We start from the raw sequence: 143,308 nt of genomic DNA, 5'->3' as shown, positions 1-143,308 counted from the left end.
ACGCCTTTGCTTCCCCAGGCCCTGGCAACTGCTCCGGTGCTGCTCCTGCGCAGCCCAGGGCACCCACAGACGCTGCTCCAACGTGGGGAACAGCACGGCCAGCTGGGAGTGTGACAGCTGTGCTGGCCTGGGCACCGGTAAGAGGCAAAGCACCCGGGGGTGCCCCTGGGCTGGGGCCAGGGACCAGGCAAGGCCTGGCAGCGGGTGCCCAGGGCGGGCTTGGCAGAGCCTCTCTGCTCCAGGAGGGCTGGGGGCACTGCTCTGGCCTACCCTGCCCCGGGCCTGGGGACCGCGCCCTTGACTGTCCTGCTTCCCCTTACAGCCTCTGGGGCCAGCTTGCATCTCCCAGGCCCCAGCACTGCCAGCCAGTCAGGATCGGGACCTTCCCACAGCTCCCCGGCAACCGGGACCAGCAGCCCCAGCACCGCCAGCCAAGTGGCATTTGGGCCATCCCATGGCTCCTTGGCACCGGAGAGCCGCAGCCCCAGCACTACTGGCCAGGCAGCATCAGGGCCGTCCCACAGCTCGCCGGTGCTTGAGGGCAGCAGCTTCTCCAGCCACCCTGGGCCCGACCGCAGGCCAAACCACTTCCGCTTGCAACGTCAGGACCAAAATCATCCCTACACTCGGCCCAGAAGACGCCATGACAGGACCCGCACACCAGCACCAAGGGCCGAGGGCAGCACCCTCAGCCAGGCAGTGCCGGGGCCCTCCCACAGCGTGCTGGTGCCAGAAACCAGCAGCCCCGGCACTGCCAGCCAGCCACCATTGGGGACCTCCTGCAGGCCCCCAGCAATCGAGCGCTGCAGACGCTCCAGCTCCCCTGGGCCTGTGCGGACACCAGCGGGCTCCCACTTGCAAGGTCGGGCCCAAAGTCATCCCTACAGCCGGCCCGCGCAGCGCCGTGGGATCCGCCGTGCGCCGTCCCCGAGTGCTGGCCCTGATCCCCCTCCACCGGCACAATAAAGCTGGCGTCAGTCTCCGCACTGCGAGAGTCCACGCTCCTTTGTCCCCCTCCTCCTCCTCTCCCTTTCTCGAGGGGCAGCGTTAGGGGCTGTGCCCAAGGGTTGTCTTCTCCCTGGGGCTTGGCAGCACCTTCCCCACACCTCCCTGCTCGAGGGCTGGCCTTGCCCATTCACGCAGAGCCAGGCCAGGTGCTTCATCCTCGCTGGCCCTACAGCCTCCGAAGTTCAAAGCCACCCCGGGACCGGAGGTCTCTGCCCCTGCCCCCAGGAGGCTGGCCCGGCACAGACCAGTCGGTGCCACCGCCCATCTCCCACCTGGGTTAGGGCAATGCCCGGTGCCCATACAGGCTGCCGGATGAAGGGCTTGAGAGCAGCCCTGCCGAGAAGGACTCGGGGGTGCTGGTGGACGAAAAGCTGGACGCGAGCCAGCACTGTGCGCTCGCAGCCCAGAAGGCCAACCGTGCCCTGGGCTGCATCAAAAGCAGCGTGGCCAGCAGGTCCAGGGAGGTGATTCTGCCCTTCTACTGCGCTCTGCAGAGACCCCACCTGCAGTGCTGTGTCCAGCTCGGGAGTCCTCCACTCAGGAAAGATGGAGACCTGTTGCAGCGAGTCCAGAGGAGGGCTATGAAGATGATCAGGGGGCTGGAGCACCTCTCCTGGGAGGACAGGCTGAGGCAGTTAGGGTCGTTCAGCCTGGAGAAGAGAAGGCTCCGTGGAGAACTTGGAGCAGACTTTCGGTACTTAGAGGGGGCCTAAAAGAAGGACGGGGGCAATTGTTTGAGCAGGGCTTGTTGCGATAGGACAAGCAGTAGTGGTTTTAAACTAGAAGAGGGTAGATTTAGACTAGATACAAGGAAGAAATGTCTTACAATCAGGCTGCCCAGAGAGGTAGTAGATGCCCCATCCCTGGAAACATTCAAGGCTGTCAAGTTGGACGGGGCTCTGAGCAACCAGATGCAGCTAAAGGTGCTGCTGCTCATGCAGGCCGGCGGCGCTGATGTCAGTGCCCATTGTGACAGGCAGGTCCAAGCCCCCCTGTAAAGGAGCCCTGGGCTCAGTCCGTGGCTCAGTGTGACATGGGGAGGTGAGGAGAGGGCAGGGGAGGCACGGGGCTTGCGCGGGTCATCCGAAGGAGGAGGAGGGTCCCACACCGCAGGGCTCTGGGTTTGTGCTGCATGTTCGCCCGTGTCCTGCTTCTCCCTCACCCACGTTTGCTCCTCCCTCAGAGTCAGCAGAGGAGCGTTTGGAGGAGACACCCCAGCGCTGCTGGGACGGGGACCCTCCAAACACTGGCCGTTGACGTGCGCCACCTCTGCAAGCAATCAGAAGGCCCCAACACCATGCAGTCAGGGGAGAGCAAAGTATCCCTCCCACAGCCTGGCACAGGGGTGGTGGGCCGGTCAGTGGGGGGCCGAGAGCGGTGGCAGGGCGAGACAGGAGCTGCCCAGCCGCCCCGAGGGTCCCTCCTTTCCTCAGCCAGCGGGGCCCAGGCTGGGCACTGGGCGCCCGCTGGGCCACCCGTGCCGGCAATGCCCCCTTCCTCGCCAAGGCCTCCAGCCCTGCCCGTCAGCCACCGAGGCACGGACAGAGCAGGCCCTTGGGGGCAATCCCTCAGGCACGCTACCCCCGGGCCCACAGAGGTGCTCATTCCCACTGACATCTGCTCTCTCCCCTCCAGCGTGCGTGCTGTGTCGCCGGGCACAGGCTGACCCAGTGCTCTGTGGGCACATAAAGGAGAAGGAAGGGATCGCTGCCCACTTGTTTTGCTTGGTGAGTTCCTCTGGGGCTCCCTCCCGATATCCGACAGGCAGTCCCTGCCACGCTCTCCTCATCAGCTCCTCGTCTTTTCTCTTCTGCAGTATTTTGCCAACGAGATTTCTGAGCATAAACTCACAGGAGGACGTGTGGGATTTCTCCTTCAGGATATTCGACATGCAGTCGAGAGGGCAGTGCAGAAGGTGAGCACCTGACAAGAACAGGGAGATTTGTGCCAGGAGAGGTGTGCATCGGCTCAGCCCAGACCCCAAGGAAGAATTCCCAGCCCTTCCAACTAGCTCTTTCGGGGGACACGTCTTGCTCCCAGCAGCTCCTCCAAGGCTCCAGGTCTGCGGGGTGTGACCCGGCAGCGGCCACATCCTGCGCCCTGCCCGGAGCCGTGGGGCTGGCTGTGGAGGCCCTGAGGCTGCTGCTGATGGGGGCTGCCGTGCTCTTTCCGGGACTGCTTCGTCTGTGGCAACAGCGGGGCCACCATCACCTGCTGGGAGACAGGCTGCGACCGCAGCTTCCACCTGCCCTGTGCCATGGAGGGCGGATGCGTCACCCAGTACTTTGGGCTCTGCAGGTAAGGGCAGCCTGACCTCACGGGGGAGGCTCCTCGCCTTCAGTCCCCTTCCTGCCAGCGTCAGCCAAACGAGAAAGGAGCCCACAGTGACACTTCCCAGCGGTCGCTGACAGGCAGAGCCAGAGCTGGGCAAGGCCTGGGGCTCCTTCACACCTCCTCTCCCCTCCTGGCCACCACCTAGGGAAGCACCCAACGCTTCTCACCTCACCCATCCCTTTCCTCTTCCCCCAGGTCCTTCTGCTGGCAGCACCGCCCACAGCAGGCACTGGAGGCAGATCTGGAGGAGAACACCAGCTGCCTCATCTGCCTGAACCTTGTGGAGGGCAGAAAGTCCTACAGCACCATGGTGTGCCCAGCGTGCAAACACGCCTGGTACCACTGGGGCTGCATCCAGAATCCGGCTATCCACGCTGCCTCCTTGTGCTGCCCACATTGTCGAAATGAACATGAATTTCGTAAGGAAGTGCTCACCAGGGGCATCCCAATCCCCAAGAGGTTAGTTTTTATCATCCTGGCTCACAAGACAGGAGGGTGCAAGCGCTCTGCCACGCCAGCGCCTGCCCCTGCGGTCCTGGCCCTCCACCATCCCGTCAGTCTGGGCTTCAGCTTCACGGAGGAGTCGGAAAGAGGGCAAGAGGGGGGGGGCGGGGAGAGCAGGGACACCCTGCATCCGCTTTATGGCGGGGCAGCTGGGGCTCATCAGCTTTCCCTTCCTTCGCCAGAAGACACCCATCATGGGAGAACTACTATATCTTTGAACCATTATGTGAGGGGAACAGCCGCTGCAACGCCAGCGAGTGCCTTTGTCCCGGAGGCAGGCAGCAGGCACAGAGAGAGGGGTAAGTTGCAAAGCTGCACCCTGGGGCTCTGCACGGGATCTTTGTCTCGCCAAGGGCTCGAAGCAGAAGGACTAAGAACAAGAGCTCTGTCAGACAATCCCGAGCTCTGGTCACTTTGTCCTCACAGCCGTGAACGCCTTTGCTTCCCCAGGCCCTGGCAACTGCTCCGGTGCTGCTCCTGCGCAGCCCAGGGCACCCACAGACGCTGCTCCAACGTGGGGAACAGCACGGCCAGCTGGGAGTGTGACAGCTGTGCTGGCCTGGGCACCGGTAAGAGGCAAAGCACCCGGGGGTGCCCCTGGGCTGGGGCCAGGGACCAGGCAAGGCCTGGCAGCGGGTGCCCAGGGCGGGCTTGGCAGAGCCTCTCTGCTCCAGGAGGGCTGGGGGCACTGCTCTGGCCTACCCTGCCCCGGGCCTGGGGACCGCGCCCTTGACTGTCCTGCTTCCCCTTACAGCCTCTGGGGCCAGCTTGCATCTCCCAGGCCCCAGCACTGCCAGCCAGTCAGGATCGGGACCTTCCCACAGCTCCCCGGCAACCGGGACCAGCAGCCCCAGCACCGCCAGCCAAGTGGCATTTGGGCCATCCCATGGCTCCTTGGCACCGGAGAGCCGCAGCCCCAGCACTACTGGCCAGGCAGCATCAGGGCCGTCCCACAGCTCGCCGGTGCTTGAGGGCAGCAGCTTCTCCAGCCACCCTGGGCCCGACCGCAGGCCAAACCACTTCCGCTTGCAACGTCAGGACCAAAATCATCCCTACACTCGGCCCAGAAGACGCCATGACACGACCCGCACACCAGCACCAAGGGCCGAGGGCAGCACCCTCAGCCAGGCAGTGCCGGGGCCCTCCCACAGCGTGCTGGTGCCAGAAACCAGCAGCCCCGGCACTGCCAGCCAGCCACCATTGGGGACCTCCTGCAGGCCCCCAGCAATCGAGCGCTGCAGACGCTCCAGCTCCCCTGGGCCTGTGCGGACACCAGCGGGCTCCCACTTGCAAGGTCGGGCCCAAAGTCATCCCTACAGCCGGCCCGCGCAGCGCCGTGGGATCCGCCGTGCGCCGTCCCCGAGTGCTGGCCCTGATCCCCCTCCACCGGCACAATAAAGCTGGCGTCAGTCTCCGCACTGCGAGAGTCCACGCTCCTTTGTCCCCCTCCTCCTCCTCTCCCTTTCTCGAGGGGCAGCGTTAGGGGCTGTGCCCAAGGGTTGTCTTCTCCCTGGGGCTTGGCAGCACCTTCCCCACACCTCCCTGCTCGAGGGCTGGCCTTGCCCATTCACGCAGAGCCAGGCCAGGTGCTTCATCCTCGCTGGCCCTACAGCCTCCGAAGTTCAAAGCCACCCCGGGACCGGAGGTCTCTGCCCCTGCCCCCAGGAGGCTGGCCCGGCACAGACCAGTCGGTGCCACCGCCCATCTCCCACCTGGGTTAGGGCAATGCCCGGTGCCCATACAGGCTGCCGGATGAAGGGCTTGAGAGCAGCCCTGCCGAGAAGGACTCGGGGGTGCTGGTGGACGAAAAGCTGGACGCGAGCCAGCACTGTGCGCTCGCAGCCCAGAAGGCCAACCGTGCCCTGGGCTGCATCAAAAGCAGCGTGGCCAGCAGGTCCAGGGAGGTGATTCTGCCCTTCTACTGCGCTCTGCAGAGACCCCACCTGCAGTGCTGTGTCCAGCTCGGGAGTCCTCCACTCAGGAAAGATGGAGACCTGTTGCAGCGAGTCCAGAGGAGGGCTATGAAGATGATCAGGGGGCTGGAGCACCTCTCCTGGGAGGACAGGCTGAGGCAGTTAGGGTCGTTCAGCCTGGAGAAGAGAAGGCTCCGTGGAGAACTTGGAGCAGACTTTCGGTACTTAGAGGGGGCCTAAAAGAAGGACGGGGGCAATTGTTTGAGCAGGGCTTGTTGCGATAGGACAAGCAGTAGTGGTTTTAAACTAGAAGAGGGTAGATTTAGACTAGATACAAGGAAGAAATGTCTTACAATCAGGCTGCCCAGAGAGGTAGTAGATGCCCCATCCCTGGAAACATTCAAGGCTGTCAAGTTGGACGGGGCTCTGAGCAACCAGATGCAGCTAAAGGTGCTGCTGCTCATGCAGGCCGGCGGCGCTGATGTCAGTGCCCATTGTGACAGGCAGGTCCAAGCCCCCCTGTAAAGGAGCCCTGGGCTCAGTCCGTGGCTCAGTGTGACATGGGGAGGTGAGGAGAGGGCAGGGGAGGCACGGGGCTTGCGCGGGTCATCCGAAGGAGGAGGAGGGTCCCACACCGCAGGGCTCTGGGTTTGTGCTGCATGTTCGCCCGTGTCCTGCTTCTCCCTCACCCACGTTTGCTCCTCCCTCAGAGTCAGCAGAGGAGCGTTTGGAGGAGACACCCCAGCGCTGCTGGGACGGGGACCCTCCAAACACTGGCCGTTGACGTGCGCCACCTCTGCAAGCAATCAGAAGGCCCCAACACCATGCAGTCAGGGGAGAGCAAAGTATCCCTCCCACAGCCTGGCACAGGGGTGGTGGGCCGGTCAGTGGGGGGCCGAGAGCGGTGGCAGGGCGAGACAGGAGCTGCCCAGCCGCCCCGAGGGTCCCTCCTTTCCTCAGCCAGCGGGGCCCAGGCTGGGCACTGGGCGCCCGCTGGGCCACCCGTGCCGGCAATGCCCCCTTCCTCGCCAAGGCCTCCAGCCCTGCCCGTCAGCCACCGAGGCACGGACAGAGCAGGCCCTTGGGGGCAATCCCTCAGGCACGCTACCCCCGGGCCCACAGAGGTGCTCATTCCCACTGACATCTGCTCTCTCCCCTCCAGCGTGCGTGCTGTGTCGCCGGGCACAGGCTGACCCAGTGCTCTGTGGGCACATAAAGGAGAAGGAAGGGATCGCTGCCCACTTGTTTTGCTTGGTGAGTTCCTCTGGGGCTCCCTCCCGATATCCGACAGGCAGTCCCTGCCACGCTCTCCTCATCAGCTCCTCGTCTTTTCTCTTCTGCAGTATTTTGCCAACGAGATTTCTGAGCATAAACTCACAGGAGGACGTGTGGGATTTCTCCTTCAGGATATTCGACATGCAGTCGAGAGGGCAGTGCAGAAGGTGAGCACCTGACAAGAACAGGGAGATTTGTGCCAGGAGAGGTGTGCATCGGCTCAGCCCAGACCCCAAGGAAGAATTCCCAGCCCTTCCAACTAGCTCTTTCGGGGGACACGTCTTGCTCCCAGCAGCTCCTCCAAGGCTCCAGGTCTGCGGGGTGTGACCCGGCAGCGGCCACATCCTGCGCCCTGCCCGGAGCCGTGGGGCTGGCTGTGGAGGCCCTAAGGCTGCTGCTGATGGGGGCTGCCGTGCTCTTTCCGGGACTGCTTCGTCTGTGGCAACAGCGGGGCCACCATCACCTGCTGGGAGACAGGCTGCGACCGCAGCTTCCACCTGCCCTGTGCCATGGAGGGCGGATGCGTCACCCAGTACTTTGGGCTCTGCAGGTAAGGGCAGCCTGACCTCACGGGGGAGGCTCCTCGCCTTCAGTCCCCTTCCTGCCAGCGTCAGCCAAACGAGAAAGGAGCCCACAGTGACACTTCCCAGCGGTCGCTGACAGGCAGAGCCAGAGCTGGGCAAGGCCTGGGGCTCCTTCACACCTCCTCTCCCCTCCTGGCCACCACCTAGGGAAGCACCCAACGCTTCTCACCTCACCCATCCCTTTCCTCTTCCCCCAGGTCCTTCTGCTGGCAGCACCGCCCACAGCAGGCACTGGAGGCAGATCTGGAGGAGAACACCAGCTGCCTCATCTGCCTGAACCTTGTGGAGGGCAGAAAGTCCTACAGCACCATGGTGTGCCCAGCGTGCAAACACGCCTGGTACCACTGGGGCTGCATCCAGAATCCGGCTATCCACGCTGCCTCCTTGTGCTGCCCACATTGTCGAAATGAACATGAATTTCGTAAGGAAGTGCTCACCAGGGGCATCCCAATCCCCAAGAGGTTAGTTTTTATCATCCTGGCTCACAAGACAGGAGGGTGCAAGCGCTCTGCCACGCCAGCGCCTGCCCCTGCGGTCCTGGCCCTCCACCATCCCGTCAGTCTGGGCTTCAGCTTCACGGAGGAGTCGGAAAGAGGGCAAGAGGGGGGGGGCGGGGAGAGCAGGGACACCCTGCATCCGCTTTATGGCGGGGCAGCTGGGGCTCATCAGCTTTCCCTTCCTTCGCCAGAAGACACCCATCATGGGAGAACTACTATATCTTTGAACCATTATGTGAGGGGAACAGCCGCTGCAACGCCAGCGAGTGCCTTTGTCCCGGAGGCAGGCAGCAGGCACAGAGAGAGGGGTAAGTTGCAAAGCTGCACCCTGGGGCTCTGCACGGGATCTTTGTCTCGCCAAGGGCTCGAAGCAGAAGGACTAAGAACAAGAGCTCTGTCAGACAATCCCGAGCTCTGGTCACTTTGTCCTCACAGCCGTGAACGCCTTTGCTTCCCCAGGCCCTGGCAACTGCTCCGGTGCTGCTCCTGTGCAGCCCAGGGCACCCACAGACGCTGCTCCAACGTGGGGAACAGCACGGCCAGCTGGGAGCGTGACAGCTGTGCTGGCCTGGGCACCGGTAAGAGGCAAAGCACCCGGGGGTGCCCCTGGGCTGGGGCCAGGGACCAGGCAAGGCCTGGCAGCGGGTGCCCAGGGCGGGCTTGGCAGAGCCTCTCTGCTCCAGGAGGGCTGGGGGCACTGCTCTGGCCTACCCTGCCCCGGGCCTGGGGACCGCGCCCTTGACTGTCCTGCTTCCCCTTACAGCCTCTGGGGCCAGCTTGCATCTCCCAGGCCCCAGCACTGCCAGCCAGTCAGGATCGGGACCTTCCCACAGCTCCCCGGCAACCGGGACCAGCAGCCCCAGCACCGCCAGCCAAGTGGCATTTGGGCCATCCCATGGCTCCTTGGCACCGGAGAGCCGCAGCCCCAGCACTACTGGCCAGGCAGCATCAGGGCCGTCCCACAGCTCGCCGGTGCTTGAGGGCAGCAGCTTCTCCAGCCACCCTGGGCCCGACCGCAGGCCAAACCACTTCCGCTTGCAACGTCAGGACCAAAATCATCCCTACACTCGGCCCAGAAGACGCCATGACAGGACCCGCACACCAGCACCAAGGGCCGAGGGCAGCACCCTCAGCCAGGCAGTGCCGGGGCCCTCCCACAGCGTGCTGGTGCCAGAAACCAGCAGCCCCGGCACTGCCAGCCAGCCAGCCACCATTGGGGACCTCCTGCAGGCCCCCAGCAATCGAGCGCTGCAGACGCTCCAGCTCCCCTGGGCCTGTGCGGACACCAGCGGGCTCCCACTTGCAAGGTCGGGCCCAAAGTCATCCCTACAGCCGGCCCGCGCAGCGCCGTGGGATCCGCCGTGCGCCGTCCCCGAGTGCTGGCCCTGATCCCCCTCCACCGGCACAATAAAGCTGGCGTCAGTCTCCGCACTGCGAGAGTCCACGCTCCTTTGTCCCCCTCCTCCTCCTCTCCCTTTCTCGAGGGGCAGCGTTAGGGGCTGTGCCCAAGGGTTGTCTTCTCCCTGGGGCTTGGCAGCACCTTCCCCACACCTCCCTGCTCGAGGGCTGGCCTTGCCCATTCACGCAGAGCCAGGCCAGGTGCTTCGTCCTCGCTGGCCCTACAGCCTCCGAAGTTCAAAGCCACCCCGGGACCGGAGGTCTCTGCCCCTGCCCCCAGGAGGCTGGCCCGGCACAGACCAGTCGGTGCCACCGCCCATCTCCCACCTGGGTTAGGGCAATGCCCGGTGCCCATACAGGCTGCCGGATGAAGGGCTTGAGAGCAGCCCTGCCGAGAAGGACTCGGGGGTGCTGGTGGACGAAAAGCTGGACGCGAGCCAGCACTGTGCGCTCGCAGCCCAGAAGGCCAACCGTGCCCTGGGCTGCATCAAAAGCAGCGTGGCCAGCAGGTCCAGGGAGGTGATTCTGCCCCTCTACTGCGCTCTGCAGAGACCCCACCTGCAGTGCTGTGTCCAGCTCGGGAGTCCTCCACTCAGGAAAGATGGAGACCTGTTGCAGCGAGTCCAGAGGAGGGCTATGAAGATGATCAGGGGGCTGGAGCACCTCTCCTGGGAGGACAGGCTGAGGCAGTTAGGGTCGTTCAGCCTGGAGAAGAGAAGGCTCCGTGGAGAACTTGGAGCAGACTTTCGGTACTTAGAGGGGGCCTAAAAGAAGGACGGGGGCAATTGTTTGAGCAGGGCTTGTTGCGATAGGACAAGCAGTAGTGGTTTTAAACTAGAAGAGGGTAGATTTAGACTAGATACAAGGAAGAAATGTCTTACAATCAGGCTGCCCAGAGAGGTAGTAGATGCCCCATCCCTGGAAACATTCAAGGCTGTCAAGTTGGACGGGGCTCTGAGCAACCAGATGCAGCTAAAGGTGCTGCTGCTCATGCAGGCCGGCGGCGCTGATGTCAGAGCCCATTGTGACAGGCAGGTCCAAGCCCCCCTGTAAAGGAGCCCTGGGCTCAGTCCGTGGCTCAGTGTGACATGGGGAGGTGAGGAGAGGGCAGGGGAGGCACGGGGCTTGCGCGGGTCATCCGAAGGAGGAGGAGGGTCCCACACCGCAGGGCTCTGGGTTTGTGCTGCATGTTCGCCCGTGTCCTGCTTCTCCCTCACCCACGTTTGCTCCTCCCTCAGAGTCAGCAGAGGAGCGTTTGGAGGAGACACCCCAGCGCTGCTGGGACGGGGACCCTCCAAACACTGGCCGTTGACGTGCGCCACCTCTGCAAGCAATCAGAAGGCCCCAACACCATGCAGTCAGGGGAGAGCAAAGTATCCCTCCCACAGCCTGGCACAGGGGTGGTGGGCCGGTCAGTGGGGGGCCGAGAGCGGTGGCAGGGCGAGACAGGAGCTGCCCAGCCGCCCCGAGGGTCCCTCCTTTCCTCAGCCAGCGGGGCCCAGGCTGGGCACTGGGCGCCCGCTGGGCCACCCGTGCCGGCAATGCCCCCTTCCTCGCCAAGGCCTCCAGCCCTGCCCGTCAGCCACCGAGGCACGGACAGAGCAGGCCCTTGGGGGCAATCCCTCAGGCACGCTACCCCCGGGCCCACAGAGGTGCTCATTCCCACTGACATCTGCTCTCTCCCCTCCAGCGTGCGTGCTGTGTCGCCGGGCACAGGCTGACCCAGTGCTCTGTGGGCACATAAAGGAGAAGGAAGGGATCGCTGCCCACTTGTTTTGCTTGGTGAGTTCCTCTGGGGCTCCCTCCCGATATCCGACAGGCAGTCCCTGCCACGCTCTCCTCATCAGCTCCTCGTCTTTTCTCTTCTGCAGTATTTTGCCAACGAGATTTCTGAGCATAAACTCACAGGAGGACGTGTGGGATTTCTCCTTCAGGATATTCGACATGCAGTCGAGAGGGCAGTGCAGAAGGTGAGCACCTGACAAGAACAGGGAGATTTGTGCCAGGAGAGGTGTGCATCGGCTCAGCCCAGACCCCAAGGAAGAATTCCCAGCCCTTCCAACTAGCTCTTTCGGGGGACACGTCTTGCTCCCAGCAGCTCCTCCAAGGCTCCAGGTCTGCGGGGTGTGACCCGGCAGCGGCCACATCCTGCGCCCTGCCCGGAGCCGTGGGGCTGGCTGTGGAGGCCCTGAGGCTGCTGCTGATGGGGGCTGCCGTGCTCTTTCCGGGACTGCTTCGTCTGTGGCAACAGCGGGGCCACCATCACCTGCTGGGAGACAGGCTGCGACCGCAGCTTCCACCTGCCCTGTGCCATGGAGGGCGGATGCGTCACCCAGTACTTTGGGCTCTGCAGGTAAGGGCAGCCTGACCTCACGGGGGAGGCTCCTCGCCTTCAGTCCCCTTCCTGCCAGCGTCAGCCAAACGAGAAAGGAGCCCACAGTGACACTTCCCAGCGGTCGCTGACAGGCAGAGCCAGAGCTGGGCAAGGCCTGGGGCTCCTTCACACCTCCTCTCCCCTCCTGGCCACCACCTAGGGAAGCACCCAACGCTTCTCACCTCACCCATCCCTTTCCTCTTCCCCCAGGTCCTTCTGCTGGCAGCACCGCCCACAGCAGGCACTGGAGGCAGATCTGGAGGAGAACACCAGCTGCCTCATCTGCCTGAAACTTGTGGAGGGCAGAAAGTCCTACAGCACCATGGTGTGCCCAGCGTGCAAACACGCCTGGTACCACTGGGGCTGCATCCAGAATCCGGCTATCCACGCTGCCTCCTTGTGCTGCCCACATTGTCGAAATGAACATGAATTTCGTAAGGAAGTGCTCACCAGGGGCATCCCAATCCCCAAGAGGTTAGTTTTTATCATCCTGGCTCACAAGACAGGAGGGTGCAAGCGCTCTGCCACGCCAGCGCCTGCCCCTGCGGTCCTGGCCCTCCACCATCCCGTCAGTCTGGGCTTCAGCTTCACGGAGGAGTCGGAAAGAGGGCAAGAGGGGGGGGGCGGGGAGAGCAGGGACACCCTGCATCCGCTTTATGGCGGGGCAGCTGGGGCTCATCAGCTTTCCCTTCCTTCGCCAGAAGACACCCATCATGGGAGAACTACTATATCTTTGAACCATTATGTGAGGGGAACAGCCGCTGCAACGCCAGCGAGTGCCTTTGTCCCGGAGGCAGGCAGCAGGCACAGAGAGAGGGGTAAGTTGCAAAGCTGCACCCTGGGGCTCTGCACGGGATCTTTGTCTCGCCAAGGGCTCGAAGCAGAAGGACTAAGAACAAGAGCTCTGTCAGACAATCCCGAGCTCTGGTCACTTTGTCCTCACAGCCGTGAACGCCTTTGCTTCCCCAGGCCCTGGCAACTGCTCCGGTGCTGCTCCTGTGCAGCCCAGGGCACCCACAGACGCTGCTCCAACGTGGGGAACAGCACGGCCAGCTGGGAGTGTGACAGCTGTGCTGGCCTGGGCACCGGTAAGAGGCAAAGCACCCGGGGGTGCCCCTGGGCTGGGGCCAGGGACCAGGCAAGGCCTGGCAGCGGGTGCCCAGGGCGGGCTTGGCAGAGCCTCTCTGCTCCAGGAGGGCTGGGGGCACTGCTCTGGCCTACCCTGCCCCGGGCCTGGGGACCGCGCCCTTGACTGTCCTGCTTCCCCTTACAGCCTCTGGGGCCAGCTTGCATCTCCCAGGCCCCAGCACTGCCAGCCAGTCAGGATCGGGACCTTCCCACAGCTCCCCGGCAACCGGGACCAGCAGCCCCAGCATTGCCAGCCAAGTGGCATTTGGGCCATCCCATGGCTCCTTGGCACCGGAGAGCCGCAGCCCCAGCACTACTGGCCAGGCAGCATCAGGGCCGTCCCACAGCTCGCCGGTGCTTGAGGGCAGCAGCTTCTCCAGCCACCCTGGGCCCGACCGCAGGCCAAACCACTTCCGCTTGCAACGTCAGGACCAAAATCATCCCTACACTCGGCCCAGAAGACGCCATGACACGACCCGCACACCAGCACCAAGGGCCGAGGGCAGCACCCTCAGCCAGGCAGTGCCGGGGCCCTCCCACAGCGTGCTGGTGCCAGAAAACAGCAGCCCCGGCACTGCCAGCCAGCCACCATTGGGGACCTCCTGCAGGCCCCCAGCAATCGAGCGCTGCAGACGCTCCAGCTCCCCTGGGCCTGTGCGGACACCAGCGGGCTCCCACTTGCAAGGTCGGGCCCAAAGTCATCCCTACAGCCGGCCCGCGCAGCGCCGTGGGATCCGCCGTGCGCCGTCCCCGAGTGCTGGCCCTGATCCCCCTCCACCGGCACAATAAAGCTGGCGTCAGTCTCCGCACTGCGAGAGTCCACGCTCCTTTGTCCCCCTCCTCCTCCTCTCCCTTTCTCGAGGGGCAGCGTTAGGGGCTGTGCCCAAGGGTTGTCTTCTCCCTGGGGCTTGGCAGCACCTTCCCCACACCTCCCTGCTCGAGGGCTGGCCTTGCCCATTCACGCAGAGCCAGGCCAGGTGCTTCGTCCTCGCTGGCCCTACAGCCTCCGAAGTTCAAAGCCACCCCGGGACCGGAGGTCTCTGCCCCTGCCCCCAGGAGGCTGGCCCGGCACAGACCAGTCGGTGCCACCGCCCATCTCCCACCTGGGTTAGGGCAATGCCCGGTGCCCATACAGGCTGCCGGATGAAGGGCTTGAGAGCAGCCCTGCCGAGAAGGACTCGGGGGTGCTGGTGGACGAAAAGCTGGACGCGAGCCAGCACTGTGCGCTCGCAGCCCAGAAGGCCAACCGTGCCCTGGGCTGCATCAAAAGCAGCGTGGCCAGCAGGTCCAGGGAGGTGATTCTGCCCCTCTACTGCGCTCTGCAGAGACCCCACCTGCAGTGCTGTGTCCAGCTCGGGAGTCCTCCACTCAGGAAAGATGGAGACCTGTTGCAGCGAGTCCAGAGGAGGGCTATGAAGATGATCAGGGGGCTGGAGCACCTCTCCTGGGAGGACAGGCTGAGGCAGTTAGGGTCGTTCAGCCTGGAGAAGAGAAGGCTCCGTGGAGAACTTGGAGCAGACTTTCGGTACTTAGAGGGGGCCTAAAAGAAGGACGGGGGCAATTGTTTGAGCAGGGCTTGTTGCGATAGGACAAGCAGTAGTGGTTTTAAACTAGAAGAGGGTAGATTTAGACTAGATACAAGGAAGAAATGTCTTACAATCAGGCTGCCCAGAGAGGTAGTAGATGCCCCATCCCTGGAAACATTCAAGGCTGTCAAGTTGGACGGGGCTCTGAGCAACCAGATGCAGCTAAAGGTGCTGCTGCTCATGCAGGCCGGCGGCGCTGATGTCAGTGCCCATTGTGACAGGCAGGTCCAAGCCCCCCTGTAAAGGAGCCCTGGGCTCAGTCCGTGGCTCAGTGTGACATGGGGAGGTGAGGAGAGGGCAGGGGAGGCACGGGGCTTGCGCGGGTCATCCGAAGGAGGAGGAGGGTCCCACACCGCAGGGCTCTGGGTTTGTGCTGCATGTTCGCCCGTGTCCTGCTTCTCCCTCACCCACGTTTGCTCCTCCCTCAGAGTCAGCAGAGGAGCGTTTGGAGGAGACACCCCAGCGCTGCTGGGACGGGGACCCTCCAAACACTGGCCGTTGACGTGCGCCACCTCTGCAAGCAATCAGAAGGCCCCAACACCATGCAGTCAGGGGAGAGCAAAGTATCCCTCCCACAGCCTGGCACAGGGGTGGTGGGCCGGTCAGTGGGGGGCCGAGAGCGGTGGCAGGGCGAGACAGGAGCTGCCCAGCCGCCCCGAGGGTCCCTCCTTTCCTCAGCCAGCGGGGCCCAGGCTGGGCACTGGGCGCCCGCTGGGCCACCCGTGCCGGCAATGCCCCCTTCCTCGCCAAGGCCTCCAGCCCTGCCCGTCAGCCACCGAGGCACGGACAGAGCAGGCCCTTGGGGGCAATCCCTCAGGCACGCTACCCCCGGGCCCACAGAGGTGCTCATTCCCACTGACATCTGCTCTCTCCCCTCCAGCGTGCGTGCTGTGTCGCCGGGCACAGGCTGACCCAGTGCTCTGTGGGCACATAAAGGAGAAGGAAGGGATCGCTGCCCACTTGTTTTGCTTGGTGAGTTCCTCTGGGGCTCCCTCCCGATATCCGACAGGCAGTCCCTGCCACGCTCTCCTCATCAGCTCCTCGTCTTTTCTCTTCTGCAGTATTTTGCCAACGAGATTTCTGAGCATAAACTCACAGGAGGACGTGTGGGATTTCTCCTTCAGGATATTCGACATGCAGTCGAGAGGGCAGTGCAGAAGGTGAGCACCTGACAAGAACAGGGAGATTTGTGCCAGGAGAGGTGTGCATCGGCTCAGCCCAGACCCCAAGGAAGAATTCCCAGCCCTTCCAACTAGCTCTTTCGGGGGACACGTCTTGCTCCCAGCAGCTCCTCCAAGGCTCCAGGTCTGCGGGGTGTGACCCGGCAGCGGCCACATCCTGCGCCCTGCCCGGAGCCGTGGGGCTGGCTGTGGAGGCCCTGAGGCTGCTGCTGATGGGGGCTGCCGTGCTCTTTCCGGGACTGCTTCGTCTGTGGCAACAGCGGGGCCACCATCACCTGCTGGGAGACAGGCTGCGACCGCAGCTTCCACCTGCCCTGTGCCATGGAGGGCGGATGCGTCACCCAGTACTTTGGGCTCTGCAGGTAAGGGCAGCCTGACCTCACGGGGGAGGCTCCTCGCCTTCAGTCCCCTTCCTGCCAGCGTCAGCCAAACGAGAAAGGAGCCCACAGTGACACTTCCCAGCGGTCGCTGACAGGCAGAGCCAGAGCTGGGCAAGGCCTGGGGCTCCTTCACACCTCCTCTCCCCTCCTGGCCACCACCTAGGGAAGCACCCAACGCTTCTCACCTCACCCATCCCTTTCCTCTTCCCCCAGGTCCTTCTGCTGGCAGCACCGCCCACAGCAGGCACTGGAGGCAGATCTGGAGGAGAACACCAGCTGCCTCATCTGCCTGAACCTTGTGGAGGGCAGAAAGTCCTACAGCACCATGGTGTGCCCAGCGTGCAAACACGCCTGGTACCACTGGGGCTGCATCCAGAATCCGGCTATCCACGCTGCCTCCTTGTGCTGCCCACATTGTCGAAATGAACATGAATTTCGTAAGGAAGTGCTCACCAGGGGCATCCCAATCCCCAAGAGGTTAGTTTTTATCATCCTGGCTCACAAGACAGGAGGGTGCAAGCGCTCTGCCACGCCAGCGCCTGCCCCTGCGGTCCTGGCCCTCCACCATCCCGTCAGTCTGGGCTTCAGCTTCACGGAGGAGTCGGAAAGAGGGCAAGAGGGGGGGGGCGGGGAGAGCAGGGACACCCTGCATCCGCTTTATGGCGGGGCAGCTGGGGCTCATCAGCTTTCCCTTCCTTCGCCAGAAGACACCCATCATGGGAGAACTACTATATCTTTGAACCATTATGTGAGGGGAACAGCCGCTGCAACGCCAGCGAGTGCCTTTGTCCCGGAGGCAGGCAGCAGGCACAGAGAGAGGGGTAAGTTGCAAAGCTGCACCCTGGGGCTCTGCACGGGATCTTTGTCTCGCCAAGGGCTCGAAGCAGAAGGACTAAGAACAAGAGCTCTGTCAGACAATCCCGAGCTCTGGTCACTTTGTCCTCACAGCCGTGAACGCCTTTGCTTCCCCAGGCCCTGGCAACTGCTCCGGTGCTGCTCCTGTGCAGCCCAGGGCACCCACAGACGCTGCTCCAACGTGGGGAACAGCACGGCCAGCTGGGAGCGTGACAGCTGTGCTGGCCTGGGCACCGGTAAGAGGCAAAGCACCCGGGGGTGCCCCTGGGCTGGGGCCAGGGACCAGGCAAGGCCTGGCAGCGGGTGCCCAGGGCGGGCTTGGCAGAGCCTCTCTGCTCCAGGAGGGCTGGGGGCACTGCTCTGGCCTACCCTGCCCCGGGCCTGGGGACCGCGCCCTTGACTGTCCTGCTTCCCCTTACAGCCTCTGGGGCCAGCTTGCATCTCCCAGGCCCCAGCACTGCCAGCCAGTCAGGATCGGGACCTTCCCACAGCTCCCCGGCAACCGGGACCAGCAGCCCCAGCACCGCCAGCCAAGTGGCATTTGGGCCATCCCATGGCTCCTTGGCACCGGAGAGCCGCAGCCCCAGCACTACTGGCCAGGCAGCATCAGGGCCGTCCCACAGCTCGCCGGTGCTTGAGGGCAGCAGCTTCTCCAGCCACCCTGGGCCCGACCGCAGGCCAAACCACTTCCGCTTGCAACGTCAGGACCAAAATCATCCCTACACTCGGCCCAGAAGACGCCATGACAGGACCCGCACACCAGCACCAAGGGCCGAGGGCAGCACCCTCAGCCAGGCAGTGCCGGGGCCCTCCCACAGCGTGCTGGTGCCAGAAACCAGCAGCCCCGGCACTGCTAGCCAGCCACCATTGGGGACCTCCTGCAGGCCCCCAGCAATCGAGCGCTGCAGACGCTCCAGCTCCCCTGGGCCTGTGCGGACACCAGCGGGCTCCCACTTGCAAGGTCGGGCCCAAAGTCATCCCTACAGCCGGCCCGCGCAGCGCCGTGGGATCCGCCGTGCGCCGTCCCCGAGTGCTGGCCCTGATCCCCCTCCACCGGCACAATAAAGCTGGCGTCAGTCTCCGCACTGCGAGAGTCCACGCTCCTTTGTCCCCCTCCTCCTCCTCTCCCTTTCTCGAGGGGCAGCGTTAGGGGCTGTGCCCAAGGGTTGTCTTCTCCCTGGGGCTTGGCAGCACCTTCCCCACACCTCCCTGCTCGAGGGCTGGCCTTGCCCATTCACGCAGAGCCAGGCCAGGTGCTTCGTCCTCGCTGGCCCTACAGCCTCCGAAGTTCAAAGCCACCCCGGGACCGGAGGTCTCTGCCCCTGCCCCCAGGAGGCTGGCCCGGCACAGACCAGTCGGTGCCACCGCCCATCTCCCACCTGGGTTAGGGCAATGCCCGGTGCCCATACAGGCTGCCGGATGAAGGGCTTGAGAGCAGCCCTGCCGAGAAGGACTCGGGGGTGCTGGTGGACGAAAAGCTGGACGCGAGCCAGCACTGTGCGCTCGCAGCCCAGAAGGCCAACCGTGCCCTGGGCTGCATCAAAAGCAGCGTGGCCAGCAGGTCCAGGGAGGTGATTCTGCCCCTCTACTGCGCTCTGCAGAGACCCCACCTGCAGTGCTGTGTCCAGCTCGGGAGTCCTCCACTCAGGAAAGATGGAGACCTGTTGCAGCGAGTCCAGAGGAGGGCTATGAAGATGATCAGGGGGCTGGAGCACCTCTCCTGGGAGGACAGGCTGAGGCAGTTAGGGTCGTTCAGCCTGGAGAAGAGAAGGCTCCGTGGAGAACTTGGAGCAGACTTTCGGTACTTAGAGGGGGCCTAAAAGAAGGACGGGGGCAATTGTTTGAGCAGGGCTTGTTGCGATAGGACAAGCAGTAGTGGTTTTAAACTAGAAGAGGGTAGATTTAGACTAGATACAAGGAAGAAATGTCTTACAATCAGGCTGCCCAGAGAGGTAGTAGATGCCCCATCCCTGGAAACATTCAAGGCTGTCAAGTTGGACGGGGCTCTGAGCAACCAGATGCAGCTAAAGGTGCTGCTGCTCATGCAGGCCGGCGGCGCTGATGTCAGTGCCCATTGTGACAGGCAGGTCCAAGCCCCCCTGTAAAGGAGCCCTGGGCTCAGTCCGTGGCTCAGTGTGACATGGGGAGGTGAGGAGAGGGCAGGGGAGGCACGGGGCTTGCGCGGGTCATCCGAAGGAGGAGGAGGGTCCCACACCGCAGGGCTCTGGGTTTGTGCTGCATGTTCGCCCGTGTCCTGCTTCTCCCTCACCCACGTTTGCTCCTCCCTCAGAGTCAGCAGAGGAGCGTTTGGAGGAGACACCCCAGCGCTGCTGGGACGGGGACCCTCCAAACACTGGCCGTTGACGTGCGCCACCTCTGCAAGCAATCAGAAGGCCCCAACACCATGCAGTCAGGGGAGAGCAAAGTATCCCTCCCACAGCCTGGCACAGGGGTGGTGGGCCGGTCAGTGGGGGGCCGAGAGCGGTGGCAGGGCGAGACAGGAGCTGCCCAGCCGCCCCGAGGGTCCCTCCTTTCCTCAGCCAGCGGGGCCCAGGCTGGGCACTGGGCGCCCGCTGGGCCACCCGTGCCGGCAATGCCCCCTTCCTCGCCAAGGCCTCCAGCCCTGCCCGTCAGCCACCGAGGCACGGACAGAGCAGGCCCTTGGGGGCAATCCCTCAGGCACGCTACCCCCGGGCCCACAGAGGTGCTCATTCCCACTGACATCTGCTCTCTCCCCTCCAGCGTGCGTGCTGTGTCGCCGGGCACAGGCTGACCCAGTGCTCTGTGGGCACATAAAGGAGAAGGAAGGGATCGCTGCCCACTTGTTTTGCTTGGTGAGTTCCTCTGGGGCTCCCTCCCGATATCCGACAGGCAGTCCCTGCCACGCTCTCCTCATCAGCTCCTCGTCTTTTCTCTTCTGCAGTATTTTGCCAACGAGATTTCTGAGCATAAACTCACAGGAGGACGTGTGGGATTTCTCCTTCAGGATATTCGACATGCAGTCGAGAGGGCAGTGCAGAAGGTGAGCACCTGACAAGAACAGGGAGATTTGTGCCAGGAGAGGTGTGCATCGGCTCAGCCCAGACCCCAAGGAAGAATTCCCAGCCCTTCCAACTAGCTCTTTCGGGGGACACGTCTTGCTCCCAGCAGCTCCTCCAAGGCTCCAGGTCTGCGGGGTGTGACCCGGCAGCGGCCACATCCTGCGCCCTGCCCGGAGCCGTGGGGCTGGCTGTGGAGGCCCTGAGGCTGCTGCTGATGGGGGCTGCCGTGCTCTTTCCGGGACTGCTTCGTCTGTGGCAACAGCGGGGCCACCATCACCTGCTGGGAGACAGGCTGCGACCGCAGCTTCCACCTGCCCTGTGCCATGGAGGGCGGATGCGTCACCCAGTACTTTGGGCTCTGCAGGTAAGGGCAGCCTGACCTCACGGGGGAGGCTCCTCGCCTTCAGTCCCCTTCCTGCCAGCGTCAGCCAAACGAGAAAGGAGCCCACAGTGACACTTCCCAGCGGTCGCTGACAGGCAGAGCCAGAGCTGGGCAAGGCCTGGGGCTCCTTCACACCTCCTCTCCCCTCCTGGCCACCACCTAGGGAAGCACCCAACGCTTCTCACCTCACCCATCCCTTTCCTCTTCCCCCAGGTCCTTCTGCTGGCAGCACCGCCCACAGCAGGCACTGGAGGCAGATCTGGAGGAGAACACCAGCTGCCTCATCTGCCTGAACCTTGTGGAGGGCAGAAAGTCCTACAGCACCATGGTGTGCCCAGCGTGCAAACACGCCTGGTACCACTGGGGCTGCATCCAGAATCCGGCTATCCACGCTGCCTCCTTGTGCTGCCCACATTGTCGAAATGAACATGAATTTCGTAAGGAAGTGCTCACCAGGGGCATCCCAATCCCCAAGAGGTTAGTTTTTATCATCCTGGCTCACAAGACAGGAGGGTGCAAGCGCTCTGCCACGCCAGCGCCTGCCCCTGCGGTCCTGGCCCTCCACCATCCCGTCAGTCTGGGCTTCAGCTTCACGGAGGAGTCGGAAAGAGGGCAAGAGGGGGGGGGCGGGGAGAGCAGGGACACCCTGCATCCGCTTTATGGCGGGGCAGCTGGGGCTCATCAGCTTTCCCTTCCTTCGCCAGAAGACACCCATCATGGGAGAACTACTATATCTTTGAACCATTATGTGAGGGGAACAGCCGCTGCAACGCCAGCGAGTGCCTTTGTCCCGGAGGCAGGCAGCAGGCACAGAGAGAGGGGTAAGTTGCAAAGCTGCACCCTGGGGCTCTGCACGGGATCTTTGTCTCGCCAAGGGCTCGAAGCAGAAGGACTAAGAACAAGAGCTCTGTCAGACAATCCCGAGCTCTGGTCACTTTGTCCTCACAGCCGTGAACGCCTTTGCTTCCCCAGGCCCTGGCAACTGCTCCGGTGCTGCTCCTGCGCAGCCCAGGGCACCCACAGACGCTGCTCCAACGTGGGGAACAGCACGGCCAGCTGGGAGTGTGACAGCTGTGCTGGCCTGGGCACCGGTAAGAGGCAAAGCACCCGGGGGTGCCCCTGGGCTGGGGCCAGGGACCAGGCAAGGCCTGGCAGCGGGTGCCCAGGGCGGGCTTGGCAGAGCCTCTCTGCTCCAGGAGGGCTGGGGGCACTGCTCTGGCCTACCCTGCCCCGGGCCTGGGGACCGCGCCCTTGACTGTCCTGCTTCCCCTTACAGCCTCTGGGGCCAGCTTGCATCTCCCAGGCCCCAGCACTGCCAGCCAGTCAGGATCGGGACCTTCCCACAGCTCCCCGGCAACCGGGACCAGCAGCCCCAGCACCGCCAGCCAAGTGGCATTTGGGCCATCCCATGGCTCCTTGGCACCGGAGAGCCGCAGCCCCAGCACTACTGGCCAGGCAGCATCAGGGCCGTCCCACAGCTCGCCGGTGCTTGAGGGCAGCAGCTTCTCCAGCCACCCTGGGCCCGACCGCAGGCCAAACCACTTCCGCTTGCAACGTCAGGACCAAAATCATCCCTACACTCGGCCCAGAAGACGCCATGACACGACCCGCACACCAGCACCAAGGGCCGAGGGCAGCACCCTCAGCCAGGCAGTGCCGGGGCCCTCCCACAGCGTGCTGGTGCCAGAAACCAGCAGCCCCGGCACTGCCAGCCAGCCACCATTGGGGACCTCCTGCAGGCCCCCAGCAATCGAGCGCTGCAGACGCTCCAGCTCCCCTGGGCCTGTGCGGACACCAGCGGGCTCCCACTTGCAAGGTCGGGCCCAAAGTCATCCCTACAGCCGGCCCGCGCAGCGCCGTGGGATCCGCCGTGCGCCGTCCCCGAGTGCTGGCCCTGATCCCCCTCCACCGGCACAATAAAGCTGGCGTCAGTCTCCGCACTGCGAGAGTCCACGCTCCTTTGTCCCCCTCCTCCTCCTCTCCCTTTCTCGAGGGGCAGCGTTAGGGGCTGTGCCCAAGGGTTGTCTTCTCCCTGGGGCTTGGCAGCACCTTCCCCACACCTCCCTGCTCGAGGGCTGGCCTTGCCCATTCACGCAGAGCCAGGCCAGGTGCTTCGTCCTCGCTGGCCCTACAGCCTCCGAAGTTCAAAGCCACCCCGGGACCGGAGGTCTCTGCCCCTGCCCCCAGGAGGCTGGCCCGGCACAGACCAGTCGGTGCCACCGCCCATCTCCCACCTGGGTTAGGGCAATGCCCGGTGCCCATACAGGCTGCCGGATGAAGGGCTTGAGAGCAGCCCTGCCGAGAAGGACTCGGGGGTGCTGGTGGACGAAAAGCTGGACGCGAGCCAGCACTGTGCGCTCGCAGCCCAGAAGGCCAACCGTGCCCTGGGCTGCATCAAAAGCAGCGTGGCCAGCAGGTCCAGGGAGGTGATTCTGCCCTTCTACTGCGCTCTGCAGAGACCCCACCTGCAGTGCTGTGTCCAGCTCGGGAGTCCTCCACTCAGGAAAGATGGAGACCTGTTGCAGCGAGTCCAGAGGAGGGCTATGAAGATGATCAGGGGGCTGGAGCACCTCTCCTGGGAGGACAGGCTGAGGCAGTTAGGGTCGTTCAGCCTGGAGAAGAGAAGGCTCCGTGGAGAACTTGGAGCAGACTTTCGGTACTTAGAGGGGGCCTAAAAGAAGGACGGGGGCAATTGTTTGAGCAGGGCTTGTTGCGATAGGACAAGCAGTAGTGGTTTTAAACTAGAAGAGGGTAGATTTAGACTAGATACAAGGAAGAAATGTCTTACAATCAGGCTGCCCAGAGAGGTAGTAGATGCCCCATCCCTGGAAACATTCAAGGCTGTCAAGTTGGACGGGGCTCTGAGCAACCAGATGCAGCTAAAGGTGCTGCTGCTCATGCAGGCCGGCGGCGCTGATGTCAGTGCCCATTGTGACAGGCAGGTCCAAGCCCCCCTGTAAAGGAGCCCTGGGCTCAGTCCGTGGCTCAGTGTGACATGGGGAGGTGAGGAGAGGGCAGGGGAGGCACGGGGCTTGCGCGGGTCATCCGAAGGAGGAGGAGGGTCCCACACCGCAGGGCTCTGGGTTTGTGCTGCATGTTCGCCCGTGTCCTGCTTCTCCCTCACCCACGTTTGCTCCTCCCTCAGAGTCAGCAGAGGAGCGTTTGGAGGAGACACCCCAGCGCTGCTGGGACGGGGACCCTCCAAACACTGGCCGTTGACGTGCGCCACCTCTGCAAGCAATCAGAAGGCCCCAACACCATGCAGTCAGGGGAGAGCAAAGTATCCCTCCCACAGCCTGGCACAGGGGTGGTGGGCCGGTCAGTGGGGGGCCGAGAGCGGTGGCAGGGCGAGACAGGAGCTGCCCAGCCGCCCCGAGGGTCCCTCCTTTCCTCAGCCAGCGGGGCCCAGGCTGGGCACTGGGCGCCCGCTGGGCCACCCGTGCCGGCAATGCCCCCTTCCTCGCCAAGGCCTCCAGCCCTGCCCGTCAGCCACCGAGGCACGGACAGAGCAGGCCCTTGGGGGCAATCCCTCAGGCACGCTACCCCCGGGCCCACAGAGGTGCTCATTCCCACTGACATCTGCTCTCTCCCCTCCAGCGTGCGTGCTGTGTCGCCGGGCACAGGCTGACCCAGTGCTCTGTGGGCACATAAAGGAGAAGGAAGGGATCGCTGCCCACTTGTTTTGCTTGGTGAGTTCCTCTGGGGCTCCCTCCCGATATCCGACAGGCAGTCCCTGCCACGCTCTCCTCATCAGCTCCTCGTCTTTTCTCTTCTGCAGTATTTTGCCAACGAGATTTCTGAGCATAAACTCACAGGAGGACGTGTGGGATTTCTCCTTCAGGATATTCGACATGCAGTCGAGAGGGCAGTGCAGAAGGTGAGCACCTGACAAGAACAGGGAGATTTGTGCCAGGAGAGGTGTGCATCGGCTCAGCCCAGACCCCAAGGAAGAATTCCCAGCCCTTCCAACTAGCTCTTTCGGGGGACACGTCTTGCTCCCAGCAGCTCCTCCAAGGCTCCAGGTCTGCGGGGTGTGACCCGGCAGCGGCCACATCCTGCGCCCTGCCCGGAGCCGTGGGGCTGGCTGTGGAGGCCCTGAGGCTGCTGCTGATGGGGGCTGCCGTGCTCTTTCCGGGACTGCTTCGTCTGTGGCAACAGCGGGGCCACCATCACCTGCTGGGAGACAGGCTGCGACCGCAGCTTCCACCTGCCCTGTGCCATGGAGGGCGGATGCGTCACCCAGTACTTTGGGCTCTGCAGGTAAGGGCAGCCTGACCTCACGGGGGAGGCTCCTCGCCTTCAGTCCCCTTCCTGCCAGCGTCAGCCAAACGAGAAAGGAGCCCACAGTGACACTTCCCAGCGGTCGCTGACAGGCAGAGCCAGAGCTGGGCAAGGCCTGGGGCTCCTTCACACCTCCTCTCCCCTCCTGGCCACCACCTAGGGAAGCACCCAACACTTCTCACCTCACCCATCCCTTTCCTCTTCCCCCAGGTCCTTCTGCTGGCAGCACCGCCCACAGCAGGCACTGGAGGCAGATCTGGAGGAGAACACCAGCTGCCTCATCTGCCTGAACCTTGTGGAGGGCAGAAAGTCCTACAGCACCATGGTGTGCCCAGCGTGCAAACACGCCTGGTACCACTGGGGCTGCATCCAGAATCCGGCTATCCACGCTGCCTCCTTGTGCTGCCCACATTGTCGAAATGAACATGAATTTCGTAAGGAAGTGCTCACCAGGGGCATCCCAATCCCCAAGAGGTTAGTTTTTATCATCCTGGCTCACAAGACAGGAGGGTGCAAGCGCTCTGCCACGCCAGCGCCTGCCCCTGCGGTCCTGGCCCTCCACCATCCCGTCAGTCTGGGCTTCAGCTTCACGGAGGAGTCGGAAAGAGGGCAAGAGGGGGGGGGCGGGGAGAGCAGGGACACCCTGCATCCGCTTTATGGCGGGGCAGCTGGGGCTCATCAGCTTTCCCTTCCTTCGCCAGAAGACACCCATCATGGGAGAACTACTATATCTTTGAACCATTATGTGAGGGGAACAGCTGCTGCAACGCCAGCGAGTGCCTTTGTCCCGGAGGCAGGCAGCAGGCACAGAGAGAGGGGTAAGTTGCAAAGCTGCACCCTGGGGCTCTGCACGGGATCTTTGTCTCGCCAAGGGCTCGAAGCAGAAGGACTAAGAACAAGAGCTCTGTCAGACAATCCCGAGCTCTGGTCACTTTGTCCTCACAGCCGTGAACGCCTTTGCTTCCCCAGGCCCTGGCAACTGCTCCGGTGCTGCTCCTGCGCAGCCCAGGGCACCCACAGACGCTGCTCCAACGTGGGGAACAGCACGGCCAGCTGGGAGTGTGACAGCTGTGCTGGCCTGGGCACCGGTAAGAGGCAAAGCACCCGGGGGTGCCCCTGGGCTGGGGCCAGGGACCAGGCAAGGCCTGGCAGCGGGTGCCCAGGGCGGGCTTGGCAGAGCCTCTCTGCTCCAGGAGGGCTGGGGGCACTGCTCTGGCCTACCCTGCCCCGGGCCTGGGGACCGCGCCCTTGACTGTCCTGCTTCCCCTTACAGCCTCTGGGGCCAGCTTGCATCTCCCAGGCCCCAGCACTGCCAGCCAGTCAGGATCGGGACCTTCCCACAGCTCCCCGGCAACCGGGACCAGCAGCCCCAGCACCGCCAGCCAAGTGGCATTTGGGCCATCCCATGGCTCCTTGGCACCGGAGAGCCGCAGCCCCAGCACTACTGGCCAGGCAGCATCAGGGCCGTCCCACAGCTCGCCGGTGCTTGAGGGCAGCAGCTTCTCCAGCCACCCTGGGCCCGACCGCAGGCCAAACCACTTCCGCTTGCAACGTCAGGACCAAAATCATCCCTACACTCGGCCCAGAAGACGCCATGACACGACCCGCACACCAGCACCAAGGGCCGAGGGCAGCACCCTCAGCCAGGCAGTGCCGGGGCCCTCCCACAGCGTGCTGGTGCCAGAAACCAGCAGCCCCGGCACTGCCAGCCAGCCACCATTGGGGACCTCCTGCAGGCCCCCAGCAATCGAGCGCTGCAGACGCTCCAGCTCCCCTGGGCCTGTGCGGACACCAGCGGGCTCCCACTTGCAAGGTCGGGCCCAAAGTCATCCCTACAGCCGGCCCGCGCAGCGCCGTGGGATCCGCCGTGCGCCGTCCCCGAGTGCTGGCCCTGATCCCCCTCCACCGGCACAATAAAGCTGGCGTCAGTCTCCGCACTGCGAGAGTCCACGCTCCTTTGTCCCCCTCCTCCTCCTCTCCCTTTCTCGAGGGGCAGCGTTAGGGGCTGTGCCCAAGGGTTGTCTTCTCCCTGGGGCTTGGCAGCACCTTCCCCACACCTCCCTGCTCGAGGGCTGGCCTTGCCCATTCACGCAGAGCCAGGCCAGGTGCTTCATCCTCGCTGGCCCTACAGCCTCCGAAGTTCAAAGCCACCCCGGGACCGGAGGTCTCTGCCCCTGCCCCCAGGAGGCTGGCCCGGCACAGACCAGTCGGTGCCACCGCCCATCTCCCACCTGGGTTAGGGCAATGCCCGGTGCCCATACAGGCTGCCGGATGAAGGGCTTGAGAGCAGCCCTGCCGAGAAGGACTCGGGGGTGCTGGTGGACGAAAAGCTGGACGCGAGCCAGCACTGTGCGCTCGCAGCCCAGAAGGCCAACCGTGCCCTGGGCTGCATCAAAAGCAGCGTGGCCAGCAGGTCCAGGGAGGTGATTCTGCCCTTCTACTGCGCTCTGCAGAGACCCCACCTGCAGTGCTGTGTCCAGCTCGGGAGTCCTCCACTCAGGAAAGATGGAGACCTGTTGCAGCGAGTCCAGAGGAGGGCTATGAAGATGATCAGGGGGCTGGAGCACCTCTCCTGGGAGGACAGGCTGAGGCAGTTAGGGTCGTTCAGCCTGGAGAAGAGAAGGCTCCGTGGAGAACTTGGAGCAGACTTTCGGTACTTAGAGGGGGCCTAAAAGAAGGACGGGGGCAATTGTTTGAGCAGGGCTTGTTGCGATAGGACAAGCAGTAGTGGTTTTAAACTAGAAGAGGGTAGATTTAGACTAGATACAAGGAAGAAATGTCTTACAATCAGGCTGCCCAGAGAGGTAGTAGATGCCCCATCCCTGGAAACATTCAAGGCTGTCAAGTTGGACGGGGCTCTGAGCAACCAGATGCAGCTAAAGGTGCTGCTGCTCATGCAGGCCGGCGGCGCTGATGTCAGTGCCCATTGTGACAGGCAGGTCCAAGCCCCCCTGTAAAGGAGCCCTGGGCTCAGTCCGTGGCTCAGTGTGACATGGGGAGGTGAGGAGAGGGCAGGGGAGGCACGGGGCTTGCGCGGGTCATCCGAAGGAGGAGGAGGGTCCCACACCGCAGGGCTCTGGGTTTGTGCTGCATGTTCGCCCGTGTCCTGCTTCTCCCTCACCCACGTTTGCTCCTCCCTCAGAGTCAGCAGAGGAGCGTTTGGAGGAGACACCCCAGCGCTGCTGGGACGGGGACCCTCCAAACACTGGCCGTTGACGTGCGCCACCTCTGCAAGCAATCAGAAGGCCCCAACACCATGCAGTCAGGGGAGAGCAAAGTATCCCTCCCACAGCCTGGCACAGGGGTGGTGGGCCGGTCAGTGGGGGGCCGAGAGCGGTGGCAGGGCGAGACAGGAGCTGCCCAGCCGCCCCGAGGGTCCCTCCTTTCCTCAGCCAGCGGGGCCCAGGCTGGGCACTGGGCGCCCGCTGGGCCACCCGTGCCGGCAATGCCCCCTTCCTCGCCAAGGCCTCCAGCCCTGCCCGTCAGCCACCGAGGCACGGACAGAGCAGGCCCTTGGGGGCAATCCCTCAGGCACGCTACCCCCGGGCCCACAGAGGTGCTCATTCCCACTGACATCTGCTCTCTCCCCTCCAGCGTGCGTGCTGTGTCGCCGGGCACAGGCTGACCCAGTGCTCTGTGGGCACATAAAGGAGAAGGAAGGGATCGCTGCCCACTTGTTTTGCTTGGTGAGTTCCTCTGGGGCTCCCTCCCGATATCCGACAGGCAGTCCCTGCCACGCTCTCCTCATCAGCTCCTCGTCTTTTCTCTTCTGCAGTATTTTGCCAACGAGATTTCTGAGCATAAACTCACAGGAGGACGTGTGGGATTTCTCCTTCAGGATATTCGACATGCAGTCGAGAGGGCAGTGCAGAAGGTGAGCACCTGACAAGAACAGGGAGATTTGTGCCAGGAGAGGTGTGCATCGGCTCAGCCCAGACCCCAAGGAAGAATTCCCAGCCCTTCCAACTAGCTCTTTCGGGGGACACGTCTTGCTCCCAGCAGCTCCTCCAAGGCTCCAGGTCTGCGGGGTGTGACCCGGCAGCGGCCACATCCTGCGCCCTGCCCGGAGCCGTGGGGCTGGCTGTGGAGGCCCTGAGGCTGCTGCTGATGGGGGCTGCCGTGCTCTTTCCGGGACTGCTTCGTCTGTGGCAACAGCGGGGCCACCATCACCTGCTGGGAGACAGGCTGCGACCGCAGCTTCCACCTGCCCTGTGCCATGGAGGGCGGATGCGTCACCCAGTACTTTGGGCTCTGCAGGTAAGGGCAGCCTGACCTCACGGGGGAGGCTCCTCGCCTTCAGTCCCCTTCCTGCCAGCGTCAGCCAAACGAGAAAGGAGCCCACAGTGACACTTCCCAGCGGTCGCTGACAGGCAGAGCCAGAGCTGGGCAAGGCCTGGGGCTCCTTCACACCTCCTCTCCCCTCCTGGCCACCACCTAGGGAAGCACCCAACGCTTCTCACCTCACCCATCCCTTTCCTCTTCCCCCAGGTCCTTCTGCTGGCAGCACCGCCCACAGCAGGCACTGGAGGCAGATCTGGAGGAGAACACCAGCTGCCTCATCTGCCTGAACCTTGTGGAGGGCAGAAAGTCCTACAGCACCATGGTGTGCCCAGCGTGCAAACACGCCTGGTACCACTGGGGCTGCATCCAGAATCCGGCTATCCACGCTGCCTCCTTGTGCTGCCCACATTGTCGAAATGAACATGAATTTCGTAAGGAAGTGCTCACCAGGGGCATCCCAATCCCCAAGAGGTTAGTTTTTATCATCCTGGCTCACAAGACAGGAGGGTGCAAGCGCTCTGCCACGCCAGCGCCTGCCCCTGCGGTCCTGGCCCTCCACCATCCCGTCAGTCTGGGCTTCAGCTTCACGGAGGAGTCGGAAAGAGGGCAAGAGGGGGGGGGCGGGGAGAGCAGGGACACCCTGCATCCGCTTTATGGCGGGGCAGCTGGGGCTCATCAGCTTTCCCTTCCTTCGCCAGAAGACACCCATCATGGGAGAACTACTATATCTTTGAACCATTATGTGAGGGGAACAGCCGCTGCAACGCCAGCGAGTGCCTTTGTCCCGGAGGCAGGCAGCAGGCACAGAGAGAGGGGTAAGTTGCAAAGCTGCACCCTGGGGCTCTGCACGGGATCTTTGTCTCGCCAAGGGCTCGAAGCAGAAGGACTAAGAACAAGAGCTCTGTCAGACAATCCCGAGCTCTGGTCACTTTGTCCTCACAGCCGTGAACGCCTTTGCTTCCCCAGGCCCTGGCAACTGCTCCGGTGCTGCTCCTGCGCAGCCCAGGGCACCCACAGACGCTGCTCCAACGTGGGGAACAGCACGGCCAGCTGGGAGTGTGACAGCTGTGCTGGCCTGGGCACCGGTAAGAGGCAAAGCACCCGGGGGTGCCCCTGGGCTGGGGCCAGGGACCAGGCAAGGCCTGGCAGCGGGTGCCCAGGGCGGGCTTGGCAGAGCCTCTCTGCTCCAGGAGGGCTGGGGGCACTGCTCTGGCCTACCCTGCCCCGGGCCTGGGGACCGCGCCCTTGACTGTCCTGCTTCCCCTTACAGCCTCTGGGGCCAGCTTGCATCTCCCAGGCCCCAGCACTGCCAGCCAGTCAGGATCGGGACCTTCCCACAGCTCCCCGGCAACCGGGACCAGCAGCCCCAGCACCGCCAGCCAAGTGGCATTTGGGCCATCCCATGGCTCCTTGGCACCGGAGAGCCGCAGCCCCAGCACTACTGGCCAGGCAGCATCAGGGCCGTCCCACAGCTCGCCGGTGCTTGAGGGCAGCAGCTTCTCCAGCCACCCTGGGCCCGACCGCAGGCCAAACCACTTCCGCTTGCAACGTCAGGACCAAAATCATCCCTACACTCGGCCCAGAAGACGCCATGACACGACCCGCACACCAGCACCAAGGGCCGAGGGCAGCACCCTCAGCCAGGCAGTGCCGGGGCCCTCCCACAGCGTGCTGGTGCCAGAAACCAGCAGCCCCGGCACTGCCAGCCAGCCACCATTGGGGACCTCCTGCAGGCCCCCAGCAATCGAGCGCTGCAGACGCTCCAGCTCCCCTGGGCCTGTGCGGACACCAGCGGGCTCCCACTTGCAAGGTCGGGCCCAAAGTCATCCCTACAGCCGGCCCGCGCAGCGCCGTGGGATCCGCCGTGCGCCGTCCCCGAGTGCTGGCCCTGATCCCCCTCCACCGGCACAATAAAGCTGGCGTCAGTCTCCGCACTGCGAGAGTCCACGCTCCTTTGTCCCCCTCCTCCTCCTCTCCCTTTCTCGAGGGGCAGCGTTAGGGGCTGTGCCCAAGGGTTGTCTTCTCCCTGGGGCTTGGCAGCACCTTCCCCACACCTCCCTGCTCGAGGGCTGGCCTTGCCCATTCACGCAGAGCCAGGCCAGGTGCTTCGTCCTCGCTGGCCCTACAGCCTCCGAAGTTCAAAGCCACCCCGGGACCGGAGGTCTCTGCCCCTGCCCCCAGGAGGCTGGCCCGGCACAGACCAGTCGGTGCCACCGCCCATCTCCCACCTGGGTTAGGGCAATGCCCGGTGCCCATACAGGCTGCCGGATGAAGGGCTTGAGAGCAGCCCTGCCGAGAAGGACTCGGGGGTGCTGGTGGACGAAAAGCTGGACGCGAGCCAGCACTGTGCGCTCGCAGCCCAGAAGGCCAACCGTGCCCTGGGCTGCATCAAAAGCAGCGTGGCCAGCAGGTCCAGGGAGGTGATTCTGCCCCTCTACTGCGCTCTGCAGAGACCCCACCTGCAGTGCTGTGTCCAGCTCGGGAGTCCTCCACTCAGGAAAGATGGAGACCTGTTGCAGCGAGTCCAGAGGAGGGCTATGAAGATGATCAGGGGGCTGGAGCACCTCTCCTGGGAGGACAGGCTGAGGCAGTTAGGGTCGTTCAGCCTGGAGAAGAGAAGGCTCCGTGGAGAACTTGGAGCAGACTTTCGGTACTTAGAGGGGGCCTAAAAGAAGGACGGGGGCAATTGTTTGAGCAGGGCTTGTTGCGATAGGACAAGCAGTAGTGGTTTTAAACTAGAAGAGGGTAGATTTAGACTAGATACAAGGAAGAAATGTCTTACAATCAGGCTGCCCAGAGAGGTAGTAGATGCCCCATCCCTGGAAACATTCAAGGCTGTCAAGTTGGACGGGGCTCTGAGCAACCAGATGCAGCTAAAGGTGCTGCTGCTCATGCAGGCCGGCGGCGCTGATGTCAGTGCCCATTGTGACAGGCAGGTCCAAGCCCCCCTGTAAAGGAGCCCTGGGCTCAGTCCGTGGCTCAGTGTGACATGGGGAGGTGAGGAGAGGGCAGGGGAGGCACGGGGCTTGCGCGGGTCATCCGAAGGAGGAGGAGGGTCCCACACCGCAGGGCTCTGGGTTTGTGCTGCATGTTCGCCCGTGTCCTGCTTCTCCCTCACCCACGTTTGCTCCTCCCTCAGAGTCAGCAGAGGAGCGTTTGGAGGAGACACCCCAGCGCTGCTGGGACGGGGACCCTCCAAACACTGGCCGTTGACGTGCGCCACCTCTGCAAGCAATCAGAAGGCCCCAACACCATGCAGTCAGGGGAGAGCAAAGTATCCCTCCCACAGCCTGGCACAGGGGTGGTGGGCCGGTCAGTGGGGGGCCGAGAGCGGTGGCAGGGCGAGACAGGAGCTGCCCAGCCGCCCCGAGGGTCCCTCCTTTCCTCAGCCAGCGGGGCCCAGGCTGGGCACTGGGCGCCCGCTGGGCCACCCGTGCCGGCAATGCCCCCTTCCTCGCCAAGGCCTCCAGCCCTGCCCGTCAGCCACCGAGGCACGGACAGAGCAGGCCCTTGGGGGCAATCCCTCAGGCACGCTACCCCCGGGCCCACAGAGGTGCTCATTCCCACTGACATCTGCTCTCTCCCCTCCAGCGTGCGTGCTGTGTCGCCGGGCACAGGCTGACCCAGTGCTCTGTGGGCACATAAAGGAGAAGGAAGGGATCGCTGCCCACTTGTTTTGCTTGGTGAGTTCCTCTGGGGCTCCCTCCCGATATCCGACAGGCAGTCCCTGCCACGCTCTCCTCATCAGCTCCTCGTCTTTTCTCTTCTGCAGTATTTTGCCAACGAGATTTCTGAGCATAAACTCACAGGAGGACGTGTGGGATTTCTCCTTCAGGATATTCGACATGCAGTCGAGAGGGCAGTGCAGAAGGTGAGCACCTGACAAGAACAGGGAGATTTGTGCCAGGAGAGGTGTGCATCGGCTCAGCCCAGACCCCAAGGAAGAATTCCCAGCCCTTCCAACTAGCTCTTTCGGGGGACACGTCTTGCTCCCAGCAGCTCCTCCAAGGCTCCAGGTCTGCGGGGTGTGACCCGGCAGCGGCCACATCCTGCGCCCTGCCCGGAGCCGTGGGGCTGGCTGTGGAGGCCCTGAGGCTGCTGCTGATGGGGGCTGCCGTGCTCTTTCCGGGACTGCTTCGTCTGTGGCAACAGCGGGGCCACCATCACCTGCTGGGAGACAGGCTGCGACCGCAGCTTCCACCTGCCCTGTGCCATGGAGGGCGGATGCGTCACCCAGTACTTTGGGCTCTGCAGGTAAGGGCAGCCTGACCTCACGGGGGAGGCTCCTCGCCTTCAGTCCCCTTCCTGCCAGCGTCAGCCAAACGAGAAAGGAGCCCACAGTGACACTTCCCAGCGGTCGCTGACAGGCAGAGCCAGAGCTGGGCAAGGCCTGGGGCTCCTTCACACCTCCTCTCCCCTCCTGGCCACCACCTAGGGAAGCACCCAACGCTTCTCACCTCACCCATCCCTTTCCTCTTCCCCCAGGTCCTTCTGCTGGCAGCACCGCCCACAGCAGGCACTGGAGGCAGATCTGGAGGAGAACACCAGCTGCCTCATCTGCCTGAACCTTGTGGAGGGCAGAAAGTCCTACAGCACCATGGTGTGCCCAGCGTGCAAACACGCCTGGTACCACTGGGGCTGCATCCAGAATCCGGCTATCCACGCTGCCTCCTTGTGCTGCCCACATTGTCGAAATGAACATGAATTTCGTAAGGAAGTGCTCACCAGGGGCATCCCAATCCCCAAGAGGTTAGTTTTTATCATCCTGGCTCACAAGACAGGAGGGTGCAAGCGCTCTGCCACGCCAGCGCCTGCCCCTGCGGTCCTGGCCCTCCACCATCCCGTCAGTCTGGGCTTCAGCTTCACGGAGGAGTCGAAGAGGGCAAGAGGGGGGGGGCGGGGAGAGCAGGGACACCCTGCATCCGCTTTATGGCGGGGCAGCTGGGGCTCATCAGCTTTCCCTTCCTTCGCCAGAAGACACCCATCATGGGAGAACTACTATATCTTTGAACCATTATGTGAGGGGAACAGCCGCTGCAACGCCAGCGAGTGCCTTTGTCCCGGAGGCAGGCAGCAGGCACAGAGAGAGGGGTAAGTTGCAAAGCTGCACCCTGGGGCTCTGCACGGGATCTTTGTCTCGCCAAGGGCTCGAAGCAGAAGGACTAAGAACAAGAGCTCTGTCAGACAATCCCGAGCTCTGGTCACTTTGTCCTCACAGCCGTGAACGCCTTTGCTTCCCCAGGCCCTGGCAACTGCTCCGGTGCTGCTCCTGCGCAGCCCAGGGCACCCACAGACGCTGCTCCAACGTGGGGAACAGCACGGCCAGCTGGGAGTGTGACAGCTGTGCTGGCCTGGGCACCGGTAAGAGGCAAAGCACCCGGGGGTGCCCCTGGGCTGGGGCCAGGGACCAGGCAAGGCCTGGCAGCGGGTGCCCAGGGCGGGCTTGGCAGAGCCTCTCTGCTCCAGGAGGGCTGGGGGCACTGCTCTGGCCTACCCTGCCCCGGGCCTGGGGACCGCGCCCTTGACTGTCCTGCTTCCCCTTACAGCCTCTGGGGCCAGCTTGCATCTCCCAGGCCCCAGCACTGCCAGCCAGTCAGGATCGGGACCTTCCCACAGCTCCCCGGCAACCGGGACCAGCAGCCCCAGCACCGCCAGCCAAGTGGCATTTGGGCCATCCCATGGCTCCTTGGCACCGGAGAGCCGCAGCCCCAGCACTACTGGCCAGGCAGCATCAGGGCCGTCCCACAGCTCGCCGGTGCTTGAGGGCAGCAGCTTCTCCAGCCACCCTGGGCCCGACCGCAGGCCAAACCACTTCCGCTTGCAACGTCAGGACCAAAATCATCCCTACACTCGGCCCAGAAGACGCCATGACACGACCCGCACACCAGCACCAAGGGCCGAGGGCAGCACCCTCAGCCAGGCAGTGCCGGGGCCCTCCCACAGCGTGCTGGTGCCAGAAACCAGCAGCCCCGGCACTGCCAGCCAGCCACCATTGGGGACCTCCTGCAGGCCCCCAGCAATCGAGCGCTGCAGACGCTCCAGCTCCCCTGGGCCTGTGCGGACACCAGCGGGCTCCCACTTGCAAGGTCGGGCCCAAAGTCATCCCTACAGCCGGCCCGCGCAGCGCCGTGGGATCCGCCGTGCGCCGTCCCCGAGTGCTGGCCCTGATCCCCCTCCACCGGCACAATAAAGCTGGCGTCAGTCTCCGCACTGCGAGAGTCCACGCTCCTTTGTCCCCCTCCTCCTCCTCTCCCTTTCTCGAGGGGCAGCGTTAGGGGCTGTGCCCAAGGGTTGTCTTCTCCCTGGGGCTTGGCAGCACCTTCCCCACACCTCCCTGCTCGAGGGCTGGCCTTGCCCATTCACGCAGAGCCAGGCCAGGTGCTTCGTCCTCGCTGGCCCTACAGCCTCCGAAGTTCAAAGCCACCCCGGGACCGGAGGTCTCTGCCCCTGCCCCCAGGAGGCTGGCCCGGCACAGACCAGTCGGTGCCACCGCCCATCTCCCACCTGGGTTAGGGCAATGCCCGGTGCCCATACAGGCTGCCGGATGAAGGGCTTGAGAGCAGCCCTGCCGAGAAGGACTCGGGGGTGCTGGTGGACGAAAAGCTGGACGCGAGCCAGCACTGTGCGCTCGCAGCCCAGAAGGCCAACCGTGCCCTGGGCTGCATCAAAAGCAGCGTGGCCAGCAGGTCCAGGGAGGTGATTCTGCCCCTCTACTGCGCTCTGCAGAGACCCCACCTGCAGTGCTGTGTCCAGCTCGGGAGTCCTCCACTCAGGAAAGATGGAGACCTGTTGCAGCGAGTCCAGAGGAGGGCTATGAAGATGATCAGGGGGCTGGAGCACCTCTCCTGGGAGGACAGGCTGAGGCAGTTAGGGTCGTTCAGCCTGGAGAAGAGAAGGCTCCGTGGAGAACTTGGAGCAGACTTTCGGTACTTAGAGGGGGCCTAAAAGAAGGACGGGGGCAATTGTTTGAGCAGGGCTTGTTGCGATAGGACAAGCAGTAGTGGTTTTAAACTAGAAGAGGGTAGATTTAGACTAGATACAAGGAAGAAATGTCTTACAATCAGGCTGCCCAGAGAGGTAGTAGATGCCCCATCCCTGGAAACATTCAAGGCTGTCAAGTTGGACGGGGCTCTGAGCAACCAGATGCAGCTAAAGGTGCTGCTGCTCATGCAGGCCGGCGGCGCTGATGTCAGTGCCCATTGTGACAGGCAGGTCCAAGCCCCCCTGTAAAGGAGCCCTGGGCTCAGTCCGTGGCTCAGTGTGACATGGGGAGGTGAGGAGAGGGCAGGGGAGGCACGGGGCTTGCGCGGGTCATCCGAAGGAGGAGGAGGGTCCCACACCGCAGGGCTCTGGGTTTGTGCTGCATGTTCGCCCGTGTCCTGCTTCTCCCTCACCCACGTTTGCTCCTCCCTCAGAGTCAGCAGAGGAGCGTTTGGAGGAGACACCCCAGCGCTGCTGGGACGGGGACCCTCCAAACACTGGCCGTTGACGTGCGCCACCTCTGCAAGCAATCAGAAGGCCCCAACACCATGCAGTCAGGGGAGAGCAAAGTATCCCTCCCACAGCCTGGCACAGGGGTGGTGGGCCGGTCAGTGGGGGGCCGAGAGCGGTGGCAGGGCGAGACAGGAGCTGCCCAGCCGCCCCGAGGGTCCCTCCTTTCCTCAGCCAGCGGGGCCCAGGCTGGGCACTGGGCGCCCGCTGGGCCACCCGTGCCGGCAATGCCCCCTTCCTCGCCAAGGCCTCCAGCCCTGCCCGTCAGCCACCGAGGCACGGACAGAGCAGGCCCTTGGGGGCAATCCCTCAGGCACGCTACCCCCGGGCCCACAGAGGTGCTCATTCCCACTGACATCTGCTCTCTCCCCTCCAGCGTGCGTGCTGTGTCGCCGGGCACAGGCTGACCCAGTGCTCTGTGGGCACATAAAGGAGAAGGAAGGGATCGCTGCCCACTTGTTTTGCTTGGTGAGTTCCTCTGGGGCTCCCTCCCGATATCCGACAGGCAGTCCCTGCCACGCTCTCCTCATCAGCTCCTCGTCTTTTCTCTTCTGCAGTATTTTGCCAACGAGATTTCTGAGCATAAACTCACAGGAGGACGTGTGGGATTTCTCCTTCAGGATATTCGACATGCAGTCGAGAGGGCAGTGCAGAAGGTGAGCACCTGACAAGAACAGGGAGATTTGTGCCAGGAGAGGTGTGCATCGGCTCAGCCCAGACCCCAAGGAAGAATTCCCAGCCCTTCCAACTAGCTCTTTCGGGGGACACGTCTTGCTCCCAGCAGCTCCTCCAAGGCTCCAGGTCTGCGGGGTGTGACCCGGCAGCGGCCACATCCTGCGCCCTGCCCGGAGCCGTGGGGCTGGCTGTGGAGGCCCTGAGGCTGCTGCTGATGGGGGCTGCCGTGCTCTTTCCGGGACTGCTTCGTCTGTGGCAACAGCGGGGCCACCATCACCTGCTGGGAGACAGGCTGCGACCGCAGCTTCCACCTGCCCTGTGCCATGGAGGGCGGATGCGTCACCCAGTACTTTGGGCTCTGCAGGTAAGGGCAGCCTGACCTCACGGGGGAGGCTCCTCGCCTTCAGTCCCCTTCCTGCCAGCGTCAGCCAAACGAGAAAGGAGCCCACAGTGACACTTCCCAGCGGTCGCTGACAGGCAGAGCCAGAGCTGGGCAAGGCCTGGGGCTCCTTCACACCTCCTCTCCCCTCCTGGCCACCACCTAGGGAAGCACCCAACGCTTCTCACCTCACCCATCCCTTTCCTCTTCCCCCAGGTCCTTCTGCTGGCAGCACCGCCCACAGCAGGCACTGGAGGCAGATCTGGAGGAGAACACCAGCTGCCTCATCTGCCTGAACCTTGTGGAGGGCAGAAAGTCCTACAGCACCATGGTGTGCCCAGCGTGCAAACACGCCTGGTACCACTGGGGCTGCATCCAGAATCCGGCTATCCACGCTGCCTCCTTGTGCTGCCCACATTGTCGAAATGAACATGAATTTCGTAAGGAAGTGCTCACCAGGGGCATCCCAATCCCCAAGAGGTTAGTTTTTATCATCCTGGCTCACAAGACAGGAGGGTGCAAGCGCTCTGCCACGCCAGCGCCTGCCCCTGCGGTCCTGGCCCTCCACCATCCCGTCAGTCTGGGCTTCAGCTTCACGGAGGAGTCGGAAAGAGGGCAAGAGGGGGGGGGCGGGGAGAGCAGGGACACCCTGCATCCGCTTTATGGCGGGGCAGCTGGGGCTCATCAGCTTTCCCTTCCTTCGCCAGAAGACACCCATCATGGGAGAACTACTATATCTTTGAACCATTATGTGAGGGGAACAGCCGCTGCAACGCCAGCGAGTGCCTTTGTCCCGGAGGCAGGCAGCAGGCACAGAGAGAGGGGTAAGTTGCAAAGCTGCACCCTGGGGCTCTGCACGGGATCTTTGTCTCGCCAAGGGCTCGAAGCAGAAGGACTAAGAACAAGAGCTCTGTCAGACAATCCCGAGCTCTGGTCACTTTGTCCTCACAGCCGTGAACGCCTTTGCTTCCCCAGGCCCTGGCAACTGCTCCGGTGCTGCTCCTGTGCAGCCCAGGGCACCCACAGACGCTGCTCCAACGTGGGGAACAGCACGGCCAGCTGGGAGCGTGACAGCTGTGCTGGCCTGGGCACCGGTAAGAGGCAAAGCACCCGGGGGTGCCCCTGGGCTGGGGCCAGGGACCAGGCAAGGCCTGGCAGCGGGTGCCCAGGGCGGGCTTGGCAGAGCCTCTCTGCTCCAGGAGGGCTGGGGGCACTGCTCTGGCCTACCCTGCCCCGGGCCTGGGGACCGCGCCCTTGACTGTCCTGCTTCCCCTTACAGCCTCTGGGGCCAGCTTGCATCTCCCAGGCCCCAGCACTGCCAGCCAGTCAGGATCGGGACCTTCCCACAGCTCCCCGGCAACCGGGACCAGCAGCCCCAGCACCGCCAGCCAAGTGGCATTTGGGCCATCCCATGGCTCCTTGGCACCGGAGAGCCGCAGCCCCAGCACTACTGGCCAGGCAGCATCAGGGCCGTCCCACAGCTCGCCAGTGCTTGAGGGCAGCAGCTTCTCCAGCCACCCTGGGCCCGACCGCAGGCCAAACCACTTCCGCTTGCAACGTCAGGACCAAAATCATCCCTACACTCGGCCCAGAAGACGCCATGACAGGACCCGCACACCAGCACCAAGGGCCGAGGGCAGCACCCTCAGCCAGGCAGTGCCGGGGCCCTCCCACAGCGTGCTGGTGCCAGAAACCAGCAGCCCCGGCACTGCCAGCCAGCCACCATTGGGGACCTCCTGCAGGCCCCCAGCAATCGAGCGCTGCAGACGCTCCAGCTCCCCTGGGCCTGTGCGGACACCAGCGGGCTCCCACTTGCAAGGTCGGGCCCAAAGTCATCCCTACAGCCGGCCCGCGCAGCGCCGTGGGATCCGCCGTGCGCCGTCCCCGAGTGCTGGCCCTGATCCCCCTCCACCGGCACAATAAAGCTGGCGTCAGTCTCCGCACTGCGAGAGTCCACGCTCCTTTGTCCCCCTCCTCCTCCTCTCCCTTTCTCGAGGGGCAGCGTTAGGGGCTGTGCCCAAGGGTTGTCTTCTCCCTGGGGCTTGGCAGCACCTTCCCCACACCTCCCTGCTCGAGGGCTGGCCTTGCCCATTCACGCAGAGCCAGGCCAGGTGCTTCGTCCTCGCTGGCCCTACAGCCTCCGAAGTTCAAAGCCACCCCGGGACCGGAGGTCTCTGCCCCTGCCCCCAGGAGGCTGGCCCGGCACAGACCAGTCGGTGCCACCGCCCATCTCCCACCTGGGTTAGGGCAATGCCCGGTGCCCATACAGGCTGCCGGATGAAGGGCTTGAGAGCAGCCCTGCCGAGAAGGACTCGGGGGTGCTGGTGGACGAAAAGCTGGACGCGAGCCAGCACTGTGCGCTCGCAGCCCAGAAGGCCAACCGTGCCCTGGGCTGCATCAAAAGCAGCGTGGCCAGCAGGTCCAGGGAGGTGATTCTGCCCTTCTACTGCGCTCTGCAGAGACCCCACCTGCAGTGCTGTGTCCAGCTCGGGAGTCCTCCACTCAGGAAAGATGGAGACCTGTTGCAGCGAGTCCAGAGGAGGGCTATGAAGATGATCAGGGGGCTGGAGCACCTCTCCTGGGAGGACAGGCTGAGGCAGTTAGGGTCGTTCAGCCTGGAGAAGAGAAGGCTCCGTGGAGAACTTGGAGCAGACTTTCGGTACTTAGAGGGGGCCTAAAAGAAGGACGGGGGCAATTGTTTGAGCAGGGCTTGTTGCGATAGGACAAGCAGTAGTGGTTTTAAACTAGAAGAGGCTAGATTTAGACTAGATACAAGGAAGAAATGTCTTACAATCAGGCTGCCCAGAGAGGTAGTAGATGCCCCATCCCTGGAAACATTCAAGGCTGTCAAGTTGGACGGGGCTCTGAGCAACCAGATGCAGCTAAAGGTGCTGCTGCTCATGCAGGCCGGCGGCGCTGATGTCAGTGCCCATTGTGACAGGCAGGTCCAAGCCCCCCTGTAAAGGAGCCCTGGGCTCAGTCCGTGGCTCAGTGTGACATGGGGAGGTGAGGAGAGGGCAGGGGAGGCACGGGGCTTGCGCGGGTCATCCGAAGGAGGAGGAGGGTCCCACACCGCAGGGCTCTGGGTTTGTGCTGCATGTTCGCCCGTGTCCTGCTTCTCCCTCACCCACGTTTGCTCCTCCCTCAGAGTCAGCAGAGGAGCGTTTGGAGGAGACACCCCAGCGCTGCTGGGACGGGGACCCTCCAAACACTGGCCGTTGACGTGCGCCACCTCTGCAAGCAATCAGAAGGCCCCAACACCATGCAGTCAGGGGAGAGCAAAGTATCCCTCCCACAGCCTGGCACAGGGGTGGTGGGCCGGTCAGTGGGGGGCCGAGAGCGGTGGCAGGGCGAGACAGGAGCTGCCCAGCCGCCCCGAGGGTCCCTCCTTTCCTCAGCCAGCGGGGCCCAGGCTGGGCACTGGGCGCCCGCTGGGCCACCCGTGCCGGCAATGCCCCCTTCCTCGCCAAGGCCTCCAGCCCTGCCCGTCAGCCACCGAGGCACGGACAGAGCAGGCCCTTGGGGGCAATCCCTCAGGCACGCTACCCCCGGGCCCACAGAGGTGCTCATTCCCACTGACATCTGCTCTCTCCCCTCCAGCGTGCGTGCTGTGTCGCCGGGCACAGGCTGACCCAGTGCTCTGTGGGCACATAAAGGAGAAGGAAGGGATCGCTGCCCACTTGTTTTGCTTGGTGAGTTCCTCTGGGGCTCCCTCCCGATATCCGACAGGCAGTCCCTGCCACGCTCTCCTCATCAGCTCCTCGTCTTTTCTCTTCTGCAGTATTTTGCCAACGAGATTTCTGAGCATAAACTCACAGGAGGACGTGTGGGATTTCTCCTTCAGGATATTCGACATGCAGTCGAGAGGGCAGTGCAGAAGGTGAGCACCTGACAAGAACAGGGAGATTTGTGCCAGGAGAGGTGTGCATCGGCTCAGCCCAGACCCCAAGGAAGAATTCCCAGCCCTTCCAACTAGCTCTTTCGGGGGACACGTCTTGCTCCCAGCAGCTCCTCCAAGGCTCCAGGTCTGCGGGGTGTGACCCGGCAGCGGCCACATCCTGCGCCCTGCCCGGAGCCGTGGGGCTGGCTGTGGAGGCCCTGAGGCTGCTGCTGATGGGGGCTGCCGTGCTCTTTCCGGGACTGCTTCGTCTGTGGCAACAGCGGGGCCACCATCACCTGCTGGGAGACAGGCTGCGACCGCAGCTTCCACCTGCCCTGTGCCATGGAGGGCGGATGCGTCACCCAGTACTTTGGGCTCTGCAGGTAAGGGCAGCCTGACCTCACGGGGGAGGCTCCTCGCCTTCAGTCCCCTTCCTGCCAGCGTCAGCCAAACGAGAAAGGAGCCCACAGTGACACTTCCCAGCGGTCGCTGACAGGCAGAGCCAGAGCTGGGCAAGGCCTGGGGCTCCTTCACACCTCCTCTCCCCTCCTGGCCACCACCTAGGGAAGCACCCAACGCTTCTCACCTCACCCATCCCTTTCCTCTTCCCCCAGGTCCTTCTGCTGGCAGCACCACCCACAGCAGGCACTGGAGGCAGATCTGGAGGAGAACACCAGCTGCCTCATCTGCCTGAACCTTGTGGAGGGCAGAAAGTCCTACAGCACCATGGTGTGCCCAGCGTGCAAACACGCCTGGTACCACTGGGGCTGCATCCAGAATCCGGCTATCCACGCTGCCTCCTTGTGCTGCCCACATTGTCGAAATGAACATGAATTTCGTAAGGAAGTGCTCACCAGGGGCATCCCAATCCCCAAGAGGTTAGTTTTTATCATCCTGGCTCACAAGACAGGAGGGTGCAAGCGCTCTGCCACGCCAGCGCCTGCCCCTGCGGTCCTGGCCCTCCACCATCCCGTCAGTCTGGGCTTCAGCTTCACGGAGGAGTCGGAAAGAGGGCAAGAGGGGGGGGGCGGGGAGAGCAGGGACACCCTGCATCCGCTTTATGGCGGGGCAGCTGGGGCTCATCAGCTTTCCCTTCCTTCGCCAGAAGACACCCATCATGGGAGAACTACTATATCTTTGAACCATTATGTGAGGGGAACAGCCGCTGCAATGCCAGCGAGTGCCTTTGTCCCGGAGGCAGGCAGCAGGCACAGAGAGAGGGGTAAGTTGCAAAGCTGCACCCTGGGGCTCTGCACGGGATCTTTGTCTCGCCAAGGGCTCGAAGCAGAAGGACTAAGAACAAGAGCTCTGTCAGACAATCCCGAGCTCTGGTCACTTTGTCCTCACAGCCGTGAACGCCTTTGCTTCCCCAGGCCCTGGCAACTGCTCCGGTGCTGCTCCTGCGCAGCCCAGGGCACCCACAGACGCTGCTCCAACGTGGGGAACAGCACAGCCAGCTGGGAGTGTGACAGCTGTGCTGGCCTGGGCACCGGTAAGAGGCAAAGCACCCGGGGGTGCCCCTGGGCTGGGGCCAGGGACCAGGCAAGGCCTGGCAGCGGGTGCCCAGGGCAGGCTTGGCAGAGCCTCTCTGCTCCAGGAGGGCTGGGGGCACTGCTCTGGCCTACCCTGCCCCGGGCCTGGGGACCGCGCCCTTGACTGTCCTGCTTCCCCTTACAGCCTCTGGGGCCAGCTTGCATCTCCCAGGCCCCAGCACTGCCAGCCAGTCAGGATCGGGACCTTCCCACAGCTCCCCGGCAACCGGGACCAGCAGCCCCAGCACCGCCAGCCAAGTGGCATTTGGGCCATCCCATGGCTCCTTGGCACCGGAGAGCCGCAGCCCCAGCACTACTGGCCAGGCAGCATCAGGGCCGTCCCACAGCTCGCCGGTGCTTGAGGGCAGCAGCTTCTCCAGCCACCCTGGGCCCGACCGCAGGCCAAACCACTTCCGCTTGCAACGTCAGGACCAAAATCATCCCTACACTCGGCCCAGAAGACGCCATGACAGGACCCGCACACCAGCACCAAGGGCCGAGGGCAGCACCCTCAGCCAGGCAGTGCCGGGGCCCTCCCACAGCGTGCTGGTGCCAGAAACCAGCAGCCCCGGCACTGCCAGCCAGCCACCATTGGGGACCTCCTGCAGGCCCCCAGCAATCGAGCGCTGCAGACGCTCCAGCTCCCCTGGGCCTGTGCGGACACCAGCGGGCTCCCACTTGCAAGGTCGGGCCCAAAGTCATCCCTACAGCCGGCCCGCGCAGCGCCGTGGGATCCGCCGTGCGCCGTCCCCGAGTGCTGGCCCTGATCCCCCTCCACCAGCACAATAAAGCTGGCGTCAGTCTCCGCACTGCGAGAGTCCACGCTCCTTTGTCCCCCTCCTCCTCCTCTCCCTTTCTCGAGGGGCAGCGTTAGGGGCTGTGCCCAAGGGTTGTCTTCTCCCTGGGGCTTGGTAGCACCTTCCCCACACCTCCCTGCTCGAGGGCTGGCCTTGCCCATTCACGCAGAGCCAGGCCAGGTGCTTCGTCCTCGCTGGCCCTACAGCCTCCGAAGTTCAAAGCCACCCCGGGACCGGAGGTCTCTGCCCCTGCCCCCAGGAGGCTGGCCCGGCACAGACCAGTCGGTGCCACCGCCCATCTCCCACCTGGGTTAGGGCAATGCCCGGTGCCCATACAGGCTGCCGGATGAAGGGCTTGAGAGCAGCCCTGCCGAGAAGGACTCGGGGGTGCTGGTGGACGAAAAGCTGGACGCGAGCCAGCACTGTGCGCTCGCAGCCCAGAAGGCCAACCGTGCCCTGGGCTGCATCAAAAGCAGCGTGGCCAGCAGGTCCAGGGAGGTGATTCTGCCCCTCTACTGCGCTCTGCAGAGACCCCACCTGCAGTGCTGTGTCCAGCTCGGGAGTCCTCCACTCAGGAAAGATGGAGACCTGTTGCAGCGAGTCCAGAGGAGGGCTATGAAGATGATCAGGGGGCTGGAGCACCTCTCCTGGGAGGACAGGCTGAGGCAGTTAGGGTCGTTCAGCCTGGAGAAGAGAAGGCTCCGTGGAGAACTTGGAGCAGACTTTCGGTACTTAGAGGGGGCCTAAAAGAAGGACGGGGGCAATTGTTTGAGCAGGGCTTGTTGCGATAGGACAAGCAGTAGTGGTTTTAAACTAGAAGAGGGTAGATTTAGACTAGATACAAGGAAGAAAGTTTTTACAGTGAGGGTTGTGAAACACTGGCACAGCCTGCCCAGAGAGAAGATAAATGTCCCATCCCTGGAAACATTCAAGGTCGTCAGCTCTGACAGGACTTTGAGCAACCTGATGTAGTTAAAGATGGCCCTGGTCACTGCAGTGGATTGGACAGATGGCCTTTAAAGGCCCTTTCCAAGCTGAAGTGTTCTATGACTCTAAAAGTAATAGATGTTAAGAGGTACAGTACTGCTGATACAATAGAGAGGAACACCTGCAGTCTGTGAAAAAGAACAGAAAAATATGCTCGCCTTCATCTAAACCCATGCACGTATTGGCAACAGACATTGTATCTGTCAGTCCAACATGAAGATCTCCCGCATGATGTTTGCACAAATCTCACTAGCTGCCCATCATGCCTGCCTGGCTTTTTTTTAATATTTTGTGTTAAGGAATAGTGCCGGTCGTAGAGAATTTGAAGGACTTCGGATGTCATCTTTCTATTGTTCACAACAGAATTCTCATTCATCATTGCAAGTTTTCTTTCCTGCGAGTAGGAACATCATCTACCAGACTGTAGTGTAACTCTCCATTTGACTCACTGGTTAAACAATCTTGAAAAAGAGGAACTGGCACTATCTTCCATTTCTAGGTGATGCTGTAAGATCACTGCTTGGTGTTCTTAAGTATGCAGATAAATCTGTCTCTGACACAGAGGGAAGAGTGAACCAAGCAGTGATGAGCCTTCCAAATTCACATATCCACAAGACAAACTCAGCAAATCTTGTTTGCTCCCTCAGATTTATTAGATGTTATTTACAAGATTTGTGTGCTACCACTGCCTGTCCTATGATGTTTTATACTTGGCTGGTCATCACTGCATCACCTGTAACACAGAACTCCAGTCTATTAGCAGGCCAGGGAAGAAAAGCCATTCTAATCAGACAAAATGACAGAGGCATTACAGACTCATTTTCAAGTATGGCACAAGAACTAACTTTAAATTATTACTTCCATCAGTAATTTTACACTCAAATCAAATGAAACCTAAAACCAAAATAAAATTAAACCCACAATAAATAAAATCACAAAAAAATAATTTTGAGCTTGAATACAACTGTACTCTAAAAATACCAATGCATTATGTATGAATCAAAAGCAAGTGACTGACATAGGAGTTTGTCCTTGCAAGTAACAATGAAGCGCTATCACGACTGCCAGCACTGATAATGTGCCTGGTACTTCTCCTCAATGCCTCCTGCAGTGTCATCATCTCCCCATCTCCCTGCACATCTTACAAGCATGTTTCTAATCCATTAGCTGAACATATATATACTCTCTTCCTGGTAATGACAGTCTGCTGCTACACATGATGACAGGATTTGCTGTGTTGGAAGTGGTACATGCCTCCCTGCCAGAAACTGCTCTGCACAACTTTCCATAGACAATCCCTGACATGTTTGCTGTGTTGTCATGCTCCAAGGTCAATGTTCATAACTGAACGCTGACTTTTTTCCTTCCCTGATGCCCATCATGGAAATGCATTACATATTGTCATGGTTTGAGGCTGGGCCGGCCACTAACAAATGACAGACACTCTCTATTAACCCCTCTCCCCTCCCAAAAGGGAAAAGGAGAGAGAACAAGGGAGAGAGACTTTACGGTTTGGAAAAGAAAACCTAAAACAGCTTTAATGAAACAATAACAATAAAAGAAAAGATAAAAATAAGAATAAGGAAATAATGAAATATATACAATATGTACAAATAGATACAAAACCAATACCGAACCCAACTCCCCCCACCCTGATGACGATACATCACCACCACACTGCAGGGCTGGCACTGGGGCAGTCCCAGGCTGGACTTGGCAGCAGACAGGATCTAGATGCAGGAGCTGGACCCAGGCGCTGGATTCAGGGATGCACGGATCGGGATCGACAACAGAAGGACAGACAGAGTCCTCCTCAGATGTCGGCCATCAAAGAAGAGAGAGAGATTCTTGTGATCTCTCAGTTTTGTACTGAATATGACGTCTATGGGATGGAATACTCTGTTGGTCAGGTTTGGGTCACCTGTCCAGTTCGCTCCTCCCTGCAGGTGTGACCTTTTACGTGCTTGTGACCCTTTTCACTCCCAGCACCCCAACATGGAATACAAGATTCAGCAGTGACCTTGGTCACTACAAGAACAAGTATAAGCAAGGGCCTCTCTGCATCCCATTCCTTGGTACGAACTATAAACATCAGGCCTTATCACTGCTAGGAGCAGTCACTGTCTGGAAAAACACGCTGCTGTTTCAGAAAGTGCCGTTAGTTAGAGGAGACTTAACTGAAAAGTTGAAGCACTAAAACAGAATTAGTTCTGATTTAGCCCAAACCAGGACACATATAAATATTGTTCCTGAACAAAAGTCACTTTTGTACTTTATCCAAACAACCAGCTAGCCAGTCAGTTTAGAATGAATTCAAATTCCCCCTCTTTTTTTTCTTTCTAACATCTGAAGATGGTACCTTGTCCTATTCTTGCAATCTCTCTTTTAAGATTGATTTACAGTAGCAATTTTCTTCCATCTGCGTATCCATGAAACTTTGGGACCCCGCAGCACAGCATAAGCTTATTCTAAAAATAAGAAGGCTTCACAAAAATATGAAGCCATGTAAGAACACCCATGGTGAGCTATGAGTACATTACACAAAGCACAATAGGGACCCTATGGAAGACAGCAGCCCTAAAGTATTCTAGGCACATTTTTATCCTTAGCAAGCAGATAAAAGATGACTCTTAGTTTTTAAATCTCTACAGGATGAAAATAAATTCACCTTGGATTAGGGTAAATACCACGTATGAAAAGAGATAGACAATGGATTTCACTAAGGGAGTAATTTTTCTCATTAACATAACATTAACTTATGCTGATTTTTCTGTGTGTTCCTGTTAACTCAAATTACTGATTCACGACTGCTTGAAACATTTGCACTGTTAACTTGCTGGATCCGTAACAAGGAATTTATTACTTCCTTTTGGGAAAGCAGAAAAAAGATCACCCACCAGCATCTACATGGAGGCTTTATTGGGGTTTATATTTTGTTTTGTTTTTTCTGGGCATATCCTATGGATAAAGCATAAATAATTATCCAGACAAATTTTTAAACAACATACCAAATATCTAGGTACTGATAATAAAGTGAACATAAAAGTAATAATCTAAAAGCTATTAATACCACTTTTCTAATGGAATGGGACTGCAAACTCCATGTATAGGTTTGCCTGTGAATAAGGGAAAAAACTATTTAGAATATAAATGCACTCCCTGCAGTGCAAAATTAAAGTGACCCAAACCAACTACACCTACAGTTGTCACTTCCCTACAAGGTGCTTTAAATGCCATTGTAGAGAGTTCATGATACAGGTCCTCTACCACTGATACCACGACTACATATGCCAAGGTTGGATGCACAGTTCAGACACATTTTACAGTGGGAATGAGTTTTTAAGGGTATTATGAAAATCTCATGTAGGGCTGATGCAGAGAAAAGGAAGCTGTTTACAATAGTTCCATCTTATAGCTAAGCAAAGGACTTCCCACTGAAGCTGTCAAGTCTGCTTCTTTCACAAGTACTAAATTCACATGGATTAAATTAATTTTCTACTTATTTTTAATACAGGAAAAATGTTCTTGGACTTTCACATTACAAGGAACTGACGAAACCCTCCAGAGTGATGCGTATCTGTCAGCACAGCGCAGGCCAATTATTTAAAAAACTCCAGGAATAAACACCACTAAAAAGTTCTCTAATATCAAGAAGTCCATCCGCATAAAGTTCATGATTAGAAATGGCAGAGGTTAAGTAAGCATCTACCATGAAAGGAATGCAAAGCCTCGAAAAAGTGGGTTTTGTTTGTTTGTTTTTAATGTATCGTGTCTGGTTACTAGCTAATGAGCAGTACAAAACTCAACTATTTGCAGAGAAGCTGCAGTACAAAGAGTTTGAGAGCGGTGATACCTTGGAAAAATTGTGTTGGCCGGTCTACTTTAATGCTAAGAAATTATGATTTTACCTTTTGCCATCTCCATGCAGAACTGTCTCTGAACTTCCGAGGGAAGGCAAACTGCTGCAAACATCACAGCTGCGATCCATCCTTCATCTTTTTTTTTTTTGAATCTGTATCTAAACATGCATCTTGGTTGAATCCACAGGGACAGAGAAAAGTGTGGAGACAGTCTGCCTTGCTAAGCTTGCCACAGAATAATTTCTTCAGCTTTCAGTCCAGACCAGTCTCTGCTATTTCCTCTAACTTAAAAAGAATAAAAATAATTTTAAAAAAAAAAGTCCTTAAAAAAAAAAAGAAAAAAGAAAAAAAAAGGCTGAGAATTCCTGCAATAACTCTGGTAGTTTGCTCACTCTGCAGCTAAACCAGAAAAGTTCTGTTAACCTTCTTTCCTACACATCTAGAACACAGTCTTTGATTTCTCATGCACAAAGCTATCTTATGATTATCGGAACGCTCTGATGAACTCATAAGTCAAATACCTTTACAAATAAAAATTCTATGCAAGGAGGCAGACATCTAGAGGACCACCTTAGGTCCCTGCCATCACCTTTGTGCTAACAGTAAATCACACTACTAAACTGCAGTTAGACACTGACATTCACTTGGCTCAAAATATTTTTTTTTGTCATTTAGCCTCAGATTGAACTTTATAGTGAAAGTATAACTTCAGTCAAATGAAAGGAAGAAATGACCTGAATCAGTACTCTGAATTCACTTATCTGTACCCCACCATCCCAAGAGGGCCCAATGCATGCACTTTTGTTTCTACTTACTCTACTGCTGTGGGTAGACTCAGATGACATTTCAGGCAGTTATTACTCAAGAACCTTATTTCTTTGTCAACAACTTATTTCTTCAGCTGTGCTGTTGTTACATCATTACAGTTAGTGTTTCCTAGTCAATTTGGTCAGAAGAAGGACCAGCTGCAAGAAAAGAAGTGGGCATTCACATTAGTCTTGGCAGCCTAACCACAGACAATCAGCTCAGGTGTGTGATCATCTGAGATGATCTCATTTGCTAATCTGTAGGATCACGGTCTTCGGATCCCTCACGTTTCCTTCCTTCCTGTTTCTTTTTATTCACTCTAAATTACTCCTCCAAATTTTTCCCTTCTATCATATAAGAAAGCCAACCCTTTTGATCTGCTCTGCAAATCTTCTGTATGTGCTCATCCCTTCCCAGTCCTCTAGCCTCCAGGGAACAAGTAAATGGCACGGTGAGGAAAATACTTCAGTCCTGTCCCAAGAAGAGAAAAAGTGCAGACAGGACCTGAAAAGCCTTAATGCAGCATCAGGCTCCTTTGCAGCTTTCTGTAGGAACTTCAAAGTAAACATGGAGTCAGAGAGCATTGCCCTTTATCTCAAAACTGTAAGCAGCACCAGCTGCTTCTTTTTGCAAAAACAGTGAATGAATTTCCATTTCTGATGGTCTTTGGGGTTGCCAGCCACACTCTCGCTCCCTGGAGAAGTAGGTGACACTATGTTGTTGCACAGAGAAATGGGAGGATTGACCTTAGACTGTCTGCTTGGGTAGGAACCTTAACTGCTCAGTTCGACTTTAGTTCATAAACTGTATTTTTTGCCTCCTGTGCTGACCTAAATACTGCAATGTTTGGTTCACAAACATGGCAAGGGAAAACTGGTTTTGCCCTTGCCCTATATTTCCCTTTCTCTTCCCAGTGTAGCATCTCTAATGTATTTCCTTTACCCACACTACAGAAACTACTTTTTCACATAAAATATTTTAGTCATTTGCTGGAATTCATAGGCTTGTGAGTGGGCTTCATATTCCACTGTTTAAACGGTCAGCATTGAATTAATTTATTTATATTAAATAAACAATTTGCCATTAAAAACATTTAAAATGCTACTGCTTTGATTAATGTTTCTAAGACTATTTTTTTAAAATAAAAATTCAGGTTGACAAGGAAAACTTTTGTTGCTACGGTTTGTAATTTATAAAACAGAGAAAAACTCATCTCTGCTGACATCATTAATTTTCATTTCACTGCCTTTTGTTCCATCAGACTATTCCCTCTGCACACCTGCTCTCTATCTCCACTTGTCTGATTAACTATCCTCACTTCTTCACTAGAGGCTTTGACAAGTTTCTCTTCCTTCTCCAACTTCATCCCCATTTTTTGCCTTGTGTGGCTTAAATCTCTGCCCTAGATATACTGGCTCCTCAAAATCAAATGACACAGAAACTACCAATAAACAGTTTTAAATAAAGTAACAATAAACAGGAGAACATCTTGGCTATATACCAATTTTTGGAGAATTTCTAAATTAAGCCGTTTTCAGAGTAGGAGCTGGCTGAGTGGTTTAGGTTTCCGGGTGATACGTACTCCCATGGAGAAAAAGCCATATCCAAAGAGGTCTTTCTGACAGCATTATACATATTTCCCTTAGATAACACAGTTGGAAGTTATCATTTAATTGTATCTAATACAAATGCTGAGCAGTATTTTTCCATATGTGAAAGAATCACATAGGTGCATCTCAGTTTACTTTTTTCAACATTAGAGTTGCCTGGTAGTATATGCTATAATTAATTCTTCTCAGGATCTCCACATTATTCCTCTCTTGTCCTGCTTTCCGTTTGTTGAACCTTGCTGAAAAATCCTGCTGTTAAGCTAAAACATATCCATGCTTCACCTCTCACGTAACTTTTAATATGGAAACTTTGTAGATTTTTATTAGTAAACAATTCAAAAGCAGATATATAATCTTTGCAAAGATGGGACTGCGTGTTCCTTGAAAATTTATAGTAGAGAGGACTGAGACGGTCTGGCATTGAAGTGCATCAGTTTTGTGTTCAGTTTCCTTCTCTGCACCAAATTCACATAACCTTTCCAAGTCTCTCCATTCCAGACTCTCAACAGCCAGTAAGTCCTTGAGTATCTTTCAAATCAGAGTAGTCTCACTATTCTACTTTCACCACTTCAGAAGACTGGTAAGGGTTTCAGCATGATTATGGGAAGGGCATTTTAGAAAAAGCAGAGAGAGTTCGTTTGGCAGCGTACAGAGGCAGAAATGTACCAGGTATTACACACCTATGTGAGGCACACCATTCATCCTCTTTGTCAAAGAGGCAGAGAAGAGAAGGTAGGAAAATACTCAGAAGTAATTTTGCCCAACTGCCCAAGCAATTGCACAGTCTTACAATCTCACCAGCAATCCTTTTCTTTCACATATATCTAAACCAGCCTGCACTTACTAGATACCCATTTGAATCTTTTGCCCTTGGGGTTTGGGCTATCTTTAAAACTGATCCATTTTTACATCTAACATAGTGAATCAAATCACATATGTAGATTTGGTGAAATGTGGGTGTCTTCACAGAAAGAGTTTGGCCTGACATGTCCCACCTCCAGTTATCTCTTGGTTGTTTTGGTTTGGTTTTTTTTTCCCCCCTCCAAGCATGTTATTACCATCTATGAGTCATTTCATTAATCCAGAGAGAAGGCTAGAAAACAAGTGAATAAACACCCTGCTTCACAACCTTCTGTCTGCACTGTTTACTTCTCTGCTAATGAATGAACAGCTAAAAAACAGAATTATCCTAATTGGGGACATTCAAAGGGACATTATCTCCCCTTTGTCAATAGCTGCTGCCTGGGTCTGCCAGCGATACACTACGTGAGCAGAGGATGATCTCTGAATGTTCACTTCCAATGACAGTGAAAATATGATACAAAGTCCAGGAAAACAGTGTAAAGGAACATACATGCATGTCAAAGAAGAGTACAGGAGTCTTTTACAGGACTACACTTTTCCTATTTAAAAACTATTTTTAAAGGGTGTGAGAAACATGAAACAGCTGTGATGCCAGACACAGGGCCCTGCCTCCAGCAGCACAGATCTCTTATACACACTGTGCTGGAACTGAGCACACGCTCCAAGTTCTGCAGTTCACTCTGTGCGCATGGATAAGGCTCTTCATTTTTCACGAACACGGCAGGCAACTCTCTGAAATGTCCTACACCCGGCTTTATAGGTGTCAGAGTGATCCGATCTCTAGCAGCATGAATAAAGATAGAAGATGAAGGACTAAATGAGAAACAAATTACTGCAGTCTCAGTTTTACCCTCCAATGCAGGAATTATAGGAATTCAAGGTCTAACTTCTGCCATGATGGAAGCCTGGGTTTTACTCTCCCTTGCAGTCCTACAGCTGCAGAGACAGATACAGATGACCTGATGTTCAGTGCAGTCCACACTTCATCTCAACTCATTTCGAATTCACACAATCAACTTGTTCTTGCCTCATGCAAAAGCACAGAGTTAAACCTTAGGACTATTACTTCAAACACCATAAGGTCTTTAATAAGCCCCTTTCAACTTTCAAGGATAGGAATATTGCATAGTTTCTTAATAAAACAAGTATTTAATGCCCACGTATAACATTCTAAATAACAATCAGATTACTATGCATTATTGCCCTATGCATAGGGCATGATGCGAAGTCTGTTTGTGCACTTTATATACTCCTTCCCCCTTGTTCCTACATAAGCTCACATTCTGGAATTTAGTCTAACATCCATATTTCTGCATTTTGGTGCATAGCTGAACACATATTTCTCTGATCTGCTTTCAATGAGAATCTATTCATTTCTGTATCAAGCAGGGCTGACATTCAACACCTGAGCTAAACATACAGTACAACATAATGTGAAATTCAACATTTGGCCATTCCCTAATGATTTTTTTTTCCTGCTCCCATTGCATAATGGGACAGCAGCTTGCACATATCTTCATCATGCGAGCAGCGTATTTCCACTTTTGTGACAACTGCATATGAGGTTTTGTCCACGCCAGTCATCACACAAACAGTGGTGCCTGCCTAAAGTACATTTAAACACTTGTAGAAATTGCTGTCTACCTCCCTGCGTCCTTCTAGACGAGATCATGTAGACCATGTTTTCTGGGCTGGACAGAAAGACTGGACATCACTGGTCTATGACATTGCCACAACACATTGACTTGTGTCACCTGGACCTCTCAGGAGTTACAAAGATAGGCAGACAGCCTCCAAATCTGGTCTGAGCCCTGACAACAAACATGCTGACATCTTTGTGTCTGGCAGCATTTCAAATCAAGAGTTAGCATTTTACCAAGCTCCCCAATAGCTTGTGACACACAAATCAACACAAAGCTGGCATTCAGCAAGTAAAACAGCCTTTCCCTAACTCTGTAAGACTACTTCAATGGAACATAGCTTTCTTCTTTTAATCCAATTGTTTCAAGAAAAACAGAAAAACACCTGAGTATGACTTGAAAGTGGTCAGCCAAGTGCTAACCACCACTCCATCACAGACAGTCTATTTTCCCCCTCATCTGCTGCATTGTGCAGTGGACAGTAAGTGGAGAGGGCTGCCAGTAACCCTGGCTAGAGGAACATGTTCTTGCATCCAGACGCTGTGAGTACGAGAGGTCCAGCCCTCAGCGCAAACTTACTGCTCACTCCTGCTCACCATTTGGATTACAGGACAGGTTCTCATTCTGTGCTAACACCTCCTCTCCTCTGACATATGCCTACTAGGACTGGGCCCACTTTCACGGACAGGATGACAGAACACGACCTGCCAGGCACCGTCCTAGAAAACAAGTTTCCTGTAGAGCTGAGGTATAGATACTGAGCAATACATACGGACCGTCAAGTAACTCCTATGTCCTTTTAGCTGACCTGCCATGCCTCACCTGCATGCGTAGAGTAACACAGGCAATTGCAGCCAGAGCTCTTCCCCGCTGCTTCTCTCCTCCCCTTCTTTGGACTAAGCAATGTCCAGTGGCAGACAGGAAAGAGGTGATAGAGACTTGAAACCACACAATATTTACTGGCAGTGAGAACCCTACTTTAATGATGCTGTGGGAAGAAAAAATAGTGAACCTGAAAACAAGAGCTCAGACTGAATTTTTTGAGGCTTTGTGCTGGAGTATGTATCTCTACATATGTAAACATATATTTGATTTGTACTTCTGGGCTGAAAATATTTGGGTCACAACACTTGAAATACTTTCATGTGTACTTAACCTTAGGTTCCGTAACTTCAAAGATACAAGCATGCAAAATCACTTTTGATGTGGAAATCATCATATAACAGAAGACTAGCATGTCTCTTTTTTTTTGGTAAATAAATCATTTTGGCAGAATAGTATTTCTGATTAATAGAAATCTGAATTAAACTTCTCCTTTCATGTATGCAGTAGGTAATTCTAATCAAGGAAGCTCAAGTTGCCTGGATAGTACTAATTAGATTCTTCCACACTATTACTTCAACATATGCAATCATACATGCCACACAAATACCAACTGTATTTTTAACTAATATGAACTTTCTTTTCAAATTTTCACTGGAAATAATTTTCTGAAGTTGGGAACAAAATCTGCACCAAAGGGAAATACACAATCTCAGGAATTCCAGAAAGAAAAGTTTCAGGCCTAAAAGAAATGTTTTAAAATTCATTTGCTTAGTGCAGAACACCACCACCATTTAGGTTTCATACAGAAATAAAGTAACTCTTTATATCAGACTGTAATTACAAGAAGAAGGTTTGATACATGTATGAGTTTGTGTGTGTGCATATGAATGACTATAGATATGCTATGAAAGCCAACAATATTAACAAATTAAGTAATCACTTACTATTACCGAGTTCTTGTTAGCCAGGTCTACTATTGTGAAATGACTTGATTGTCAAAAACTTAAGATGACGGAAGCTTCGAGTGATAGCACCAGCTGCCTTATGACACAGAGTCATGTACTTTTGGAGCTAATAATTGCTTACTAGACAGTTTTTCCAGGATCCTTGAGGAACAGCTTAAAAACTGACTTTGTGCAGGAATGACAAATTAATTGAGAAAACACTTGATAGCTCTACTGAGTGTCAGCCAAGGTTTGAGCTAGATGCAGAGAATCTGTTACAAAATAAGGACGCAGGCCTAGCTGAGTCACTTTAAATCAGGAAATTCAATTCCTTCCTACTCAAATTTAAAATACTTTATAGCAAAAAGCTTCTATTGGATTTTTTTTTTTTTATGTTTAGGGAAGAAACGGAAATACTGCAGTCAAGTCTCTCAAAAGGAAGTGCGCATGACTTCCAAGCAGAGTAAAATACATCAAACTAACAAAATTAAAAAGGAAAAGAAAACCAAAGGATTTAAAAGGAAGATAACTAGACCATTGCATTTTACTCTTCGTAGTTAAATGAAGCATTCCACACAAAGACTTAAAAGCCAGGAGGAGGAAATAAAAGGATTTCTACTCTAAGTGGCTGCTTCTCAGTAAGATAATGTACAACCAACAGTAAGAGATTTTGGAATAACAGTTCTATGACTCAGGACACTAGCATGGTGCTTTACACAGCTGATTAGAAATAAAAAGCTTAAATCCCATGGGAAATAGGATTTTAAAGAAAAAGAATATCCTAACAAATTTAAACATGTTTATTCTGTATAAAGCTGAGAAAAAGCAAAGGTTAAAACATCCTGTGCAGGAGCTGAAAGGGCCGATGGCTGTACTTACACCGCTCCATTCACCACAGCATCTTAGGTATGAGAAATGATGGAGGAAGTGCATCAGCCCCTGGGAGAAGTCTCAGTAAGGCAAGCAGAGCTGCCTGCCATACTGTCAAGCGGGGGACTTCTACAACTCTGAAGGAAGACCAGCATCGTTTCTGGTTACCTCTAAAGGAGGCACCCATAAACATTGCAGAGTATACCCACAAGCCCATTCTCAAACAGGAAGGAAAGTATTAAGTCCTAGTTGGGTTAATTTCTTTGCAGAGGTCTTCTATTACCCTCAGAGGAATATTTTTCCTGCTATTACCCACTGGTTGCAACTTTCCTCCTTACCATTTTACATACAGTGTAGTTTCTCATTTCCTGTCAGGTAGTGGGATTCCTTGAAAATCTTCCAGTACTTTACACCACAAGAAGTTCAGAAATAAAACAAGAGGTGGTATAACTGTAATTGAGCCAAAAAATAAAAAACATTGCATCATGGAACATTAGCCTTGAGACAACTAATTAGATTTTTAATCAAGACAAAAGTCAAACATACAGTAATAAAGTGCAAGATAGAAATGCAAAATGTCCAAAAGTAAAAAAGAAAGTTAACCTCACCTTGACAAGTTTCTGCAAGCAGAAGGAAGCTCACTCAGGCAACTTTGGGAGGGTAGAACTTAATCTGCAAAGTGTATTTGTTCAGTTATTAGTTTCTCTAAAAAAGGGCCATTTATTTGGTATACTAACAGCATTTACTCAAAAGCCTCATTTATAAACATCAAGCTGAGCCTTGCTTTACAGTACCTCAGAAAAAAAAAAAAAAAGAGTTTCTATTGTGTATCTGTCTTTAGGGACACATAATTATTTCTGAATTCAGGAACTGCTCTGAGTTGGGGCAGCAGCTAATAATCTAACCAGAATTTCCTTGATCATTACTCAAGTGGTAGTGTTTTTGTTTTAAAAGACCTGAGTCCTCCTCCCCCACCAGTATTTCTCTTCTAACACATTTCACTCTAATTTTAGTCTTTTAAGAAGTTTCTTTTCCAGATCAACCCACTCTTTTTCACATTTAAATAAATTTCAGGTTTTTTAAGGAGCTCAGCTTTAGCAGGTGTTTCAGTAGCTAAGCAATAAGAAATCTCTTGAGAACATCTTCCATGCTTCCCAAACGGATTAGTCTGGAAGTTTTGGGAGAACAATATTAGGCAAAATAACCATGCTATTTAATTTCAAAACTGGAATAAAACTCCTAAGACAAAAAAGATGAAAAGCACACTCCGAAAAAGAAGCACTTATGCTCACTGTTAAAAAATAAAGAAGGTGCAATACAGTTGTTACACTAGCAACACCAGTAACTGGCTTGAATGCAGTAAAATTCAACAGAAAAAAAATTTAGAAGCTTAACATGGAAGAAAACGATGCAACTCCTCCTTTTTAATTATTCAGCTTCATTGCACTCTCAGGACCAAGACTGCTAAATGGTTTGCAACACAGACCAAATAAGTACATTTCAGTGGCTAACAGTGGAAAAAATCCAGCACAGTGTCAAAGCAGCAGAGACTTTACTAGTAACTCGGGTCTGCAGCCCCACACAGCTAAAGCATGTTCATTATCAGATCTGGAAGCTGACCTGAAGCAAGGTCAAGATACCTACATACTATCTTCAAGTACCACCCCTCCTCAAGACAAAAGATAGCCTGGCCTTCATGTCACCTCCAGCTATTTGAAAGCTGCACTTTTTCTCTTTTGGCTACTGAAAGCTAAAAACACTGCAGTACATTTCAGCAATTGCTTCTTTTTGCAGACTCAAGTTGTATGAGGAAATCCACTGACAATGATGCCTCTGTGCCTTTATGCAGTTAAAGCAGACCTACGAGATCTTTGGCACCTGGTAGATTCACGAGGCAGGAAATTTTGAAATAAGTTGCATGCTAGGTATCATTTACAGATTTACCAACACAGATGTCCATCTACAGTCACAGGGTTATCTTCCACATTTCCCTAGAGTGCAGGCACATCCTCCCCCTCCAGTGGTAAAAAAGGCTAGTAAAAATTTGAATCTATCTTGCTATGTCTGTACAGACGTAGCACTTGCAGTAAAAAGATAAGCTGGAGTAGAATACAACAACAGACATTTCTTGTCTTACTCTTCAATGTGACCTATCACCCCCCATTTCTATTCCCTTTGCCCCATTAAATTCTTCGAACTGCACAGACTAAGAAAAAAAAAAAATCCTAAAGCTGTACTTAATACTCAAAAAGCATTTTCTTATCAGTGCAAAGATTTCAGGGAAATATTTCCTCAGCAAATGTTATTACCTAGGATTGTGCCAACAATTTTACAGGTGTGAGATGCGTTTCAGTATGCACCTGAAGTAAACTTGCTTGTTACCTTGCAAGAATTTTTGACAATTTTTTTTTTTTTGAGGTTTCAAGTATGTGTTACCTGTCTTTTAAGTTTGCTTCCTTGTCTTCACCCTGTTTAGGCTCTCTAAAAGAGAATTAACTATGTTCATTCTCAGCTACGCCAGCTCCACTACTCAGAACAGCCAGGTGAAGAGGGGAAATACCGGAACCTAGGAAAAAGAGAATTCTGGTATTTCCACGAAAAAACTCTCCAAAACATGTACTCTTGGCAGAAAGGACTTCTCCCACATGGAAATTAATTCCCTGCTTGCCTTCATTTCCTTTGTCCCTATGGTTTGTTAGTGAGTGTGAAAGGGCATTGGTGAATGAGCTGGGGTGTGTCCTCAAGTACAAGTTTTCCTCCCGTTAAGTAGAGCTGAGCTGGCTCCCATGGCTGTTTCATCCATAGGCTAAGTATGCAAATACGTCAAAGCAGCTGGACACAGATGAACACCTCTTCTCTATCTTTAACACAGGTTTAGAACAGTACATGTACTTATGATTACGTGCAAGTACTCAAAAGCTTCAGTTCTCTCCTTCTCACTAAATCTTCCTGTTCTCGAAAGTGCCTTTGTCTAAACACGGGCCAAATGAAGTCTGAATTGAAAAGAGGATGAGAAATTAGATCAAACTGTGCATGTAGCATTCTCATTATTCCCGATGTCAGACAAGTCAGAAGCAGTTACATAATTGGGCCTCTAGACTCTAGGCAGTGAAGTGTTAAGAGAGAAAAAGCAATCCCAGGACTGCACGCTGGGTTTTGACAAATAGAAAAACACAGAAGTAGGCCAAGATCTTATCATTAATGTTAGTTTTTAATTGTATCATGTCAAAAAAAAGGTTCACCTGATGGCGCATGTGGTCAAAGAGGTAAGAAAGCAGGTAGTGCAAGAAATGGCAAAGTGAGGAAGGGAATTTTATCTGTGCTTGTGTACAGACTTGTGTGTGAATCTGAAAAAGTGCACTTGAGAGTGAGCCTGTGTATGAGGAGTACAGTGCAGAAAAATACAAGGGGAGGCAGCGGCCCATAAGCAATTGCTATGAAAAGGAATGGGGGTGGGGAATTGCGCATAGCCCTTTTTTACCTTCTGCTATAAAAAATAAATAGCGCTTTTAATCTGTGTTCTCCTTGAAGGCTTCTCTATTGACCATTCATTTCTTCATTCCAGCTCTTTACCTCCTCTATATGGCTGATGAATATGCAAATACATAATCAGTTCTATAATAGCCTATCCTTTCTAAAAACAGGCTACAAATTTGGATCCCAAGCAGCAGGTTCTAAAGAGACTATTATACTATATAGCTGGGGGAAGAGGTAAGACCCAAATATCACCACTAGCACACCAGAGCTCTTTATAACGTGTGTGAATACAGCTAGAAGGCAGGCCCTTCATACAACAGAGCTGGCAGCCAGAAAGGAAACCTCTTGTGCAAAACGTACACATTAATCTCTCCACAGGCTCCTGCAGGGCACAGCGCACAAGCAACAGGCAGTGCTTCCCGCAGGCTTCGGCAGGAACGCGAAGGTGACGAAGCCCCGAGATCCCGCGGGCTTCAGCTTTCATTGGTGCCAGCTACCGGACCTGGGGGAGCTCTCGGGAAAGGCCGGTGACCTGGCGCTGCGGGAGCGCGGCGGGCAGCAGGGGGCGCGGCGGGGCGGTGCCGGTCCCGCCGGCTGCACGGGGCACACACAAGTCTACACGGACGCACTAACGCTGCTGGAGGCATGTCTGCAGCCCCGGTGAGGGGCACAACAAGGACAGCCCCCAGAGCTGATCCCTGGTGGATGCTCACGGCCCTGATTGACTCAGACACGGTTAAAAAGACCAGAGCTCCTGCTCCCACTGTATTGCAGAAGGCAGCTGTGTCACAAGCAGGACAGCAGTCGGAAGGCCTGCACGCTGCTTCCCAGCTCCCAAAGAGTCGCCTCCTTTCTTCTGTAAAATAAGCACAAACACATCTGCACAATACTTGCATACACTTCCATGTCTGCCATTTTGAGGCCCTCCTCAGGTTCCCACCAAGCTTTACAGTATTCCTGGGCATTGTCACTGCAGGGTAGTACGTAAGAACTATTTATTAGTCCAAATTTAATGAGGTGGTATTGTTCTACTATACAGGGACTGAAAGCTGAAGGTGCTGTGCCCATGTGCATCAGTCCGTCACTCCAGCTGGTGAACAGCAGTGCGGTAAAGACTGGAACCCCACAGGAGGGAATCAGGCTCACACGTTTACAGCTTCCCATGGAAAACCACTCAGGAACAGATACGTGTCTTCAAGCTCTACACTGAACCAACAAGCAAGAAGGCACTGTCTGAAAACCAAGTGCTCCTGCTCAAACTTTGGGCAAGACAGAAGCAAAAACACGGCATGTAACAGTTTCACTACTACTCTACCCAAGACAGACAGGACATCACCACATTGTACACAGGTTGCCCTATTAACTGGGATAGTGGGAGCAGCTATCACCCTGATGGAGCACAGAGATGGGAAGGCAGGAGTGACATATATAGCACCCTCAAAAAATTTGGATAAAGGGACAGAAACTCCGATCTGGCTCTAACCCCAACTGTTGCACCCCGAACACATCACAACTCTTCATTTGTTGTATTATCATTTACAGGTAGTGAATAATATTTGCATATTTCATAGGACTAATATAATAAAATAAATACATACAGGGCTACAATCATAGAGATACCTAGATGAAATAATTTTAAAATAAATCTTTACAGAGATTGATATTTAAAAACAAGCCCTTATAATCTTAAAATTGCTCCAAGTTGGGTAGCCATTGAATGTGGACATCATCAAACACTTTCCTTCTCCCTTTTCCCATCACCTTCAACACAGATGTACCTTGCAAAGCAATATAAACTGCAGCATCTCAGCAAAAACAGGGATGGCAGGAGGAAGGAATGTTGTAACACGATTTATTAAAATCAGTTTATAAAACCCTAGGAACAGTTCACGAAGAAGAACGGATGTCTTATCCAACACTCTGAAGATGGGAACAGGGCTACCCAGACAAGGTCCAAAGCCTTGAGCTGATCTTTGTTGGAGGTAACAAGAACTATGTGGCAGTCAGATTTGAGGATTCAGATCCTCTCTGAAACCTTGTTTCCCTTTTCGTCTTTTAACATTCTTCCAAGCCAATTAACACACCAGTACTCTGTGTGCCTACCACAAAGCAGTTTTTGCCTACATCACTGGAAGCACATAATTTTCATCCTGGACTCTGATAATACTTTCACAAATATTTGCTTGACCTCAACTAAAACAAAACAAAACAAAATATAGCAAGTGGAAATCTTTTGATCACAAAGTAAAACAAATTAGCAAACCAAGGCTAGGACCCCACAAAACAAGAACTAGAAAAGGAAAAAAACAATGGGTGGATACACTTATAGGCCATCTCCCTTAGGTGCCAAAAATCTTTGGATCCAGAAACACTGACAAAACACTGCAAATAAAGTAGCACCCTCCCTCTCCCTGACCCCAGGAAACCAACCAACCCTAGCACCCCAAAATTTGCTATGATCAGCACATCTTAGGCACAGGATCTGGAGATAATTACCAGATGGGATGCTGGCAGACACCAGGGTCCATTCAGAGAACATGCATTTGCCACTTCCTGAATTTCAGAAGCCTCTCTTCTAGAGCAGTCTCTTGTATATAATCGCATGTTCAGTTGCATTCCCTAGAGGTTGTGGATCCAAGAGGAACAGCAATAGTCTCTGCAGGATACTTTCAATTAATTAAATCCTTATTAAAACTCTTCACATAAAGTACCATTTAAATTAGAAACATTACAAGAGTAATGTCAAATTAAAAACATTCCAACCCAAACCATTCTATGATTCCAAGAGAGGGACCTGACAGTGGTGCAGACACAACAGAATGGTTAAAGTTTAGAAAACTTACACGTTATCAAATGAGAATCCATGACAAACTCAAATCTTCACAGGAAACTACATGAAGACTTTATGAAAATGGAAACATACAGATGCTTTTTTCTGTAACAGGAATAATTGTTTATTGTTTAGGTGACATTCTGTAACTATTGGAGGTAAGTTTGGAAATATCAGCTATTACCAATTCTAACGTGAAATGCTGTCCAGATGCATCCATAATAGAACTGGACCTGTGCTACTCGTATAAAGAGCAGTGACATTTTACTCCTTTTTCGGTACTCATGTTTGAACTACTAAAACACTCCTTGCAGAACACTTGGCATTTTTTCTATTCCTAAGTTTAAAATGGTAGCAGAAGTTACTCTTGTGGATGGCTGTTAAAGCCTCAGTGCATTAGTATGCTGAGGCTGCCTCCTGTTCTCTCCTCTCGTCCGATACAGTTAAAGCCAAAACAAAAACCCCTAACATTTCTGCTATTACTGTACCTTCCCTAGCAACATGCAACAGAATGATGTCATACACATCAGCCTTTAAAGGAAAGCCTTGATTCAAGCTATAAAAATATAATCTTTCACACTGCTTTTTGCAGGATAGCTTCTTCACTATCTCATTGCCTTTATGATACGAACTGTGTTGATCAGAATGATTGTAAATTGTTCCTTTTAACTGTTACCCTCCACCCACAGGTCCTTGGCTTCTCTTCTCATTGGTTACTGCACCCTGGGGCTGCAGAAGAGGTGCCTGCCTGCTTTTGCTTCTTACGGCGTTTGTTCAGGAGGCGGTTGTTGGATGTTTTCAAGTCTTTGATTTTCACCTGATCATAGTCCACCCTCATGGTAGCCAAGGCGCTGGTCATCTCCTCCTGAAATCAAGGAAGAAAAAACGCTGAAGCAGAAAGCAGAGAGTACACAGCCATCCCACACTACTGCCAGGAGACGAACCCTCTGTTACACTACGGCCAGAAATAGCTGAGCCCTTTTTGCTGCACTGGACTATGACTAAAGGCTTCGTTCTGCTCGTGGACTCATTCAGGAGGAACTGTTCACACAGTGTTTCATATGTGAGCACGCCGGACCACACTCTGCTGGCCTAAATTCCACCATGTCCCTATGCCCAACATTTCTTACTGGCTGGCTCTGGGCCTTCACCAGCTACTGAGCCTGGGCTGCTTATGCCAGATTCAGAACACTGCTTTCCTTGCTCTGTTACCCATCTAGGTCAGCAGTAACTACTATTCAGAGCACACACAAAGTTGTTTAAAAGTATGTGCTTCAAATTCACATGCTTCCTTAGTTTGAATTACTTTAAGTAACTTAAGTTTAAGTGCAGGCAAATTTTAAACTTTTTAATAAGGTTGTGAACAAAAATCTGCTTAAGTAAATGAATGTCTGAGCATTTAGTTCAGGAAAGGGAAAATGATTAAATATTATGTGAAAGTTGGTGGCCTGAGGGAATACCTCTGGGACCTGTACAAAGCACATGCATAAGAAGGTCTCAGAAACATGGAAATGAAGAAGACTAAGTGAAAATATCTTTTGATCTCTTTGACTTGAGAGGCAAATGTTGCCTAAGTCCTATGAAATTTTACCATTACATAGCTCAACAGCTGAGATGATACATCAGTCACTTAAATAAAATCAGTAATCAGTAAAATACACTACAGAAATGTTGCAATTATAAAAATGCCAAGCATTGTAAGTGCAAAAAATTCAGAATTAATTGTAAAAGCATGCCAACCTGATAAAGGCCAGCAGGAAAGAGTTCAGGCTTGCAAACAACTTTTAGTCTGCCCTATAGTTTCAGTCTGCAGGAAGCATTCAACTGTCAGCAGTACAAACAGTAGGTGAGGCACTTGGTTAGATTAAGGGAAAGAGATACACTCCAGCCCCTTCCCCCCAGATGTCATAACCAGCCAAGGCTAAGGCTATTGAATGTTCTTTTACAATACAAGAACAGAGTAGAAAACTGGAATGCAGCTCAACCCTCCCACCCTGTCCCCCTACATTTTCATCATATTCTTCACTATAATGAACTTCAAACTCCCTCTACACCATCTCTTCTCCTCTGTAGTTACATACAGTGGTTCAGCAGGTAACATAATTAATACCTTTGATCATAAATGTCTTTGTTGATATTTGGCACAGCTGTAAGGCTGTCAGATGAAGCTCAAATAGCATTTTTTTTAAACAGTTATTACATACACTACTGTTCTACCCAAGACTGTTTATGCTTCCCTTGTTTAACATGGTTGTATTTAAAATAGCCATAACCTCCAAGGAAATAAGCATACGTGGAGAAGCCAGCCCATCTAATCCCTCATCAGACTTGACTGCAAGAAATCTGAACTATGATTGACTCACTTTAACTTCATCCCAGTGGTCTTTATCCTCTTGCAGGATGCGTGCAGTGTGAAGAGGAGTTGGTGGCACTGCCATTGATCTCTGAGAAAAGGGAAAAATACCAAAGGAAGTGTTCTGCAAAATCACGTTTGGGAAGCAACTGCTTGCTCTTCTACGTGTATGGAGGGCACAAAACTTTATCTAATGTCCTTTGGTGGCCCTCATTATTCATGCTTCCAATCATTCCACATGGGAATTCATGTGTGAGGTTCCCACAAGACCGTATCTTTACAGAACAAAAGGAGAGAGAAATCAGTGTGGAGTTTCTTTCACTCTGCTCCCTTCCAGTCCAACCAATAACCCTGTGTTGGATAAATTTTATGTACATTTTAGATTTTAGCTGTCATTTTACTATTCATTAGTCAATGTTTTAAAGTCGTTAATTTGATCTTTATCTTCTAGGATTTGCTGTAGGAGAAATTTTCTTGTATACATATATTAACTGAGATTACTAGTTCATCAGATCATGTGTGCAAGAGCGCGCTACTTTTACACTATTATGCAGAGTTAGGCACAATTCAGAAGACAGTGCATCACCTGATACGCTCTTCCACGTAAAACTGAGATCTGTCCTCACCTGTCCTGAAAGATCAGTAGATGCTTTAGATTAGAATAAGGTACGATTTCTAAAACACAAAGCACAGCTCCCTAGCTGAATTCAGCAAGAGCCATGGTATTTCTTGCCAGTCCATAACCCAGACTATAATTTCACTTGGATGTTCTATTTTCCTTATGTTTTCTACACAAACTTGCTATCTACTACTGTGGTGTCATACACCAGACACAGCTGCATGTCAACAAAGTCTAAGGAGAACCCTGTACATTGGAACCAGTGCCTATACTCCACTGAGCTAACAGCAGCACTGCAGTAGTTGCAAAAGTGGAAGCAGAAATCATGACTCCTGCACCATCTGGAAAAGGACCCTAGCTGGCCAGTTTTATCAAGTACAACTGGGATGAGAGAAATGAAAACCAGCAGATTTGCTTTAGTGGTGTCCCTGAGGTGCCCTCCTAACTGCTGTGAGCTGCTACTTTTTAAAAGAATCTTATCTACAAGCAAACTAGAGGATTACCTAAACTGACAATTCTTGCATAGTCCACAATAACACTTCTGCCATCCACCTAATTTAAAAAAAAAAAAAAAAAAAAAAAAGAGGAGAGACAAGCACCCTCCTCCGCTGCTTGTGCAAGGCATCTCCCCATATATGTTCCCTTAGTGATTTAGGAAAAGGAAGAAAAGGAAGAACACAGACATTCACTATGTTGGTCTTTTCCTCCCTCTGCCTCATGGGAACAATAGGTTCATCAGAAAAAAATTACAATCTGCAGCTCCTAGAGCATTCTTCCAGGAACAGTATTCTAGCACAGCTTTTTGGTGCAGCAGAGTCTATAGACCTTGTCTCTAATCTCCTCCTTATTAATTGGTTATATGCATATTTCAAGTAACATGTGTCACTGTAGGTGGTAGCTTCCTTAGCTATTAGGCACTCATTCTGTGAAATTCATCGCCTGCTGACTTCTGAAACACCTCCTTCCTGGGTCTTCAAACACTTAAAGCCGGAGGTATTTATTCTGAACAGGGATTACTTTTTTATTTGGTTAAAAATTACTTAGAAACATTGTCTAGGTTCTGTTCTAGTTCTACGGAGTCTTTGTAACCTTAATTTCTCAGCTTTTGTCACTCTAAATGAAGACATCTCTCAACTTCAGCAGGATGTTATACAGCTACATTTCTATACAACTCTAAGGGCTTTCAGATCTTCAAACAGGCATTCTGGAAATGCTGACTGTTAGCCATGCCTCTGTTTCTGCCCCTTCCTCTGAGGACTGGCAAAGACAGAGAAAGCACTATGGGAAAAAAGGGCATTCTACAGTACAAGTGATTCTGTTCTTGGCTGATGATTTTTTGGGCAGTGAGAACAAGACTGGTGTCCTTTTAGGCACAAAAGTGAAAAGTATAATCTATTATTTTAAGTGACACCTACAGAGCAGAGATTATATCTTGAAACTCAGCCTGATAACTCCAGGATTCTTGTCTCTTGTTTGAAGTAATTAATACTGTATTATTAGAGTATTTTTTCTTTTTTCCCCAAAAAATATTTTTTAAGGAAAAGTAAATTCAACCAAGTCATAGAATAAAACCTGAACTGGGGCCATTAATAGCTCTGTGCACCACCCTATCTGGCAGTCTCTTACAGGGCACTAAGCCGAGACCCTTGCTTCTCCCCCACGCATTTCCAAACTCTGCCAACGATGAGAATTCCCACTAAGCATAGGACTGCATTCACACTAACACAGCTATGCATAACGGTGCCTGAGACCACTAATAATAGCTCTCTTTAAATCCTGCACTGATGAAGTTAAGTACATACAGTTTATTTTTATATGTTTAAAGAGAGTAACACATGCATATGCTGCAGAGTCAACAGTGACTGCCTGCTTACAGAAGATATAGATACATTTGGCTTTTGCTTCCAAGGACGCTACTGTGGGTGTCTCTCTTTGCAAGTCCTCTGGTATCACCAAGAATTGTGGTTCTACTGGCAGATGACCCTCTGTGGAGGGCACAGTAGTTAATTAAGTTATTAAGAGTAATCATCATCCTTCTCTTGCTGTGCTATGCAGAGCTACATGTAAGTTCTGCCTGTAAGAATTCATCTTGTAAAAAGAGAGATGAAACTCACATTAATCCAAGGGTGAGTCATAAATTGAGAAACTGTCATCCTCTCTGTTGGGTCAGTCTTCAGTAAATGGCGAATCAGTTGTTTGGCTGAAAAACAGGACCAACATGGCATGCTGTAGTCTACTACCGTGTTCCCAAATAACCTTGAGAACACAAAGGCCTGCTGAATGAAGAAAGATAATTTTGCAGAACCTAAAACACCTACCTGTTGCTGTTACCACATTAAGAAGCCATGTACAGTCAGTATGGTAAGTTACTATGTTTAAAGAGGCAGAATGTGAAAACATCCAAAACAAGAGGTAAGAAGGAAAGACAAAGCATTGGGGATTCCAACTATGCTATCTACAGCACCATATCAACAGTTTTGAGAGCAAGAGAAAAAGAGAAATACAGGAACAGAAAACTGACAACTGTCTGTCTGAAAGATGGCGACAACCTTTGCATTATGGGCTGAATATGTAGGCTGATGTTTTGAGAAATTATAGAAAAAAAATAGGACAGGCTGTGGAAAAAAAGACAATAAACTTTTCTTTGGCAACTGAGAGGCGACTAAAAGGACAACAAAGTCAGAGAGCTGGATTGCACAAAGAGGCTTTGCAGCAGCTTTCTGTAAACATGGTATCTGCCAAATCACAAGTACTAAGTAACTGAGATACAAGATGATGAGAGTCTAGATAAGAGTTTCATTAATGAGAGTGGACAGACTGGAAACACTGCATCCAAGGCACATTATTTAGAAAGACTTACACATAACACCCTTTGGGGGAATGTCCTGGGTTACAGTGTAAAATGTGCCAAAAGAAAAAAAATATATTCTATTACCATCTTCAGGAGCTGTTGAGACCAGGTGGGGCGGTGCTCCCTGCCTCCCCCCTCTGGACTATCTCCTGTTACTGGGCACAACAATGCCTTATCGCCTGACCCATCGGTAACTCGCTCCTGGGCTATCTCCTGTTAATGGCCCATCAAGGAACTGCCTCACGACTCCCCATCCCATTGTGAGATGCTCCGCCCGGGGAGGGGGGGGAAGGAGCCAAGCAGTCCAAGCCAAATAAAAACGGAGATTTTGAACACCCTAGCAGCCTTTCTTCCACTGGATTCCCAGAGGAGCTTTTCCCCCCACTGGAGTTCCAGAGGACAAGAGCTACCTGCCGACCACTGGACCTTCGGAGGAAGACCAGACTCTTTTACCTGATCGCTGCTTCCACAGAACTACACCCATCACTTCAGGAGGACTGCAGCCAGCATCTTATCGGACTGCTACTGCCACCCTAACAGGGTGTCAGGTTGTATTCCTGACTCTGTCAGTGTAAACCAGTGGGTTGTTTGTTTTTCCCTGCCTTGTGTTATATATATATATATATATATATTACTAAAGAACTGTTATTCCTATTCCCCATATCTTTGCCTGAAGGCCCGTTAATTTCAAAATTATAATAGTTTGGAGGGAAGGGGGTTGCACTCTCCATTTCAAGGGAGGCTCCTGCCTTCCTCCACAGACACCTGTCTTTTCAAACCAAGACAGGGAACCTGCTTGTTAGAAAAAAAGATGTGCCCAGAGGTCGCTGACCTTTCTTTCTATTATGACGTGCAGGTGAGACTTCCAGATTGAGACTGTCAGAATAAAAGAATCAAAAACATGCACTTTCAGGACACTGGTTTGAGCCTATCCAGGTCACAGCTGAACAGCAGCAGCTTTTGGTCAATGACTTACACAAAATAAATCGTTGACCTTGATTTAAGTGGTGGCTGTCAAGTTCCCACATCACAAAATTCTAGCATGAAAACTTGCCATCCTTGCTGGCTCTGTCATCAAGGAGAGCAAAGACTGAATGAGTTCTTGAGACATTTTGCCTTTCTTCCAATTCAGCTTGCATTGCAGCTGTCCTGGCAGTCTCCTTTCTCAGGATTAAAGACTTTTGTTTCCAGAGGGTTTAATCTCAGTATTCACTAGCTGAAATTTGAAAGAAAGTTTTCAGTAGTCATTTACTTTCTGTAGTACTTAGATTGCTGGCTAGTATCTGAGTTCCCAGTCATTCTCTGTATCACCTTACAAAAAATTAATTGAAATTCTAAAAGAAAGGGAAACAAAAACTAAGACAGGTTTTTAGAAAGTCTCTTGTAAGCATTCCACCACTGTACAACACCGTGCACATACTCAGCAGCAGCAGTGAGCATTGTTACCTTCCTCTGATACTTCAGCCCACTCTGGATTGGGAAAACCATATTGCCCCATCCGAATTCTTCTCTTCATCCCTGGAGAAATGGCTTGGCCAGTGTTTGAGTAGAATGGAGGGAACCCACACAGGCTGTAAGAGTGGACAAAAGAACTCTTACAACCAGGGAAGTGCATTAATCTCTTAAAAAGTCCCATACAAGCATATATTCTTCTGTAGGCTGCATGATCCTAGTGACTAATTACCGCTAAGTGAAGATTTAACAAGATGTGTCCTTTTTCTGTTCATTAAGCTTCTTTCCAAATACTTACAGAATGTATGTGATGACACCCAATGACCACATGTCACATGATTTGTCATACTTCTCAGGACCAAGGACTTCTGGGGCTGAAGAAGATTAAAACCAGAAATTAATGGAGTACCAGATATTTCCTTTCATTTCCATAACCTTGTAAGTAGCAGTGCACTTCAAAAACAAGTATTTGAGGCATTAAAAAATGCAACTCACTGCAGGAACTGGGTAGTATTTTCTGTTGACAAGGTCCTAAACACATCTAGTGTAGCTTTAAAAAGGAGGAACGGAGCTGACAAAACGCCCTACTCTTCATCTTATTGTCTCTCTGCTTAAGAGAGTACTAAGATTACAGAAAAGCAGAAGGAGCTATAGCTAAGGGAGACACTGCACTGAAAAAGGCAGGAGCACATGTTCCAGAAATCAGAACAGAAAGGACCTGCTTGAGCTGTGATAAAATTTTGAACGATACCTAGGTGGAGCGTGTTTAGCTCCAGCAACTACAGAGTACTATATTTTCTTTAGCCTCCTGAGCACTGTATCTTTTCATGAAGTAACAAAATTAGCGAGATACACATTTAGAGAGGATTATTTTTTTATTCCCTGGGGCAGGTGAACTGGCAGGCAGCTTGATTTTGGAAGGAAAATGATTCTTTAAATATATAAGCAATCATGCTGGTTTATAAAAAGGTGTTGAAAAGGGAAACGTCAGCTTGTTTATATACAAATATAAAGGTATAAAAACATATATGCATAAATACTTAACATCTTATCACTAATCCCAGCTTACAAAAATACAAAAGAAAGCATCAGAAAAAAATACTGCTACCATAATTACCTGCTAACAATGAATTAACAACACCTTTCAATACAAAAAAACCTGTAAAACTTACATTGTAGAAGAGAACTGATTCTTCCAAAAATTAAGCCCTTTTTCCTCCAAAGCAATTCCAAGTGCGGACTGCCTCAGTCATACCATACGGTGAATGACTATTAACCCAAAAACCAAAAGGCACATACTCTAAAATGAGTGCATAAAGGACAGTCTACTGTCGCATTCATTACACAGTGCTCTGTCTTTGGACAAAATGCATCGAAAAGCTCAGCTAGGATTAAGTCACATGTATCTTTTATTATTAATACCTCCATTTGCCAGCTTTTAGAAGCTTTATACCTGAGGTAATACTCTCCCTGTTCTCTTTTATTGCATTAGTTAAGCTAAGGGAAGTTTTTCAAGGGAACACCCAAAGAAATACATCTTGGATAACTTACCCACATAATAAGGAGTGTAACAGGGGGTCTGCAGCGCATTTTGTACAGTGGTTTCTTTGGCAAAGCCGAAGTCTGTGAGTTTGAGTACAGTATCCTTCTCTTTAGATGTATAAAGCAAGTTTTCAGGCTGAAAGGCCACCAAGAGAAAGGATAAACTGGACAATGAAGAGATGTCTCTAATGAGCTGAGAGGTCAAACCATTCCTGCTTGCCTGGATCACCACCAGCATCTGCATCTTCTTACTTCTCTCACACCCCCACCATACCATGCAGAAAGTTCCCTTCCAACATGTAGCTTTTTTGCTCAGATTAAGGATCAACATCCTTCTCAACACAGTATTTAGGAGGGCAAATCGCAAGACACTCATCAGGTCCAATGGGTGTCAAGTCTGGCTTCTTGAACCTCTTTCTAGTTCACTGCACTTTCTAGGACTGTTCTGTCTGGTCAACACCAGTGGATCTGACAGCACTCTGTACCGCACTCAAGTAGCTGAGGTGGCAGACAAGGGCAGTCATCAGCCAAACTCTCTATGAGCAACTGACATAACCCCATCAGAATTAACTGATACAGGCACAGTCCCCTTCCTGCTCCCCTTCTCCTCTGCCTCTTGAAACTCTTGCTCCACCCTCTATAAAGGCTCTCCAGAACCAGCAGTGGCACAGAGGTAAGAACAAGCTCTTGTGCACAAGAACAGGGACAACGGCACAACTCCAGAATCTACAATTGTTTGAAGTTGTTTTCCAGTTTCTCAGTCATAAGGAAGCTATGCCCTCTCTCATGCTAGTGTTTAGGGACATACAGAAGAAGGAAGGGCTTCAAAGAAAACAGGACTTAGGATCTACTCAGCAATTTGAACCATTTCTATGTTAGTTCACTGAGCGTGTGTAGGGGGTGTTTGGGGCTAAGCACTTCAGTTTGTGTGCTGGTGATAGGCAATGGCACATAGCTCCCCAAAAATGAATAGACTTTTAGTGTCTGAACTGTTGAGTCATTCTCCAGTTCCTACCTAAAGGACCCTCAAACATACCCCTCAGCGGCACCAAGCAACGGCAGTTCTCCCTCCAGCTAAACACACAGAAGCATCTGTAGAAAACGAACAAACTCAGACCTGCAGAATCAATCAGATGCCTCAGTCTATCATTACGTGACCTGCTGTCCAGCACACTGCCATCTTGCTGCGCTAGAAATGCCTTGGTTCATCTATCTTGTCTTTGCTTCTGCTGTGCACTTTACAGAATGAAAAAAAAAAAAATACAATACTACAAACCCTGTCAAATCTCTACAACAAGATCTGGATACAAACTTTAGCTAATAAAACACACTGTTCCACAGAGTAGTAACAGAGATCTTCCCATTTTCCCCAGTATTTACATATAGTATTAAAGTGGGTTGGATGCATGCAATTGATATTATCACTCCCATATATCCAGTTTCTCCTGTTTCTGAAAGGGGGTTTGACGTTTCTTTGGGTTATTTTTTGTTTGGTTTGGGTTTGGTTTTTTGTTTGTTTTTAGGCCAGTAAATACATAGAGATATATCATCTAGTATAAGTTCACTTCAGGCAATGTTATTTTGTTGTTAATTAACTGGATTGCAAGTTGGTAGTACCTCTTTAATTAACCGTCTATCACCAGATTCGTCTGCGTTCTGTACACAGTTGGAAGGCATTAGCATATACAATTGCAAAGTAGTTGTGAACAGATCCCTTCTCACACTGGCATAGGAACAGGAACAACTTGACCATCTGATTGTACTCCCAGTTCTATTTAAACTACCACTGACCATTTATTTTTCTGCCTTACGTTCTTTTTTCCCTGTCCACACACCTTCAGGCCTCACCTTGACGTCTCTATGGGCAATGTTCATTGAATGCAGATACTGGATGGCTGTTCCAATGTTTCTCATTATTTCAGAAGCCTCTATAAATACAATTTTAGAGAAAGGTCACATTAACATTCCCACTGTAACTCAGGGACATGCTTGGGAATGCTTATGACTTACAAACAGCTTGCTGGAATACAGGGCTAGCGTCAAGACTAGAAAACCTAAAATTAGCCCCAACAGCTGTGTTTTGGTTTTGCAGACAACCACACTCCCCAATTGCCTGGCTGCTCAGCCCTCCTCCTGAGCAGGCACTGAAACTGAATGGCTGTGACTTCTGCTTTTTATGAGCTTGTAAATTTGTGCTTTAATTTGCTCACCAGAAAAGCAGCAAGAGCAGAGTAGGTACGCAAGCAACATGCAAGACTGTGGAGAAAGAAGCCCCAACCAGGAGGTATCCCTGATTGTCCAAGACAGAAGTTTAACTTTCAGCTTCTAGTTCAGAGGTAAAAATAGAGCAACAGAACAATATAGTAATTTTAGGATAGGTCACATCTTCATTCCTCACTTTCTTTAGAAGCTGTTCCTTGGGAGAAACAAAATCAACGGCTCTATTCTGCAAAGCCCAAACTGACACCTTTGAAATAATATGTTTCTAAAATTTAACATAACCCCCGTGGGAAATTCTAGTGGTAGATGGGCTGCCTTGCAACAGCAGTACTCAAAGTCTGGAAGAGTTGTTACATAGGGAGAGGTTTGAGAGCAGGGAGGAGTGACATTCCTGTTGTACTAAGTGAGCATTATATTACATCTCCATGGACAGGGAAACCAGTATCAACTTCAACCTGACCCTCTGTTTTCTGCAAGATGGATACCTCCGCTGCAGCAGTGAAAGAGAAGGTAAAAATTCTTGTGCTGCAATCTGGAATCCTTTTTCAGATGGCTTGAGATTGAATTTACACAATCTCAGGCAAGGAAAACCAGGAGGCAAAACCCTCATCTTCTTCAGGGAAAATCTTGCACAGCTTCTTCCTTCCTGGCCCAGGCCAAAACCCCTGGCTCCTAACGGGACGTTGTGGCTGATAAATAAACAGCCAGTGAACCTGGGAAATCCAGTGGAACAGGGCTCGTTTATCTCAGGAAAGAATACAGGTGTTTTTTTTGTTTAACATTCTCAGATGATTTCTGAGTAAGTATTTAGAATGTTATAGTGGATTCGCTAATGATCACAGAACCAGTTTTCCCCCTGGAATCTTGTATTTTAGAAAGGAACAAACAAAGTTCCTGAAAATGCTCATTTTTCCTACATGAGTCTCTCACTTAAAGGATTTATCCTAGGCTAGGAAACACAGCAACACAGGATCAAAAAAATCCTGGCCTCTATACCAGACTTGCAAAACAGGTCAGAGTAATTTGAAAGCTCAGGTGTAAATTTTTCTTCTAATAATTTTGTCATGATACCAGTTACAAACACTCCTGAGCAGAAACAAGCTCTTGTCTGTTGTGAATGGGCAAGGAGAACCACAATCAAGAACACCTGCGGTACTCTGTAAATAATAAATAGCAAACATGATAAAAATGGCAAGACCATTCTATTGCAAGCTCTGTCACTAACTCACAGCAGTCTTTAAACTTGCACATAGTTGCTGTTATAGATGAGCAGGCCTGTTTACCATGTGGCTAATAACACTTCCTTTCAAGTAGTATGCTAAAACCCTTGAATAAGCAATGTTTTCTCAAATGTGATTTGCTCATTATAGTCACCACCTCACACTATAGCTGTGCACAGTGATGCTGCTTGAGGGACAGCCAGAAGAGAAACGACAGTAGGAGTTCTTGTTAGAGGTAGTCTGGCAGGAGACCAGGGACTAGAGTAAGAGAGGCTGTGGTGGTTCAGAAATGAAGAAGCTGAGCAGATTTGTATGAAGAATTTTCCCTAAACATTCCACATTGTGCCTGAACTTGGCCAATTCTGATAATTTGTTATATTCAGGAACTTTTAAAAACAACTGTTTGTATTAATACAGAGTTGCATAGAAAACGAAATTTAAAAAAAATTACAAACAACCACCAAATCAAAGAAAAAATCCTGTAAAGGAACTCAGCAAGGGGACAGAGAAAGAGAGAAGCAATCTTTCACAAACTTTAAAATTAAACTTGTCATTTTTCACCTCTCTCAGTGAAAGCTTGATCGCCTCTCTCCTGGATCCTGCTAAACAGCTCTCCTCCTTCCATGCTGAAACAAAGAACACAAAAAAACCCCACCTTACACGAGCAGAAAAGATCAAATAAACACCTGACTGTGCATCCATATAATCACACAGAACCACGGCAGGAACAGATTAGAAGAGATTACAGTCTGCTTCCTATGCCAATGCTTCGTAAACATCACACTTATTTGAATCAATGCACAAAGCCATTCTGATATGGAATAAACAGAACACAAAACAAGACCAAGAAGTTTTGATGCTTTCAGTTTATTGTACCCTGTCAGAAGGAACATGACACTCATAGTTGGGAAGTCACACATGCTGGCACTGGGAGGCTGACAGTAATCTTGTTTTATATAACGGTCGGAGAAGAACAACAAAGAAAGAAGGAAAGAAAGATACTGAAAAGTATTATTAATTTGTTCCCAGTTAAGAAGACAATAACTGTGGTATTGCAGATCACAGAGAGAAGAAGAAAAGTTAAAGAGTCAAAACAGTAGCAAAAAGGATCATTGGGTTTACATCTGAAGTTGGAAGCCAATCACAATCAAAGTGCATAAAATTTATAGAGACATATCTTTCAAGACTGTATTAATTAGTCAATGCTTTAATGAAGACAATTGTCATGGAGTACAAGGAAAATTTATTTTCTGGTTAAGGTTCCTCATTCTTCCATCATACAAGATGACTGTAGCAGCTATACATTTCCCTACCAGTTCCATAAAAACTTTGCTGTGCAAACCAAAATCGTCCTGCTGAGAAAGCCCACCTAACTCTCGGCTAAGCCAACACATTCTCCCACTCCCTCCACCCCCACAAAGAGCAATGCTTGGTGGGGGGCTGCTGCTAGTCCATACCATTCCATGACAATGAGGAGGCATCTCTTTCCATGATGTATATTCTCATAAACATCCAGGACATGGACAATGTGGGGACATCCCGATGCTCGCCAATGATACTCTACTTCCTGACGGGCTTTTGGGTTGTCATACAGGAGCTGTAAAGAAATAGGAGAGCACAACGTTACTGACCAGCATCATTCTGCTTTAAATTGGCACCTACATGTATTTTTGCTCAGAGATGGTGGCAAAGGCTACTCTCAGCACTTTCTCCAGCCGAAGGATGCCAATCCATCACAAGACTTCCATCATCTCTGGGCTGTCCAACTTCCTAGATTGAGGAATATGGAAAAACAACTGGTCCCTTGGAACTGGAAGGATCTCAAGTGGCAGTGAGGAGAGATTTTTGACTCTGAGGTGCAGACAGACATGTCTCACCCAGCTCTGGATGGTAAACAGCAATATTTTTCCTACTTGTTTGCAGTATTTGCAAACAGAGAAGAATCCCTCCGCTAAGGACAATAACCCTCCCACCTGCACCCCAGCTGCTGGGAGAAGAGACTTCTAGGTGCAATGCAAATCCTTAAAGTTCAGTGAGATTTAAGACAACGAGGACTTTCACACGGACTCTGAACGTCTTAAATACTTACACACTTAAATACTACACACATTTCTGACCCCATCAGGGTCAGAAAGGGACCTTTCACTATCTAGATGCTTGAACTTCTTTCTCTGTCACATGCAAGGCCAGTTTATTTTAAAGGCACTAATCTCTAGAGGGGAGGTAAGAGCTCATCTTTCCTGATACTGCAACCTCGTACACAAGAAACGTGTCCCTTCCCACTTGAAGAAGTGCTCTGTACCAGACTGCAGCTGAACTTTTGTGCAACAGGGGCAACATTGCTGAATCATGCCTTTTCTTCTCTGCCTCGTCTCTCTAGACACCACTAACACTTTGTGACAGAGACTCTCTCTTTACTGCACAATTATATGGTTCCTACACAATATAGCTGTGATCTGAGTTTGATACTTTATACTCTATAGTAATAATCACTGTAATGATGAGCAGCAACAAAACTGATGCTATATAAAGCATTGTTGAAGGCATTGAAACAGAATAAAAACCAAACAAAGAGCAATTGCCTGACATTTATTTGCCTTAGAAAAGGACTACAACTGCAGGGGAACTGTTTTCAAACTAACAAACAAAAAGTATCATTGCTGCACTATTAGGCCTTAGCCTGAAGCTCTTCTCACTCACATTTGCTATCAGGTCCCAGTCAAAACACAACTGCATGATAATTGCTGAAAACAAGTATTAATGTGTAACCTGTCATTAGAGACCGATGAATCAGCACAGGAAATGAGATTGCTTTTCCATCCCATTGCCAAGCTAAGGCACAAATGGTGTCACAGGCACCTCTCAATATAGGAGAACGCACGATTTAAAGGTCACAGGAAGGAAGTCGCAAGTTCTGGTTTCTTTATTGCCTCCAGTACAGACAATTTGCATCACTGGAAAAAAAAGCTTACATTTTGCTGCTTCAACATCCCTTTCAGCAAAGCAGACAAAGTAACATGGCAGGAAAGGCTCGTAACACTTTACAAAATGCTGGGCAAATGTTCGGGCACCACTGGACAGCAGGTAAGAGGCTTCTCTTCCAGGCTGGGAACTGGAAAAGAGTGACAAGCACTTCCCTACTAAATGCACATTTTTGTATTTTTGTGAAGCACAGAGAGGTTGCAGGAGGGGATCAGCAGCCTCAGGAGGGCTGCTGGCTCCTTAGCTGAACAGGCAGGGAGCCTCACCACCGTGACCACCCTTCAGGCTCCCTCAGCTCCGCACCAAAGGCTCCAGTATGACACCAGATTTTCAGCAGTGCAAGGGGCTGAAGAAGCTTTCTTGCTGAGTTCAGTGCCCTCGCAGCCAACGTACTTCTTCCACAGTTGCCATTCTGCACCCAGAGCACACCCTTTTGAGATCACTAACTATCCGCCTCTTCCTTCCTGCTCCAGCCTGGCTATGGCCTGATTTCCAACACAAATAACTTCCTAAAGAAAGAGATGGCTCCAATTTGGACAAAAAGCCCAATAGCGAGTCCAAGTGCAGTTACTTTACTTCTTTCAGCCATCAGCCCATTCAGCAGCTTTTCCTTTACAGCCACTGTGTTCTAGCTCAGCAGAACTGTCTATCAGCATTTTCCCCTCTGCCCTTCTGAGTTTGGGCTGTTGCCTAGAGGTCTCTTTAAAAGTTCATTAAATTACATGTGCAACAATAAACCCAAAACACCCTCAGAACTAACCAGGCCATTTAGAAAAACATTACAGGGCTTACTGCTTGGATATTACTGGATTAATGCCACTTTCAAGGAGGATGCTTCAAAAACCTTCTCACTTATCCTGTGCTACTGATCAGACATAACCATTCTCTTTACTAATGTTAACTGCACTATAATCTGTGTATCTTGTGCTTGCACAGTGTGCAGAGATGTTGTTTTTCATGTTTGCACCAAATGCTTATGAAAATTGTTTCACAGAATTGAATTCTCACTCTCTAAAGAGCTTTTACAAGGCATTTTGATATGCACAAGGGTGCTTCAGTTTCTTTTCTCTACCCCTACAAGCAAGTTTCATACGCTCCTTAGTGCCAAGCTTGCATGTACTCGTGTCAAGATGACACCTGGAGAAGCAGAGAAAAGGAAATGCAAAAATAAAGAGCAGATACACATATCAAGCAACATCTGATCTATCAACCAACTGTTAACCTTTGGATTTCTCCTCCTGAGCCTTAAAAATCTTATGTCTGAAACTGGAAGCCATAACTACAACTTTTAAGACATCTTAGAGATGCAGACACCTGACCTGTGAAATGAAAGCCAGGCAGGGTTGAAAGCACCAATTTCTACAAAATTTAGGTGGTGATTTAGAAACACAGACTGAAATTCTAGCCCTATGGTTAAATTTAACAAACCTGCAAGAAACATAAATGGACATTCTGTCATATTCCTGAGCCTGAAGAGAGACTGCTTCTATTGTTGCAACAGCTTTGGTAAGACTACGACCAGGTTCTCCTGACATTCTACAAGTGATGAGGTAGTTATGAACAAACCCAGAGTTTCAGATAAGTTTTCCAGCTCTGCTGGTTCATTCTGGTTTGAAGAAAGAGCAGCTTTGTGAAACAGTATCAGCTCAAGGAGCCCCAGTCATCCCCCTGGAATTCCTATACAGTTCAGCTGAGTCACAGCTTGTACAATGGGCTGTGGGCAGGATCATGAACCACCCGAACCTCAAAACAAGACAAACCCAAGAAACATGCCCCACCTCCCAATTTTTCATGAAGCCAGATCAGTGATCCAATGCACAATGCACAGCAGCCTTTGCATAACAGCGAGAGGTTGCCCATGTGTGTGGTCAGGCAACACAGTTTGGAACAGAAGCTGCACAGTAGAAAACTATTTTTGCTGGAGCTCAGCATTACTGAACCACTGTCTAGAAGAAGCAGATGAAGCAAGTATTAACAGTTATTCACAGGGAGACCACCAAAACCAGAGGCCATGGAAGGCAAGAAAATACAAAAGCTCTAGAGCCCTAACCCCTAGTGATTCACACAACTCTTCTTGATACCTGAAACAGCTGGAGAGGGAAGACAGCTGCACTATGGTGTGTGCTCAGCCTGTTTCTGAGGAACAATGGGCAGATGCCAGCAGACGCTCCAGGATGCCCTGCTAATTCAGGGCCTGGGTGGTGGAGGGAAGCCTGAAGTCTTTCCATTCTGGGGTAATGGCCTAACTCAGGTTAGTGACTGCCTGCAAAACAAACTCTCAACCACAGCTTGGGAGGCCAGCTCTGTGAAATTTCTCCCTGTGCAAAATTTCTTAATAAAAAAAAAAATGGAGACTGAAAAGTGACACAGTATCTTCTAATTGCTTTTCCATTGATTCAGCATTGTGTAAGCAAGGAAGGATAGCAGGAACCCTCACAGCTTAATGGTCTGATCTATACAGGAAATGGCCTTCTGAGGACTCCAGGGAGCAGCAAGCGATTTTTCACACTCTGATGTTGTAACAACAGAGAGAGAAGATATCCATGGGCACGGGGATGAAACAGGCTGAGAACAGGAAGCAATGAATTCTCTGTGACTTCCTCTTTAATATGCACTAGCAGATTACACAGACTATTATTACACCTGCTATCTGTTCCCTACATAGAGGATTAAGACCCGCACATATGCTTTTTTATTTATTTTAAACTTCAGCAATTTCTCCTAGTTCTGAACAGCTGCAGTGCTTGGATTAGAACTGTCACAGGCTCAGTTCTCATCTACTGCATGTGCCACATTAAAGCAGCATCTGATACTGCAAGCATCTTTTACTTATCAGCACCAATTCCAGAATCTGCACTCTCCTTCAATAGGCAATCAGTTTTATAATCTCTGTGCTATTTTCCTCACAGGAAGGCTTCCCATTATTAAAACAGAAACTGGACCAGCAGAAACTTTCAGTCCTAGGGGTCCTCAGCATGTAATACTGATATATAGGCACATAAATACAGCTTTATTTCTTTTTCTGGGAAAAAAAAAAAGTCTCTGCTTAGGCATAAGTGGACAAATGTCTAACTTCTTTTGCTTTCTTTCCTCTTTGCATGTAGCTGTTACAAAAATGCTGAATCCCTACAAATAAGCCTTGGAATCTAAATTCACGCTGATGCACAGAAACTAACACCATTTGCTGCAGAGCAGCTCTTCCAGTCGTTGTTTATTCAAGAGGGGTTGATGGCAAAAGGAGGCTTGGATAATGTTTCTTTTATCTCCTCCCTCCCCTACGCTACAAAAAGAAGAGGGGGAAGGAAAAAGAGCTATCATTATGGCTTTGGACATTTTGTCTTTTATTACATCCTGATTATTTGCACTACATCTATTAATTCAATACTAAGAATCTTTATCTGTTTCCACATCTCTTCACAAGCGATAAAGCCATCCTTTGTGCTAGAATGCTAAAGGAATTGAAATTATCAAGGTTTTTTTCTTCATGATCAGAACTGCCAGTCAGTCAAGCTGCAGCAAGAAGCACGTGTATTTTTGCAGTGGCAGCCCAGCAAGCAGGGAAATCCACACATGCAAATCTTAAAGAAAGCATTGACTTTTTTTCTTAAAATAAAAAAATGGAACACATTTCTGCTCGAATTACTTTGTAATGAAGCATCAGTCTATAGACAAGGGATAAAACCACAGTAGGCACAGGTAGTGGGTCATCACTAAATCTTTCACTTTCCTGCTTTTATTTCAAATTCAGCTTAGGCTATTGGAAATTAAATCATTGGAAAAACTGTCATCCCGATGCCTGCAGAGCTGTCCAAACTGCTACCACAGTTGGCATTAACTGGCAACTCCATCAGAGCCCAGGTAGACAGCCAGTCCCAGAGGTGGGCTTCTCCAAGTTAATAATAGTACTAACAGTCAAGTAGCACAATTTTGCAACACTTCTGCCTGTCATATCTAATCCTTTCACTCAACCCCACTGAGTGTCAGGGTTGTGCTGTCTGCACCGAGGGACCCTTCTTTATCCACCTCTTCTCTCCAGTTTTCCAAACTCGACAGAGCTTATCCTTTGAAACAGCAAAAGAGATCTTTGGTATCTTGCCAGCGTAAGTGAGAATGAAGAGGACTCAGAGAGGACTGCTTGCATGTGGTGTCAGAGTCACACTCTGAAACCAATCTCCTGCTGACACACAAGGCTTCAGATTTCTTAAGCACACGTTTTAAGGGGAAAACAGGAGAAAGAGCAGAATGGACAAAGAAAAGAAGTACAGATTGAGAGACGTGCTCTTTTGTAAGAGTTTGCACACTGGACATACAGCAAATCCACCGAAGTATTTAGCTCTCCAAGCACTCCTGCTTCTCTATCCCCAGAGAGCATACACCACAAATATTATTTCGTTCCAAGCCTCTCTCCTGCAGTAAATCAACTAGGTGTCTCAGAAATAACTTTGGTGTGGTTCTGAATTTTGTTTATTGTGGCTGTATTCAAATCACCACCAAGCACTCAAAATTACTTTACAACCTGAGGTAAATAAATGAGACATACTACTATTAATTTTCTAATTACACATGCATCTAGGCATTGACTCTGCAAAGGTCAACTGTCTTTGTTCATAAATGTTAGTGGAGATATGGCAAATAGAACTGAAGTGGCAAAGCAGTAGGCCAGTATACATTTCAAAGCTATCCCCTTGCACACATGAGGTTAGCATAAAATGCAGGCACAAAAATGAGCAAAAAAATGCACATGAAGAAAAAGCTACTGTCCTGATAAATACTCTGATATTACATGAACCTACTTGAACTGCAGTGCCAAAAGTATGTGACTATATGTTCAATACTACAGACCATATAGAGATTTAAATAAAAAGCATGCTTTGTGTTTTGCTACAACCATAAGATTACTTTGCATTTTAATACTGTGTTTGCTCTGCTGCGTGGATGGAAAAATAATTCTTACTGGCACCTTAAGATTACAGTTACGCTTAGTTGTGACAGGCTACAAACCAGCTACATGTGGCTTCTACTTTATTCAAAATATTGCAACTGTATTTTGAAAGAAAAATAAATCACCATCAGCTACTAACATGCTGTTACCAGAAAAGAACATCCCCAAACGCTTGTTTACACAAGAAGGCCTACAGATCAGTTTCTCTCTCCCTTCTCCTTATGACAACTTCTACCAGAAAACACTGCTGTTTAGCCAACACTGACAACTGTATTCAATACCTGCAGTCAATATACAGCACCTGGGGAGACTTGTTGCAAAGTCCTTTTCAAACCCCAGACCCACTACAAAACATCCTTTCTTTCCTTGATTCTTAACTATGCGTATTATGACCATCTGAGATGAAACAAAATTGGTAAATGCTCTAAAGGCCTTTCCACCTTTCATTTTAAAAGGTCCTCTTTCTCCAGCAACAGGCAGAAATGCAGGATGAACAGAAAAGCCACAGGATTTGCACACTCTTTCCATGTCTGATCTTTGGTCTGTAGGACCTTGATATGGCTTTGCTCTGTGCAGAGACGCTCTTCGCCACCAAAACCATCATCTCCTTCCTCAGAGCAGGATTTTGACTGTAGTGCCCTCAGGCACACAGCCCAGGACAGCTGGCAACTGCCGCACCTAAAGGCAGGGTGTTCAGCCTGACCTGCCAACATTGCTCTGCCTATAGCACAATGCCAAATTTTCCAAAACGTCATATGGCATAAATACCTACAATAAATTGGGATTGTGATTAAAATAAAACAATCTGTAGCTTCATCACCATTTTTACTCTTCCTAAATTTCTGAGTTGAAGAAAAGGAAATCTAAAACCCCAGCTGAAAATTACGACACTTTTTACTTTATAGTTTCGCCCTAGTGTCTGATATGAGGTTTACCTTTGAAAGGGAAAAGAGAAGAAGAGGAAAAAACACCCTCAACAAAAGCTTCACTCCTGCCAGCTATGAGTTCATAAATTCTGGTAACAAGGATTCAGGTGACTTGGCTTCAGTAATTCATATATCTAAATCCTTGGCTGGTCAAAAGTTATACAACTTGCTTGTGAAACTTTGCTGTTTTAAGAGAATTCCAGCAGTACAAAATACCATGGCACTTCCTCAGATGATGAGCCCATTAAACCTTGTATCTGCTTTGACTTTAGCTACTCACAGAGCACTAAAACTCAAGACTATAATCTCGATCTTTTAGGTGTTCAATACCTTTATGTGCTTGAATCAAAACATACAGAAGATCACCTAAAACTTCGAGACATACACTATGGCCAACAGTTTTGCTAGCCTGACATAGTGAAATTCCCCACAATGAGGATACGTCTTGCCTGTACAGGAGTCAGAGCTGTCTTGGAGGCCAGTCTGAGACTGAGACGTAGATTTCCACAAGAACTATAGCCATCACAAAAAAACTCTCCCCTTTTTTCTTTTTTAAGCGCTAGTTTTATTTCCCTACCTTTCTCCTGTGCAGTGACTGTGATGCAGCAATACCTCCAAAAACATTCTAGCACTTTTCATGGTCATGAAATGGGGTGGAGCATGTGTCTGCCAGGACGTGACCCTCTCACATGCTTCCCAGTATTGACAGCCACAGTTGCTAAGTTCCATTTTACCCATCCCTAACACCCCGTCCTTCCACTAATATGGCGTTTTTGTTATATATATAGTAATACAGTTTTGTTTTTCTTTAAAAAAATAAAACAAAACAAAAACCACAAACCCCACCCCTCCAACCTAATTACTCTAGTAGTAATAGCCATTGCACCCTACACACATTTTCCACAAGAAGTAGAAAGAGCAAACGTCACAGATGTTATTCAGAGTGCTTAACGTTCATTTCAGTGCTAACTGCCACTAAACACATCTGTACAGCTGTGTGGGACAGCAGGACAATGATACCAAGACTAGCGAGGCACTGACACCTTCCTCGGAGCAGGATGAGGCAGAAGGCACAGACCAGAAAAACTAGTACTGAGAAAGATCTAAGTCTGATACTGCCTTTCCTAGTCTTCATGCTAATAAGCAGTACCAAAATTAACACAGAAGAAATAATACTGAACAAAGTAGAAGCAAAAATTAGCAACATGTTCAATCTCATTAACCACAGATAATAGTAGCTCCAAGAGGAATCCATGCAACCCCCTGAATCTTTATGTTTCTTGAATGTGTGACTACAGTCATGAAGATTAAATCACTCGAGAACTCCCAGGAAGGCTCTGACGTCCTTCCCCAACACACAGAGGCTCTTTGGGGTGCATGCTGGATTCATGCTGTAGGCACTTCACTGGCATCTGTCTTTTCACTCTGCTCTGCACCCCAGCCCCACTTTTTGACAGTTAATACCTTACTGAGCTTCCCCCCACAACTGCAGCTATATTCTCCTCCATGGCCCCACCATTTGGTAGCAGAATTCAGAATGAAGATACTGTCCTCTTATAGCACTGTTGGAATTTTCAAGCAAAGATTTATCTTTAAGTTACAACTCAGTAGATAGCTCAGTGGTTGATACTCAGTTCAAAGGTCCATCAGGCATGAAGATCCCTGGAACTCCTTATTGTGTACAGCAAAGATATGACAGAGAACTGTGTGACTGTGAATGGAAACAAAACCACGAGCATTCAGCAGAGGCTAGAAATGCAAAGGAAGCCATTAAGAGAAAGAGGAAAGTAAATTGCTCTCCCAAGACTTCTTGTGCTTATTTTGCATGAGTATGTACTATAAAGCCAAGTAAACTATCACATAGGAAAGAAAAGAAATAAACTGGAGGAAGGGGGAATTCAACAGATGGGAGTCAACATAAGCAAGTGACAGTGCAGTAAAACTATTATTTATGTTGTAATTCTCATTAATTAATTTTGCTCGGTGCTCTAGCTTAGCCACCCAGGGTTACAGCTCTGCTTCACCAGACGGCATCAGAATCCGGCAATAAAAACACTACTTTTTTCCTGAGCCCCACAGCACACGCCTGGAGCAGCTAATGCCTTACAGCACTCACTACTTGATTAAGTGCTCCTTAATATCAAGGATGCTGGAAAACACACACTTCTTAAAACACAACTGGGAGCTGCCAGTTCATACACAGCCTAATAGTCCTTCCCAGCTCCTTTCAGAAACCTTCAAGAAACACCATGCAAGCTGCCTTTAAGGAAGATCGCCTCACCACATAAATGCTCCATCCTTCTAATCTAAACCCCTCCTGAGCCATAGCTCCCCTTCTTCATCCAAACCCGTTCAGTTATCTGCCCAGCCCATCCTGACTCCCACCCTGTCTGGTCAAGCACCAAACCCCTGGAGGCTCTCCTTCAAGACCCGAGAACTTCTGCTAGCCCCTGATAAGTAACTGCTCCCAGCTACTCAGTGCAAGCAGACTTTAATTGCCATAAGCTCCAGAGGGCAAGGAACACCTTTCCATCTCACTGCCCACTTTATTTCAGTTTTTAGCCACCTAGCCTCCCTCTAAAGATCTTCCCTATACCAGGACATGCTGTGGAGCGAGAGGTGGGAGGAGAGGGCTCCCTCCCCAACATCCATGTTCCATTTCTTTCACAGATGTTAGAGAGAACTGCTTCATGTTCCCTGCAACCAGATGACAGAAAGCAGTCAGACACCATGAAGGCAGAACAGACCAGCCTAAACGGAAGTGTGTTTTTTTGCCAAAATCAAGAGCATTTCCTTTACACTCCTGAATAGATTTCCTCTCCACTCCTGCATTGTGTTGGCTGCCTCATGACTACATATGCAAAAGGAAGAGGAGGATGATCCCAAGAATATTTGGGAGTCTAATGTTTTGATGTCTCGACTAAAGCAGCACCATGCTGAGGACCACACAGGGGTCAGAAAAATTAGATGTAGCAAATGTACTGCTGAACAAAAATCATCCCAGGAATTTCAACCCTTTTCATCTTTCCAAGCTGAAACATACATCCATTTCCCTCTCATAAGGCACCGTCCTTTCCCCGCCTCTCCCTGCAGCAGTATCTGCTTGTGGTACACTGCAATGTTGGCTCATTTCCATAAGTCAGCATGCCTAAAACAGAGGAGTCTGGGCTTGAGGAAGGGGAAGAAGGGAGTGAGAAAGCTGGGGCACTAGAGAAAAGGGACTCAGAAGATCTTTCTGGCCTAAAGTCACCTGCCCAATTCCAACTAACATTAGTACTGTGGAAACAGCTGCCCCATGAAAGTGTTAATGACTTCTGAAGTGATGATTTCACAGAAGCAATGTGCCATCCAGTATCATTCTCCTAGATGAGACACATCAGGGAACTGGGAAAACATACCCGCACTAAAGCCACGTTAACAGAGAAACAGATTGTCTGAGCTCTGCAGCTGCTGGTCTCTCAACAGAGCCAATTCAACACTTTGCAGCAGGCAGTGGCAAGGGGAGAAGGCACTCAGCCATGATGCTCTTCCCATCAGTCGGGAAGACAGATCCCCAAGTGGAGAAAGGAAGGGTAAGGGAAATTTGTAGATTTTGAACATCATGCAGCACTGCCTAAGATCTGGACGATACCTGCTTAATATGCAGGTGATAATTTCAATTTTCATGGGTTAGTCCTTCTCCTATTTATTTAATCCTTCTCCTGCTTATATTTGTTTATACATGGCCACATAACACTTTTTCAAGCAGCAGCCACTTTGAAAACTTTTAGAAATGATCTCTTGCTTTGTCTTCGCCATTTGATAATCATGTGTCATAAGATGAAGGAGAAGGTTATTTGTCCAAATTCACAGGCACACTTGTGACCCTCCTGCCTCCCATTAGTTGGTAATGGAAGTTAATAAGGGCTGCTCACAACAAGCACAAGACCAGCTCTAAAGAGCACCCCAGCATCCCTACCACTACAAGCTTTTTCACTTTCATTTCTCTGTTTTGGGTGAGAGAGAAGAATCCCTGAAGGTCTGGTGAAAGAACATCAAGACAGTGACATATTGTGCTTATCATTTAACCATGCAGTACAGGCTCACCAGGTCAAACACAATCACTTTCAAAACACTTCTTAATACTAAATGATGATACCAACTATTTCAGAATCTGGAAACAATTTTCAAACCTTAATGCATTAAACCTTAAATCTCCTGAAGTCTCAGTTTCTACTTAGCAGTTGACTACTCCAGACTAAGCAGTTGTGACATTTTGAACATGGGATGATCTGCCAGAATTCGTAATTATCCATCACTAGCTCTATCTCCAACTGCAGATTAGAACTATTTCAGTCAAAACTAAAAGTTCCCACATGAAAAAATACAACAGATTGGTGGAAAAGCATTCTTAGGTCCTGAACAGAACTGCCATTTGAAGCCACCAAGAGACCCTGGATTTACATATCCAATAACCAACTGCTGATTTGCTTATTAAGTCTGGGTGTGGAAAACCACTTTCAGATACTTGTTCTGCCTGAGTTAGATCAGGGTCTTCCACTTCACCACCTCAGTCCTCACAGCTCTTACAGCAAACTCTGCTTTTCTACAGTGTGCTGGGTCTCCCAGGTTCGACTACTGAAACACAAATTAGTAAAGTAGGGACATAGCCCTGAATTTCTCAGACCCCCACTGAGTGGGAACCACTATCTATTTTGGGATGGGTATGGCTATGAGGAGTTTTAAAAGTTCCTGGGTGTTTCTAAATGTGGGGAATAAAGTTTTCATGCAGTCAAAATACCATTTCCTGTTCAGTGTTAAGGAAGGTATTTCCAAAACCAATTATTACAAAAGAAAGAAAGGAGAAGGTGAGCCTCAGCAAGAGAACCTCCTCGGGGAAACATACACTCACTACATACAGCACGAGGGAGATTCAGAAGAGAGCGTGAGAAAACAGGACACCCCTAAGACAAGTTTCATGAATAATGGCAGAACTGGAGAGCTGCACACCAGGACTCACAGGGTCACTGGGGGATGCCATGCAATAGCTGCACTTAGTTTCTAGAACACACACAGACATAGCAAGCACTACTAGAAGAATATTATTGCTCATTTCCCAAAGGATTGTTACATAAATACCTATGGCTGTTCCACTCATTTATCCCCGTGAGCCTTAGGTGAAAAGACCACAAGAACTTGGGACTTGGATTATGAAAGTAAAGCCTTTTCATAACTGTGCAATATGCTTACCAAAGCAATTTCTAATAAAGGGTGTTTCAGCCTCTTTATCGGAGAGAAAAATTCTCTTGCCTTTTGAGGATGATGGAATAAGTCTTGTCTGCAGAAACATGACTGAAGTCTGGATGCTTACTCAAATGACTAAGCACATATTTTTCGTGACCCAAATTCTGGCTACACCACAATAGCACCAAGGAAAAAAAAAAAAAAGCAGCAATGTCATAAAGCATATAGCTTCACATTTGAATTAAGCAAATATTCAGGGAAGCTAAACTAAACCAAAACCCATCCAAGAATGTGTATCAAATAAAGTGAGCAACAGAGCTCACCGTCCTCCTTTAGGAAACAACTGGAAACTTGAAATTGTGACATTTAACCACTACCCATAATCGCACCTCTCAGTCTGCCCTGACTGCAACTTTTAAAGCTGCAGAGCCTACATGTCTTTGGGAGCTTGTAAATAAATGCTACCCCTCTTTGAGCTTTGCTCCCCAGACAACTCTGTAGGCCTTGGCTGTGAATCCCCTGCTGAGATAGCTTTCTTCTCTCATAGATACAGCCACCTAGTCATCTGACGTACCTTGCAAAAGGTACAAAAATCAACAAATATCTGGCAGAAGCCAAAGAGGAAAAGGTATTTAAATCCCAGGATCCAGCAGTGCTCTCTGGCACTTCAAAGGTGAACTTTAAAGGTTCCATTCTGCAAAGATACTATCAAATTTCAAGATTACAGACTTACAGATTACAAATACTCTACAGTGTTGTAGATTTTTACAGTACTCCTCAATCTAGACTTCATCTATGCTTTTGACTACGCAAACCTTCAGAAAAAAAATAATCATTGTTGCTGGTCCCAAAATTCAGGACACACAGTCAATAGGCACATTCCTCTTTCCACCTTTCCCAATGTCCACGTTGTTAGCCTGTAAATACTGTTGCCATAGATTTCCTTATTATCAATAATCTATTGTGTTCAGCTCGTGTTTATTATTTACTGTATCTTTAGCTCAGACACCCTCTCTCCAAGTTTTTATTATCTGGGTAAAGTTAGCACAGAAGCCCCCTGTAGTAGTCCTACCAATGCAACACAGGAAAGAAAGCAGACATCACATGCACAGTCCTTTGTCTTCCCTCCCTCTGTCCCAGCCCACGTGGAGCCTCCTGTCTCTCCCGCAATACCCTAATATGGGCTCTTCTCGCTGCTCCAAACGCTCAGGGCTGCGAGTTTAAAACCTCCAAGCGACGTCTGCATTTTTCAGATATATTAATGTTCTTTTACATAGCTAAGCTGTCAAAGCCATGCCACTAAAAATTAGAAGGGAAAACACAGCCTATATAGCTTATTTTTCTACCAGGACCACTTGCAGTGTTTGCTGTAACCGCTACACACACCTAGAAGTGCTTGTAAAGAAACTGTGTGGCAGTTCAAAAACCTGAAGTTCTAATCCAGTCTAGGCAAATGAGGTAACTTTTGTAAAACAAAATGAAGAAAAAGAAATGAAAGCTGAATGCTCCTCTTTGCATATTCCTGACAAAAAAAAATATTTGCAGTAAAGCAGGCAAGGCCCAGGTTGCAGTTTTCACTGAAAAGGCTTCAGTGAAAGACAGCAAGAATAGTGACGCTTTATTGGAAGTGATTGATAGCAGAAGTAAAAATAACCCTACCAGCAGTTGAATTTCTGAGAAATCTTTATTGAAAGCTGTTGTGCAATACAGTCTTTACATGTCGTGGGTACTGCAAGTTTTCTGCAGCTCATGGCCCTGGAAAGTGCCTTAAGATTACACCATGGAGTTTTCTGACAGAATAACTTACTTACACGTTGCCTAATGAACTGCTACAGCATCGTTATCTTGACAATAAGAGACTGGACTCAGGAATCTCAGATCCTCCTCCAGGTCACAGACTTCTTTTGGGACAAGAACTGTCTCTGGATATTACTTTCCTCATGTCTTACTGCAACGGGTTGCTTTTGGCACAAATTGTTCGAGAGCCTCCAACACAGAGATGACAGAGGGTGTAATAAATCCCAGTAATATAAATTCTGTGCGCACAGCATAACTAGGCAATTTCATCATTCTGTTGTCTGTCTATATTGTTTTCTCTGAAACACTTAATACCCCCTCAATAAATATGTAATAAAAAAAATGTTGCGGATTAAAAAAGAACAATTAGTCTATCATGTTCTTGCTATGGACAGACCTGTGTTATAATTAACAAAAACAAAATTCAGATTTCATAGTATGACTAAAATTGTCCTTTTAGACCTTCTGACATTAGTGAATTCCAGAATTAAGGTGCTTGAGTAACCTGAATATTGCTCCCTTTGCACGTATGTATTAAACACAGTATTATTATACACTGTTCCTCCCTCTTCAACTTCATCTTTACAACAGTCAGAGTACAACCTGAACCTGATGGGAATGCAAGTCAGGATGCAGAGTGACAGGAACTGCTATCTGTAGCCTCTCCCACCTTCTCTTCATTTTACACAGAAACTGGCAAGTATAATATAAGAAAGAAGGGTCTTCTGGTTACTGCAGATGAATGCTACTCTCAAAAGTCCAGATACTACTCTTATCCCTTTCTAATGTCTTGTGCAATGCTCAGGCAGCCAACTGAGCCAAAGAGGTAGTCACTGATCGCCTCTACCTCATTTCTTAGAAGCCTATCTGCAGCTGCATTTGCAAAAGTCCTGGGAACTCCCAGCTGTATTAGAGCTCGGGTCTAAAAAGCCTGGCTTGGGTTAAAGTGCAATCCGCTACTCCCTATGCTGAGGAGGAGGTGGAGGGCTGTGGGGTGAGGTGGTGTTCGAAAAACAAGCCACCCTCATCCAAGATATTTCAAACGAAGCTCCCAAATTCAGTGAGTACTTCTACTCTTAGAAGGCTACCCTATTCCTCTGCTCCCCATATGTGAAGCAGCGACAATACAAACTTGCCTTAAAGCAATGTTGTGAAAATAACAGTGCTCCAGGCATTACAGTGAAAACACCACAAAGTACAATCTGGAGGAAATGAAAAAATCTGTTTTCAGTGTAGGTCTAGAATAACCTGAAGTAAAGAAGCCTCATCCATATGCTGAACAATGACAATGAAAACAGCTGCTGAAACAAATATTTTAACAATCTAATAATTTTGTCTGTGCACCAAAAACAGCTGTAGTAGAAAATACAGAGCGCAAGACAGCCAAAGAATATACATAGCATGGATCCTGACATTTACTCCATCTGAATGCTTACTTTCCCAACCCAAAACTGCTACTTTAGGAAGGAGTTTTGTGTATGTGAGAGAGGTTTTCTAGGTTGGATTTTTTTTGGGGGGGGGGGGGGGGGTCGGGGGTGGGGGGTGGTTTAGCAACAGCTAACCAACCCTGAAAATAACAAAGCCCCTTTTGCATCTTCATACTGCTATCCCTCATGATTTATCTGCAGAGCTAAAGCTCACGTATCTACTGCACAGACCTGTGCCAGTTAGCAAAAAAAGGAGCTAATGACAGTAGTAGAATATAACAACTGTGGAAAAATGAGAGAGTGTAAAACATTTTGTATGATGAGTTTTACAGCCTGTTGATGACTTGAGAGATACCAGGGAACTAGGAGATTCTGGGATGTGGTCCTGCCTGGAGGGGTGAGCACTATGCTAAGCAGCTTTCTGTTTATCTTCCGGGGAAAAAAACAAAACCCAAACCAAAACCAATCCTCCTGCTAGTCCCACCTGCACCTCTAACCCCTTGCCTTAATCCCATCATCCTCTCCTACAAAGCCTCATCACCCAATGAGCTCTCTTCCCACCCTACGAAACTACTACCAGAGCCCTTAGTCAGCTCCTGTGGTCTATTTCTCTACCTCCAAAGCCTGAACTTCCAGTTACTTTTCTTCCCCCTCCCCATTCCCCACCGCTCAGCTCCCTATCTCTGCCTCTTTGTTGGGGCTCCTCATCCAAACTGAGCCTTGAGCCCCCACTCCGCATCCATCATCTTACTGCTCCTGTCTCTGCATCCTGGCTGCCCTTTCAGCAATCCCTCCTCAGCAGATCTCATTCTCTACCACCTCCAGGCTCCAGTTTCTCTGCTCCCCATCCTCCCTGTTCCTCTGTGCTTTTGGGGACAGTGGGAGAGTTGAAGGCCAGTCTAGAGACTGCTCCTCTTATTACCTGTGTCCAGACCCAGGATAGATTTCAGGAGCACAGGGGATTCACTCTCTGGGAAGTATCTGCTGGGCTGTAGTCCACAGCATGCCCAGTGCAAATACACCTTCAGGAAAGTCAGCTATTAAAACTGAACACATCTCTACTGATGATTAAAGATTTAGAATTTGGCTGAACTTGGTATAATTTTAAGGGTAAAGGGGCAAGACATTCCTAAAACAAAATTCACCCCTCAAACTTCAGATACAAGTAACAGGCAAATCACTAGAAAATTAATTGTATTTTATGTAGGCAAAACAAGTCTTTCCTCCAGTTGAGGAAATGGTTGAAAAATTTCTACCAAAACAACTCTTGCAAAACTATTTCTGTTCAGCACAGGAAATACCATCCTTCAAGTCTGTCAGAACATTAAGATGAGAGAGGCCATGTAGATCAAGGCAATCCTACCAGGAAGCTAAGCTAAGCTATAAGCCCTGCCTACAGGCAAATGCTTCTTTCCAGCTCAGTTCTGCATCTTTCCAGAGGCACAGTAGAGTTCCCTGGTAAGAGTTCTCATAGCATTGACCTCTCAATATCATCATTTTTCCTGACATCTATTTTTTTTTCTTTTTACACAAGATTTATCACATTAGTAACAGTTCTGATGTCTGCACCAAGATAAACTGTTCTCTTAACTTGACAGATATTTTGCCTGAGCAAGGACAATGACTTTAGCAGTTACTTTTCTTTCTTTTCACAATTAACTCTGATACTGCCTGAGAAGCTAATTACAACAGAAAAGTAATCAGTATTTTACTGAGATGCCTTTTCCTGATGCTGTCTTCAAACCATATATATTCAGCTTTCATCAATGCTCACCCTTGCAAACACCCATTACCCAGAACAATCTACTCTTGGAACAATTCAGACAGCTGATGTTTCCTCCTCTTTCTTGATAGGCAGTATCTGTCACTCAGTGCTGGAATTTGCACGGTGCGGACAGTAGTTCTGTCCACACATTAAGTAGTTCCAGCACCAGCACTACTGTAGCGAATCAGATGAACCCTCATGCACCAAATATAACTGGGGGTGTCCAAGTGCAGCTGCATAGAAAGTTCTTTAACTTTTTGAACGCTGCTGTGCTGTCATTAATTAATCCCCAAAAGGAATAAACTTGTACTCAAGTATCAGACTGCATCATTCTCAATATTTTACTTCTGCCTATTTCTCCCATCTTCAGGAGGGCTACATGTCTTCCACTTGGTTTTGATTTTGTAACATCACATTGATTACTTTGTTATTATTCTGTACCTTTTACTTCTGTTTGAAAATCATTTTCAAAAACAGAGGAATCAACAACTTAAACCTCAGCATCTTTTACTAAAACTTCATTTGCTTTGTTCAAATTCAGCCTCATTTTTCTAGAAAGACTGGGTATAGTAAAGAACCAAAGACTTGAATAAAAGACTTTCTGACTTTGTTAAAGCCTGCTCAATCCAATAATCAAAACTAGGCATGATCTTTACTTCACCATTATATTACACAAAATTGTGCCACTACATTGCTTTTTTAAATATATGTAATTTTCTACCACTCTGATTTTGGTTTATTTTAATTAAAATCATAAAATCAATAATTCTTAGACTCATTTATCTGACTGCTCTCCTCTTTCAGCAATGGTCATTATCTCTATGTCTTTCAATCCCAGTATACTTATCAGTTGTTTTTATTTTCCTCAGTTCTACTGGGCAACACTATGTCTTATTTCTTTCAAAGTCTAAGGACAAGTAATTTGCTGCCTCCTATTTGCCCAATTCAAATTAACAATAAAATGGGTGAAGTTAGAAGATATGTATTTCATGCTTCTTTAGTTTTGGGGCAATTAATAACAAATTACATTTTAAGAATAGAAGGGAATTTTAAATAAATGTAGTCAAGCTAAAGAAGTCTGAGAGTATTTGGGCAATTCTATGCTAGGCTTTTTATAGTAGTTATGCCTCTTGCTCCGGCAGAGAGACCCCAGTTCAACAGCAACAGAAAGAAAGGGGAAGCAGGCTGATGTACAATCCGTAGAATCCGCAGCTAGGCTCCCTGGAAGGCAGTGCTAACAGTTGCCTCATGTTTTCAGTCATCTAGCTACAGACACAGATAAATCGTTACTGCTAACACAGAATGAGATGCTGTAACTTCAGGTTGCAGTAGACGACAGTCTTCGATACCCATATTCAATTTCAGGCCCTCATGCTAAGAGCTTGAGTTGGGCACATTCTTATCACCTGTGGGGTCATCATCCCGTATGATCCTTATCGACCTACCTGCTCTCACCATTGTACTTGGGTCACCTCACCAGAGAAGCTGCTTGGGAGGTGAGAGGCGAGATGCCATCCTGGAAGACTACGTATTAAGGAAAACTCAGATCAGTGGAGAGCATGTGCACCAGAAGAAGAGACACCTCCGCTCCAGAATACCCCCTTGTTCTTGTGTAATCAAAGCCTGTCCTTCACAGGGAGTTGCTCTGGTTCAATGGTGGTGCTACTTACCCCAGAACAGCTCTGCAGGTAGGCTGCCGTGCTGCGCAACACACAGACTTGTAACAGCCTAGAGGGAAGTGGGCATGGGTGACACATCACCAATGCTCGCCAAGCCTTTTAAAACTGCATGTAAAAGTAACAATTGCATGTAAAAAATACTTTGGCCAAACTGTACAAGTACTGGGTAAATATGCCTCCTGGCTCCTCCAAGTCTCCCACAGGACCACTTAAACAAAATAACGAGTTAAATTTGGTATATTCTGCTGAGTAAAATCCTCATATATCCAAATTTTTCTCCTCACACATTTGGCAGATTTCAAGACGTAAATCATAATCCTGTGTGGATATACAGGAAAATGTAAACAAAATATTGAAATTGGAACACAGAGCTCATGGGCCTGGTGTTAAATCACAGAAACTTGGGTTACTGGAGGGTCAGCAGCAGCACAAACAGAGTACTGTTACACTGAACTGCAGAAGTAGCATGCCATCTATTTTGGGACTACTTTTTCCTATATCCTTGATTTATATTATGCCTGGAAGCTTAAGTATTTCCTGAAAATGGCAATGCTTACTGACTCCTATTTTCACAGTCAGTGAGAGAACAAATATAAGGCCAAAACTGAATTCCTAATTCAAGCCAAACTCCAACAGACTTTTCAGAAAAAAAAAGCAGAAAGGTATCTAATATTTTTGGTTTAGTTACTCATCCTACAAGTTTGATTTTGTTATATATTTGTAGTTACTAAAAAGCCTCTAGCGCACTACAGTTCCCAGTAATTAATGTTTATTTGTTCCCCTTTTTCTTAAATAATATAAATTTTGGCTCTCGTGTTCTCACACAAAGATAGATACGAACATGCAAAAAGGGCAAAACCATGTATTTTATTTTGAGTAAACAAGCTCTATTTCAGAAAACAGGAGACATGCAAATACTATACCAGAGCTTACATTTCTATAACCAATAAAAAAAAAAAAATTAGGAATCGTTAAAAACTAATTGGGAAGCGTATCAACTGTAAAGAAAAAGCAGAGTAGAGAGATAATACACTTCTACCTGGCCTCAGAGAAAGTTCAAATGCCTGTTTCATTTTTAAGCAAATTTTACTTTTTTCTGTTTTATTTTTAAACCAATTTACTTTTTTCTTCAATGTATACCTTATTAAATGAAAAATCAGATACTGAAAACTCCAAATCTAGTAGTTTGGAAAAAGATTAACAGCAAATTTAATCATACTTTGGAAGTTCAGTTTCTATTTATTGAATGCTAAATGGATCTGAGAGACAAAAAGGGGAAAACTGCAAAGAGCGACGTCTCACAGATTACTTTCTCCTCATGCAAGTTTTAACAATAAAATGGAAGTTTTGAGGTGGAAGTAAAAATGTACATTTACTGACATTTAACAGTGAAAATGTAATCCTTCTAGAGAATGAATAGCAGAAAAAGTTGGGGGTAGAAGGGAATCAACTTCTGCCCTGATTACACAGAAGAAAAAAGTTAAAAACGTGGAATAAACTGAATGAAAGCACAAAATCATGAATATTTGCAGATGAAGTTCTTCCAGGCATGGAGGAGGATGCCACAGGTCCCAGGATTGTTGGGCTCCCTAGAAATATTCCCTACAAAGCAAGTAGACAGCTACAAACCATTAATGGTAATCAGTCATACTGAACAGAATCGAGATCATTGCTTCTGATGTCTCAGTGGCAGTAACTAGTGACCAACACACACTAACACAGCTCAGAACCTGCATAGGATTCTATCTGTTTGGGAAAATGCTATATTAATTTAGTCAACACATTTTTAAAAAGTAAGTAGAAAAGAACAAAATCCCCATGAGTTTTGTAGCAGGGATACCAATCACTCTAGGTAGATGCCAACTGAAATGCAAAAACATCAGCCAAGATTTCTGTATGATCATGCAACAAAATGTGCATAGGAATCTAAAGATTGAGAACAGTCCAAAGGTATAAGGTACTTCAATTAATAACTTGCAGATTTAGATTAAATGTGGTATGAAAGTGTAAATGATCTTGATTAAAGTTAATTTATTTTTTAATTAAAGTTTAAGTATTATTTGAAGGCTTGAACAGACAGCTTAAGACAACTCAATGCAGCCCAATTTCTCAGTAGGGTCACCACATTAGAAAAATGATTCCTCCTTTAAATCGTTTCAAGTTAAGTAGTTGAAATGAGGGAGCTCTACTCTGGTGAGTATAAAAAACCTGAGGTACTAGGGAGATCTGAAAGATATTGTCCTTCAGAGAAGGTGAGAAGCCTTTGGGTAATAAGAAGCTACCTTAAAACAGAACCTTGATTCATATAATATATTAACAGTGCTAATCTCAACCAAAGAGCATGACATGCAGTTTTCCACTGGTAATCCCCCACACAGCAGGAAACTAAGTGAAGAAGGAACACATTAACATCATTCATTTTTAATATAAACCAGGGTGATGCTCCTTAGTGATGTAGGTGGTGTGCTGTGCGCTGAGAAATGGGTGACCAGCAGTGATGTTAACAATGCCTTCCCCTACCAAGTCACCCCTATTTTAACTCACTCAAATGCAGGTCAGTAGATCAATTATAAAAGACAGAAATGACCATTTTGGGCTGCCAAGTCAGAGCATCCTCAAGAGTCAGAGATGAATAACTATCTGGAACACGGATGACTTGTGCTAGTAAACAGTTGTTCAGCACACAATACAAAATCATAGCACACTGAATGGGCTCAGATGTTCGAGATTAGAAGGTTTACACAAACAAAACCAGAGAACACCCAGCTCCGCACGATCTTTGATGCTTGGGATAGATGGGAAAGATGACATGTGAGAAACTCCACATTCAGCAGTATCATGGATGCTTTCCCATCCTATCCTTACAGGACTGCCACACAGCCCTTTCGCACACTGACTCTATACAGGCTACAAGCTCAAACCATTCTCCTTCTCCAAAACTGCCCTTCCGTGAAACATGCTCCTTTGCTGGTAGGATGCAGGCAAACTCCTGCTTTAGTCTCAAAATCAAACAGTCCTACACAGTAATTAGTTCATATTGCCAAAATCAAGACTGTCACAGATACCAAGCACAAGTTTCAGTTATTTTGATTTAACAAAAAATTATTATTGCTGTGTTAGATGTTCTATTGAACCAACACTTGCAAGAACTTTCTCCATATTCCCTCATGAGACTTGGCTTTTGCGCACAAACACAAAACACTGCAGTCATTCAGCCTCTCTCACACCTCCACAACAGTGATTCAGACAGCAGAGAGGTGGGAAAGACTCAGAATTAATTGCTCCTGTACAAAGCCTTTTATCAATAATGTACATTGCTGTTTTCTCCTCCTCTCTACTGCAGTAAGAGGTTAGGTTTTGTAGATCTTGAGTGTCACATCCCATTTTTCAATGGTAACAGCCATATAGGCCCAGTCCAAGTCAAGGCAGTCACACTCGCCTGCCAAAACAGAGGCGTGCCTGGCAATCAGAGTTTCTGAAATGCAGCTGGAACTGAAAACCACCCTCACACTCCCTCTGCCTTCAAGAGGTCTTTAATCACAGCATCTCAGCAACAGGAAAAAGTTATTACAGAGCTGAGAGACTGGAGGAAAATTCCTCTTGATATCAATCCACCAGAACTGACATTGTTGTCAAATTAATTGACCTTTCCTCATCCACCACTCTCACTTTGTCAGACTGCTTCTCTGCACTCTGGTGCTGGAAATCTGGAGATGCTACTTTGTAGGTTTCCAAACAAAGAAAATCAACTGAAAAACCACCCAACTAGACATGATAAACCTGGCAAAACACCTAATTCCAGTAGACAAGACAGCTATTTTTGCTCTTTGTAAGAATGACTTGTATACCATGAACTCCAATGCAGAGCCAGATGCTTGTTAAGAAAGTGACAGAAATAAACAGTAAGAATACAACCAGCTATCAAAATCGGGCTGCGATTCTATTCTGAGTTGCAGATACAAAGCTTACTCTTTAGAAGTCATTAACAGGCATCCAAAAATTGAATTAAAACCATATCTGCATTTTGGTACATGATGTCATCATTTATTTGAGCCAGTTTAAAGCATTAAGTTCACATTTGTCTAAAGTTTTCACTTCTGGTTTTAACTGTCTCCAGCAGTTGCTTTTAACCATTATTTCTACTAAAGTTACAAATAAGCAACTGAAAGTGCCTTAAAAGAAGTTTCAACAGCATCATACTCTTTGCACTTCCACGGCCCAAGTCTGCTATAAAGTGCTTTCCTGCCCTGCCCTTCATAAGAGGGGGAAATAAATAAATAATAATAAAAATTTAAATATTAATAGCTGTTGTGAAAAATATATTTAACTTTATGATTACCTAGTTTAGACAAGAACAACTTGCCCAGGAAGACACACCCTTACATGAAACTATTATGCAAGTGATGGGCATTACCCAGAGCTACAGCCAAAGCTGAGACCAAAGCTCTGCCTCCCTCTCCTTGGGCAGGAGGGTATTTTACACCTGCAGAGCGACACACTTAATGCAAGACAAGCAATAAGATGCCTTCTGAAGCTTAAAGTTTCATTACTTATCCTGACAGTTTTGTAATTGTAAGTTGTAACGACCGGATCTAGAAGACCACAGCCAAATTTGTACAGTATATTGAAACTACGGAGTTTTTCTCCACATTTGCAATACTCTGAGAAGTGCTTTTTCCTCTCAAGATCTTCACAGCATCACTACCATTCAGCTCCTGAGGCAATGAATTTCACAGGTTAACTATATATTAGAAAATACTTTTAAACAATGCAATTTTCCAGGGTCAACAGGAGTGAGGCTTAGTTCCCACCCTAAGGGGATGTGTGCCTCATAAAACCCATCTGAGCTGGTGTAATCAGAGCAGGTTGCACATTACTGGGCAAGGTGAAAGGACTGATCTCTTTTCATGTCATCATTCATAAGCAGGCATTGAACACGGGTCAGAAAGAACAGTGCTCTACTCTGTCACAGACTTGCTGCTGCAGGCTTTGTGTGTATGCAAGTGCTGTTCTGTTCACAGAAAAACTCTTCAAAAAGCAGACAACAGCAGCACCCTTCAGAACAGAGGGCTTGAAAGAACAGGAAGCTTCTAAGCATCAAGGAACCAACAAGCTGGTCACCCTCCCAAGTGTCGAATTTCGACTGTAAATTGATTGGAAAGGGAAGAGTAGAACAAAATGAAAGGCTTTTACTCTTCACAAGGACAATGGAGACGTTGTATTGTAGTGTGGCTGCTGCAAGGGCCTCTACGGTGGCGAAGCAGCTGAGCCAGAAAATGCAGCCCCCACCCCTCCCTACCTTGAGCGCCGACATCCTTGCTGTTAACAACTCCGTTGCTGTGGAAACCAGACTGCTTTTGACAAAGCCACATTGACTAAAAGCAACATGTGGGAAAATGGAATAAGGCCCTCCAAGAAATTAATCCTTTACAATAAAAATAAATACATTTTTTATTAAAACTGATGCAAGTAAAGGATAGTATTTATGGTCATTAGAACTCCAGGTGAGGACGACACTGACAGCAATGGCAGTACCAAACACCAGGCCTTGTGGCATTGCACACGGTATTTTAAGGGCTCTTCATCCTGGAAATAATGGGAGCTTTGATGCTAAGGAGTACACAGGATCCCACGCAGAACACAGGTGTGCAAGGTGGCTGCTCCCTATCCAGTTTTTAACCACTCTCCTTTGAAAACAAAAATAAAAACCAAATCCACCCCACAGTATAATAGAAACCAGGTGCAGTTACAAATCACTACTCAAGTGCTTTCATAAGGCTTACAGCTGATTCACACGTAGGCAAACTACTCACCCCAGCCAAAATTTCACCACAGAAGACAGTTCGGCAGATGAAGAGCATGAATCACTCCACACCCTGCCGTTTCCAAACAGTTTCTATATTTTAGAAATGCTGTCCTAAAAAAACCAAAAAAAAAAAGTTTCTGAGCTTTTCCCTTACAATGGGCTTAATAAATCTGTCCTCAGCCCTAGCCGACTCAGATCCCAGGAGCTGCCTTAGGGCCTGTTATGTGGAACGCCAGCATACTTAAGAGAGTATTCAAGAAGAAAAAACAATACTCCTGGGAAAAAGCCTATGGAGAAGAGCCAGAGTTTGAACTGGCAAGACTTAAGATCTGTGAACAGTGCAACCTTAATAAGATTGGCTCCTTAGCCAGAACATCCAAAATTACTCATAAAGATGGCACATTCAGGGTGGTTTGTTTTGGGTTTTTCAGGTGAATTCAGCAAGCAAACTTTTCTGAAGGAAAAATTAATTTTACACAAATTTAATATTTGCTTTTTCTCTTAAAAAGCCATGAAAGCTTCAGTGCAAAATGCCACATATTAGAAAGATTCAGGAAATAGGAGGCCATGCATGATTTACATGCTGAGCAAGAATTCTCTCCCCCTTTACTCCTGAGGTATTAAAATGCTGGAGCGTTATAGCTTAATCTCATTTACGGAGCTTTGAAACATCTTAAATACTTAGGAAGTCTGTTTAAAATACCACAATCCACGCAGTTTATACACTCTAATCCAGACAGACTGCACCACCAGCTTTCACTGGCAATGATGGAAAGCAGTTCTCACGGTTTTCCAATTAAGTAAACAGGTCATCTGCTCTCCACCTCCAACACTGGCCACATCTCTGCCGCTTTCCTTTTCATGAATGTCACCACATCTTCTTACAGTGTAACCACCACAACGCAAACAGTTCAAACAACTCCACTGCAGTCAAAGAAATGAGGATAGCTATGCAGAGCGCTATACTGGTGCTATTAGGATATTACACACGAACCTAAATTCTGGTGTTCTAAAGACATATTTAACATAGAAAAATGCCATAACAAGGAAATATATGCACACACCGTATGAGACACGGGAACTTTTTCAGGGTCAAGGAAATAGTAACTGCAAAAACATTTAGGGATGCAAAATGTTGCATATGATTACCTAAATAAATCAATGATTGTATTGTTTTGGGTTTTTTTCTAAGAAAAAATAAACACTGTATACAGTTAAGAAATTAACACAGTCATATATGCAAGAGATTTATCTATTAACTTTCTCAAATTCACATTGGCTCTTGCTCCCAATGACAGTGACATCTTCCATCTCTATGCTTCCCACGAATTTATCACAGCATGAAGATAACCTCTTTTTTCTGTAGAGACTTAACTGACAGCAGGCTATCATGAGAAGCCGTTTATTCTCAGATCAGGCTGCTCTTACACCACGTGCTACCACAGATAAAAAATATACTAAGGAAAAAAAAAAAAAAAAGATGCATGTGAGCCATGAGATTCAGGTGTGGCCCTGATTCTTCCCAAATTATAAACAATGTTACCTGGTTTCTCCAGTCTGGGCATCTCTCTCTAGAGAGTATTACCATAAGCAAATGAGGCTGAAGTACACTTGTCTTGTAAATGAACTTTAAAATTCTTGCCTATTGTTCCCTTGCACTAAAGCTGAGTTGCAAAATCCAGTTATCTGTAATGAGACTCCCAGCTAGCATGAATCAGCGAGGTTTTACTTCAGTTAAACGGAATAGGAGGATTTAGACTCTAAAGCAAAGACAGAGAGACAAAGAGAAGGGTCTTCTAGTCCAAAGAGGGCATCAAGCGACAAGTCATGTCCAACCGATACACACACGTGCTCTCCCTTTAAGCACCTTCCTCGCAGTTGAAATAAGACACTTATCTGTAATACTTTCTCAGATCTTTGAACCTCGGTGAAGGCAGGGGAATGCACCTTGATCTTCCCAAGCTTTGCTGCTACACAAGTCAGGGTATAACTTGTGCCAGCTTGCCAGTAGACTGGAAAAGCACACAGAAGATGAAAAGTAGCATCAACATAATTTTGTTTTTTCAAGACAACTTGATAGTTTATAGCATTTGCCTTTCTGTTTGCACTTTTTAGGCCTAGCAAGAATTTACTACACATGATTTTATTATTTCAGACCAAGCCTTTTTTTTTAAAAAAAATAAAATATATTTGCTGTATTTCAAATAAGGAGAAGACCAGTCGAGAACATCAGATCTTCAAAGTAAACTGAAAAAGTCCACCTTTTTTAAATTAACTAGTCCAACTAACACTCTGGAATGTGCCATTCTGGCCCTAATACGTACAAAGTGCTCAAAGAATCAGGTCTTAAATGACTCACTGGTTTAAAAACAATCCTTGTAGCAGCAGAAACGACCCACTTTTTAATCGACTGAATGTTATTTTAGGTATTTTCCACATATTTACGTAATACTTACCAAGACTGGCACTGAAGGATAAAATTCAAGGACCAGTCTCAGGCCACCCATATTTTAGACACTCCTCCATACACTGGGGGCTGCAATTTAGCTAAAACTTTTCTGAACTCATCATATTCATTCTATGCTGTATCTGGCTTTGATCTACAACACATAGCTCCTGGAGTTTATTACTCATACTCAGTTGTGTTACTACACTGAATTTACTGTAGCATGAGATAAACCAGTATAAATAGGTTGCAGGAAACACGGTAGGTAAGAGGGAACTACAGGACACTCCACTGGAAAGTGCTAATTTCCTCTAGGAACACACAATCACTCCAGTAAAGCAAGAGCTCCTTCATCCTGCACAATTACACTCAGTTCCCCTGAATTCCCACCACAGTTCCAGCTTAGCACAATATTATTCTTCCTCATTCTAAAAATGTTGAAATGTTTCATTCCTAATCCAGCATAATTTTCTTCTCTTCTAAAAATGTAATCTACAGTATCTAAAAAGATTGTTAACATTTCCTATTCTACAATCAATCATCAGCCTAAAATAACCTTCACTTTCACTGTATGCATTGCCTTCTCCACTGCTGCATTCTCTTCCTTGATCATCTTATTGCAGGCAATAAATAGGGTATTTTAGAAATACCAGCTATTCGGATAACTTGCAAAACAGATACTTTGGACTGTACAGTCTCCCATTTGTGAGCAATCATGACCTGACTTCAGGGTATACTAACTGAAAACAAACTATCCAGCAATTAGCTTACATGCTATAGTATTATTTAATGTAATCAGAAACATTAAAACTGAGTGAAACATAGCTCAAGACTAAATGAAATTAAGGTGATGCAGAATGACTATCTTTCTCCACAGCAACTCCACTCTGTAAAGGAGAACAACATTCTAGATACAGTCCCATGGGTGGTTCCCAAGAACCATTTTGCAATTTTTTTTTCCCCAAAATTTCTTTCTCCATTACCTGCTTTCCTCTTTCTGAGCACAAAGTTATCCTAATATTCTTACTGATAACACTACAGCCTCCTACTCTTATGATTATCATTTATGTCATTCACCAAATGTTCCTTAAATCTAAAAGGCAAGGAGCCTGCTCATTTTTGTTTTATTTAACTTCTGGGCTTCACCTATTTGTCTTCAAATCAGCAAGTCACATACACTGTATTGTTGGCACTTGGCAGCATAGGACATTTTCCATGAGGCAGGTCATGGCTTAACTCACTATTTATTCTAGAGGATAAGACCTATGAACTAACAGGTCCATTCATACACACTCCGACTACAAGTCTCAGATGACTGGAAGGCAGCTGCAGTAGATGGCACAGATGCACAGTGCTTACAGAAGCAGCACTTTACAACTGCCATACTGCTATTCAGAGTTTTCATATCAAAAGTACCAATACACCCATAACCAAAGTACTTTGTTTTCCTGAAGTTCCAAAAGTCTTTGTTTTGCTGCTGTGCCTGAATTGTCCTTCCTTTTCTTCCCCTGGAAAGAAGCAACATCTGTTTACTGAAGGTGAATAGTATGCCAACAATGTGCAACACTTTTTACATCCTGAAACATCCACCAAAATCCTGAAGCTGCAGGTGCAGAGAAGTCCCAATAGCCCATAACACTCTCTAGCTCTCTTTCCTTGATCCCAACTCTGTCTGAGCCCTTTCTACCATCTTTCACAAAAATAAAGTAGGTGACCAAATGCATTGAAATATTATTTTGACACCACTTAACAGGAATTCATGCCCCAAAAAAAAGAAAGAAAAAAAGGAAAGAATAAGGAATCATAGGTTGGGCTTTTTTTAATGGGAGGCAAGTCCCAGGAGCCTACATTTATCCTCACAGGTAGTCAACTATTTTGGTCTCCTCCTCTCCCTAAAACCAGAGAGAAGTATGAAAAACAGAAGAGAATACTCAGGCTGACGACAGTGTTAAAGGAGCAGAGGTTAAATTTTAGCCCCAAAAGGTAAAGAGAACAGAAGGGAGCAAGCTGGCAAAGAAGAGATAAAAACAGAACACTGACTAGACTTCACTTGACTGCTATTTCTGGATCAACTACGGAAACAGATCTGAGAAGGTTTTCTATTTGTAAGGCAGAGAGAGAGACCAAAACATAGTTGCCTTCTAGAAAGCCACAGTCCAGCACAGAGTTTTGTTTACGCTTGTACTATTCTAAATTCCTGTGTTCTCACTATTTGGAAACAGTGCTGTCCAGCCAAAATGTCATTATGCATCTGAGTAACCAGATTAGATTTTCTGGAGCAGGACAGCAATGCATGTGGCATTTCAATCTAACAGAAAACAAAGCTGACAGCACATTGTAAAAGCGTGTAGCAAATCACAATGACAAACAGAGTAAACTAAGCCACATAATACTTTAAGAAAATAACCTAAGCCCTGCAGTATCTCTGAGAGGATATCTTGTGTTTTTCCACTCTCAAATGATTAGTGAAATTCTAACCAGTTCCAATTACAGACACAGACTAAAGAAGACAACAGGGATCTCCCAACCACAGTATGTCATGCTCGATTGACACATGGCTCTGGGGATGAATGTTTCTGCCTGTTCGAGCCCTTTCCTCTTGAGTACCTCAGTTAAAATCCCCTCCATTGAGTAATTTCTATCCAGATCCTGGCTGTGCTGGCTTTGTTCCCATATAAAAAAAAAACCTGCAGGAAGAAAGCAGTGCCACCTGCCAAGTCAGAAGCTGCTTTAATGGGCAAGTTTGGTGTGAGGGGGAACAGACTATTCCACTTTATCTTCAGCGGCAGGAGTGACGTTTTTTCCTTTCTCAGGAGTAGGTTACAGTGAGCACACTCACACCTGCAGAATTTGTCCACAAATATACACAGATCTCAATGGATACTGCACAAGCAACCTCCAAAAAAAAAAAAAATTCATGCTGCATCCCTTTTTTGCTGTTCAACTTGCAATTCTATCTCTACATTTCTCTTCACCTGTCAGAGCAGCTGTTTTTTTTCTGTGACAACTTCATCAGCCTCCACTTGCTGTTCCTATGAGTGAATAACCCCGCCATCACACCCAGGAAGCACGAGCAGTGGCAAGGCAGAAACGCCAAGGCCCTATTGTCCCTCCACAGAGAATTCGGCACTGAAGCTGTATCTGAACATTTTTCTTCCAAGTTTCTTGTCCCTTTTTCGTAACTGTTTTGACTGGGTAGTTTGTTCTGAAGTTCCATCTGGAGCAGGTTTGGGACTTGCGTGGCCCAGTTCAGGTTTCACAAGAAACAATGAAAAAACTTCCTCTGAACATTTTCATCCTTGCAAATGCCTTCATGGGTAGGAAAAGACCTTTCTATTCTTGCCAATTAACCAAGCACAATTTTTATCCTTCCTTATTTGGTAATCTTCTCATTAGACCATCTTTGGAGAGAATAGTGGATTCTCTCTGGGCTGCTGGCAGTTTTACTTAATTGCGTATTTAACTTTTTATTCAGCACTTAAACTCATAATGATGAGAAATACATACACACAAGCAGCAAACTATCTCCCATTTAAACTCCCTGGAGAACTCATAAATATCTTAATATTTCTGTCCCTTTCAGAAGAAAAGCGCATACATTCCACAGCTGGGGGAGAGAAGGGGAGGCAGGGAAAGGATGACAAACATGTAATTTCAGCAATATATTAGCCATTACTGACAAAACTCCAGTTTGGGAAGGGGAGTGGTCTTTGGTCCTTAATATATTTTAAAACTTCTGAAAAAAATCAGCCAACTTAATCCCCGCTAAACAGAAACTGGTATCAGAGGATCAATAGGTTCCACCTCCCCATCAGGCAGAGTTCATTCTGTCAGGGCAGAGCAACTTTACTTTTCTTCTTCCTCTTCCCAACTCTGAGTTCTGAGTTAAAAAAATATTTTACAGATGCTAGTATCCATAGGAATGGATAGAATTTGCTCTGGAATACAGTCGTTGCCCCTGGATTGTGCTCTGAAATGGCAACTTCTATTTTAAAATGCTTCCAGCCCTTATGACTGCAAAACCTTTGAAGTATGAATGGTCTATAATCAGAAACAAAGCCACTGAACTCCTCAGAAACAGAGAACAGCTTCAGTATTAACTTTTATTCTTCATCACAGTAAGCTAAGTATAGAAATTAACATTGATAGCACTTCAGAAGGATCTGATTAATGGATCACCTCAGAGTTGTAAAAACCTGACACTCCCCTACGCAGGTGCAAAACTCCAGTACTTCCAGTCTGTTTGCCAAAACTTTTAGTTTCCCCATGGTAAACTTCTGTGAGTCAGCTACATGAAGCTAATACAAAAAACAGTGTGATGATAAAGAAAATGAGAGTGTTACAAACACCATGTTACTGTATTATAAACTTTTCTAGTTCCCCTATTAAAAATCTTTTCAACACACAAAGCTACCAGATGTTTCCAGTCTGCTCTATCGAAGCGCAAAGGCTTTGCTGGGGATAGCAGTTCTAGCCTGGTAAAGGCAAGACCATGCCCAGACCTCGGCAGGCCTCCCAGATGACCACCAGCAGATTTGTCCTGCTGTCAGCAAACATGGAGGGTGAGGTTTAAGAGACAGAAGGGTACCTGAAAGCCTTCTAGACATCCCAGCTAATCCGATTAACAGCAGCAAGGACTTGGTAACATGCTTAACTAATTCTCATGACAATTACTTCAGCTGGTTTTCAGTCTTATCATACAGAACCACCTGGTTCTCATTTGGGCTGCTTTTTCTAACGATGATGTGGTTTAAAAGCATCACGGAAATCTTTAAGTTTAAAAGCTGCAGAGCAAAAGGCAGTAAGCTTTATGTTCTCTAATGAATGGTTATTGCTCCATTTATTTAAGTGGTACTTATCACCATAAATCTCTACTAAACTTACTTGCCATACTGGTGTAATCAGTGCTTTCCCAGGTAATACCCTTCTGTAAATGGGTCGCAAAAACAAAGAGGAGAATAAGTTAGTGAACAACTAGAAATGTCCCTTAAGAAAAGTCTTCAAAGGGAGGAAAGCCTGAAGACCAATGAACATTTAAATACTTCCCAGTTTAGGCCTATTTCATTGCACAGAATCCAAAATAGTTTCCTTCCCAAGTATTGCATAATGTGTTCATTCAAAATCCAGCAAGCTTTCTCACAGAACACACCACGAAACTATTCTCTTCCCTGCTTTCTTGTCTTTTAAATATGAACACGAGGTTGTCGCAGCTGACAACTTTCTTCTGGAAACGCACAGAGAATATTCTGGAAAAGACTCAAGTTTGGACTACAATATTGTAAGTAACAGCAAACATCTCCACATACTCAAATTCTTCATGCAGCACTCTTTGTGAAATGTAAGCAAAAGAACAAGTAGCTTTTACAGGGCTTCGGAAGTGAACTCTGGCCTCCAAACCATAAATAAGGAAAAAAAAGAAAAAGCCTAAATACCTTCAAAGCACACTTCTGGCCTGTCTCCTTGTTGAAACACTCCAGTACTTTGCCATTGACTCCTAACCCTAGCACCCGTTTGGAGAGTTTGTAGTCATCCGTAACTGCATGTTTTTTTATCTCTAGTTTGACATGGGCCGCTCCCCCAGGCAAAGATTTCATGCTGCTCTTGCTATCCACGTGACTTTCTGGCTGGGATTCCTGTTCACCTTCATTTTGTTCCATACCAGGGAAGAGTCCAAGATGACAGAGATACCCAACAGATTCCCTATGGGGTATCCTCAGCAGAGTCCCTCCTAAGGTGATCAAGCTCAGTGCTTCAAACAGTCCATTTGCTCGCCATTTACTCCTGAATAAAAATGTAAACGAGTATTAGTAATTGGTGTCAACTAACCAGTCTCCCACCTAACCACTTTTCTCTCTTCCTTTCTTAACAAGATGACTAGAAGTGGAGGTTCACTTCACAAAAGCACACTTTTTTACAGACCAGTCACCCCAGCTCCAATATACACAGCTATCAGTCCACAGTTATAAATCACTGCTTTTATTTCAACAAGTGCCTGCACTGAGTCTCAGACTAAAGTCTTACTCAGCTAAGCTCTGCACAACAGAACACAGCGCCCCAGCTTCAAGGAGCTTATGAACCTCCATCAACAACTTATTGCCTCAATGGTTTATGTAGAAATCTCCACAATAGTCCCCTGCCTCATCCTGACACTCCAAATTCTGCAAGAGAACCACGAATGCCTGGATTAAACCCCAGAGGGCCACTGCCTGGGCAGGCATGGGACCCGATGCTGGGCCAACACTTACTGAACTGCCCCAGACCACAGAGCGGGGGGCAGGTGCGACATTACTTAGGGAACCATCAAACCAAAAACTGAGATACGTGGAGATGCAACGGTGTGGCTCCCAAAGCTGAGGAGCCGCCTGACCCCGCCGGGAACCAGAGGGCCTCTGGCCTCTCAGGAGCGCAGCCCCGGGGGGGGGTACCGATGCCAGGGCCTCCGAGCCCCGTTAACACAGCTGAGCCACGAGCATGCGAAGCGCCGCGGAGAAGCTGAAGGCCGTTCTTCACGGCGGGGAGGGGCTGCCGGTCCCGAGCGCTGCCCCGCAGACAGCCGCCCCGGGCGACGAAGCAGCTCCCACAGCGGGGGCCGGCGGCGGGACGCTTCCCTCAGTCCCCCGCACGGCGAGGCGGCGGGCGGGAAAGCCCGGAGGCGGGAAAACCCTGAGGTGAAGTGAGGCAAGGCAGGCCCCAACGGCGCGCGGGGGGTGGGCGGGCGGCGGCGGGGAACCGCCGGAGTGGTAACGGGGGGCTCCACCGCCGAGCCCCGCCAGAGGACGGTTACCTGCCTATGGCGGCGCGGCGCAGCCCCAGCCGAGGCTTCCCGGTGCGGAGTCCTGGAAGGCGGGGTCTGCCTGGGCCCGCCCCGACGCCCTGGGCAGGTACGCACCGCCCCCGCGCTGAGGGGAGGCCGCCCGCGGCGTGGCCTGGCCCGATCCAGGGGGAACGGGGGGGGTCAGGCCGGCCCGGGCTCCGCATGGGCTGAATGGGAGGCCCCGGCTGGAGCTGCCTCATCGGGGCTGCGTGGGGCAAGGCGGGCGGTGCCCGGCGGCAGGTTCCCCGGGGAAGGACGACGGGATGATGGGGAACATCCCCTGCGCGGGGCGGTGTTTTTAAGGCATCGGCCACGTTATTCGTTTATTGGGGTAAACGGCCCTGCTAGAAGGGGACTGGTGGTGGACGAAGCTGCCTTGGCGACTCTGGGCTTGTGCCGCAGCGCGCCCGTGCGGCGGCCCGACGCGGTGCGCGGGCCGCAGCACCGCCGCCCACCCCTTCCGTCGACCGCTTGTTTTAGGAACGGGAAAGGATTGACATGTTTACTCTAAAACCGGTTTTAAACAGTAAGGCTGTTGCTATGGAACGAAGCATTGAAACTCCAGACTGGGCAGACTATGATCCTTCGGGCACTACGGCTACCAAACAGTCGGTGCTGTTATTAAAGGTCTGCTTATTTGGCAGACCTTTTCTGCCAAATAAGCAGTCACTATTTCTTTGCACTTTTGTATGCACAGTCGGGATATGAAAAGTGATGGTTCCCACAGCAACTGTCGCTCACCACTGGTGCACAGAGTGTAGTTACAGGGATGTGAAATGCTGAGTTTTTCCTACATGTGAAGATGAGTCATGCATTGAAATGGAGCTGTACTTGTATCGCTGGAAAGAGCTTAAAGTTCACATGCTTTGCGAGTTAAAAATACATTTGTCATTTTACATAACATAATGGCATCTGGAGTTCAAGTGGTTAGGAAAATAATTAAAAGGGATAATGAGTCCTTTCTCCAAGGGGTAAAAAGTAGTTCAACTTAGCAGGATGCAGATTTGCAGTGCATTGCCATGTGATGTGACGCTGCAGCTATTCTGCCTCAGGTTTCCCTTCCAGGCTTTCAGCAGTTCAGCTACTGGAGGGCCTGGTCCCCTGATTCAGTTCACCTATTCTGGGCTAATCAAACCCCAGAGGAACGCAACTATTCCCAACCTTCCATTCTCAGGTTTGGCTTCCAGCCTTCCCAGGCTTTGCACCACCTCCCACTGTGGCAATCTCAGGGAAACACATACATAACTGCAAGCTCCCAGGTTGCAAATCTTTAATAACACTGTTCTGTAGTCAGCAGCTTGCTCTGATTTTCCTTCCCACGGCTTCTTCCTGTATTTGCTGTTTTATTTGTCCTGGATGGTAATTTCCTTCTCTTTGCAACAGGTAACCATAGTCCTCTTCCCAGCTCTCAGTTACTGGGGGCCAACCCTTCAGAAAACTTCTAATCTCTCAGCTCTCTTCTGTATTTTATAATTTGAGAAATATACTCGCTGACAGCAATTTGTAGCTCCTATTCCCAGCCCCGCTTCTGATCTTTCCATGCAACTCTTACACAAAGATCTGTGGCTGACCAAAGCAATCAGAAGTTACGACAGCTAGCACAGTAAAGCTAGCAGAAGGCAATTTATGGCCTTATTCTGGGAAATATTAAACATTGCAAAAATTCCAAACAGATGTGTACTTAAGCAGTTGCTACTTTTTACAGTGTGTCAGAAGCAAGGAATTTCATTAAGAAATTATGACTCTTTCTAATGATTACAAGAACGAATCTCTACAAAATAAGCTTTGTGTGGAAAGAAAGGAGGAAAGACGAGGGAACAAGACAGGATTCTACTGTATGAAGTTGGTTGGTTCTACACATCTCGGTTATAAACAGTCACTGAGTTCAACTGGTAAGATACAAAACATATTTTTCAAATCACTGCTTGAAACAGTATCTTACTAGAAGCTATGCTGGTTTGGGTTCACTACTTGATATTGTCTATATATGCTCTTAGCAAAGTTCACTGTTTTACCAGCAACCAGTAGTAAGTTTAAACAGGGCAAAGACCTTAAAAATCCAGTGTGAATCATGGTGAGTAACACCTTGCACCAACCCTTTGCTAATTTCACCCACCATAAACTCCAAAAAACCCTTTCCAGCACCAGCCCAAGTATCAAATCATTGTACACATGGATGACCACAGCTGAGGAACAAAAAGAAAATATACTCCCCTGCTTTTTGTGTTCATTTTTCATCTTAGATGGGCTGTCTGAGCACAAAGCGTATCACTACTCCAGGCAAAACACAAATACCATGAGCAGAAAATCTTTAAAACCAGGAACAAAGGGAGTATTCTCAATATCTAAAAGTCTTTGCAACAGTGAACAAGGTGGCAGTCTGATACTGTAACAGCCAAAAGTATCCCGTGCTTTTGTACTGAACTTCTAAATCTCTCCCACCGGCCATCGCCCCTGGTTTTGCTCAGCTGACGCTCTTTATTGAATGTTATTCTGACCACGCTGGGCAGCCCCAGAGCAGTCTGGTTTAGGTGCCACACTAGTGAAACAACTGCTACAGTGACCTGGTGGGGGGTCTCAAGTTACTGTACCTGCAAATCCATGTGGGTACCCACTCTGAAGGTCCCGCACCTGTAAATCCACACGCAGTTTGTACAGAGCTGAGATCCTTCATTTCTGCAATACCCTTCTCTTAAGCTGCTTAAGGTTTTATAATTTCTCTGGGGGAAGGGACAAGCACACTGGGTCCAGGCACACATCTTGGAGCTGACAACTCGGTTAATCATTTAACCCCAACACCTTGGACACCCTAAACACAAGCAAGCGCAGTGCAGCCACCTTGGCTGCAGCTGTCCCCCTTCCTGGCTCAGGGAGCACTTCCCACAACGTCTGCTTTCAAATGCCAGTTTTAGCTCTCCCCAGGAATTACATTTTGTGTGGTCAAAAACTTACACTGGGGATCCTGCGGCTTCTGTTTGTGCTCATGGCAGGTCGAGCCACGCCACGTTAGCATCCTTTGGAGATACTGGGGGAGGACACGCTGAAAGGCCCACTGCAGCTTATTGAGCTGGGGGCCATTTTTCACTGAAAAAGACATTTTTATTTATTTATTAATGTTTGCTTTTTGAAGTTTTTAAAAAACAGTACTATTACAGGATAAGAGCCCACTACAGCAAAAGTTCTTCCATCCTCACAAAAATCCCTAAACCTGAAAATTAAATATTAATCCTGTTTTTATCAAAAATCCCCAACAGCAACAACACAAAACAACTTTTTCATGAGAGAATTTAGTAGCTCAGCTATGCCTGCCTTGCCCCAAACTTTTTAAAAGAGCAGCTTATAGGAGAAAATAACCAAACAATAAGGCCCTAATCTTGCAATAAGCTTGGGGGCAGCAGCCCTGTTGCTCTCAGCTGGTGTGTTAACCCTGTGAAGCTTCATGTTTCAGGCAGCATGCAGTTTGGATACTCTGTTCCTGATTTTATCGTGTCTTGGATATCACAGATACCTGGTTTGCACACAGAGAGAGCAGCTGTTTAAATACAGAAGGTGAATTTTGGCTATCACACTGGGTATTTCCACTGCCTGTTTGCCATGCTGTAGTGATTCAGTAATAGTAATACCTGGGATCAAAGACATTTCAGACTTTCAAATATCTTGTTTCTTAACAAAAATGAAACGAGTTTGCTGTCATTGGAGAGCTAGGAAAGCTGATGTCATCAAATGTTCTTTGAGGATGGCATCATTCGGAGGAACGATACTCACCTGAAGGCTACAGCTACCTGAGTTTATTTACATACAAAAGTGATTTGTGTGGAGGTTAGTTCTTTGATAGCAATGTCTTGTGGAAATCAGCATCAGCTGCAATAAAGAAATTATCACCATCAGCTGGAAATACAGTGACTTGTTTTTCTGAAATTTTGCTTCCTCTGCACAACAGCTATGTATTTTTCCTGATGTTATGAGAAATCCACTCTCTGGGCTGCATTATATAGATGTTACCAAAGAGAAAATCCTCTGTACTGTCAGGTTGAAGTGAGGACAGAGTTTTGTCTGACTGAGGGGTTGCAACCTTATTAAATCTCTCAGGAAGTTCTTCACAAACTGCGTCTGTAATGTTAAAAGAAAGAAAGGGCAGCCCTACAGAAAAATATTGTGATATGAAAGAGAAGGAAAGAAGCTTCTTGTACAATCTTTAGTTTAGTCTGTCATGTACACAGTGGTCTGAAACAGAGACTACGTACATGATTTTTTGCCAGTCTTTCAGTTCTGCTCTGGAGGTGCCTGTCTCAGACTTAGAAAAAGAAAAAAAAAAAAAAGGAAAAGCCCAACAACAAGCCAGAAACCAAAATAGTTTCTATTACCCATACAACTAGGAAAGCTCATCAGCAAACAGCCCAGCTCTTTTCTCTCCATGGCTGAGGTAAAAAGAGGTTTAGGGAGCTCTTTCATAGGCAATGATGTTTACCTGATGCTTTGTGATCACCCAACTAGCACAACTTCTCTTTTATTCTCAACACCCTCTGCCCTGACTTGGGATTATAGCATGGCTTCTAGGAGAAATTACAAATCCTAGCTATGAATCAGATGCTAGTGAAGGAAAGGGAAGTCTCAAGAGCACCAGTCTCACAATCTGGAGAGCATGTCCTAATACCTGACCTAGTTCCTCAAGATTACTTCTGCTCTGTTAGCACATACTCAGCAGGTATTTTTCTACGGAAATACAGACGCAGGTAGAACAGTTGCTTTTCTAATCCTGGACTTGGACACCTTATTACAGATGCCTTGTCTTGGTCATTGAGAAGGTTTTGGGAGGCTCCATCCCTGCTCCTCCACTCAGGGTTGCTGTCTGGGTATCCTAGAGCACAAGGAGCGCTGGGACACAGCTTATTTACAGAGGGAGGCAGAGAGATACCAGTTGAACATTCCCGTTTCAGCAGAGAGAAAAAAAAAATACAGGGTTTTTCACAGAAATACCATAAATCAAACCCATCATAAATCTTCCAAGCTGTCTACAGAAGATGGTGCTTCTTTCTATGCTGCAGTGGAGCACAAGAAATGAATCTCTCTTTCACTGAAAGAGACCCTGCAACTAGTGGGTATGGCAACATTGTCCGACAGTCCTGGGGTGGCCTCCCAGGCCAGTCACAAATACAATTTTGCAGAAACACGTCATTTGATGCAAGCAGAAAAGTTCCTAACAGATGCTGCACTGAGTCATCTTCTAGGTCACAACATGCCAGCAAGCCTAGGGACAATGAACACACTGAGTTCCTTACAGTAGCACCAAGGTAGCTTTTGGTAGCCCAAAATGAAGCCCATTGCAGTCCCACAAATGCTGCTTCTCATGGAGCCAGTTCAGATGTCCCTGCTTCCATGGCACAGTTCGCCCACACCCTGGAGACTCTTCCATTGCTCCACACCAGGTTAGGAAATCAAAACCACAACAGTAAGTTCATCACCCTCTTGTGTATTGTTGATCACACAAATGGGTGTGCCCTACTCAGGTAACAAGATGCTTATTATCACTAGTTTCTTTGGTCACGTGCTATTCCTTACAGTACAACACAGGGCAAGTGTCAGAGACGGCCTTATGGCCACACAGCAGCCAGAGGGGCAACTTTCTTTGGCTTTCCTATACAAGCTTATAGTGAAGGTAAATCTAGTCTCCAGACACACAGACCTCTCTCAAGAGTTATGATTTTGGATGTCATTCTTCATTAACACCAACTCTACAAGATTACAGACATGTCCAACTGTACAGCTGAAGCAGTGTAACCTGCCCTCAGTGGAAAGCGCATTGTGACCTCCCGTCTTTCTCAAACACACGTTTATCAGTAGATGGTGCTGTTGTGTTGGGGAACTTTCCTAAGGGGACTGACTGGGTCATGACTTCTGGATTTTCTTACCTCCCTGACTTTATTGTGAGGTTTTTTCGTTACCTTTTGTAACTAAAGCCTTTTGCTCAGTGATATCATTCAGTAGTATTTCTCGTTACTGCCTCTGCAGTGTCCTAATTCTTCAACATTGAACCCTGGAGAGACATTTATATGAGTATAAACTGGATTTAAACAACTAATTTGTTGGAATGGCAGCAATTTATATTGACTGTGCACAGGTAACCAACTGCACCAGGCCTAGGGCACTGGCAAACCAGGCACACTGTTCTGCTTCCTACTTAGGGCACTACTGTGTGCATGAGGAACGCCAATGAGGGGCAAAACATTCAGGTAGAGTGATGGAGTACTACTGAACACTCCTGACTTAAAACTGATCACTATTTTTGTAGATAAAACAGCCCAGGCATTAGCCTGAATTTTTTTTTTTTTTTTTTTGAGGTGGGCCCCTAGAAAAGTTGCCAGTAAAAATGAAAGCTCCTTTCATTAATTCTCATGGGCATTACCTACTTCAATTTAACGGTCATCTTTCTTCAGGGTCCTGTAGGACTCATGAACAGAGTAGCAAGGATTGCAGATGGAAACCCACTGCTTCAGAATGCAACGTGTGCTAGATAACATAGTGTCTGCATGGGGTGAACACCTTTGCTGCTTCCACAGAGCAGAAACACAGAGCTGCCAACTGAGACCCGTTTCTGCACATGAAGTTTCCACTGCGCAGTTCTTCACGTTGCTTTCCTGCTCCAGAGTAGCCACTCAACCAACAGGACAGAACCTGCACACAAAGAGTTTTCCAAAAGAAGATCACTAGATGGAGCCCAAATCTAAGTAAAAAAATAGATGTAAAGAGCTTCTCAACGTCTGCCCTGGGCTGCAGCACGTCTGCATTAGGGCGCACTACAGCTATGACCTCAGTGTCCCCTCCAAGGCTGAAGATGAAACACCTCCTGAACGCGTAGGTTAACGACTGTTTGCAGGAGACAGCAGCCACTTCCCCCTCTCTAGTCTAGCTCTGTTCAAATCCATCGTGCTGCTGCACCACCAACATAAGGTTTTAAATAAAGCTGAATTTAGAAATGAAGGAGCTCACACACGCAGGCGTCCCCCTGCAGCCCTGTGCCAGAACTACCAAGGTAAGCCTTCGAATGGTCCAATTGTACTTGCTGTGCACAGGAAGGGTGAGGATTGAAATTCCTCTGCTATCTTCTCACCTCTCCTGTGAATCTACACGTATTCAGATGCAGTGTGAGCCAAGTCTCTCTTGGGATCAGAAGCATACTGGTTAAGGCGTGCATGCAGGATGACATTCCCATCCCTCTGGAAACTGAGATGGCCCTCAGTACTGCTCTCAGTGAACAGCTCGGTATTATTAGTAGCACTCATTGCCGCGCTGTCCCTGATGTAGTAAAGAAAGTGAATGCGAGTGTGCAGAAGGCTGAGCAGCTTCTAAATGAAACAGCAGGGAGTTCAGGGCTGAGTGCAGGCTTCCTGCTTTTGGGCTCACATCCTGCCCACAAGAACATATCTCTAACCTTACCCTTACCGTCCCCTTCCCCTCCCCTCATAGCCCATCCAATTTGGTCCTGAATAGCACAACCATTACTGATAGTTTTAAGTATTCCATCTACTTCAACGGAGGTGACAGCCAGCCCACACTCGCATTCTCCTTTCTCTGGAGAGGCAGCAACCCATGGCAGGAAAAGAAGGACCAAGCTCTTGTGATGGACTCTTTACAAATAAAAGGCTCAATAACCCTCAAGGTACCTGCTGTATTTCCTCCTGCATGCCCCAATTTTAACTTAACAACACTCTCTAAACGCCAGGACAAAATGGTGCCGGCGTAACCCTCCCCAGGAGACTTAAACCGAGCTTAAAAGCCCGCCAATGGGCGCCGCCACCGCCCCCGCCCGCCGCATGCGCGAGGCCCCGCGCATGCGGCGGGCGTGGGGCGACGGCGGCGCCCATTGGCGGGCGGGGTGCGGTGGCGGCGGCGCCCATTGGCAGCGCTGGCCGCGGCGGCCCCGCGTTCCTGGAAAGTTCTTGGAAATGGATCAAAGGCGCTTCCGCGAACAAGCGCGGCGGCGGCTCCGCAGGGCCGGCGGCCTCCCCTCCCCTCCCCCTCCTCCGCCCCTCCCCGCAGGGCTCCGCTCCCCTCCCCGCCCCCGGCCAGCCCTGCTAGCAGCAGCGCGGCCGCTATGGACGCGGCTATTTATACCTTCTCTTTTTTTTTCCTTCCCCCCGCGTGGCTGGTATCGGAAGAGCGATGTGAATACGGCGCGATTCCAGGAATCCCTCGCTTCCTGGAACAGATTAAAAGGGGCAAACAAAAGATTACTTAGTAGGTTGGGTTTGGGGGTTTCTTTTTTTTTTTTTTTTTTTTTTCGGTGGAGCTTCATTTGTTCTGGAGTCAGTGAAAAAGCAGGTTGCTGCTCTCCCAGCTCTGTTCCCCAAGCATTCGGGGAGGTATTATTTATTGATATCTATTTATTACTATTTCAGAGAATATTCTTTTCTACAAGATTGCTCTGAAGGAAGATTGATTCCTCTTTAAATATCTGTAATTTCCCTTTAGTTATTTTTAAAACTCTTTGTTGTTGTTCTTGTTTTCTGAACAGCACAACAAGGACACATACTTTTCTAAAGCACTGCGAGTGCACACATTTTCCTGGACAAAGTTGCTAAACAGCCTGCAGTCTTTCTCGGACAGCCCGATTCGCCTTCTGCTTGGCTTTTTCTGTGTCTGCCAGACAACCTACTGCGGAAGGGGTTTGCTGGGACTCTCCAGCCTTCTCTCACTGTAAACCCCTAACCAGAGGCAGGAACTAGCTTGCTTCTTCTGGGAAGCAAAGAAGAAGAAGACGAAAGAGAAAAAGAGAAGAGGAGAAGGCATTTTCCACCTTCTTGGAGACTTAATGCTTTTCCCTTGGTCCAGGAGTGACATGATCCTCTGTGTTCAGGGGTAAGATACTCTGCAGCCTTCTTTTAAAAGCTGTGGTTTGGGAACTGTAATTAGTAGGATTCTCTGGGACAGTTTTTCAGCTCGTGCGAGTTGCCCTGTGTGATTGTAATGGAATGGAAATGACTAACACTGGCCGAGGGCTGAGTCCTGCGTGTGTGCCCTGTGTGACTGCTCTTTAGATTCCATGGCCAAAAATCATGGGACCATAAAGTATTCCTGATTTCTGTGCTTTCTATTCTGAAAAACTACATGGTATCTAAAGCCTTTGGGGAAGTGAGTAAAAACTTGGAGTGTGATGGTCAGTGGTGTGTGTGTAGCACCAGCGGGTACGCAAGCCCGAGACTGTAGGTGTTCTCTAATGTCCCGGTGGAAACAAACTGTTCACAGGGAAAAAATTCCCCTGAGTTCAGATGGTTTTGTCCATTTCTAAGTAAATATTTATGCCAAACACCTAATTTTGTTTTTCTATTGCTTTTGTGGGTAAGACTAAATGTATGTGTGTATATATATATATACAGACTTACTCTTACATAGCATTCTGTAGAACAAAAGCTATGTATAGTTTCACCACCTTTGTTCAGTAAAACAGGTGACATCCAAGTCCCTTCTCCTGTATCGGCATCTGGTACCGGTGTGTTGGCACTTCAGTGTCTCTATGGTCAGCTCAGGTCATCAGCATGCGTGAATAGCTGGTCTACAGCAATCACCCAGCATTTTTACTCATGCTGCATATTTGAAAAGCGTCAGCATTTATTTCAGCCTGAGCCATAATGTCAGTATTGCCCACCCCTCCTCTGCTCAGCCAGTTTTCCTCAGAGGCAATGCATTTGCCTTCTCTACTTCATACTAGTAAAGTTCGGGGATTTTTCTGCCATTTCCCCCCAAAATCTGTTCCACAGACAAGCAGAGCTCATGCTTACCAATACTTTCCTACTACGCGAGTTTGTTTTCACTCTCCTTTTCAGTCTGCTGCTGCAGTTTCTATAGCCACAGCAAAGGGAATTCTTTTTTCAGCTTAGGCTTTGTGAAACCCTTATCTGAAGCTTTTCTCCAGGGTTAACATACCAGAGCTACTGCTTCCCTTCACCCACTGTGAACTTGTTATACAGTCAGATGTGTTGGTGGTTGTCTCTTAGTATCTTTTTTTACGACCACTTATTGCTCAGTGTTCATTATCCTATAGGATTTCATATATCCTGGACTCCATACTCTCCCTCCTGTTCAGACCAGGCTCCCATGGGAAGGGAGAGTAGCTCCACACACTTTTTGTTGTACTATTATTTGTACTGTGTTACAAAGTTTAGCTTGTCAGCAAAGTAACTGCAAAGATAACTCCAAATCGTATCAGACATACCTGATTCTCTCTAACTTTCTTGACTTTCCAAGGCTTTTTGAAACACTAATTGCCAAAGCACAGGGAAGTTCATTTGCTGATTCTCTCAAGACTCCACACAGACTACCAGCTAGACATGCCAAATTTTATAAATTTCTTTTCTTCCTCATGGCAGCTGTTGTACTAACAGTTTACTCTGTTCAGTCCTGATCCTCCATACATCTCTTTTCTACTTGCTTTCTTAGAAGCACTAATTATTTTCAAATACTTACTTTGCCTCATTAAAAGTCTGACTTTTTCATGTCAGCATACCTTTTTCAGCATCTCCTTATCCCAGCAGACTCTTCTTACCCCCCTTGCAGATGTACTTGCATTAAAAGTTGTAGCAAATGCTCTGCCAACAGTCCTGTGCCAACAACCCTCTGTGCACAGCGCAAACTATTATAGTAGTTTCAGTACAGGGAAGGATCTAGTTTATTGTCCTTGCTCAAAAAGGGGGGAAATGGAGAATCGGGAATCTCCTTTCCCGAAGAAGGCAGGTAGCTAGACATCTGTGAAGACCATGACAAGTGGGAGACATCCAAATATTTTTAAAAATGCAGCCCTCAACACCTACCACTGTAGCTCAGGTGGGATTTAAAAGAGGTTTCCCAACAGCGATCTCCGGGTATAAAAGTATATTCAGATCCACTGTTCTGTGAAAGCCACTGAAAACGTAGTCCCTGTAACCAGGGGTGCCTGGTGAACGTAAGAGCCAGCAATCACCTTCATTAGGTTTGGCTTCCTACTCATTAATAGAATTAAGAAATGAGTATCAAATGCCATGAATGCCAAGTAGATATCCCGCTTCTGAAATATGATTTGACATATGGAAAAAGGAGGAATGTTCTTTTTTAAATAGCAACAGAACAGTGGGATTTTGCCATGTATTGTATGGGCAAAAGTGTCTCTCCATAGATTCAATTTTACCAGTGGTTTTACAAAAACCTCACTCCAAACCTACATGGTTTTGTTAGAAATGAAGAGTCATGGAACTGATGGTGGCTCTCGCTCACAAATCATTGTGAAGTCATTTTCAGGTTATCTGTAATCTGCTTTTCCCCAGAATCCCTGCTCCCTGTCCCATACTTGAGACAAGGCACTTTGAGAAGGCGGAGTGCAGCTACGATCAGGTGCCGATCAGTTTACAAGTCATTTTTGTATGTACCTGAAGTGTCACTGTTCACATAAAGCACAGAGAAGGAAGAGATCAGAAGGGAAGTACTTATGATTTCAGAGTCTCCTTCCGCTTCTCTCTTCAGTGATGTGGGGGGAGGTGGCTGCTGCCTTTGCAATCACCATCAGCTCCGATGGTGCTGGGACAGTCTCACATTGAGGACTGCATTGTATTTCTCTGGAAACTCAGCCATCTTTTATGTTAAGTGTCTGAAGCAAGCAAGTGCATGTGGGGGATATAACACAGGACAGGCAGCAGTACAGGGCACATAAAGGCAAAGCACCTAGAAGAAAAGACAGAAACTAATGTTTTTGCTCAGGAGCTTGCCTGGGAATGAAGGTTTCCCTGGCCCCCAACATCCATCCTCTCCCTGGATCTCTGCCTTCCTTTAGGATAGTGTCCATGCTGCAGAGAAGGAGCACCCATGAGAACTCCAGGCTTCATGGAACTGCACTTAGATGCTGAACAGCTACCCTAATGCTCTCCTTAGGCCACAGAGGGATTAATGCTCATAGCAGCCCAATCATGGCAGAACCTCCTACTGCTGTAATCAGGCAGGGATTACAGTTGCACTGAGATCTCCATCGTGCCGCTGAACGCTACGGTTTGTGTAGTGCACAGGCTTGGCTAAAACAAGAATTCCCATTATTCTACTACAAGATCAGCTTACCCTGAGTTCTAACAGACACATTTAGGATCAGGTCAACCCTGAGATGAAAGTGGGTAGGACAAAGCCCAAACTATTCCAAATTCTGCTTCTACTTGTGTTACAGTAAATGACTAACAAACCCACTGGCAGAAAAAAAGAAATGCTCCAACATTGTAATGATGTAAGTGAAGCTGTAATGCTGCTATGAACCTTATTGCCTCTGAAACTACATACTAAAAGGCAACATCTAAAAATAACAGGTTTCAAATCAACCTAAATTGCAAGACAGATCAATCACCTGTACAAGGTGAAAGAGGCCAACTCTCTCTCCATGCTACTAAATGCTCATCTTTAGCTGTGTAATTCCCCGCCCCCCCCCCCCCCCCTTGCTTCTCTCTCTGTCTGAAACAATTATATTGAGGATCTGTTTACAAAACATAACAAGTTGTAGTACAACAGACACTGCAACCTATTTCAAGGCAAGGAAAAATAGCAGAGTATGCCTTTCATTGCAGACCTCATCCTTTGCTGGCGGAGGAAAAGATCAGGAGATTGTCACTCAGGGGCATCGCAGTGGAACTGTCAGAGCCAATCATGCAGCCTCTCCCAGTTATGGCCTTCCAGGAGGAGTCCGCATCTGCATTTGCAGCACCAGTTCCAGACAGCAACCCACCTCAGACACGAGACCCTGAAGAAGACCTTCTCTGCATTGCAAAAACTTTCTCCTATCTGCGAGAATCTGGTAAGGCTCAACTCACAAAGTTATGGGATCAGAAGTCTGCAGGGAGCCAACTCTGTAGTCTGAGTTCCAGGAAGAAGTTCCTGATCCCACTTAAGGCAAGAATCGGGTTCTGTCACAGCCATGGCTAACTCTTGTGGATGCAGCAGTAGCTGCAAAAGTAGTAATCCTCATCCCAAGCCCCAGCACAGCAATGACAAGTATAGGTAGGAAACTCTTAGAACTTGACATAGTCTTAATTTCTGAAGATCTTACCAAGTCTGGGCCTGGTTGCTTCCCAGGCCCTGAACTCACTAGGCTTCAAGGCTTTCCTGAATATACTGCCAGTCCTTTAATATGTTCTTTCCCTAACAAGTTCTTTCTGGGATGCTTTTCCAGGTTGGTACTGGGGATCTATCACTGCCAGCGAGGCCAAGCAGCACCTCCAAAAGATGCCTGAGGGCACTTTTCTGGTACGGGACAGCACTCACCCCAGCTACCTGTTCACACTCTCTGTCAAGACAAATCGAGGTCCCACCAACGTGCGCATCGAATACACTGACAGCAAGTTCCGGCTAGACTCAAACTACTTGTCCAAACCTCGCATCCTGGCCTTCCCAGATGTGGTCAGTCTTATCCAGCATTATGTCATGTCCTGCACAATGGAAAGCAAGAATGAGGCTCCCTACCCGCCTCAGACTCCTCTACCTCCCATGCAAAAAGAGATGGCAGCAGCTGCAGTACACTTGAAACTCATCCGGCCGCTCAGCCGCAAAGACAACATCCCCAGTCTACAGCACCTGTGCCGGCTACAGATTAACAAGTCTACAGCCGATGTGGACCAGCTCCCTCTACCTAGGCGGATGGGGGACTATTTGAAGCAATACCCTTTCCAGCTCTGAAGCATGGCTATTATATCTCAGGCATGACAAACATGGACAGAAATAAGAGAACTTTGTGTCTTTGTCCCGCTAAAGCGTGGCATCAGATGGGCACAGTAAAGACCTAATTATCAGCAGAGACTACATCCATCTTTCCTCTCCCCTTCTCTCTAAATCCATTCCAGCGCCAGGGAGGAGTTGGTTGTTTCAGTGAACAATGGGACACAATCTGAGCTCTGAACCTCAGGCCGTGCCAACGTGGCTGTGAGAAAGTGCTGTAGGCATGTGCACACTACTTGAATTTCAGAGTTGCTGTGACACCGAAAATGTTAATGTTGTTATTTTCACTATTTATTTCCATGGTAGTTTCTCTCCTCGTGGTATTTTAAAAGCACCTTTTACTTTATTGTTTTTTGTTTCTTTTTCTTTTGTGGAATTAGAGATAGAATAAAGGCTCCCAGCCAACTGGCAGCCAAAAATCTGTGGGAATTTGGATTTGGATTCACATCCAAATAGTACCCGTTTGAGCCTGTCCCTGTAACAGGTTACAGGAGTCCACATGCAAGCTCCCCCAGATTTCTGGGGTATGTGGGACTCTGATGACTGTATCTAGACCCACCTCTACAGACGTAAAGAATAATTTTTTTTTTTCTTCCTTAGCTACAGGGGGTGGGTATCGTAACCTGAAAGCACATTGGTAGCAGCTTGTGCATCTCCTAGAGATGCATGCTGCATCATAGGTTGTGCACAGGAGACTTCTTTGGGGAAGCCTTTCTTGCTTGATAGCTCTAAGCAAAGATTCTGGATATTAAGCTTGGGCCAGGGAGCACTCATCCTATTTTTTTTCATCTTCTCCATCTCCAAAGAAAGTTTGTGACAAAATACTTAGAAACAAGTAATCAGAAACCCAACTTTCTTATGTGCAGGTGGAGAGATTTGGTTTCAGAGCACTCTGTGTTTGGCTTGTGTTTTGAAGTGCTGCTCCCTGACATTGCCCTTGTCTTGTAAGATATGGGGCAAGAACAGGGGTTCAGAGACAGCTCTGCTGAGCTGCACCAAAGACACACAGAGCTTAGGGATATTTATTTATTTATTTCTGGGGGGTAACAAGTTTAGAAGCACCTCAGTAGAAAGAGCTGTCCTTCCTCTCTGCTAACACAATCCTAAACTGCCAGTTGCTCTGCTTCTGCCAGCGTTATTCACAAGCCACGTGGCTTCAATCAGAGCTAAGCTCTAGCACTCACTGGAAACCACAATTCAACTTTTCTGTTTGCCAAGGTCCAGACCTCTCCTCTCCCTTTCTCCAACTTGCATGTTTGTCATCCTTTACTTCTCTCACCCCATTCTCGTCACACCCCTGCAAATTAAACACAATGGCTCTCCCTTGCTCTTTTGTGGATAGGAGGGACAAACAGCAGATGGGATCTGCCCAAAACCAAGCATAGACAGAGAAGCTGCCCCTGCCTCATCATTTGCATGATCCCGTTGCCTGCCCAGTCTGTAGGAGCCAGTCCGTGTCACCAAGTGAAAGTAGAGAGAAGGGGAGAGGTCTAGAGGAATTATCTTTTGGCTTTTTTTGCCCCTAATAAGACCCCATAACTTGATCAAGCATAAACCAATGTTATGGATTCCTTGTTCATCCCTCCCTGGGACTGTCTCTCTGAAGCTCTGTAAATTAGAAGAGACAAATCCCAGCTATACCTGAGAGTTGAGAGAGGAGGTGGAAAAGGATGGGATGGTGACCCAGGAGACAAGCTCAAAAAATGGGTGGAGTTTCTTCCACCCTACCTTAAGGCTCCCTAAAGGGACAAGATGGCCTGATGTGCTTAGTGTCCTTTTTCTTTTTTTCTTTTCATTTATACAAATTCGTGCTCTTGCTTTGTTTTTGATACTTTGAAGATTGACAGTGTGCATGTGTGATGTCAGGTTTGCTTTTTATTATATCCTTCCTCCTTGCCCCATATGGCAGCAACCGTGGGAAGGTACTGAATGAGAATGAAAACTTAGAAGGCAAAACAAAAAAGAAAACTTTTTTTAAAAAAAAATTTAAATACTATAAACCACTGAAGAGGCTTCCTTTATCCAAACACCTCTATCTGCCTGAGGACACTAGGAACAAGGAAACCACAGCTCAGCAGTGAACTCAGGAAGCCCACAAGGCTTGGCCACAGGCTTGGCATCTACAGCATGTGAAAAATCAGTTTGAGAAATGTACAGAGGGAAAGGGCAAGTTGTTCAGCTCTCTGAAACTTGCCTCCTACTTGATCTTTACTCTGTTGGGGGTAATGAGGAAATCAAGCTTGCAGGTTTGACCTCATTGCTCCAGGGGAGCCCAGCTAAAATGGCAGAAGCACGGAAAGAGAATGAATGCCTGGTTAATCCCCCAGCAGGACGAGGCAGAGGCTAAGCTGAAGGCTGTAAGCTCATATGGGCAGGGACCATCTCTGTTGTATGTTTGTTACGCATCTAGCACAATAGGGTTCTCTAGGTGCTACTGCAATACAAAGAATAAACAATACAGTTACTCCAAAAAGTCAGTTTCTTCTATCTTGAAACAGTTTGTTAAAAATCATTTGACTTGGATTTTAAATAAACATTTAAAATACATTTTAAAGCTACTGTAGAGGTGTTTGGTAAAATCCAAATGTATTAATTCATTTGCTATTTACAGAAATCCTCCCCAAGAAGATCAGACAAACTTTTGACCTTTTTTTTCTTTTTTCAAACAAGACACGAAAACCTTTAACAAGAAGAAAAGCCCTTTAGATACCAGGAGAATTGATACCAAAATCATCATCAATGGGGGCCTGGTTTCTACTGCACACAGATGAGCAGCAGCAGACCCCAAGTCCCAAGTTACAAAGGGCTGAAGGAACGTTCTTTGATCATGTAGAAAAACACCAGAATGATTTTTGTATTGCTTCTGCGCGCCATAGAAAAGCATTACAATCTAGAGGAAAGGAGATGGAACATAACTTGAAGTTTAGCAGCTTGTTTACAGAAGGCTTCAGGTTGGCTCCAAAATAAAGTTTTGCTCATGGTAGTGTTGAAAGACAAGTTCATGAAAGGCAGGCCATGCTTCAGATGGGAGACTCACAGCGTCAGCTTTTTCCCCATGTTCTGCTGCCGCTGGGCCTCACCCTCCCCATATCTGCAGTCTGGTCCAGCACCCTTGCCCCTTCTCATCACCTCACGCACCAGACACAGCAGCCAGGGAAACCATCGGGGAGCTGGATCTGCCCTATGGTGTCATAGGGAGATAGAGGCCACCCCTTCTGCCTGCCTCTGCAACATGTGGGGAACACACTGAGGCAACCCACTACTGGCACATGACTCCACTGAGGTCCCTTCGCACTCACTTCCCAGGAGAGATGCTCATGCCACAGTCCCCCCCCATCCTCCCTGAAGCAAGGCACAGCGTGCTCTCAACCACTGGAAACAGTAAAATACACTCCGAAAAAAACCCAAAAAACTCAACTAGTTCCTCTCCATCATTCTCCTTTCCGAATCCACCGGCTTCAAAGTTCAAAATACCACTTAAAGTATTTCTAAAGCACACCCTGTCCTTTCTATGCCAGTTGTGGGGTTGGCATTCACTAGCAAACATTGTTTCCACAACCTCATCAGTGTGAGTCCGTAGGTAGATTTCCATTGCACACCAACCAGGAAATGCTGGCAATGGAATAATTGCTCAAGTTTAAGTTGTTAAACAAAAACAATCACATCCCTCTTGGTTTTACAGGAAATGTGGAAACCGAGCTAGATGGGATAGAAACAAAACACAATGAAAACAAAAGGAAGGAAAAGCTGCATCCATCTTTAAAAAGGAACTTTTAAACCCCTGGAAAATACTGAAAAGAAAGATGCGGCATTTCTGACACATCAAGTAATTTCTTAATTTCTTAGCTGGGCTAAACTTCCCCTAGCTACATACTTGAAACCCTGTGGCTCACTTTCCACAGATTAAAGGTAGAAACAATTGGCATGAGTCAAGCCAATACATAACTGCAGTCACATGTGGTTTTACTGCATCACTCTTATCTTAACGACTCCCACTCCTGCATCTTCAGCACATTTTGTTACAGCAAACAGGTTCATGTTCTGAGAACTCCTGTGCCAAACCTCTGTGCACACTGAACTCATTTTTACAATTGAGTTCCACATCTCTGGAAACAGGAACATTCATGGAAATGCAGACTGACCTTTACAATCACTGAAGTACAGCTGCAACACCTCTCCCAGCAACACCTATATGGTTTGCTAAGCCAATGCAGGAAGTTTGGTTGGATTCTCTCTTTCTTTGCAGTTTCTGCCTGAAGATAGACACATGGACATGGAGCCCTCAGTGACAGTCTGAAAAGCACACTGACAGGATAGGGAATAGAAATCCCAGTCCATGATTGAAACCATGCTACTGTGGCTCACTGCCACATCAGAAATACCCTGCAGTTTTGTCAGGCACATATGGTATAATTTTCTGTCCTAAATAATCAGCCTTCTGAAACATCAACACATGCAAGGGGGGAAAAAAAAGAACAAACAACCATTTATGTACACATGTTCCTATCCTCTCAAACTTACTGCAATTGTATTCCTTTCCCCAGATACTCTCAAGTGCACAACTTCCCTTAGCCCACACCAGATAAACCAGCAAGAAATTAAGTGAATCAGCAGAGTGTATTTCTCTTACAACAGACACGGTCAGGTGTTTCAAGCAATCAACCTATTACATGGCATTTCTAGTCCAAATTCCATTGTTGGTCTTACCTGCTATCTATGAAATTAAGAAAATTAAAATCAAAATTAAGTGTATGCTGTATGTATGGCTCTTCTGCCAAATCATGTTGCCACTTTCAAATCTGTCAGAAGCCAATTATCATAATCCTTTCCTGCCTCTCCCTGATTACTGCTGAAACATTTGCAATCCTCACAGAAATGCGCTACCCTCTTCCCCACCCCTGAACTCATCAGCAGTCCAAAGGTCTGCAGCATTGGGGTAAAGCAATATCCAGTAAAGATGTGCCAGAGCAACTCTGAATGCCAGATAACATCTTCCAACTCAATTCCTAGCAGCATTGTCATAACATCTATGCCTCATTTTCAGAGAACCCCCACCTATTATCCATAGGAGAAAATGAAACAAAAAAGCCCACCAGACTAGGCAGCTTCTTATGAAACCAGCCAGAGGTAAAAATGAAATAGTATTTAGACAGATCTGCCCTGTCCTTGGGCAGAAACATTTGTCCTTTTGCCTTTTTTTGTTCACAGCAACCCAGCACTGAATTTTTAAGAGGAGGAGTACAAGGGAACCCAGTCCTGCCAGTACTGCCTGACAGCACAATTACAAAATGAGGGCTATGCAGTTGCTAAGTGCATTGATAACACGTTCAGACTCAGACTAATTTCTTTTGAGACATGTCTATTTTCTGCCCACACCCAGTACTGCCTATTTATATTTTTTTTACAATCACAGCTGCCAGAGTGTCAGGGAACAGGAACACGTGGAGGCACAGTTTTATCTGGAGGCTAGTGCTGCCTTATGTGAACCCCATTTTGATCTTCCACTTATGCTTCCTGAGAAACATAACAATCGTGTGGCTTCTGCTACATACTGCACAAACAAGTAAGGCAAGTGGCCCTCGGGAGCAGGCATGGTGCTTGCAACTTCAATCAGAGATCCATCATCACCTCTGCTATATATCAAAAAACAAGTTTAAAGAAAAATGACAAAGCGGGCCTAGGAATAAAATTAGATTAGAGTCTTTCAGTATTCACATCATATAGACTGATGAGTGTACACAAACATACTCTTCCAAATTTTAGCAAGAACCAGTAATTTTTTTACTTGAAAAAAGATTCTATTGTTCAAAGGAAAAGGCTACAGGTAGACAAAATGTAGACTAGACAGAAGAAAAATAATTTTAACAGCTTCACTGTTAGCCTGGGCATTAAACTGCAAAAGGAAACTGTGAAATGTAAGTAAAACACAACTTAGGTCTTACATAATACCATAACAATTAATCTTAACATCGTAATTTAGAGGGCTTTTTGGATTGCGAAAGCTAAGGGAATGCAACAAAGCTTCAGAACTTCAGCTTATATTAATTAAAGATGAGACTTGATAAAAAAGGAAATTTTACTGCAAATCATTGGTGGCTTAGTCCTTGCAATTTCCTTTTAATCAGCTGTGGTAGTAGCCATGGCTGGAGACAAATTGTTGGGCTAGATGGCCCACAGGTCAGTTCCACATAGAGCTGGTCTTGCATTTTTGCAAAATCATCATTTGAATAATTTGAACATAGAAAAGACCAGACCCCAGAGAAAGCAGATGAAAGTATTCAGTCAGAACTGCTCTCAGTCTGACACACCAACCTAGATTGGTTTGTCAGGGTTTCCTTTCACGAACAGGAGCTACTCTCACCCTTTTGCTCCTCTTACTCGGTCCTTACTGGCAAGGGTTTTCACCTGAATGCCACTACTTCCTAAATGCAGTGTGACTGCACTTCACGGCAGCTCAGATTCGACTTGGAAAAATGAATACAATGTCAAGTTTTTTAAAAATAGTTATTTTAAGAGAGCACGCTATCTAGGCAGGAAAGGCATTTGCTCTAGTGTACCCCCACGCAACTACAGTGACAATAACAACTTGAAATAATACTGGCTACTGCAGCACTAGATTGTCCAAACATATAATCAGAGACTTGGTATCTCTCAAAACCTGGTCATATAAATATGCCAGATGGAAGGACAAAGGAAGAGCTGGTCAACCAAAAATCAGCCAGGACTTGAGTTTCTTGGACTCCAGCCCAGCAGTCTGCATAAATACATCATGTGATTGCCTTGATCTAGAAGATATGCTGCAACTTTTCCAATTACGACTGTTGGACGAGTGCTGCTCTTACTGAAACAGCCCTGGCTATGAAACCTGTAAACCAAAATGGGTTTGTTTCCCATTGAGAGTGATGGGAATTCATTTACTTCAGGGCTGAATTTGGTCCACTTAATATTCCTAGTTTTTCAGACAAGGATTTTATGCTTGGTGTAATTCTGACATGAATTTGTCATTAAAGAAAACTGTCACACTGAAGTGCAGCTTACTTAATACAAGAAAAACCTTTATTCACACACTGCCCCACCAACATGCACAAATCCTAGCCCAGACATTTCTTTTTTAAAAGCGAAAGGAAAGCTCGTTGTGCATTGTACAATTAAGATCTGCCTTCACTTGAATCCACCTATGAATATGCCAGTCAGAACATGTGCAATGCCACTTTGGGATGTAAACATTAGTCCATGGAAAACTGAGCAGACAAACCTGGACTGATCTCAGCAAACTCATTTCACATCAGCTAAGACAGAGCTTTCAGTGATGACAACTCCTAAAAACAGATCTGGGTTGTATGTGTGACAAAGAGACAGCAAGAATCAGTGCTAAGCTCCTGGGACGCTCATCCCATCCAGCTGTCCCTCACTGCTTGTTCTTTACAGGCTCACTCAATGCAAACTGGCAGAGAGATTTAATAGCTGATCAGAGAGACTGCACAGTCTTTAATGTCAGGACTGTCTCTTCCCTATAACAGCAATATGGTTTGAAATTGAGTTTACAGAAGGCAGAGCTGTGTTCATACTTGTCAGAAGTTACCCAACTTGGCAACAATTCTTCCCATCATGCAAGTGTCATCACAGTCACTGCCAAACACTGCAGAGGCACAGTTCAAAACACTACCTCCAAGCCTGTAAATATGTTGAAGAAACATGTTGCACAGTGCACATGCTATGTGTTTGCACCTGTCTGAGAGTGTTAAGTAGTAATAAAAGGTGGCGTTATGATAAAAATATAAATCTGAAAAAGCCTAAAACATGACCTAATACTATTTCCAGGGAACTTTTTGGAAAATCTCTGTAACTGTTTTTGAAAATACCTCCCCCTCTTCTAAGCCTTTGGTTTTGGAATACTCCTTACATTCTTTTAAGACTCTTCGTAATTCACCCCTCTTTAATTCCCTTCCATACAGTCCTGTGCCATGAAAGTCATCTTGGCTGAGAGGTGCTGGGTAACATTTTGGAAGAACATGTACAAAATAGCAGTGAAAGACTGCTGCAACGAGGCAGGTCAGCTGGGGGCTGACGGGTCCCCCTATGAGGCCACATTGGGACTCCACATTACTCTTTTCTTTCCAAGAATATAAGAGATTGAAAGCTTCTCTTTGCATGCAAAATGTCTTTGTACTGACCAAATCCTTATGAGCGAGGAGTGGGGTTAGTGTGACCTGCCAGGCTGCTGACACAGGGGTATTCGCAAACAGCAGTTCCAAGCAAGAGCGTGCAAATAAATAACCTTCGTGCCTCAGGATACTGAAAACTAGCTGGGAGGAAGAGTTTGGTCATTAAGGTTGTGGGGAAACACTGCTGCAGAAGTCATTGAATCTGTTACAAAGCAAATAGCTGCACTTGCCACTTTCTATGTAGGCGCCTCGGACAACACAAAGCAGACCGGTATGCCAATTCCTACAGCTGCCTGTTAGTCAATTCAGTCCATCCCTCTTCATCCACACCATTTTCCATCTGACATACTTCTGCATCACCAGTCTGCATATAACCTCCTAGCTTGGCTCTGGGATAAGGCAAGAATTTCACTGTGCCTTGCCAATTCCTGTGTCAGGCAGGGAAAAGCCCAGATCTGCACGCTCCCTAGTATGTGGGTCCCTCTTGTTCAGATGTGCCACGTAAGGAAGGTACTTAAAGGCTATTGTTTTTTACATCCCTTAGTTCTCTAGTGCCTGGCTGTATAACATAGCCTGTCTTACCTGAAAAGATGAGCCTTTATTACACAGAACAGACAAATCAGGCACACAGCTATAAACAAAATAGCTCACGTTAGTGTCAAGTCACAGTATGACATAGAATTGTGCAAGAAGTGAAAAGGCACATATTGGCTTCCATTGTTTCCTAACATAGAAGTGCATTAGCAGATTTTGACAGAAAATATGCATTGAACATCATGTTGGTATTACTTCTTCATATAAATCATGGTTTCAAAGGGAGGATCCATCACAACTACTGGAAGGGGAAATACTCCACACAGTCTTGGATGGAAAGAGAAGAGAGTTCAGAAAGTAACAGTCCACTGTATAACATAATCAGATAACCCCTGCCGCACATTATCAATCCAGTCCAACTTGTCTAATAAACAATAGAAACAAATACATTATCTTGCTTATGCTTCTTACCCCACGTGCAGGAGTAAACAAGCAAGATTTTCTATGTTAATTTTGCAGTTTATTTTGTATTTTCCTTTTGGCCTATTATTACTCTACTAATCACCTCCTTTGTCTCAGCTCTTCGAGGAATTAGCTGATGGAAGAGCAACACTACTGTCAAACAGCTTCTTAAACCAAGGACAATACTTTTCCTGTGAGCCAAAAGAAACATTCTCTTCTTATGCTTAAGGGAAATATATAACTGTCAAAGCAGCTGTTTCTTTATCTCTTTCTATTCCCCCAGCAGCAGCAGCTAGCATCCCTCTTCAGCCTGTTACTTAGGTGGAACTAAAACCCCAAAGGCTTACAGCAAATGCTGTATATCCTATAGCGATCCCTAGACCTAGCATCATTAATTCTTACTGGAGCAGAATGGTAAGCTCTCAAAATTCTCTCTGCATTTATTGACAAAACAAATTACTTAATGAAAAGGGAACGTGTTACGGACACTGGTGGATTCTAGGTAGCCCGCTATTTCATGTAATAACCCAACAAATACTGGATGACATAGCTAGCTGAGGTCAACACTCCTCATAGGGTTTACCTTGTCCACCTACAGAGATACAAATACTCCCTATGCCTTGCTGTTCCAGTATGTTTGCCAAGACAAAAGGGCACTTCAAAAGACAATATCACAGGAAACCAAAGTATAAAGGAATTATTTTTTTTACCCTTGCCCTCCAGCCATGGCTGATCTAATCAGTATAGCAGTGCTGTTTTGGAGGCAATTCATGATTAAAGCCTACAAAAGGAAGCATGCCAAATTATGTCAGGGAACATTGATTTTTCATGTATCTTTTGCCTTGTGGAGTTGTTTTTTTGATGCAAAGGGAGATGAAGTCAAATGAGATTTATATGTTATGGTATCAACCAAAGGAAAAGGGGGAAAAAACAGGCCCTTTACCTGTTCTGTCATTAGGCATGTATGCCAGTGGGAACCATTGCCAAAGAAAGAGCCCAGCTCATTACTGTGGAAGACAGCCCCAAGATCATTGTGCGTGTGTGTGAAGAATGCTAGTGATCAAATATGGTTCACATAGGCTCTCTTCCGCTTCATCTTCCAGCCCCAGTTTCTAAACCTCGAGATCGGTATGTATGCAGAGATGATTCTGTTAAAGAAAACCACAAAACATGCTCTGAAGTCTTACTCCATGGACGCAAACCTCTTAACTTGCCCCCTATCCTGAAAGAATCATATCTGTGATACTTTCTAATAGCAACATGGAAAAGAATGGTGGTACATGGATACTATCAAACCTATAAATAGTTAAAGCAACAGAGTCAGCACAGCAAAATGGCAAAGACATCAACAATCCGCATAGAAAAGTCTCTGGATTTTTTTTTTTAATTTGATTATTTAAATCTATGAACGCCAGCAACTTCTTTCTTCTTTTTCTCCTCCTTTCCCAGTTGAGCAATGTGCACATTCAGGGAACATAAGGAAAACTGGCAGGTAAAGGAAGTTCCCTCTTCTGTTTCTCTGAGGCAGAGAGATGTTGGGGCTTTCTGTGTCCTCTCCAAGGCCCCCAGTGGGGAGGCAGGAACTAAAAGGCTGAGGACACAAGGACTGAATGTATATCTCCTACGCAGTACTTGACAGAAGTGCCTAGATGAGTGGAGTTTTCATGTCATTCCTCCTCTCTGTTCCCTGTACTGGTGATCTGCTTCCACATGATCAGAAAAAAATCTGAGTGATACAAAATTGTCAGCAATGATCAGCCTGACCCGAGACACACACAAAGGCAGCTACAAAATTCAGCAGCTGAGGACAAAGTGGGTCTATTAAAGGTACTTCAAACCCTACGCAGTTACCAAGTAACAATTTAAGGTCTGTTTTAGAATGACAGCTCACCCTGCAGAAAGTAGGTCATCTCTTCAATGTCAAATTCAAAACAGACAGACTATAGCTGTGTTCACTTAAACCTGTTGTTTCTAGCTATCAGGCAGTTCCTATCGCTATATTAAACTAAAAGAATCCTTTGCACCTTATTGAAAATCCTTTGAACAACTCAACGACAGAGGATGTGTTCAAATCACTCCTTTTTCGCCAGGGATGGCACAGCAACGCTTCACGTTTGGTCAGTGGGTTTTACACACAGTGGCACAGAGACGTGGGCTGCCCGTGGGTGGCCTGGGGAGGTCCCCTGGGTGAGGGGTGCAAGGACCAAACTGGGCTCAAGTTCCCCAGACTGCCTTCTCTGACCTAAAGCCTCAGCTCAAATCCTTGTGCAGAGCCCCGGGCCAGGCGCCCAGCTGAGAACCACCACAACGGGAATGCCCTTTACGAACAATGGGCAAAAAGCGCAACATCAAAATTATTGTGGCTCTACCCAAGCCTGAAGAGTCTCCTGCAGTGCAATTTAAAAACAACCTTAAACAACTTTGGAGAAATGATTATGGCCAGCGCACAAAGGGGTTGGTTCTCTGTGCTACTGCCTCTGCTGAGGTCAAACCAATACAAGTAACCTTATCAAAAAGAAAGTCAGGCCCAAAGCTATTCTGTAGAAAGGTGACTTTTTCTTGCCCTCTGCAATGCTGCCTCTAATCTGAGCAAGAACTATTTGTAAGTGGCCCAACCTCCCTTCTTCCCAGCACTGCCAGAGAAAAGACAAGTCCATCAGATTGGTAGGATGATAAAGTAAAGCACAAGTGACTTAAGTAAATCTTTTCTCTTGTCCCTAGGGCAATGAACCACATATCTGCACACCAAGAAAAAAAACACATTTCTAATCCTAGCTTTATAAGCTCAGGAAGTAAAGCTGTCTCTTGGGCTCCTAACCATATAAGGTCTTCCACTAGTCCTTTCCCTCTCAAACGGAAAACACTCCAACTTGACCTCTCATCTGACAGCTCGCACCCTGTGTTTTTATTGCTCTTGCACAAACACAAGCACTCTGCTTGCTGGAGTGGCAAAGACAGCCCACCCTTTCCCCGTCGTGGTGGTGGGTAGCTCACTGCTGACTGGGATGAATCACAGCTGCCCTTTGGAAACTCACATTTAGCAGGAACGGTGTAATGTTAGAGCACCTGAACAGGTCTGACTCCTCATGGCAGCTAATAAGCTTTTCATGCAAAGTTGAAGTCTGCTAATAATTACATCTAGCTACATCCTTTTTAAGACAAACACCTATTCCACCCTGTGTTGGCTTGACAGAAGATGACTAAGATGATTTGCTTGGAAAGAAACCAACTACAAAAGAGTATTTCTCTCCTGCTGTCCTCATAAACCATATCTGATTAGTTTCATTTCCCTGTGCTGTTAAATGTCAAGTACTTTTGTTATGCGTACACTTATCTTTTGAGTCTCCAAAGCAGACCAAAGGAGCTTGGAAAGATAATTTTTTAATTGTACTCAACCTCCCCTGCTTGAAAAAGTATTTTCTGCCTACCCACAACACTTAGGACTTGATTTTCCTCTCACATTGTGTTAAACATGGTGCAGCTCCCCACTAAGTCACCCAAGCTGTGGAAGTGTGTGTGAAAGGGCAGTCACACCCCCTAGGTGCAGCAGTGACTGCAAACAGCCTACGAAAAGGCTTTGATGTGGGGATGGAGGATCCAGTGGGGGAAACTCATGGTATTGGGCTGCTCACGCATACTAGGGTGGGAAACGAAAGCAGAGCCACTTCTGACTTTTCACTAGCCAAGAAGCCGAGTTATATTTGCTGCTGGTTGAGCAGGATCCATCCACAGATCAAACGTAACGTCAGTAGCAGTATGCCTCTTTCTTCTACCTAAACTTTGAAGAACCACCTGTGCAGGCAAGAAAACAATTTAGATCTTAGTGCCAACGGCACTTGCAGTCTGAGATGATGCTCACTCTAGACTACAGGAGTGGGAATAATCCTGAGTGGGTTACTTTTCACGGCAATAGCTTGTCAGCTCAGAGCCTGGCAGTACACCCAGGAGGATGGCATAACATTGCACTGTCAGAGTACCTCAAGTCCCCTGTGGTTCTGGTCTCAGTTTCAGACACAAGATAATTAAATCATTTCAGTGAGTCAGTAAGCTATACAAAATCAACCCCTTGGAAGACACTGCAAGTACATAGAGAGCAGGAACCACACTATAAATCCAGGCACTGGCTTAGTGCACTTTGACTTCTTGATGAAGACAAGCTCCTGAACTCAAGGCAGTTGAAGCCGTAGGCTTCAAAGGTTTGCTGTCTTCCTGCTGTGCAGCACACAGTGATCAAGACTGCTCTCATGCAAAGCAGGTGCGTGCATTTTCCTATACAGCCGTTTCAGTCTGACAGCACCAAAGCAGGAGCACCTTCACTTGCTTGCTTACATCTCAGGCTGCACCCAGAGGACACTGCTCTCTGCACTCAAAGGTAAGTAAGCTAGTGTGGAAAGCAACTTATTTCCTTTCCACTGCTGTCATTTCCAGACTGTAGCATAGGCAGATGTTTCATTTCATGTTAACTCCCTTAGGCCACAGCTATAGGGACTGAGGTGGTATTTTTCCTTTCTTCCCTGAATACCCTAAAACACTAGGCAAAGGGCATTTGGTCCAGATAAAAGAAGATACAAGCTTGAAGTGACTCTAAATACCATAACATCTGTGGGATGACAATGATCCAAAAAGATGAGAACAGGCTCTATCACTAGATCAGCCCAGAAGTACAACCCAAATCCCAGCTATGAAATTTGCAATTCAGGATTGTTTCTTTAAAAGTAGAGAGGCAAGTGCAGTGCAAGTAAAACAGTGAAAGGTAAAGGAAAACATCATACAAATGGGAATATGATCTAGAATTTAAAAACGGTAGCCTAAATAAGGAGTGGACAAGTTATCTGCTGAGCTTTTGGGTCCCCAGAAACAAGAAGGATCTGACAGTACCCTCAGAGTGCCCTGTGGCACACAGAAAAACCACAGAAGGATGGCCCAGGGCCTTTACTGTGCACGATGCTGCAGGAAGCATTAAGACCCTGCTGATGAAGGATGCGATTGAAGCTATGTGCAGCACTGTCACTCCCTCCATTTCTCTGTCAGGCTGCAGAAAGGAGCTCTTAAAACCATCCAGTCTCAGTCAGTCCTCCCCCAGACTGTCAGGTTTATGTGGAAAGCCCATTGCTCCCTGGGGTCATTTTCACTGCACTTCAGCTCTTCCAGGAACTCAGGCATGCTGACAGCAGTCCCTCCTCTGCCAGACACCCAATCAGAGCACTGCAGGAGATTTTTCTAAGGAAGCTAATTGAACTTTTTTTTTTTATTATTAAAAAGAAAAAAGAAAAAAAACCAACACCCACTTCTTTGCTCTACAGGCAAATTCTATGAAACACAGAAAACCCAGAGGGCAAGATGCTAGGCACAGGATCGGATGGAAATACTGTTTAGGGAATCACGCAAAGCTGACTATGAACTTTCCCTGGTGTCTGGAAGAGACCTAAGACCAACACCTGGCCTGCACTTTACACCTTGTCAAAGGGGTGTCTCGGTTTGGGGATGAATGCCTGGAAAAGTGGTAAGATGGCATTTTTATGCACACTTTTCAGTGTGAGCTGTGGGGCAAAAAAGGACTCAGAATTCACTGCGTGGCAGGAATTGCTATTCACCATGCAAACCCATTAGCAGTGATTTGCGCATCGAAGCGGTGGAAGTAAGGCCGAGGACACTGAGCACACGGTCTTTATTTATAGAGCTCCAGTTGCCCTCTCTGTACTGTAGTAACTTGTAAAGCAAGCTATCTTCCTGCTGCAATGAGGTTCTGAAATTAATCCTGATATTATAAGGACATAGAGCACTGCAAGGTTGGGAGAGTAATCATAGCCTGATTACCTAAAAAGTGTGAGGGGATATACCAGTGGGATACACAAGATGACCCCATTCAATCTCACCTATACTCTTCACAATCCTGCCCAGACACGGAAGACTATCTCAGAAGGGACCAGACCACACATGGGGCTGAATGGGAAGGCACTTATCAGGCACCAGCCATTTTTTTTACAAGCTGGGGGACACAGCGTCCCGCAGAGAGCTACACTGCTCTTGGGACCCAAGCTGGTATCACCATGGCCATGTACTGAATGGACACAGGAGCTAAGATTAGCTCCGGTTTGAGCATCTCTGCAACATGACTTGTTGCAGTATGTGAACATTTGTTTGGACTTTAAAAAGAGAACAAGTCACTCACTGCTGTAGGTCATAGGTATGGACATAAAGATGGAGCAGATAGGAAACAAGCTTTGAAACCTCATACACACCACAGTTCACACTGCAGTAGCAAGATAAATAGAAATATAGTGACATTATTTATAGCAATTGGCTTTATACAGATTTTTCATCTGAGGTTTTCTAAAATTACGAAAATATGCCAAATTCAGCACAGGCATCATTTTATGATCCCTAGAATTTATCCTTAATCCACATATACTGATGCACAAGTCACTAAAAGATATCTAAGAATTACCCTATATATCTCTATCTCACAAAACAAAGACAGTAATTCATTACTACAGTTTGGAACTGGAAAGTCAGGAGGTGTTCATGAGGAATTTGGGGAGGTGAAACACATTATCTATAAACATAGGTTGGGCAGAATGCAAACACTATCACTCACTTTTTAACATTATATTGTCTTCAGTTCTTTGACTATAAGTGCACCTCTCTCCCATCTGAACAGAGGATCTCCAATCCTGTGCAAGGTGAAGGGCTCTGCACAGCTGAAAGGCAGATAATCATCAAGTTGAAAGATGAACAGGGTTGAGACATCTTCTTCAATGTCTCCTGATACCTTCTATTTATGGGAGTAAATTCACACAAAGGCTTGGGTAGCTGCCAGACTTGTGGATTCTATTTAAATTCCTCCAGGGGTTGCAGGTCAAAAACACTGTTATCAAGCTCCTAATATTTCTCAGCAGGAAACACCACAAATGGCCCACTGCAGACATAGCTGCTCTCCCCAAGAAGACCTAGGAGCAGGGAAGGAGAGCTCAGTGCAGATGCTTTCACTGTAGCAAATCATCCAGCTGCAAAGACACCAGACCGCACTGTAGTGCATGTGCTCTCCTGCTCTGGTCTGCAGGCAGCATAGCTGTGTCGCTGGAGCACTAGGAGGTCCTCCTGCCAAAGTGAGTCGTTGCTGGTAGGGTGCAAATCATGCAAACACACCCCATTTGCATCCAGGCAGTTGCATTGCTCCTCACTTCCAAGGAAATTTGCTGAGGCAGGAAATAACTATGTCTGGAAGAGAGGGGGTTTCTCTGACAGAACAAAGGAAGTATTATAGCAATATACCTGTATGTTCAGGGAAGAGTAGGATCTGTTTGCTTTAGGATACCAGTTTCCTATAGGAAAAGCAAGCTGAACATCTTCCTTATCTTTCAGATTAGGTAACAAATTCATAAAAAGTTAACTCACTGATAGCTACTTTGAGGAATTATTGCACAGCTTATTTAGAAGCTAACAGATGGAAAAGTTGAGACTTGTTTCACCTTTTGGAGACACATATAACAAGTTATGTGCAAACGTCAAACCATATCTTTCCCAAAAGGAAAGTAAACAGAAAATGCAACAACGGATGGATCAAAAAATCACTCAAGACTTCACAAACAAAAATGATAACTGCTCTACTACTCTACCACTGATATGCGATGGCAGCAGGAAGTTTTCATCATCAAAAACCCCCTCTATCTTCACAGTAAGTAACATCTGAAATGCAGGTTCTATCCATGTAAGCAGTAGCTGCTGACATTGCATATAACTGAGCGAATAATGCCATGTGGCACCTGCGCCTATTTATGCCAGTTGCAGTAATGGAAAGAGAGAGAAGCAATAAAGATATCTTTTTTTTTTTTTTAACTTGGTCTAGAATTTCTTGGTTTCCCTCAGCTCCATCCTGTCTCTTTGCTGCAGCAAAGCAACAAGTCACAAAACCAAGGAGTCCTGTGTATTTTAAACATGTGCCTACATCCAAAAGCAGAATATTTGGGGAAGGAGGGAAAAACTGAGACTTGAAACAAAAAGCTACTTATGCTGTTCTACCTACATTCAGGCACAATGAAGACACCCTAAAAGGCCTGGGAATAACTCCATTAAAACAGAGCATCTACAAAAACCCAAATATAATATTGCTCTCCCAGTCCCTCAAGGACTTCACACAGAAAGGTAACTAAAAAGAAACTGAACCTGTTAGGAGAAAAAGGAAGATTCCAGATGAAAAGTCTACAGACAACCTCTGAAAGATGGCTGCTAAGGGTGTGCACTCTCATTCATCAGAGCCTGCATCAACTACACACCAGCAAAAACTCAGGACGCCACGAAGAAGCTGTGACCAGGCATCACCCTCTACTAAGCATTCGCCCTTGTGGTATAAAAGCACAACAAGGAAGAAGCATCACGTACAGGGAGATGGATTGAGGGAGGGTGGGCTCTGGAGAGCTTGAATTCAGGATCTCAGATGCTTGAAGGTAAGCAAGAAGCATGCAGGATACCCTCCACACCACAGGCAGGAAGGGTGCTCTCAGTGCAGCCAGCAGAGCTGCTCCTGCCTGTGGCACCAGGAGGTTCCCAGGCTGTGGTCTGGCCACCATGCACACACCCCCACCAACCCTTCCTTCCATGTATCCTCAACGGCAGGTGTCTCTGTCTGCATCTTCACAGAGTGCATGAAGTTACTAGAGGGAGATGATCCTAGCACAGCACTGCAACCCTTTTGTTATCTTTCTAGGAAAGGGCTAAGCCTTCTCATCTCTTACCAAAAACTAAAAAGCAAATTACATGTTAATAAAACCTTAATAAAGAGCTACTCCTCTGCATTTTAATTAGTTGTTCATCGAAACCAAATACATCTAATAGACTAAGAAAATGAAAGGCAACAAGGAAGTTGCTATGGCTTTGATGGAAGAGCTACTCCAGCAGCATAATCCTGTGAATCCATTAAAGTTTCTTACATGAAGAGCAAGAAGTCCTGCCTGCCCCCCAGCACACACTTCTTCCCAAACCAAGGGTATACATGAGCTGAAAAGATTTTGCTAGCTCTTGCTTTATCAAAGTTTCTCCACAGTGGAGAAATACACAGGAAAAAAAAAAAAGCAACCAACAAAACCCAACAAAACAAAAAATGAAGCAGAGGAAAGGCTCAAAAGCAGTATCAGAAAGTCTGATCAAACACTACAAGCAGTATCACAATAAATCATGGGAAGAAAGAGGTTTGAGCACTGATACCTTATAAAGCCATTAAATGTAAAAGCAAAGAAACAATCTGCTACAATGTCTAGGGGAGAGCTGATGGCATTAAATGAACAACCCCAGAAGACAATGCACTTGCTGGCTGGAGCATGATGTGACAGAGCTGTGGTTATCAGCTCAAGTCAAAAAACAGCAGCCAAATTCAGCATCAGAGTTGGAACAGAGTTCACAGGACTTTTCAGGTCTAGACTTGAAATAGTGTGCAGAATGATAATACCCCAAAAAAATTCATAGCACTGATGATGTCAAGGCCTAGGGGACCCTTCTGGGCTGGCCTAGGAGAAGGCCAGAAAATGTGACTCCTTGCCTCCTCTCTTTGAAAAACTCACAGTGGGTTAGACCACCTCTTCCAGGAAAGCAATCCTTCCATGTGCACACTACAGAAAAACCAGAAAAAGCAGGCACTACCTGCAGCCTGCAGCATTGCTACAGTGACTTGTAAAAGTATCTTGGAAGCCAATATTCAACTTCAACACTTTCTCCCCTCAAATCTCTGCGAATCTGAAGTTGACCCAGAGCAACTCAGTTACTGCACGTAGAAGATGTATTTAAAAGTCCAGCGCTGTGAGAAATTCACTCCTCCCAGGCTGCCAGCAGCATGTGAAATAATTTTATCTTGTAAATAGGCAGAAGAATAACATTAATTTGTCAGTGTCATGCTGAGTATTTTCC

The 143,308-nt window shown here is 48.8% G+C and overlaps 2 protein-coding genes across 5 annotated transcripts; one reads left to right on the top strand and one right to left on the bottom strand.

The window, feature by feature from the left end:
- Positions 1 to 63,094: 63,094 nt before the first annotated feature.
- MAPKAPK3 (MAPK activated protein kinase 3) lies at positions 63,095 to 109,377 on the bottom strand. Of its 2 annotated transcripts, none has more exons than XM_086469975.1 (10): positions 109,153 to 109,377; positions 76,185 to 76,324; positions 75,289 to 75,353; positions 73,121 to 73,215; positions 71,297 to 71,423; positions 70,044 to 70,119; positions 69,740 to 69,864; positions 67,557 to 67,642; positions 64,834 to 64,914; positions 63,095 to 63,335 (listed from the first exon to the last, which is right to left on the bottom strand). In XM_086469975.1, exons 1-10 carry the CDS (start codon positions 109,375 to 109,377, stop codon positions 63,177 to 63,179), a joined length of 1,179 nt encoding a protein of 392 aa, XP_086326101.1. In that variant the 3' UTR covers positions 63,095 to 63,176. The 2 variants fall into 2 exon arrangements, with proteins under 2 accessions (XP_086326101.1, XP_086326102.1); XM_086469976.1 differs by having other exon boundaries at positions 73,136 to 73,215.
- An 8,130-nt stretch (positions 109,378 to 117,507) lies between these two features.
- CISH (cytokine inducible SH2 containing protein) lies at positions 117,508 to 126,794 on the top strand. 3 transcript variants are annotated; one of them, XM_086469882.1, is made up of 4 exons: positions 118,833 to 118,894; positions 119,047 to 119,390; positions 123,104 to 123,330; positions 123,706 to 126,794. In XM_086469882.1, exons 2-4 carry the CDS (start codon positions 119,344 to 119,346, stop codon positions 124,206 to 124,208), a joined length of 777 nt encoding a protein of 258 aa, XP_086326008.1. In that variant the 5' UTR covers positions 118,833 to 118,894; positions 119,047 to 119,343; the 3' UTR covers positions 124,209 to 126,794. The 3 variants fall into 3 exon arrangements, with proteins under 3 accessions (XP_086326009.1, XP_086326008.1, XP_009958461.1); XM_009960159.2 differs by having other exon boundaries at positions 118,833 to 119,390; XM_086469883.1 differs by lacking the exons at positions 118,833 to 118,894; positions 119,047 to 119,390; positions 123,104 to 123,330 and adding an exon at positions 117,508 to 117,529.
- The last annotated feature ends 16,514 nt before the right edge of the window (positions 126,795 to 143,308 follow it).

The sequence above is a fragment of the Leptosomus discolor genome, chromosome 9 (assembly GCF_034619465.1).
Source record: "Leptosomus discolor isolate bLepDis1 chromosome 9, bLepDis1.hap2, whole genome shotgun sequence".
NCBI classification, from domain to species: domain Eukaryota; kingdom Metazoa; phylum Chordata; class Aves; order Leptosomiformes; family Leptosomidae; genus Leptosomus; species Leptosomus discolor.
Note: the sequence above shows the minus strand (reverse complement) of the source record. Positions and strands in the feature narration are given on the sequence as shown.

What these genes read in the sequence shown, in the direction of transcription:
- MAPKAPK3 (XM_086469975.1), bottom strand. Translation starts at nt 109,377, where the DNA reads ATGGAACAAAATGAAGGTGAACAGGAATCCCAGCCAGAAAGTCACGTG. An exon ending in GGCTGAAGTATCAGAGGAAG is followed by an intron (nt 67,643 to 69,739) that starts GTAACAATGCTC and finishes CCTGTTTTTCAG; the next exon opens with CCAAACAACTGATTCGCCAT. An exon ending in ACCACTGGGATGAAGTTAAA is followed by an intron (nt 63,336 to 64,833) that starts GTGAGTCAATCA and finishes CCTTGATTTCAG; the next exon opens with GAGGAGATGACCAGCGCCTT.
- CISH (XM_086469882.1), top strand. Translation starts at nt 119,344, where the DNA reads ATGCTTTTCCCTTGGTCCAGGAGTGACATGATCCTCTGTGTTCAGGG. An exon ending in ATGATCCTCTGTGTTCAGGG is followed by an intron (nt 119,391 to 123,103) that starts GTAAGATACTCT and finishes CTTTCATTGCAG; the next exon opens with ACCTCATCCTTTGCTGGCGG. An exon ending in CTCCTATCTGCGAGAATCTG is followed by an intron (nt 123,331 to 123,705) that starts GTAAGGCTCAAC and finishes ATGCTTTTCCAG; the next exon opens with GTTGGTACTGGGGATCTATC.